The 144,179-nt window shown below is 40.3% G+C and overlaps 3 protein-coding genes across 4 annotated transcripts in view; 1 reads left to right on the forward strand and 2 right to left on the reverse strand.

Annotated features, from left to right (window-relative positions):
• The window catches only part of LOC117386889 (disintegrin and metalloproteinase domain-containing protein 12-like), a 160,547-nt gene extending 139,101 nt beyond the window's left edge, over positions 1-21,446 (forward strand). Inside the window, exons 17-23 of the mRNA XM_055229843.1 lie at positions 269-346; positions 3,772-3,880; positions 4,805-4,940; positions 7,365-7,476; positions 13,146-13,394; positions 19,826-19,980; positions 21,383-21,446. Of these exons, the coding sequence (XP_055085818.1) occupies positions 269-346; positions 3,772-3,880; positions 4,805-4,940; positions 7,365-7,476; positions 13,146-13,394; positions 19,826-19,980; positions 21,383-21,446 (903 nt within the window). The remainder of the gene's footprint in view (positions 1-268; positions 347-3,771; positions 3,881-4,804; positions 4,941-7,364; positions 7,477-13,145; positions 13,395-19,825; positions 19,981-21,382) is intronic.
• A 6,257-nt stretch (positions 21,447-27,703) lies between these two features.
• Positions 27,704-49,843, reverse strand: ldb3b (LIM domain binding 3b). 2 transcript variants are annotated; one of them, XM_033985030.2, is made up of 10 exons: positions 49,745-49,843; positions 49,300-49,618; positions 41,907-42,058; positions 40,584-40,659; positions 35,187-35,209; positions 33,518-33,715; positions 31,890-31,916; positions 30,104-30,270; positions 28,840-28,876; positions 27,704-28,329 (listed from the first exon to the last, which is right to left on the reverse strand). In XM_033985030.2, the coding sequence occupies exons 2-10, from the start codon at positions 49,396-49,398 to the stop codon at positions 28,233-28,235; spliced, it is 876 nt and encodes a 291-aa protein (XP_033840921.1). In that variant the 5' UTR covers positions 49,399-49,618; positions 49,745-49,843; the 3' UTR covers positions 27,704-28,232. The 2 variants fall into 2 exon arrangements, with proteins under 2 accessions (XP_033840921.1, XP_033840923.1); XM_033985032.2 differs by lacking the exon at positions 31,890-31,916.
• A 14,491-nt stretch (positions 49,844-64,334) lies between these two features.
• On the reverse strand, positions 64,335-117,216 carry LOC117387515 (melanopsin-A-like). Its single transcript, XM_033985029.2, has 11 exons — positions 116,997-117,216; positions 94,112-94,248; positions 92,874-93,007; positions 79,971-80,174; positions 75,955-76,126; positions 72,956-73,117; positions 70,764-70,871; positions 68,889-69,057; positions 68,599-68,775; positions 65,180-65,251; positions 64,335-64,517 (listed from the first exon to the last, which is right to left on the reverse strand). The coding sequence occupies exons 1-11, from the start codon at positions 117,111-117,113 to the stop codon at positions 64,335-64,337; spliced, it is 1,635 nt and encodes a 544-aa protein (XP_033840920.1). The 5' UTR covers positions 117,114-117,216.
• Between the last annotated feature and the right edge of the window lie 26,963 nt (positions 117,217-144,179).

Genomic DNA, 144,179 nt, shown 5'->3' on the forward strand with positions numbered 1-144,179 from the left:
ATATCAGATTGGTGCCATAGGTTGATGAATGGAAAAGAGTTCAAAAGTAGATTAATTTCAGTATTTACCTGGTTTGGACGCTTTGTTAAATATTTGAGATTTTAAACATACTTGTGCCATATAATTTATTGTAAAGAAAGTATCGTACTCAAGTAACTTCAGACCTCTGTACATGTATGTAGTCAGACTTTTTATTAATATTTGCATGTTTACTTCTATAAAACACTATTGTCATTTTATCTTTTTGTATCTACTTTTTTCCTTATAGATGTGTCTGAATCGCCAGTGCCAAAACGTGAGTGTGTTTGGCGTTCACCAGTGCGCCTCCAAGTGCAGCGGGCGAGGGGTGAGTCCTACAGATCCATTCTTTTACTTTTAAAGATGCACTACGGAACGTTTCTAGTACAGGGGCTGTTACCCGTTTGAAGGAGATGCCATTTCTTTCCCTGGAATACTGTATATCTATATTGACAAAACACAACTCCAGGTCTGTTTGTGACGAGGAAACAACATCAGAACCGAGATCAGAGAATAGTGTAATAAAAAAAACTAATATTTATGGTTGTATTTGGTCCAGCTGTTGTTGTTTACTTCCCATCAAAAGCCCTTTAACTTTCTCACCATTTACCTCATTTTGGTGCAAACACATCCACCTTCCTGTCCACCTGCTGGGACGCCATCACACTCTCCAGCTATCAATCACCCAGGCCTCCGCGTGGATCGACCAATTAGCTGTAACGCTTTCATTTAAGTCCCGCCTTAAACACCATTCATCACTGTCACTCGCGGTTGTCCTTGTCCTGAAATCCCACTTTAAATCTCCAAAGGCCACATCAGAGGCAGGTCCAGAGCCGACGCACAGAGCTCGAGCCGAAAGATTGGATTTTTCTCTCAAATGTCAAGAGTCGGCTCCATATGTGTGGTCTGTTCTGATGTGAGTTATCCATGGAACAGAGTGGCGTTCTGTGTGGCTTTGATATGATTTACAACGGATTTGAAGCTGTTTCACCAAACTAATGTCACAATCTCCTGACAAATGGGACTTAAAGACATAGTATGGAACTCTTTAACCGAAAAAATAAAAGTATATTGTCTTGTATTTTTGTTTTTATTTACTTAGGCCCTTACCATAGACATCATGGGCGATCTTCCGGCTCCATCGACTTTGGTTCCAATTCACTTTCTATTGAAAAACTGTGGCCCCTCTCTCTGTAACTGCTGCTGTCAGACTCGTCATTTTCATCTTAAAATGTTTGTATTAATCTGCTCCACGTGATCCTGGGGTTTTTATTTCACTATTGTGTCTGTAAATAAAGATATGAACACTCCCGCTAGCGTTAGCAACCAGTTTGATTGACAGCGTTGCTAAGTGCTCTTATTTGGCTTAGAGTTAAAGCCATACTTTTTTATGAAGATAAATATGCTTTATGCAATACTGTGGAACATTATAGCCCAAGGAACAACATTTCCATGGAAACAAGCAGGAGTTACAATAAGAGCCAGATTTGTGGAGATGCGAGCACAATAAGGACACACGATATTCTATATTTTTCAGGGCGATAAACAACCCCAATGAAAAGGCTTTATTTGCTTTTTTATTGTTCTAATGCCGTTATCTCCTCAAAAACATACCTTTAGTTGTGTTTTGTTTCATTCACACGTTTGAGTGACACTTTATTATTAGTCTGTCTATATCTCCAAAGCTCAAAATGCTCTGTTCCACCTTGTGATGTCATGAAGTGGTAGTTTTCAAGTTAACAGCTCCTTTTTTACCTTTAGTTCAGTAGAAATTGGGAATTCCAGGTCTGAAATCATCCAAATGATTCTAGTGAAGGTGTGTGGAGTTTAAAAACACAGTGAAGCACTTTCTGTATTACCACATGATGACATCACAAGGTGGAACAGAGTGTTTTCAGTTTGAGAGAAGAACTCGTTTGTGAAAGTCTAGAAATTGGACTCTAATAGCTTTAATCCATGTTCTAATGCTGTTTCCTCCTCAAAAACAGACCTTACTCTGTCAACATCTCCAATCACACAGTTGACACGCCATCTGAGAAAGTTCCATCCGGTCCCTTTAAATTGTAGTTTTGATTAGTTCGAGCATATGTGCAGACTAAACATATTGTCAACAGTTGCCAGTGAAACAGAACCGCTCGGCTTCATAAACTCTACATTCACGCTTCACATAACCCAGTTCCTAAAAGCATTTCTCAAACACTCCCAACAATCAGATCAAGATGTAGCATTAGCAAACCTCCCTCACCTGTTCCCTATTACACTACTGGAAACTCCACTTTTATTCTTCCTTCTCTGCAAGATATAAAAAACAAAACCCTTTAAAATGTCTCCAAGCAACAAAAGAAATAAAACTTGTGTAGTTCTTAGTAATTCAAACAAAGCCGTGTGCCCATGTGGAGCTGGTCTTGGGTGCGTGGCGTCCTGAAGTGTAGCATCTGGCAGCGGCTGGGTCTGTTGACTTAATGTGGGAGGAAATTAGCTTAGCAATTATGCGATCAGTTGTTTTTGTATGCGTTTATTAAGCTAAGTGCGTGCTCGTTCGTTAGCCTAGCTTCTACTTCTGCTGTGTTTGCCAGGCTGGAGTGATTATGAGTGGATTATGGGCTATTGGTCAAACAAGGAAAAGTATTTTGAGTGTTTCTGTTTATTTGAGCTGACGAGAGCGATTTTTAGGGGGGCTGTTTTGGCTTGAGTTCTGGTGTTTTGCTTGTAATTACATATCTAAAAGTGATCTGTGTTAATACCGATTATAGCCATGGGATTTATTTTATAAGTCAGTGTCATAACGTCTGGGGGATCAAAGATTCAAACATGGGGTAAAAGTTTGACAGAGTTGGGTCGGAGGCTGAGGTGTTCGTACCGGTTGTGGAGAGCTGGGTCGGAGGCGGAGGTGCAGGGCATTTTCAAGGAGCGGGATCTGGCGAAAAACGGGAAAAACTAGCTGAGTACTGAGAACATAGTCACAAAAACTAGACTGAGCCGAGCGAAAATGTACCACGGAGGATACACGGACGATCTGGCGGAGTTTGTAGGGTCCTCAGTCCCTTTGTGCTCCGAGGGGCAGGTGCTTGATTGTTCATGGGCTGCAGGTGTGTAGTGGGTGGTGCCAGAGCCTCCGCCCAGCTCCAGACAACGACGCAGAAGGGAGGGGGAAAGACAGCACGGAAACAAAAGGACAAACTGGGATCTTGACAAGTCAGTATCGCGCCAATAGATTCAACATGTAATAAAAACATAGAAATACTAGAACAATAAGGCTAAAGACATGGAACCACTCGCCCATTCATACCCCGGCGTACGCAGACACTGGGGGCGAGGTGGGTTAAGTGTCTTGCCCAAGGAAACAACAACAGCATTCGTGTGGGAGCTAGAATCGCACCGCCAACCTGTGTGTCATTGGATCTGATCGCTCAACCAATGATGAGCGGGATTCAAACTGATAACCTTCACATCAGTGGACAAATGCTCTACCAACTGAGCCACCGTCGCTCATAATAATTGAGTTTACATAATAATCATAAGTTCTATTGTGTTTTAGATTCATATATGTTTGTTTGTTTGTTTACTCTTATATAACCTTGCTTCATTTTGGGAATTTTAAAATGTCAAAATGGTCAAATATCAGCGAGTCCTAACAGCCTTATACATCATATCCTTATTAAATCCTTATTTACAGTGTTTAAAGTGTTAAAGTTTCCATCTGGGTTTTATTTCATTATAGTTGGAGAGATAATAATGAATGTTCTGTTTTAGGTTTGCAACAATAACAAGAACTGCCACTGTGAGGCGCACTGGGCCCCTCCCTTCTGTGATAAGACGGGGTTTGGAGGCAGTGTGGACAGTGGGCCCATCAGATTAGCAGGTAACTCAATATTTATACTACTGCTACCATTACTGCTTCTACTGTAAGCGGTATGCAGGCTGAGAAACTGTGTATTTTCAACTTTGAGCTGTGGTATTCTGCTATTTGAAGGTCCGATATTATACGAAACTGACTCTTGTAGCTTTAAGTCATGTTCTAATGCTGTTACCTCCTCAAAAACACACCTGGAGTTGTGTTTTGTTTCACTCACATGTTTAAGTAACTCTTTATTATTAGTCTGTCTACATCTCCAAAGCTCAAAATGCTCTGTTCTACCTTGTGATGTCATGAAGTGGTAGTTTTCAAGTGAACAGCTCCTTTTACCTTTAGTTCAGTAGAGATTTGCAATTCCAGGGCTGAAATCATCCAAATGATTCTAGTGAAGGTGTGTGGAGTTTAAAAACACACTGTAGTACTTCCTGTATTACCACATGATGACATCACAAGGTGGAACAGAGTGTTTTCAGTTTGAGAGAAGAACCCAGCCTGAATATGCAGGGTTTGTGTTAAACATGTGTGAATGAAACAAAACACAACTCCAGGTCTGTTTGTGATGAGGAAACAACATTAACACAGATCAGAGAATAGTGTAACATGGGCCCTTTAAGACCCTGGGGCCCGGGACAACCGACCCCTTTGTCTCCCCCTGTTGACGGCCCTGATAATATTTCAAAAAGCCAAATATATTTTACTGCCATCAAAATTGAATCATTTTCCCTTCTTGTCATCGATACTGTCTGTAGAAGATGGGACCAAGAAGAAAACAACAATGGGCAGTTTTTCAAAATGGACGTATCTGTGTTTGCTCGTGAACGCTTCCAGGATAAAAAAGTGAAGAGAGAGAAACCTGAGCCTCTCTCGTTGTGTTCTATAATATTTTTGTTCCTGATCGTGTCCCGTCTCTCTCTCTCTCGTTGTGTTCAGGACATGGCAGTCTATTGGCGGGCGTCCTGATCACCCTCCTCTCCGTCCTGGGCGCTGTTCTGGTTTTCTGCCTGAAGAGGAGGTCTCTGTTGGGGCTGATGTTCACCAAGAACAAGGGTCCTCTGGAGAAGCTCAGGTGCGTTAAAAAAAAACAAAAAAATTAAACAAAAAAAATCTACCTATAAATCTCGAAAAAATAATCAATACAGCATAACTAGTTCATTTTACTACAGATTTTTTTTTTTTATTGTTTTAATGTTTATCCTTATTGGCACATTATGTAAATATTATATTCCATGGAAATGTTATTGCTTTACCTAGAATGTTCCGCAGTATGGCATTAAAACAGTTTCTTTTGCATTTAATCGCTTATACTTTTTTATTTTATTTTTTTTGACAAACGGAAGAAACCTCTCCACAGATCTGACCTGACCACCCTTGTTGGCATCACCTGCTTGACACACGTTTAATGCCATATTGTGTAACATTCCAGGCAAATCAATCAAATACCTATGGAAACAATAGACCACCACAACCGCTAGAAAAGTTACACAATCTAACTTTAGCCAACCCAGCAGTAGTTTTAGACCTTTTGAAATAAGCGATTGGTTTGGCCTTCTGCAACTGTTGTAGTCAAGGACACAATGGCAGCATTCATCATCTGTGGGACCTGGATCTGACAAGAGCGGGATTTGAACCCCCAACCTTCAGATCAGTGGATAAACACTAAACTCTAAATCTGTTCTTCTTCTACAGGATAAAATTTGACAAAACATAAATAACTAGAATATTAATTATGAGCAAAACAATGTGACAGTTACTCTTATAGACTGTATGTATAAATGGATGTAGCTAACCTGCTAGCTGTCATGTTCCAAATAGACAGTGATCATGGTTGCACTTCCGGCTCTATCGACTCTGTCTCCAATTTACTTTCTATTGAAAAACTGTGGTCCCTCTCTCTGTAACTGCTGCTGTCAGACTCTTCATTTTGGTCTTAAAATGTTCGTATTAACCCGCTCTACATGATCCTGGGTTTTTATTTCACTACATTAATAAGAAAACTAATCAGGCACCTTCTTTCCTCGAGGTCGCTCCCACTAGCGTTAGCAACAGGTTTGGTTGACAGGGTCCACACTGCTGGTTTAGCACAAAGCGGGCATTACCTTCAACAGCCTCACTCCGGATTGGCTCTTTGGTTGCTATGATATTCGCGGTCGGAATTCCAAATATAAAACACGTCTCCAGATTGGCCCTTATAACTTCTAGCCTCGATGAGCTTCATTTGACTGGAGCCGAACGCTGTGGGTGACGACACACTCACTTTCTCCTCTTCTTTATACAGTCTATGGTTACTGTCTCTTTCGTGTCTAAATGAATCCCGGTGACAGCTGCTGAGTGGGTGCGTTTGATTCGCTCACAGGCGCAGCTCATTCTCACTGTACTCTGTGTCATTTAGCCATTAGCATATGCATTACAGGCTAAGTGCCATAATGAATGAATATAATTAGGATTTTTTTTCCCTCTAAACGCAATCAATCATGTACCTTCATTTTTAATTTTTTTTCTTAGCAGAGAAATATAAAATCTATAAATGTATTCTATAGAGGAGCCAGCAAAAACAGAAATTAAAATGTCCTCCATAGCTCATATAGAGACGGTGTTATTACTACTAATGCATGGACTTAAAGATGCACTGTGTTACATTTCTGGTGCATGGTCCACTACCTGCTTGTCTCCATGGTGATGTTCTTTCGTTGTCTAGAACTGTACAGTAATAAACTGATTTATCTTGCATTTATCCAGTTAGAGGAGTTTGTTGCAATGAATAAAATACCTTGAAAAATAACCACACTTACAGGCTCGCCTCTCCACAGATCAGACATGTAAATTGAGCTGTGGCACTAGCTGTTTGTCTCCATGACGGTTTGATAGTAATCCTGTAGAATATTACTGCCAAAGAAGTAGCATCTCCATGGAGACGAGTGACAGGACTAAACCAGGACTGAACAAGGACTAAACCAGGACAAAACCAGGACTGAACCAGGACTAAACCAGGACTGAACCAGGACTGAACCAGGACTAAACCAGGACAAAACCAGGACTAAACCAGGACTGAACCAGGACTAAACCAGGACTGAACCAGAACTGAACCAGGACTAAACCAGGACTGAACCAGGACTGAACCAGGACTAAACCAGAACAAAACCAGGACTGAACCCGGACTAAACCAGGACTGAACCAGGACTAAACCAGGTCTGAACCAGAACTGAACCAGAACTGAACCAGGTCTAAACCAGGAATAAAACCAGGACTAAACCAGGACTAAACCAGGACTAAACCAGGACTAAACCAGGGCTAAACCAGGTCTAAAGCAGGAATAAGCCAGGATTAAAACCAGGTCTGAACCAGGACTAAACAGTTGCAGAGTGGGCGTTGTTTGCAGTGTGGTGATGACAGTTGAGTGGGATTAGTTGCTCATAGTAATTGTCATAGTTTATATTGTAATAACACGTCAAAGATAAAATTGATAAATGTTTGATTTTGTTTCATTCTCCAGGTCAGTGAGCACTGGTTTGACTGGACCATCTTCAAACCCTCCTCCTCCTGTGACCACTGCGTCTCCTTCTCGACCTGCTCCTCCTCAGCCCCAAACCGCCGCCATCTTTAAGGTAAATCTGCTTCTCATCATGAAAACAAAAAAAATATAACTGTTTTACTGAAGGATGCTTAGAGACAGATCGTTGCTATTAAGTTTAATCATAATTATATCAAATACCATTGGTGAAGACGTCAAAATATTGCAGTTTTGCTAAGACTATTTGACTTATTTCATAGGTTTTTGGAGTGATTCATGTTTGAGTAATCTTTAATCTCTTATTTTCAAGACGCCATTTTGTCGATCTACCCCCGTTTTCACCTCCACCTGTACACGCCCACTGTGACTTACACACTTCCTTCTCCAGTTTTATTTTCTTAATCGGTGATACTCGTAGGATTCGGCAGCGTCGCGTAGTCATTTTGGTACAAATTGTAAAAATGTGCTGCTCGCTAGTGTGATGTACAGCTATCCATAGGGGGCGCTAACAGCATGCGGCGCTTTGTTGTGATGATGTTTACGGCGATATCAGCTCCCACTGGACACCGCAGTTTTCTAATGCAGAATTCAGTGGATTTGTTTCTTTTATTAAGTCGTTTTAGATGAATATTGTGATTTAAAATGTGTGTTCCTTCGTTTATTGCGGGGGTTACGTTTTAAAAATAACCCACAATAGGCGAAATCCGTGAAGTAGTTAGCTTTATTTTTACAATTATTATATATGTTTTGCACACTTTATACACTTTTCTCACACAGGCATTAACATTTTCTCACACTTCTCTCTTGTTTAAACTCTCTCAAAGTTCAAACCTTTCATATATTATGTCCCTCTTCCTCAATGATCGCTTTAAATTTGTCGTTCACGTATGTCTCTGCTCCAGCGGTATCCACAGAGGCGCCTCTCTGTGCAAAGAAACACTTTTAAGTCCAAAGCATTTCTGAAATTTGTCGGTGCAGAACGTTTCATCGACATTGTGGGTTTTGTCGGGGAGAAAACTTGCAAACACACAGCACTTCAGAGTCACACTGCAATCCAACGTTTATGTAAATTTGTCTGAACACATTCTGTACTGTACAGGAGACACAGCACAGAGGAGACTGATGGACAATGGTCTACAGTCCCTCAGCCAATCAGGACGCAGAACACAATGCACGCTCATACACTGTAAAATTGTAGACAAAAAAAAATCCGCAAAACACAGAGACCGCGAAAGGTGATCCACTGGTGTTACAGATTAGAACTATATAGAGACACACAAATAGTCGATTAAAGATTACTCAAACATGAATCACTCCAAATACAACTCCAGTGGCTCAATGAGAAGAAACGACTAGAACATGGTTAAAGATCTGAAAAGTCCAGTTTGCAGAATAGGTCTGATTTAAATTAATAGAAAGCTGGAATTACAACTATTCACTTGTACAGTCCAGGGCATTACATAACCTGTTCTGAAGGCATATGGGACTGGGAGTGGCTCTTGGACACACCTAAAGCCTTGTACATCAGCTCCAGTTCTCTCTGCAGAATTCAGATATTACTTTCACAAATGTCAACCCTCTCAAATCCAATTAAAACCTCCCAGTGGGTCTGATAGAGTCCGCTGTGAACAATGGGTGGTCCTCAGTCCTGTAAGCTTTTTATCATTAACGATAGAGTGTTAGAAGCAAAATGGATTTATCTAGAATATATTAAAGTTCCCATACTACACTATTCTCTGATTTCTGTTCTAATGTTGTTTCCTCATCACAAACAGACCTGGAGTTCTGTTTTGTTTCAATTGCACATGTTTAACACACAAACCCTGCACATTTAGGCTGAGTTCTTCTCTCAAACTGAAAACACTCTATTCCACCTTGTGATGTCATCATGTGGTAATACCGGAAGTGCTTCACTGTGCAAAAAATATGTAGTTTGAATTTTCCCAGGATTGTAGTATCATAGTTATAAATCCTACACAGGTCCATAAATCCATAAATCAATTTCTAAACTGTCAAATTGCATTAATTACAGCTGTGCGTGAACATTAACAATAAACATTATATCAGGGCATGTTTCTTATTAGCTCAGATTAGTGTTTTTCTCCATGGTTATTCATTCTGCTGTTAGTAGATGGAGCCCTGCACAAGATTCCAGTATCGTGATCCAAGCTGGAAAATGAGTTCTGAGTTCTTTCCTCAATCAGAAAACACTCTGTTCCACCTTGTGATGTCATCGTGTGGTAATACAGGAAGAGCTCCACTGTGTTTTTAAACTCCATTCAAAGTCACTAGAATCATTTGGATCATTTCAGCCCTTGAATTGGCAATCTCTACTGAACTAAAGGTAAAAGCAGCTGGTAACTTAAAACACTACCACGTCATGACATCACAAGGTGGAACAGAGCATTTTGAGCTTTGGAGATGTAGACAGACTAATAATAAAGTGTTACTCAAACATGTCTGAATGAAACAAAACACAACTTCAGGTATGTTTTTGAGGAAATAACAGCATTAGAATATGGCTTAAAGCTCACTGATCTCTATTCTGTGTAATATTGGACGTTTATTGGCCAATTCCTCTATAAACTGGTTCTTATCACAAGTATAAGGCTAAAATCTGTTCCTTTCCCGGCTTGACGTGCTTTGTAATGGGAGGTGACCCATGATGGATTGGTCCAATGAGAAACTGTGTCTTAGTTGACATTTTGTGCTTGCAAGGTGGCACGACGCGGATCAGGCAGGCTGGCGCAAGCTAGCAGCGCTTTCCAGTTAGCGGCATGTGTTTTGGATTTGTGAGGAGAGGAGGGTTGATGAAAGGGAAGTGCAGGTGAGGTCATTGTGCAGCCGTGGGGTGCTGTGTTGGAGTTTGAGAGAATATAAAGTTGTAATGGAGGATTGCACATCTGGCAGAGGCTGTAATGGCTAGCAGACTTTTGGCACAACATGTAGAGCTTTGACTCTTCCTGTTACATATAGGCTTTGTGTGGGTACTGTAAAAACACTAATAAAGGTGAAAAATGGAGCTGAAAGGTTAGCACTCTCATCTCACAACAAAAAACAAAAAGGTCCCAGGTGTGATTCACAGCCATGTTGAGTTTGCATGCTCTTCCTGTGTCTGAATGGGTTAAAATTAAGTCAGTGTTGTTTTTATTAAAGGCCATGTATTTAAGCTAAATGTGCCTTGCCTCAGTTCAAATATGTAGTACAAGCAGCTTTAGAGGTTAAAATAAGTCTGCTGCGTGCTGTCTGCCTCTAATTATAAGCGTTTTACTGTCTAATTATCAGGAAATGCGTGTTAGCACCCTAGTTGTTAGCTTTATTGTCACGGCAAAACTCCATTGGTCTGTTAGAGTTGTGAAAAGTGCTTATAAACTCATCGTGGTGAGTATATAGGATGTTCAGAATGCCTAAGGTAAGTGAAGAATAACTTGTAAACCACTGTAAACTTCAGATTTCAGGACATTTTGACTTGCCATCAAAGAAAATTTGTCAAAAGATCATCTCATATTCCAGATAAAATAAGAATGAAATATCTTGTTTGACTTAAATAAGATGAAATGTGAAGGTGAAAAATCCTTATTCAAGTGATTTGATTAGATTAGATTAGTTTTTCTAGTGTTCCGGGTGCTCCAATTTGTCCCATTTAAAACATGCAAATTAGGCTAATTCTCCAGCTAGACGCAGATTTTGGCCCATGTGGCTTTGAAGGATGGGTCAAATGCACACGGCACATTATTAAATCTAATGTGTATGATATGAGACTGAGTTTGAGAAGCTAAACTAGTTCATTGGTGTAACTTTTAACAATTAAACTTACTTTTCTGAACTGTAAAGTATTCAACATGAGTTTACCATAGTCTGTATAAAGAAGTGGACTAAGCAGGGCGCTAGCTAGTGGAAGAAGTTGCCTGATTTGTCTGTTATTAATGTTCATATCTTGATTTACAGACACAATAGTGAAATAAAATCCCGAGGATCATGTAGAGCGGGTTAATAAGAACATTTTAAGACTAAAATGACAAGTCTGTCAGCAGCAGTTACAGAGAGAGGGGCCACAGTTTTTCAATAGAAAGTGAATTGGAGCCAGAGTCAATTGAGACAGAAACACGCACATGCTCACTTACTATTTGGAACGTGGAGGCTAGCAGGTTAGCTATGTCCATTTATATGTACAGTCAATGGTATATGCCAACGTTGAAACTAATATTTGCTTATGTATAGGTACACAAAGCTCTACAGAAATATGCAAAACAAAGTTACACTGAAGCATAAAACTTTCATTCATAATTTAATATCCCATTTTTCTACAAAAGGATTAGGCAGTGCATTCAAATCATGCGTTCCTTAGAAAGTGTGTTACCGGGAGCAAGTCTGAGTTATTATAGCTGGAGAAGAAAGACACAGAAAACTTTCCCAAAATGAAAAGTTAAATTGGTTCATTTTGTTTCAGAAAATTGAATGAGGGGCCGACAGCATAAACAAACCCTATCTGTTTTGTTTTGTAATGAACACGTTTTGCCCTCAGACACCAGCATTTACAATACACTGTGTGGGGTCCGGGCCTGTCCAGTCTGATTGAGAGCAGACAGCAGCAGAACCTCTCTTTCATTTTAAAGGTCACCCAAAGGTGCAGGGAGTGTTTGATTTATTCACCTATGAAGCCCGCCAGAGCAGAACAGCAGAGGAGACGTGTTACTGATACACCGCAGACAGACACAGATTTGGGTCTTCATTCACGGGTTTAGTCTCCCATGTGACTGGTCCAAATATAGCTCGGTTTCAGATGACATCACAGCATCCTATAGGCCAATAATATTTAACACAGATAGGGGGCGTACCGATTGATATCACAAAAAAATGCTCATTTTTGTTATAATATAGAGAGTTAGAGAGGTCCAGGGTTTACTCACTAAAAGAATTAGATTGATTAGGTTTAACATTGGTTAAAATATTCATTATAATATTGTTCCCTTTAATAAAAAAAAAAATATATATATATATATATATATATATATATATATATATATATATATATATATATATATATATATATATATATAAAGTTGTATTAAGCTCAATTATTAAAACAACTTCAGCTCTCCAAACTGCTTCACATAAAAGTCAACAAACAAAAACTATGTTAAAGACTTTATTCATGCTGATTTGATGAATCTTGTGTAAAAAAATATGTAGTTTGAATTTTCCCAGGATTGTTGCGTCATAGTTAGAAACCCTACACAGGTTTTAAATCCATAAATCACCAGACAATTTCTAAACTGTCAAATTGCATTCATTATAACTGCGTTTGAACATTAACAATAACATTATATCGAGGCATGTTCCTTATTAGCTAAGATTAGTGTTTTCCCCCATTGTAATTCCCGCTGCTGTCGGTAGATGGAGCCCTACACCAGATTTCACTATGGGGATCCAAGCTGGAAAATGAGTTCTGAGCTCTTCTCTCAAACAGAAAACACTCTGTTCCACCTTGTGATGTCATCATGTAATACAGGAAGTGCTCCACTGTGTTTTTAAACTCCATATAACTTCACTAGAATGTTGTTTTTGAGGAGGTAACAGCTTTATAACGTGACTTAAAGCTACAAGAGTCAGTTTTGTGTAATATAGGACCTTCAAGTTAGTCTGGAGTTTAGTCTTAAAGAGGATACGACAGGTTAGACAACTTAATTCACTAAAATAATTACAAGATTTAGCTTAAAATCATTATGTCAAACTCCATATATTTTCCCTCTTCTCTTTCAGCCTGAACCCTTGGCCTCTCCTGCCTCATATCCGTCCCACAGTCTTCGGCGACTCCCCCAGTGTCCCCCGGTGCACCTGGGCCGTGCTCCTGTCCCCCTGTCACTGACCCTGTCCCTGTCTCCCGCCCCTGCCCAGCCCAGACCGCCCCTCCCCCCTCCGCACAGAGCCCCGCCCCCTCACCTCCTCGGCCCGCACAGAGGGGTGGGAGTGAGGAGTGGGCCCCGTCATGGCTCCTACAGGATGGTCATGGTGAGTGAATCTAACGCAGCCATTTTTATTTGACAGTGTAACACCTTATAATAACTTTAACTTAATTAACATGAACAGAGACTTAATTCATAACGAACATATGGTTTATTAAGAATGACTCAGGCTTAGCAACTTAATTAAGACGTTAGGCAAGTTTATTTGTACAGCACAGTTTATACTCAAAGTAATTCAATGTGTTTTACAGAATTAAGACAGAAATTACAGAAATAAAGACACTAAAAACATAATACAACAAATCAAAACATAAATAGCCATCATAAAATGAACATTACAAGAGAAAAGTGCAGAATAAAACCCTTTCAGTCACATGCACAGATAAACAGAACAGTTTGGAACCTGGATTTAAACATTGTCAAAGTAGAGGCCTGTGTCACATCTTCAGGAAGATTGTTCCAGGTTTTAGCTGCAGAAAAATGAAACACTGATTCCCCATGTTTAGTCCTGGTTTAGTCCTGGTTTAGTCCTGGTTGAGTCCTGGTTCACACTTGGTTGAGCCCATGTCTAGGCACCAGTAGGAGGCCGGGACTAAACCAGGACTAAACCAGGACTAAACCAGGACTAAACCAGGACTAAACTAGGACCACAGCACGAGGCGGGTCCCTGAAGTCCTCAGAGTGTGAGATGGTTCATGTGGCTCTAACATGTGGGAGATGTTCTTTGGTGCTGGTCCATGGAGAGACTTGTTCACACAGAGCTGCTTTAAAGTCTATTCTCTGAGCCACAGGAGCCAGAGACCTGAGCCACAGGACACATGAGTGAAGTACTTCCTGGTTCTAGTCAGGACCTGAGCAGCAGTGTTCTGGATGTTCTGCAGCTGTCAGTGAGCAGGCTGTTACAGTCGTCTAACCTACTGGAGACAAATGCATGGATAAGTCTCTCCAAGTCTGGTTTTGACAGTAAACCTTTGATTTTTGACATGTTTTTAGATGGTAAAACGCAGCAGATGTTATTGATTTGATGCGGATGTTAAAGTTCAAGTCTGAGTCCATTATTACCCCTAGATTTCTAGCCTGATTTGAAGGTTGGTTTATGTTTTATTAAGTGTATCCAACCTTATGCATGTAGAAAAAAATGTCAATAAGATATAATGTAATTCAGGAGTTTTTAACTAAAAAACAGCAGCATAAGGAAACATAAATGTCCAAGAATATAACAAGGAACACTTTAAATATTTTGTGGATTTTCATACATTTATTTTGAGCCATAAAAGTCCCTCTGACAGCTCCTAAAATAAAATGGCCGCAGTGATGTTCATGACACAAACCTGAACATAAATAATGAACGCTGAGCCACGAGAGGAGCAGAGACGAGAGACGAGAGGGAGACTTGGGAACATTATCTAGGTTACGCTATTTTTTTTAATTTGTTTTTTGTGATTTCTAGTTAAAAAAACACATTGGAAAACATGAGCAAGAAACTCCAAGTGAAGCATGAGACTTTAAGAAACGACCACATAAACAAACAAAAGACGTCATTACAAACTGGCACTGAGAAATAAACAGAAATGTTAAAGTGACTAAGTGAGTGTGACGTCACCCACAGCGTTCGCGCCAACTGAAGCTCATCGACGCTAGCGGTTATAGCGGACAATTTGGAGCCGAGTTACATATTTGGAATTACGACCACGAGTATCACAGCAACCAAAGAGCCAATCCAGAGCGAGGTTGTTGAAGGTAATGTCTCTTCCCGCCTGTATCTTTAGTTTAGCCGGGAGCGGACGCTTAGCAACACTGTCAATCAAACCTGTTGCTAACGCTAGCGGGAGTGACCTCTGGGAAAGAAGGCGCCTGATTTGTCTGTTATTAAAGTTCGTATCTTGATTTACAGACACAATAGTGAAATAAAAACCCCAGGATCATGTAGAGCGGGTTAATACGAACATTTTCAGACCAAAATGATGAGTCTGACAGCAGCAGTTTTCCAATCGAAAGTGAATTGGTGCCAGAATCGATGGAGCCTTTTTCTTCGTGGTTGTGATGTCATTGTCGTCAGAGTAGCGCAGGTGATTTAAGAAATGTCAGACATTTTAAACATGCCTGAAAAATGGATTCAAATTTTTTCGTCATTTTTTTTTTTTTAATATAGAAATGAGACATGAGTCAAAAGTGAAAAATCTCTGTCCAGTGTCCAGCTGTGGGCGGGTCAGGGTCTCGGTGGTTGAGAAACATCATCTGAAGCCATCATCACTTTGTTTATTACTTTACACAACAAGATGGATTTTCACAATAGCTGAGAGTTCACAAATTCACCTCGTCTCCTCTGGCCTCTGTGTTTCTCAAAGTCAAATCCTTTAAAGTGACTGGAGCTTTATGTAATAATATGAAATTATTTAGTTTGGCTCATTTTTGTGGCTCTTTGAAAATACCACAGTTACTCTTTAAGTTATTCGTACTTAAGTAGTACTTTTCCCAAATACTTTTGTACCCTTACTCGGTGATGGAAGTACTCAATTTTACTCAATTTTGTTACTTAGGTAAAAGTACAGACACTGGAGCAAAAAAACCCCACTTAAGTAAAGGTAAAAGTACCTGTTTAAAAATGTAGTTAAAGAGTAAAAAGTAAAAGTATTTGTCACACTATCATAAAAAAAATACTTTTACTTTTCAGACTTGTTCAAAAATTTAGTGGAGTAGAAAGTACAGATACCGCTCTCAAATGTACTGAAGTAAAAGTAAAATGTCTACATTTATATACCTAAAATGTATACTTACTAGAACAGTACTTTACTACTTGTACTTCATTACATTCCACCACTGCTCTTATTTGAGTAATTCCTTGGTCTACTAATGTGTACTTTTACTTGAGCACTGTATTTTTCAGACTATGCGTCCCTCCAGAGTCCCAAAAAATGTATAACAATGAAGAAAAAACATATATAAGTTGCACTGGACTATAAATCGCATTTTTGGGGGAAGTTAATTTTACAAAAATCCGAGACAAAGAACAGACATTTTATCTTTAAAGGCAAGTTATAAGAATAAGAATAACAGAACAACAGGCTGAACAGCAGTACAGCACATTAACATAACACAATTATATTTATTCAGCTACATGAAGCATAAACAGCAAAATGAACACGTGTCTAGTATGTTAACGTAAGATATTTAACAGTTAATCAGATAACTAAAGCGTAAAAAACAAGCAAAAACAAGTTTACTCTCGATCTCACTCCAAATCAAAGTGAAATTATATATTTAAATAATTTCACATCTAAGTCGCATCTGAGTATAAGTCGCACCCCCGGACAAACTACGAAAAAAGTGACACTTATGGTCTAAAAAATACGGTAATATTATTTTGAAGTAACGTTACTCTTACTTGAGTACAATTTTGACTGCTCTACCCACCTCTGCTCAGTTTAATATAATCTAACAAATACCTCTATGTATAAAGCAGATGAATTACTCTATATATAAACAGTAAACACTATATAAACGATAAAAACTAGCTTCACCCTCTCATCTGCTTATATTTACCATCGTGTTTGGGTCAGTGGTTTGATTCACAGCTGGTCGGTTGCTCCAGGACATTTGGACTCGCTCTTCCCCACAGCCCGAGCTCCGTTCTGGGGCACACACATGAAAGCCTTCCCCCTGATGAGCTCCAGAGTCTGGGACACTTTGGAAACTTGGGTCTGGTGTTTCTAACCGAAATGTCACAATGGTTTTAATGAGAGGAAGATGACAGCAAGATTACCACAGCAATTTGTGAACGAAGGAACGAGGTCAGACGTTAGCAAATGGGAAAATGGTGTCATAGATTTGCACAAATGTGTTTAAAGTCGTGTAATAAGATGCACCTGGATTAGTTTAATAGAGTTTTTGTGGTCAGGCAGTTTTACAGAAAAGCAGATGTGAAAATTATTAGATGCAAATGAACTTAGACATTTTGTGCATTTAAAATATCACTAGTACTACGGTATACTTTCAGTGACGTATATGAGCTATTGTGGGGTTTTGCTCAGTTCTAAACATAGACTGTATATATAAATGGACGTAGCTAACCTGCTAGCTGCCACGTTCCAAACAGGAAGTGATCTTGGGCGTGCATCCGGCTCCAGTTCACTTTATATTGAAAAACTGTGGCCCCTCTCTCTGTAACTGCTGCTGTCAGACTCATCGTCTTGGTCTTAAATGTTCGTATTAACCCGCTCTACATGATCCTTTTATTTCACTATTGTGTCTGTAAATCAAGATATGAACTTTAATAACAGACGAATCAGGCGCCTTCTTTCCCTCAGGTCTCTCCTGTTAGCGTTAGCATCATGTTTGCCTGTTGTCGTAGTGCAGGGCAGTGTCCAGACATTTTTCATTGAGGCGGTCGAAGTCTTTAAAGATATAATTATGAGAATACTTAAATTTCATATTTTTTAGAATAAATCTTTTCAAACAAAACAATTTGTAAATATGTAAATCTATTTCCTGTTATTTGAAAGGCCAAAATAGTACATTAATGGTGCCGTCCTGGAGAGTTTAGAAACAGCCCCGAGTAACAGTAGTAGTTGTGATAGTAGCTGTCTGTAGTAGTAGTTGTTGTAGTTATTGCAGTAGCAGTAGTAGTAGTGGTAATGGTAGTACTAGCAGTACTAGTACTAGTACGTAGTACTACAAGTTACTAGTACTAGTACTATGAGCTCATAGTACCAGTACTAGTACACCGGTATCTCCTAGTACTGATAGTTCCTAGTACTAGTAGCTCCTAGTACCGGTAAGTACTAGTACCGGTAAGTACTAGTACTAGTGCCGGTAAGTACTAGTACTGGTAAGTACTAATACTGGTAAGTACTAGTACTAGTACTGGTAAGTACTAGTACCAGTAAGTGTAAGTACAAGTACCGGTAAGTACTTGTACCGGTAAGTACTTGTACCAGTAAGTATTAGTACCGGTAAGTACTAGTACTAGATGTTGTTGTGTTGTAGTAGTCAGAGTCCTACATTTGTCCATATTTACATACCACGTGTGTAGTACTTCTGTCCATTATCTGCCTCTGTGTAATCGTGAATCCTTCATAGAGTGAGGACATGGAGGTGTCATTTACTTTCTCAGATGTTGAACTTTGAGGAGCAGAACATGAGACTGGACCTGGCTCATATGGAGGGGCTTTAAAGGGCGGACTCTCCATAGTGTGAGGTTTGAGGATGAGTTCATTTAAGTCAATATAAACCAGATGGAGAAAGTACGAGGCCTCGGAGGTGACCCAAGCACAGATTCAAAACATGTGAGAGGAGGTCTGTACATATGTCTGCGCCTCAGCCAGAAACCTAAACAAATGTGTCGGCCATTTTGTTTTACAACCATATCACTCATTTTCTGATTGGTTAAAACTAGTGAATGGAGTTTGACTAGTTCTGTATATGAGGTGCTAGTGTCGCCATGATACTAACATTTCAAACTTGATTTCGATACTAAGGAATAGACTTGATACCGATCCCAATACCATGATCATAATATATATGTGTGTGTGTGTGTGTGTGTGTGTGTGTGTGTGTGTGTGTGTGTGTATATATATATATATATATATATATAAATATATAAAAACTCTTTCTTTGTGTAATCCCTCAGTGTCCAGGGAGGTTCCATACTGATCCATGGGCATCGATACCTGCCAAAAATTAGTATCTAATTTGAATGCTAGTTTTAGTATCTTATTTTTGATACTTGTGATGACCTGCTTGTCTCCATAGGGATGTATTTTCTTTGCAATTTTCCACAGTATGACATTAAACCTACTTAACATGCCAAGAACAAGCCGGTGACACCAGTAGACCAAGTTACAGGTCAGGTTTGTGGAGAGGGGAACCTGCTCATAATAAGAATACATGTTTTTGTAGGCATTAGGAAAAATTCTAGCAAAGAATTAACATCTCCGTGAGTGAAGCAGGTGGCTAACTTTCCACCAGAAAAGTTACACAGTGCAGCTTTACGTTTGAAGTTAAAGTCAGTAGTTCCGATGATGTTTAATGATTGATTTTCAGTTCAGTTTTTTTTTTTTTTTTCTGATCATAAAATAGCAGATTTGAACCCAGAATTAACCAAATCTGATGAGAACTTAGGACAGAAAAGGTTGGACACAAACGCTTGAAAACACAGGTGTATACTGCCTCCTGTTGGACGTATATTGTCACCGCAGTCTCTCTGTATTTGTTCATCAGTCTTGGAGAAGCCTAGTCGCTCTCAGCTGTGTATTTACTGCAGTATTAGACAGTGGTTTGATTCACAGCTGCTCGGTTGCTCCAGGACATTTGGACTCGCTCTTCCCCACAGCCCGAGCTCCGTTCTGGGGCACACACATGAAAGCCTCCCCCTGATGAGCTCCAGAGTCTGGGACACTTTGAAAACTTGTGTCTGGTGTTTGTAACCGTAATGCCTCAATGGTTTTACTAAGCAGAATATTATGTGTTTGTTCATAGGAGTTGGAGAAGCCAAGCCCCCCTCAGAAGCCCCTCCCTGCTGACCCCAGGGGAGCTCGCCTGGGCAGGAGTCCCACGGTGAACCAGGGACCCCCAGCCTCTGTCCCAGGACACAATGCACCCAGGCCTCTACGACCCACTCCCCATTCAAACAGGCAAGTCCACTGTGCTCAAATACAGGGTCCTATGTGAGTATAAACATTTATGTATGTCATTTAATAAGATATAAAATTAAACTAACTAGTTGTGAGTCAGTGGTTACCCCAGTGAGTACCCCCTAACGTGTGTATTGGTGATTCAGTACTAGTATAAATATGCTGTCTACTGTGAGTTATTTCTATATGGCATTTATTGTTGTTAAATTATTGACACAGATATTTATTTCTTATGTTGTCTGATTTTTCCTGTTGTGTCTGATTTTTCCTGTTGTTTTGTTTTTTGTGTCTTGGCGGCACGGTGACTGAGTGGCATCACTCATGTCTCACAGCAAGAAGGTTGGTTCGATCCCCGGGTCACCAGGCCTTTCTGTGTGGAGTTTTTCATGTTTCTCCCCGTGTCTGGATGGGTTTCCTCTGGGTACTCCGGTTTCCCCCATCAACCAAAGCATGAACGCCCTTCGAGACAACTGTTGTTGTGATTTTGGGCGTTACAAAAATAAATGAATTGAATTGAATTGAAATACCATTCAAATGCATTTTGAGTCATTTTCAAAACCAACATATATTTTTCATACATTCTAATTTTGAAAGATGAGCAAAATAGAAATAGTAGTAAGACCAAGAACAAGCTCAAGTCGAAAACCAAGCTCAGGAACAAGACCAAGATCAAGATGAAGAACAAGACCCAGACCAAGCTTAAGACCAAGGACCAAGGACCAAGACCATATACAAGACCATATACAAGACCAAGGCCCAAGCTCAAGACGAAGTTCAAGACCTAGATCCTCATGATTGTCTCCGTCTAAAAACTGGCCACACTAGAACTGAAGTGGGGCAAAAAGCTTTTGGTTATTTTTCTTCCCAAAAATGGAAAACATGTGAAGGACATGCAAAACACAGAGCCACTGCAGCACTTTAATAATGTGGAGATAAACATTTATAATCACACCTGCTCTTATTTTTAATGTTTTGTATTTGTATATTTTTGTTGCTCCAATTATGAACATGTTAAAAATAAACCCTCAGCCTTTTCAGCAGGTCTCAGACAATAATAAAAAATACTTTTCCAGTGCAAAAATGTAGTGGAGTAGAAAGCACAGATACTGCTCTCAAACATAGTGAAGCAAAAGTCAAAAGTACACACTTTGAAATGTACTTAAGTGAAGTACAGATACCTCAAATTTATACTTTACTACTTTTACATGGTTTCATTCCACTCCCATCGGCCTTCTTCATATTTAAGGACAAATTGAATTTATAACAGATTTTTGAGAACGCCCATTACCAACATGATATATAAGTAATTATATAAAACAAATATGGTAATTTGTACACTTAACTGTTTTGGTGACTACTTAAATGTGGTCTTAATTAACTCTATGTTTATTTTCTCTTCCAGGTCGAGCCCGAAACATCCTCCCACGTTACCAAAGCCTTGTCTGATCAACATCAAATACAGCTGAACCCTGAGCCGAGCTGGACTAAAGGGACCTGTGGTTATGAAGCATCACTTTGCACTAAAAACTCCTGAGAAACCTTAACGCTCTGCCTCCGTCGGACTGCGGGGGGCGCTGTTCATTTTTGGTGCTCATTTTGTCTCTTAACGGTGCTACGAGTCTGAGCTCAGGTATCTTTATTTATAACGTCACTATTTATTACCAAGGAGTGCACTGTGCCAGACACTTTGATCACCGTAGCAACGATAATGATCACGATTATGTTTTAATTTGAATTATTTTTTAGATTTTTTTTTTTACTTTTTGGAGAATTTGTACAAGCAAATCTGTGAAATTGTGTTTTACATGTTTTTTTAATGAAGGGATCCCTGTAAACGTAACAAAAGATTCAATTCACTGTGCCATGTATGTCACTCGTACATTTGTATTACAACCATAGACTGTATATATAAATGGACATAGCTAACGTGCTAGCCGTCGCTTTCCAGAGAGGAAGTGGCCCCTCTCTCTGTAACTGCTGCTGTCAGACTCATCATTTTGGTCTTAAAATGTTCGTATTAACCCGCTCTAAATGATCCTGGGGTTTTTATTTCACTATTGTGTCTGTAAATCAAGATATGAACATTAATAACCGACAAATCAGGCACCTACCACTAGCGTTAGCAACAGGTTTGATTGACAGCATTGCTAAGAGACCACTCCCTCCTAAACTATCAGTGTGGGCAGGAAATGGCGTTAGCTTCAACAGCCTCGCTCTGGATTAGCTCTTTGGTTGCTATGATACTCGTGGTCGGAATTCCAAACATGGAACAGCTCCAAATTAGCCGCTATAACTGCTCTAGCCTCGACGAGCTTCATTTGACTGGAGCCGAACGCTGTGGGGACGTCACACTCACTTAGTCCACTTCTTTATACAGTCTGTGGTTACAAGAACTGGAATAAAAACTAGAATAATTCTACAAAGCAAACGGTTGAAGAGTCAGAGGTTGGTAAACATCATTATACTAAACATATTTAGGTTTGTGAAAAGTATCGAAAATCAGATCAGATCCTAATCAATACTGAAACTAGTATCAAAACTAGATACTTTTTTTCAGGTGTCGATATTAAAAAGTCCCATTGACAGAACTGACTCTTCCCTGAATATGTTTATAATGATGTTGAGCTGTATCTTTCACAAGTATAAGACACACAGACTAGTACACACACATGGACCAGTATGAACCTACTGGACACTGAGGGATTACACAGATATAAGACACATGGGAATGGAACACCAAGTACCAACATTTACTGTGGAAAATCACAGTATATTGTCTATAGAAAGAGTGGTTATATTATAATTGTGGAATCAGTATCGAGTATCGAGTCTATTCTTGAGTATCAAAATTCTCATATCGTCCTAACACTAATGTAAATCATGGTTAACAAGTTGTAGCTGTTCATTGTAACAAGGTTAAAATGAATTAAATCAAATGATGATAATTATATTTCACAGTTTAACCTTATCTACACTGATCTACGAGCGTTTATGACACTTTTGCCAGCAGAGGGCGCACGAACTGGCCCTTCTGCTGTTGCACTATGGAGAGAAGCGGTTAAAAGGAGAATATACAAATGAATGAGGCAACAAGGTATGTTTTACTTAGAAAAATGTTGCAGAAATGGTACAACGTAGACTACAATTCAAATGTGAACCACCTGTGTTTGTTTTGGTGCTTTTATGTTCAATTTTTAATATGTGAAGTTCATAAATGTCTATGCTTTTCCATCAAACCCGACAATACAGAAAATTATAAGGGACCTGTAGGATTTAAAAGTTCCATATTACAAAAAACTGACTCTTGTAGCTTTAATCCATGTTCTAATGCTGTTACCTCCTCAGAAACAGACCTGGAGTTGTGTTTTGTTTCATTCACACATGTTTGAGTAACACTTTATTATTAGTCTGTTACATCTCCAAAGCTCAAAATGCTCTGATCCACCTTGTGATGTCATGAAGTGGTAGTTTTAACAGCTCCTTTTACCTTTGGTTCAGTAGAGATGTGGCAGTTCCAGGTCTGAAATGATCCAAATGATTCTAGTGAAGGTGTGTGGATTTTAAAAACACAGTGGAGCACTTCCTGTATCACCACCTGACATCACAAGGTGGAACAAAGTGTTTTCAGCCTAAATATGCAGGGTTTGTGCGTTAAACATGTGTGAATGAAACAAAACACTACTTCAGGTCTGTTTGTGATGAGGAAACAACATTAGAACAGAGATCAGAGAATAGTGTGATATGGACCTTTAAACTGGTCGGATTCTTCAAATGTGTGTTGGTTCCACAGAGAGGAAGAAAATACCACAGAGCTAAAAGTCGTCTTGTTTGGATCCAATTGAAATGAACAAGACTTAGAGAAGTAATTCACCAATTCAGAAAGGATTGATTTGATATTTTGTCATCGCATTCGTGTTGATGAACTGGGATTTTTATCGTGTTCAACTTCACAGATGTCACATTAATTCTCGTCATTTTTTTCAGAGTTAAATGACTGGAACAATTTACAACATTTCAAGTATTGCGAGTACCTGAATGCATTTCCTTTTTTTATTATGAGATTTTCAACTTCTGTCAACTTTTCAATACGGTTTTATATTTGGACAAACCATAGACTGTATATATAAATGGACATAGCTAACCTGCTAGCAGCCACGTTCTAAACAGGAAGTGATCATGAGCGCACTTCCGGCTCCATCAACTCTGGCTTCAATTCACTTTCTATTGAAAAACTGTCTCTCTCTGTAACTGCTGCTGTCAGATTTTTCATTTTGGTCTTTAAATGTTCGTATTAACCTGCTCTACATGATCCTCGTGTTTTTATTTCACTATTTTGACTGTAAATCAAGATGTGAACATTAATAACAGACAAATCAGCTTCAGCTAGCTAGCTCCCTACTTGATTTGACTGGAGCTGAACGCTGTGGATGACGTCACACTCACTTAGTCCACTTCTTTATACAGTCTGTGGGAGAAACATACAACAGCGTATTCATTTATAGATGTGCAAAAAATACATTGAAAAACATAGGAGTGGGCTTGCCTCTCCAAAGATCTGACATGTAACTGGGCCTGGCCGCGTCCCCAGCCTGTTTCCATGCATATCATCTTCATGGAGACAAGCAGAAAAGTAAAATTATCTTTTTAAAATGGGGTAGCGGCTCAGGAGCAGGCAGTATTCACGTTCTCATTCACACATTAATCTTGTTTTTTGAATGAATTTTGCGAATGATTTTTGAAAGTTGTGTTACAGGTGAACACGTTTATGATGAATGTTTTTAAGATGACTGTGATGTTTTATGTTTTTGTTCAGTATTTCAAATGTCTGTCAGGATTTTTCAGCACTAAAGTTGCATTAGTAAAACAAATCAAACATCAAACAAGGCGGTGGGGTTTATTTTGTCATTTCTGTTGAGTCTAAAGAGATTTAGAAACTGCAAAAGTATTTTAGTGAGTTTAAAAGTACAGCTGAGGAAGAGAAGTGGGAGTGGTATTAGTAGTAGCAGTAGTAGCAGGAGTACAGTATTAGTAGTAGTAGTAGTAGTTTTTTCTTGGTTTCTGATGCATTTTAATGTGTTCCAGTTGACTAAAGTGAGTTTACATTTATCAGTTCTTTATGTCATAAAATGCAGAATTGGATAGAGTAGCCAAATGATGTACTTAAGCAAAGGTACACCTACTTCAAAATCATATCACTCAAGCTGTACAAAGTAGTGATCCAAGATAAGTTTTCAGAAAAAAACAACAACTTTCCAAACATTATTTTCAGTATATAAATGTATGGGCTCTTGGGGGCCCTCTGGTGGCCCTTAGCAGCTGCTTAGTCTGCTTATAGGATGGGCCGGCCCTGGTAGTGGCAGTAGTAGTAGTAGCAGCAGCAGTAGTAATAGTAGTAGTAATGGTAGTAGTAGTAATATTAGTAGTAGTAGCAGCATTAGAAGTAGCAGCAGCCCCAGCTAGTAGCCATCTAGCTATTCGCAGGAGTACTCTATAGTCACCGGAGTACTCTATATTCACAGGAGTACTCTATATCCACAGGAGTACTCCATATTCACAGGAGTACTCTATATTCACAGGAGTACTCTATAGTCACCAGAGTACTCTATATCCACAGGAGTACTCTATATTCGCAGGAGTACTCTATATTCGCAGGAGTACTCTATATTCGCAGGAGTACTCTATATTCGCAGGAGTACTCTATATACACATGAGTACTCTATATACACATGAGTACTCTATATTCACATGAGTTCTCTATATACACATGAGTACTCTATATTCACAGGAGTACTCTATATTCACCGGAGTACTCTATATCCACAGGAGTACTCTATATTCGCAGGAGTACTCTATATTCGCAGGAGTACTCTATATTCGCAGGAGTACTCTATATACACATGAGTACTCTATATACACATGAGTACTCTATATTCACATGAGTACTCTATATACACATGAGTACTCTATATACACATGAGTACTCTATATTCACATGAGTACTCTATATACACATGAGTACTCTATATACACATGAGTACTCTATATTCACAGGAGTACTCTATATTCACATGAGTACTCTATATTCACATGAGTACTCTATATACACATGAGTACTCTATATTCACAGGAGTACTCTATATTCACCGGAGTACTCTATATACACATGAGTACTCTATATACACATGAGTACTCTATATTCACATGAGTACTCTATATTCACATGAGTACTCTATATTCGCAGGAGTACTCTATATACACATGAGTACTCTATATACACATGAGTACTCTATATTCACATGAGTACTCTATATTCACATGAGTACTCTATATACACATGAGTACTCTGTATTAGCAGGAGCTTGTACTTAGTAGTAGTGGCAGAAGTAAAAGTAAAGTTTGAAATACCCTGAATTAAATGAATAGAAAACTGACCTAATGCTCCTCCCTCCCACACAGTGACGTATTTGATCCTTTTATCACGTGTCATGTTAATAAATCTAACATCACTCTGTGCATCAGCTGCTTGACACATCACCTCTGATCTCCTGGATAATGGAGCTGGAAACACTCAGTGAAATGTGTCCTGTGACAGAGGCTGATCTGATCCAGCAGGTGGCGGTAGCGGCTCACAGCATATAGAGCGTGTCTGCTGTGGTCAGAGGTAAACACACACCTGCTAATGCACTTGAACCCTATTTTCACCAAAATTACCGACTTTTTATTTGATTACCTCTTTGAAAATTGTGTTATAATGAAAATTGTGCGCTCTGGTGAGGTTTTAGCAACATGTGTGGTTTATGTGGTGTGGTTTTCAAGTTACATCACGTTTACTTAATACTGTGCCTAGATGCTAAGCTAGCAGTGCTAATGAAGGACGCCATTTTGTTTATCAAGTTAAAGATGCAGAGGGAAAAAGTTACTTAAGTAAAAGTTCAAATACAGGGGAAAAAAGTTACTCAAGTTAAAGTTCAGTTACTCAAGTAAAAATTCAGATACAGAGGTAAAAAGTTACTCAAGTAAAAGTTCAGTTACTCAAGTAAAAGTTCAGTTACTCAAGTAAAAGTTCAAATACAGTGGTAAAAAGTTACTCAAGTAAAAGTTCAGTTACTTAAGTAAAATTTCAGATACAGAGGTAAAAAGTTACTCAAGTAAACGTTCAGATACAGAGGTAAAAAAAAAAAAATCTGCTCAAGTAAAAGTATTTAAGTACCCATTTAAAAAAATACTTTTAATTTTTTAAGAATCCATATTTTTGTCCAACTGAACATGAATCAATTTCATTATTTTTCTTATGAATTTTGTGTATTTATTTTTGCTCAGAGCTGAAGCTTGAACTCGAAAACTTTAATCAGAATGTTACCACGAACACGATAAAAATAACCCCTCACTTGGTGATACAGGAAGTGCTCCACTGTGTTTTTAAACTCCACACACCTTCACTAGAATCATTTGGATGATTTCGAACCTGGAATGTCCAATCTCTACTGAACTAAAGGTAAAAGGAGCTTTTAACTTGAAAACTACCACTTCATGACATCACAAGGTGGAACAGAGCATTTTGAGCTTTGGAGATGTAGACAGACTAATAATAAAGTGTCACTCAAACATGTGTGAATGAAACAAAACATAACTCCAGGTGTGTTTTTGAGGAGTTTTACACAAAATGGACTAGTGTGAGGTTTGTGTTTAAGTATCTAAAGTTATTAATATTAAAATGACACACTTTGCAGTTTTTTAGTTTTTAATAATTTACATTTATTCACATTGATATTAGTACATTCTGAGTGCATTTTTACATGTTTGTCCTTTTGTGCTGTTACATCATGAGCAGTTACACAGCACTGCCACTGGGGGCATGAAAGAACCTCTTACTGTCACTTTTACTTTATTTATTTTTGTACAATTTCTCTTCACTTCGAGAAAGACGGACACAAACAAACAAACAAACAAAAAGAAATTAAAACCCAAATGCAAAATCAGATCTTAGCAGCAGACAATACAGTTAATATGGAGCTTATGAACACGTAGCATTCTCACGCTAACCGCTAAAGTCTCACATCCTCCTAAACTAGCAACTACCTCACATTCACAAGTCTTCTTCCTCCTCCGCCTTTTTCTCCATAATTTAAACATTTTTAAATAATTCCCCACTGTTTTGTCCATGGTGGCCATCTTGCCTTCTTTGTATATCTTATGTACTTATGTTGCTTGTATTGCGGTATTGTTGTCGTAGTAGTTGGTGGTTGCTGGTTTTATTCCTGGATGTTGAGGATCTGTGCTGACAGACCGTGGTGCCAGTTCTTCAGTTTGGCAAAGCGTGGCCCCTTCACCTCAGACTCGAACTTCTCCCTGAAAAAACAGGTAAAACGAATGTAAATATTGTACAACTGAACTACTACTACTACTTCTACTTCTACTTCTACTGTTAATATATCTTATAGGGGTCTTTCAGTGTGATATTTGCCGACACATAGAGAAAAAACTTGGGTGACAGCTTCTCTTCTAGCAGATGTAAAGCTGCACTGTGTAACTTTTCTGGTGGAGGTCTGTTCAAAGCTCGAGCTTGAAAACTTTAGTCAGGATTTTTCCACAAACATGATAAAAATAACCCCTCAAAATAATATGAAAACTACTTTTACTTTTCCATCCTGTTAAAAAAATGTAGTGGAGTAGAAAGTACAGATACTGCTCTCAAATGTAGTGAAGTAAAAGTAAAAAGTATCCACTGTAAAATGCACTCCTTGTACTTCGTTAGATTCCACCACTCTTGGTTAGCCGTTGTCAGTGGCAATAACACTGTGTTCTTTTTTAAATGCTACATAAATGTTGTGAGTTTGTGGGTGTAAATGGACGCCTCACCTCGACCTCTGCAGAGCCTCCTCATCTGGATCTTGCACTGAACAAATGAAAGAATAAATATAAGTCTACTATCACAGAAAAAGTAACTCAAAACTTCAATTTGTTTGTATGTGAGTTTTACATAACCATGACGAGCCTGTGGTTAAAGTGGAACTAAACACCAAATCCACTTTTTTTCACTACTAGACTATGTGCATGGTGTTTGAGTAGCATTATCTTCTGTTCCTAGTCACTTTTGGTTAATTTTAGTGCCAACTTGGTACATTTGCAGTTTTATGTGCTGCCTCCAGTGGCCTCTTTTGATGACAAACACCTGCTGCAAGGGTGGAGTTTGAAGTGTGTATACCTGTTAGACTAATCGCACTGTTCCTTATAACTCCAGACCCCGCCCCTCACTTGCCACTTTAGTCCTCCAGGCCCCGCCCAGTTTTTGCAGCTCTATTTGAAGTGTGGTTGTGGGTGGAGTTTAGGTCTTTAGTCCCACTTAAAGGCCCCATATGTGACAGTGGCTCAGTGGGGCCTAGTATGAAAGTGGTGTGTCTGCGAATGATAGGTGATGGTCGGTGAGGCCGATGTCGCAGATTGGCAGCCTCTCTTCCATCAGTCTGCCCCAGGGCAGCTGTGGCTACAGTAGTAACTTACCACCACCAAGTGTGAAAATGAATGAATAATGACTATAGTGTAGCGCTTTGAAAAAGCACATTACAAGTGTAAGCCATTATTTATTATTATTATATTACACTATTATTTTATGTCTGTTCTACTTTTTCCTCATCACAAACAGACCTGGAGTTGTGTTTTGTTTCATTCACACATGTTTAACACACAAACCCTGCAGATTTAGGCAGATTAGTTCTTCTCCCAAACTGAAAACACTCTGTTCCACCTTGTGATGTCATGTGGTAATACAGGAAGTGCTCCATTGTGTTTTTAAACTCCATACACCTTCACTAGAATCATTGAGATTATTTCAACCCTGGAATTACTAATCTCTACTGAACCAAAGGTAAAAGGAGCTGTTAACTTGAAAACTACCACTTCATGACATCACAAGGTGGAACAGAGCATTTTGAGCTTTGAGTAACTGTTTATTATTAGTCTGTCTACATCTTCAAACATGTGTGAATGAACAAAACACAACTCTAGGTACAGTTTTGATCAGGAAGCTGCATTCTAACTGGTCTGGTTTAAAGCTTACAAGAATGCATTTTGTGTCATATCGGACTTAAAATAAAAAACAAAAAAAAACACTGTTAACACGTACTGTATTCGGTGCCGGTGATGTGTGCCAGGATCCTGAAGCTCTTGCTCTGGAGGTTGGCGGCTCGGCGAGCCCATTCGCTCATGTCCTGGGGGGCTTCGGCGGGTCTGATCACGGCCTGGTACACGGGCGAGGCGCAGTCTACCACCGGGTCCTTAATGGGCAACGCACTGGGAGCATGGAGGTAAGGGACCGGGGTAAAAATGCGAACGTGAAAATGGGATTACTGATCAAAGAGCAAACATTAGACCATCTTTGTACATGGGCATAACAGGTTCTTAAGGCTAAAGTTGGGCTAACGCTAACGATAGAATTAGCTAAACAAGAGTATGTCTGAGTACTTCAACATACTTGTATCAAAGATGGACAATCATTGCTCTCTGGTCAGTTATGTGTTTTCTAAAATGTTAAGTTTTTATAAAATTTACCATAGACAGTACAACATAATAGACCATCATACACATTAAATGGGTTTGTAATATCAGTGGCATGAGGGTCTACCATGGAGATCTTATTGCTTATTAAGTCATTGGTCAGATCTATGGAGAGGAGACCACACCCACAGTAAGAGTGTGTGTCTTCCAAAGTATTTTAGAGCAATAAAACTACCTGTAATTGAATAAATGCCATACAGTAGAGCATTTCATGTAAAGCAATAATATCTCCCTTTAATCAAGCAGAAACACAAGATCAGAAAAGTTCCATAATGCACTTTAAAGTACTACATAAATGCCACCTATAGAACAATTGGAGTTGGAGAGTTTCCAAGCAATCCCAAGTTCTTGTCCTCTGGTCCATTTTTTTCTACTGTCTGTGGATTTTAAGTTTTATATCATAATATTTTTGTGTTTAATATTTTTTCAGTGAACGTTAGCAAAGTCAGTGTGTCTTTCAGTTACTTCATACATAAATCATAATTACTATAGTTACCGAGAACATTCCCATGCTTGTCTCTTTGACGTCTTACCCCAATAACACAGTACATACACACTAACATTACACACTCAAAGTACTCCAAAGTACTTTCAAAAAACGCACAGCCTTCCCGGTTACTGCGTTTGTACCATAGACTGTATATATAAATGGACATAGCCAACGTGCTAGCCCCTGCATTCTAATAGGAAGTGAGTGTCAGCGTGATTCAGCTCCATCGACTCTGGCTCTAATTCACTTTCTATTGAAAAACTGTGGCCCCTCTCTCTGTAACTGCTGCTGTCAGACTTGTCAGGTTGGTCTTAAAATGTTCGTATTAACCCTCTCCACATGATCCTGAGGTTTTTATTTTGCTGTTTTGTCTGTAAATCAAGATATCAACATTAATAACAGGCAAATCAGGTGCGCTCTTTCACTGAGGTTGCTCCTGCTAGCGTTAGCAATGCTGTCAATTAAACCTGTTGCTAAATTCCGTCTTCTTGCTAAACCAATGGTGGAAGCAGAAAGGGGCGTTACCTTCAACACCCTCGCTACTGATTGGCTCTTTAGTTGCTATGGTAACTCCAAATTGGCCTCTATAACTGCTCTAGCCTCGATGAGCTTCATTTGACTGGAGTCGAACGCAGTGGGTGACATCACACTCACTTTGTCCACTTCATTATACAGACTATGGTTTGTTCACAAATACCCCAAAAACTTAAACAATACAGACATTAGACTTTTATTTATCATTTGAAGGTTAGTACGAGATGTACGACATGTAGCAATGCACAAGCAATTAGAAAAATGAACGACAGAATGGCCCGATGGCAGAGGAGAGGCGGAGGAGAGGCGGAGGGATGGAGGTTGTACTTACGCCAGGGGAGAGCCAGCTGGTTCCTCACTGCAGTCATGCCCAGGAGGGGAGAGGTTGGGTGGGGTAGGTGGGGCGGCAGAGGTGGGGTGGAGGTTGGTTTGGTTGTGGATGAGATGAGCAAAGGGAGAGTGGGTGAATGGCACAAACAGGAGGCACAGACAAAGACGACACGGAAAAGCCCAGAGCGTCTAAAGGCCCATGAGACTCTTTAATGTGGTTTAACGCTGACGAGGGGCTGGGACTTACACGTGTGTGGGGTTTATAATGAGCAGGTCACAGTTTTTATTGGTTTAAATCTGTTCTTGATACATTTTGAGCTTTATTTAGCTTTTTATTTTATTTTTCACTACTACTAATACTACTACCACTACTACTGCTTTAATACATTTTGAGCATTAGTTTGTTACCTTTTATTTAATCTTTATTTTATTTCACTCCTACAACGATTTGTCCAGTTGACAGATTTAAACTTCGTCTTTTCCTGTATCTGTATTTAACCAAAACACAAATCATCTTAGTGACGACATCTGGAATTTGAAATAGTGATGATGGACACAAAGTCGTGGTAAAACTTACATAGTGTATCTTTAACACATTGGTTAGAAACACACTCAAACTGTTCTTTTTATTCTTTTTATTTTGTTCTGTGAATTTTGAACATCCATCTTGAATTGAACCGTATCTTAAATATTGAAAATATGACCATGCCTTGAAATATTTTTGTTTTTCAAGAATATAATAGAAGTTTATGCGAGGTTAGACTTATTGTGCACTGTATGAACATGTTTTGCTTCTCCAGGTCAATAATTCAGTCTATATTACTACTACTTATTTTTATTTTATTATTTTTATTGTTGCGTTGGAAAGAACACTGCAAGTTTTTTTTTTTTTTTGTTTTTTTTTTCTTGTCCAATTTTCTCAAACACAATCTGATTTCTGGATTTCTAAGTCGATAACAACGTTTTTTGTCGATTCTTGGTTTAGGAAACTTCAAATTTGTTCTATTTAATTAACTTTCTTATTACTGATACCTGCACAAATGAGGGTCTGGTTTAGAAATGAGTCGTACAGTTTTGCCAAATGGTAAATAGACGGCGTTTTTCCACCTTCAAGTCACTCAAAGAGCTTTACATCAAGGAACCACTCACCCATTCACTCGCACATTCATAACCCCAGTGTACACAAACACTGGTGGCGAGGTGGGTTAAGTGTCTTGCCCAAGGACACCACGACAGCATTCATCTTTAGGAGCTAGAATCGCACCTCCAACCTGTGGGTCGGTGGATCTGACTGCTCTACCAATTACGTTTATGTCGAGAGCAGGATTCAAAACTGGCAACCTTCGAATCAGTGGGCAAACGCTGCACAAACTGAGCCACTGTCGCTCCATTTACCTCCATCTGTCACCAAAGCTTCCTGTTTCCTGTTTTTTTATATCGTAGCTCACTCCTTCACCCCTACATAACTTTATCCTGTTACGTAATTTCATTTTGAGTTAATATTAAATTATTTTGAAATATTAACTTTTATACCAACTGCCTTAAATTTTCATCATTGTAAAACCCTTTGATTTGCAGCTACGAATCGACTTTTTGCCATTATAACCCACCAATCCCGTCACTACTCACTTCTCGTGACCTTTAGCCTGTGACTGTCCGGCGATGGCGTCCATGATGGCGTCTTGTGAGTACATGCTAATGGGGGTGTTGTACTGGGCGTGGACGATGGTGGCTTTACCCCCGGGGCCCCGCACCTCGATGGGTTTGTGGGTGGAGAGCGCAGAGTCTTTCAGGGCGATGGGGTTGAAGCTGGGGGTGTACTCCACACTGTGACAGGCAGGGGGCGGTGTAGGACCAGTGTGCAGGTGCAACCGGAGAGGAGTGAAGGAGGGAAAAAGGGGTTGTGAGGGTAAAAAAGTGAAAGATTAGGGAAATTACAACAGTTATTATTACTTTGTTCATGAGTTACTTTTGTATGCAACATATTGAGAATTTTTTACACATTCAGAAGATAAAATATTGTGTTTTAAATTGCTAATCTCTATGGCAACAATCCTAATTTTTCATCATTTTTGAAACCCATGGAGACAATTGATATTTAGAGGGTAAATTGACCTAAGTGGGCCACCATACTCTCTTATATCAATGGAAAAAGTTGAAACTTGATTAACAACAACAGCTGTGCCTAGATATGTCTTCTACATTGGCTGATGCATCTATATATTGTAATAAAAAATAAATATCTACAAAACGGCGGTAAATTTAACACATAAAAAGTCAAGGCAGGCCACTACAGACCAGAAAACCAAACACATGCACTGCTATGGAATAAGTCATAAAAAGAGTCACTCCAAACCACACTTACTGCAGTGGTCGTAATGTTATGGCTCATCCTGTTTAACCAAAACATCGACGTCTAAATTAAGACACACGTAAAACCCAACCATTCCCTCGTGCTTCGTTCATTCATGTTTCTGAACAGAAGCATGAATGAAAAAATAAACACAAACACACAGTTTTTTCATGTTAACGCAAACGACACGTAACTTTACAGTGAAATATAATTCTGTTGAGTTAATGGCTTTGGTACAATCTCAGTTTGAGTTTAAATTTAAGCTGTTTTTACTGTTTTTAGCTCATTATTTATGACGATGTTTCTCTAAACTGATCTGGCTCAGAATAATCTTAAAACTGAAACATCAGATTGTAAATAATAATCATTCTAACCATAATAACTGATTATTATTAAAGTATGTAACTTATTGCCAAAAAATAAATACAATATATAAGTAATATTAAAAATAAAATATAAGTAAAGTTGTTATTATTTATTTTTATTATTCTTTTTTATTATGATTTTTTTTTGGGGATTTTTATGTATTTATTTTTTATTGCACTGAAACGTACAAAACCATGCATCTTTCCTATAAAGAGCTTGCATCTTCACAAACCTGATTTGTATTTGGCCTAGAGTAGTGCCTCCTCTTGCCTTGTACCTTTTACTATAATGTTCCACAGTATAAAATGTAATCAATGTCCATGGAGAATGTTCCGCAGTACGGGATTAACATTCTATTTCCATGTAATCGTGCAGGTTATGTGGCACCTCCAGAAAGTTCCATACTATCACTTTAATGAACTCAGAAGATTTATATTGGTATTGTTCCACTGAAACAACACAACGCTCCATTCACAAACTTTAAAAATATCCCCATTGACACACGACACAGGAATAGCCCCGTGTAGCATTCACCCCAGGCTCATGCAGATCAAGCACTGATGCATTATGGGTACTGACTTTGCGGCTGTGTTTGCGATGACCTGTAACACACCAGAAGACAGACACAGGGGCTAAATATCCCTGGTATTTTGGACACAACAATGGCATAGTGTCGGTAGGAAAGTATCCAAGTCCAAAGCGGCACTAATCCGGCGCACAGGAGGGATGGCCTCAGTTTGTCATCGTCCAAGTGTTTTTTTTAAACTCTACAGTCGGGTGGAGACATTTGGGAAAGTATCGGAGTGTAACTTTTCTGACTGAAGTACTGCGACTTGTGTTTTAATATTAGGGTTCTGTTCTAGTTTCCTTTTTAAAACAAATCGAAGTCACGAGTTGAGGTAATGTAAAGGGCTGCCATGTTTGAAGTACCACAATTTCCTTCATAAACAACAAAATCTTGTGTCTTATTCTGCATAAAAACAGCTAATTCTGTAGTTTATGTATGTTCAAATATGTTCTGAAATGTCCCAGTGTCAGATGCCCTCCCCGTGTGTGTCAGATGCCCTCCCTGTATGTGTCAGATGCCCTCCCTGTGTGTGTCAGATGCCCTCCCTGTGTCTCCATGGGGTCTTATTCTGCATAAAAGCTGCTAACCCTGTAGTTTTCGATCTGTACAAAATATGTTCTGAAATGTCCAGGGAGGGCATCTGACACACAGGACATGTTGCTGCAGTCTTTGTGATGTACTAGCTGGCTCCAGTTTGCCGCTCTAGTCTTTGTACATGTATTTTTTAGCTCTGGAGTCTCATTAGTTTAGTGCAGCGTGAGTGACAGGAGCAGAGGTGATCATGTGACCTGGGACCGTTTTAGCCACGCGGATCACCTGATGCCCTCCCAGACATTTACAGAGACGCCTTTTAAAATGATGGCATGAATGTTGTACAGTAAACTGGCATCATGGGTTTAAAATGTGCGTTCTTTACATAAGATAAGGATGAATATTATTTGAGGCGCCGTTAAGACAGTGAAGGTCACTGCTGTTTAAAATACAATATAAACAGAAAAGAAAAGAGAAAAGATGTTTAATTATTGTAAAGATAAAAGTGTTAAAAGATAAAAGTACATTTGAAAAGAGGGAACAGGTCTGAATATGTGGGTCTTGAGTTTGCCAGTAAAGGCTGTAAGAATAGGACTGATATTAATAGAGTACTTACACATAAAATAAAAAATGCTATTAAAAATAATAAGTACAATGATAAAAATATAAAAAAAACTATAAATACAAATAATAAACACAAAATAAATTAATAATAAACATAATAACAAAATAAATAAAAATATATAAAAACAATAATAAAAAATAACAAAAATTTTAAAAAAAAAAAAAAAAAAAAAAAAAAAGATAAAATAATACAAAATCAGGAAATTGGAAGATATGGTAGAAGTGAAAGCCCAGCTCTATAATCATTATTCATTAAACCACAAAGAAGTTCCAGTAAAAGTTCTAAATTGTATTAATCACATACCTACACATTTATATATAAAATAAAAAATTCAAGAAATTGGGAATTGTGGTATAAATTAAAACGCTACAGTGTGGTGGCGTGGTCACAGCTGCCCTGGGGTCGACTGACAGATGTGAGCCTTCCAATCTGTGGAAACAACCCACTCTCCAACACCATTATTATTTTTATGAAGATATGATGAGACAAACATATTTGTCTCATGAGGAAATACAAAGTTTGAGAAAAACAGAAAAATTGCCTTAAATCTAACCAGTGGAACTTGAATATTAGATTTATTATTCACTGTAATCCACATTTATTAGGTTGGTGAAGTGAATAAAAAATAACAAAGGATCAAAATGACAACTTTGTTTGTAGTGAACACTCCAACCATTTTGTGCAGAAATTGAATTATATTTGCATTAAGCTGCGTGTCATTATGTCATTTCATAGTCTCCATATTGTAGTATTTATAAAGCCTCTATATTTTCACAGTTGGCACGTTTCACTCTCGTCACCTTTTACCTTTACAACTGCCAACTGTGAGCCACATGGGACGGGAAGAGACAGGAGGTCCCGGTCCGGTTTTGAGAGGGGGGAGGAGGGGAGAGAGGGGGGAGGAGGGGTGTAACCAGAGCAGGGGGCAGCAGCTGTGTCCCGAGTATGAGGTGGGCTAAGGTGAGCTGACGGGGCTGTGAAATTAATCAGTTTTGGATTGCAGTTTTTGCTTCAAACTTTCACAAAAATTAGTATTAATATCACAACTTGATGTCTATGTGGTAGTAGTTGCAGTAGTAGTAAGAGTAGAAGTAGGAGTAGTTGTACTAGTTGTAATTGTTCAGGTAGGGTCCAGAGCAAAAGGTCGCGGGCGCTTAGCAAAGCTGTCAATCAAACCTGTTGCTAACGCTAGTGGGAGTGACCTCGGGGAAAGAAGGCGCCTGATTTGTCTGTTATTAATGTTCATATCTTGATTTACAGACACAATAGTGAAATAAAAACACCAGGATCATGTAGAGCGGGTTAATACGAACATTTTAAGACCAAAATGACGAGTCTGCCAGAGTCGATGGAGCTGGAAGTGCGCCCATGATCACTTCCTGTTTGAAACGTGGCGGCTAGCAGGTTAGCTCTGTCCATTTACATATACAGTCTGTGGTTCTATGGCAGCTACCCATCTCGACTCTGGGGGTGTGGGAGGTCATTGATGGGGGTAAGGAGGGAAGAGGGGGCTGATGGAGTAGAGGAGGGTGAGGGGAGTGAGGGGGCTGGGAGGGGGGGTTGGCTGGCTCACGTTTTGGGGACACCTGACTGTACCGTGTGAGTAACTGTACGATGAAACGGAGGACGATGGCATTAGACCGACACAAGAGCCAAGCGTTCTACAAGCTTCAGATACCAGCCCCAATTAACCCCAGGAACTATTCCCGCCCCCCACATCCCACACACCCTCATGTAACACATACTGAAGGCTTACGCAGGAATACAGGACACGTTTGACCAGTCACCAGAGAGTTTGTGGTTCTGTTCTCTCGTGTGCAGAGAGATAAATGCGTCCTGTATCATTGTTTCCATATCTACAGGACACAGTGCATTCATGTGGGTAGAGATGTTTTCAGCGAGATACTAATTATGTCATATTTAAAATTATTCTTGAATAGTGAACAAGTTTGACCAGTCACCAGAGAGTTTGTGGTTCTGTTCTCACTCTTGCATTGAGATAAATATGTTCTTATGTGTTGATTTTCTTACACTATAGTGGACAGTTTTAGACTTAAATTCATCCATCATTTCTAGACCGGGACTAGACTGAGACTAGACCAGACATGGGAACTAAATAAGTTCTACTCCATAACTAAACCCGAACTAAACAAGTACTAGACCCGTACTCAGACTAAATTCGGACTAGACTTGGACTAGACCCCCGGACTAGACCCCCGGACTAGACCCCCGGACTAGACCCCCGGACTAGACCCCCGGACTAGACCCCCGGACTAGACCCGGACTAGACCCGGACTAGACCTGGACTAGACCTGGACTAGACCCGGACTAGACCTGGACTAGACCTGGACTAGACCTGGACTAGGTCAGTACTAAACAAGTACTAAACCCGGACTAGGCCAGAACTAAACCTGGACTAAACCTGGACTAGACCAGAACTAAACCCAGACTAAACGAGTACTAGACCAGAACTAAACCTGAACTAAACGAGTACTAGACCAGAACTAAACCCAGACTAAACAAGTACTAGACCAGAACTAAACCCGGACTAAACTCGGACTAAACAAGTACTAAATCCGGACTAAACGAATACTAGACCAGAACTAAACCTGGACTAAACCCGAACTAAACTCGGACTAAACTTGGACTAAACGAGTACTAGACCAGAACTAAACCTGGACTAAACATAAAAACCAGGACCGCCTCAGATGATAGACGCTACATTCAGACGTTGGTGTATTGCGTTGGCGACCTTTAGTGTCAGCCTTAAACCCAAACGTGATCTAACTCCAGTGACAGTGAGATGTGATCCGCTCGTGTTCCTGCACACATCAGCAATCGGGAGCTGTGGGTGAGGGTATGTACCCGCAAGTACCCCGACAGATACCCCCACGTGGCCCTGCACACGTCCGGGACGGCATCGGAATGTTCCACGTTTATCAGTGCGGTTAATATCAAGTGCAGGTTCAGGGGAGCGAGTGAGGCAATCCAAACTTAACTCTGTGGAGGAGCCATTTAAAGGAGAAGCAGCTTTAACCCTTTCGTTTATGGGATTTTTATCACCACTTTTTCTCTGGACTAGTGAGGAATATTTTAGTTTTATTTACTAAGATAAGATTTGGGGTGTAGAAGTTTTAATAACACCTCATTATAGATGCAAACTTACTACTGAAGCGTCTCATTTTTGTATTTCTGTATTGCTGCTTATGTCTTTATGATCTTGTACATGGCATAAATCCGTTACAGTTTAATCATATTTTTTATTTTGCCTTTATTTTCTTTACCATAACACATTTTGAACTGCTTTAGATTGAACAGTAGTTTTGGAGACTTTTATTGTAGTACCGCATTTGAGCTGTAAAGGTTTTAATAAGCAATTTGTAATGAAGATACTACAGTATTTTTTTCTTCACTTCCGCTCATAGCTTTCAGTGGTATTTTGCACATTACAAGTCGGTTTACTGGGATTAGGAAGCACTGATCTGATACTGGTTTTGGATTTTAAAGTTGCTGACAGTTTTAAAATGTTCTGGATATGAATAATTGTAATTTAAATGTGTTGAATAAGTTCCATGTTCCAACAACTTTTAGATAATTGTATTTTGTTATCAGTGAAAACAGCTATGATATAATGGAGAACATTATGGACGAGCAGGGCCGTCGACAGAAATTTCCCTAGCTTGGGTCATGAAGCCAGGCCCCCAAGACTCTGGGGCCCGGAACAACAGACCCCTTTGCCCCCATCGACTCCTCTGTGGTTAACTAGCTTTTTTCTGTGCATTCTAAAAATATAAAGGCAACTAGAACTGAAAATGTTGGATGCTGCCTATGTAGTAATCCACAAATATAATGTTAATTTTATGGATGCTATTAAAACTTTGCTTACTTCTCCTTTAAATGTTTCTATTAGCTTTAGCAGCTAATTTAAATGACATACCCCAGTGCTGCTGAAACTCCGCCCACCCTGCCCTGCATCTGCTTTATCTCTGCCAGAGTCTCTGCAGAGTACAGACCGATCGGGGAATTGTACACCCCCCGCTGGCCAGGAGATGACACTGCAGATGCTGGTTCTGATTCTCTTTTAGATGGAGAGATGTTTAAAATCCCTGTTGAACACTCCTTAAGGGGGTGAATGGCACGTTAAAGCAGATAAAAAAAGAGAAACATGTTGTGCGTGTATAGTCGTGATGGCAATTTGTTACACTAGAGGGCGCTGAAACATAAGTGAGGGTGTACACATGGTTTTTTTTACCTTCTGGTGTGGGATGACTGGCATGGGGGAGTCCATTCTGGGTGTTGCTGTGGGGACTGGTACAGGGCGTCGTGATCTGAAAACAAAAACATAAAACACTACATAAAAACACATACCATGGTGAATATAGAAATATAGAGAAAATCAATTAAAATGTAAAATGTAATGTTTATGTGGAGCCACAAGATGGAGCCAAACACTCGCTCTTGAGAATATGATATTTTCACTCTTATTCATAATTATATTGAGGAGTACTTATTGTGACTATGCAAAAATCTAACTGTACCACAACATAGACAAGTTTTGTTTTCAGAAAATTAGATGTGGGGAATGGCGTTGTTTTTTATATAAACTATGAAGACTTTATACATTTTATACATCACTATACTCACTATATCAACACATCGGTCTGTACATGAAAGCTGGAACTACATTTGAAGGTCAATATTAATCGTGTTTCTTTTACTTTGCACTCCTGGGGCATTTTTTGTTATTTTTTGGCTATATGATAAGATTTAAGTTGTAAAAGTTTGAATGAATAATTCACCTGACTCATTGCAGATGCAAACTAACGACTAAAGTGTTTCATTCTGCTGTTTGTTATTTCTTGACGCTCATGATTTTTAGCAATATTGTAGATTTATAATAGTTTTTGTGCTTTAAATCTGATCTTGGGTTTTTGTGTCAGTGGCAGAAATGAGTTTCAGCCCAAAGACATGTACGGGACAAAACATCGACTGACTAAACAAAACCAAAACAATTCTTAAAAGTCCTATATTACACAAAATGGACTCCCTTGTGATGTCATGAAGTGGTAGTTTTCAAGTGAACAGCTCCTTTTACCTTTAGTTCAGTGGAGCACTTCCTGTATTACCACATGATGACATCACAAGGTGGAGCAGAGTGTTTTTAGTTTGAGAGAACAAGGTTTGTGTGTTAAACATGTGTGAATGAAATAAAACACAACTCCAGGGAGGGTTGGGATGAGGAAACAACATTAGACCAGAGATCAGAAAATATTGTCATATGGGCCCTTTTGTTCATTATGAAGTAAGTCACTATTCATGGTTTAGTGTAGTCATCGTGATGTGTTGGCTGTAGTTTTGTTGTAATCTCTTAGTTACGCTGTCGTTTTGTTGTAGTCTCATTATAATTTTGTTGCAGTCTCATTGTAGTTTTGTTGTACTCTCATTGTAGCTTTGTTGTAGTCTCGTATTTTCTTTGTAGTCTTACAGTTTCATTGAAGTCTCATTGTAATTTTGTTATAGTTTGTTGTAGTTTTGTTATAGTTTGTTGTAGTTTCACACACACTTTCGTACTTACTTCACCATTGTGAGTGTGAGTTTATTTGTTGCAGCCTTGATCTTGTTCTGTGCTTCCAGGTGGGTCATTCCCTCAGTGCTGACTCCGTCTATGGCCGAAATGATGTCTCCCTGGGTTAGACTGCCCCCTGCTGCCTTGCTCCCGGGAGTTATCTATGGACAGGTCAGAAGCACGGGTCAGCCGCAGGTCAATGACACATATTCTGAAATGGGTAGGGTTTCAGACGACACTGGTCACTCCAAAACAACACCTCTGAGCAAAGGAAGTAGGTCAGAGCAGTCTCCAGTCTGGCCTTGCTAACATTCTGACCTCGCTAACGTCAAACCATCAGTGGTTTTCATACATTTTTACGGCAGTTTTTAAGTTCCTGTTGTTCTATTTGTTTACACATTTTGACATAGTGTTGTCCTGACCGTAGCCTGTGTAAAGAAGTGGATTACGTGAGTGTGACGTCACCCACAGTCAAATAAAGTTCATCGAGGCTAGAAGTTATAGGGGCCAAATCAGAGCAGAGTTCTATATTTGGAATTCCGACTACGAGCATCATAGCAACCAAAGAGCCAATCCGGAGCGAGCATGATGAATTTAAAGCTCCTGCACCGCTGGTTTAGCAGGGAGCGGCGAACTTGGCAACGCTGTCAATCAAACTTGTTGCTAACGGTACCGGCAGCGACCTCGGGGAAAGAAGGCGTCTGATTCTTTTGTTATTAATGTTCATATCTTGATTTACAGACATAATAATGAAATAAAAAAACCAAAAAACAAGATCATGTAAAGCAGGTTAATATGAACATTTAAGACCAAAATGACAAGTCTGACAGCAGCAGATACAGAGAGAGGAGCCACAGTTTTTCAAGAGAAAGTGAATTGGAGTCCTATTTGGAAAGTGGCGGCTAGCAGATTAGCTATGTCAATTTATATATACAGTCTATGGTCACAATGCTAAAATTTCAAACTTGATTTTGAAGACAAACACTAAGGCAATCTTTATTTTAGTGGGATGTAATTTTCAAGACACAAATACTAGCTTTTTAATATTAGCATGTGGAATTATACTAAAAATACAAAATGCTTTTATTATTCAAATATTCAGAAAAGGTACAATTTTATCCTATTAATGTAATTATCTTTCAGTACTTGCTCAAATCTAGTTTTGTTTTAATATCTCTGTCAGCTTTTTGGACAGCCCTGTTTTAGCTCTTGGATAATTTTTATATACTTTTTTTTCAGGTGCATTTGTTAAAGGAGCTAACATGCTAAATAGAAAAAGGCCAGTGAGTCTATCTTAAAGTTTTCCCCATCTTATTATTATGCCAGTATATCATTCACTTGCTCAACCAATAGGGGGCAACGTATGTTTTATTTTATGTATTTGTCTCTCATCTCTTCATGGTCAAAAAAGCTGTAATAAAATAGTTATTTACTTCAGCTGATCAATATTAAGAGAAGTGCTACCAGTCTCAGTGCCGGGCATGTGGCGTAACAGATGGCTTGGTCTCTGGCTTCAGCGATATTTTTATGAATGGAGATTGCAGAATAGCTTTGGTTGTGTTTGTGTTAGCTCAGCGTCCATATGGCAAGTTTTCATGTTTGTTGGGATATTACCTGCGCTAACTATTTATCAGAGTTTTAGATCTGTTAAGTGTCAGTTTGTGGAAATAAAACTCGTAGAAGAGTTCAAAAATACAGGAAGTAGAGCTGAGTTGTAAAAACCCTTTAATTTAACTAAATAAAGGGTTTGGGTTTTTTTTGCTTTTATTAGTCAAATCATAACTATTGTGTAATTTAGACCAGTTTTGGCCCTTGTTAATGTTATGGTTGCTAGGTAACAGTTATGGAATTACAAATGGACATAGCTAATATGCTATCCGTTACGTTCCAAACAGGAAGTGATCACGCGTGACCATCGACTCTGGCTCCAATTCACTTTCCATTGAAAAACTGTGGCCCCTCTCTCTGTAACTGCTGCTGTCAGACTCATCATTTTGGTTTTAAAATGTTTGTATTAACCCGCTCGACATGATCCTGGGGTTTTTATTTCACTCTTGTGTCTGTAAATCAAAAAATGAATATTAATAGCAAATAAATCAGGCGCCTTCTTTCCCCGAAGTTGCTCCCGCTTGCATTTGTAATAGGTTTGATTGACAGTGTTGTTCCTGCTAAACCAGCGGTGCGGGCAGAAAGTGGCGTTACCTTCAACAGCCTCGCTCCGGATTGGCTCTTTGGTTGCTATGATACTCGCGGGCAGAATTCCAAATATGGGACTGGGCTCCAAATTGGCCCCTATAACTGCTCTAGCCTCGATGAGCTTCATTTGACTGGAGCCGAACGCTGTGGGTGACGTCACACTCACTTAGTCCACTTCTTTATACAGTCTGTGGGAATTACTTCTGCGTATGTCTTATCTGCTGTCCGTGTCCAGCCAGGAAATAACTTTATAAACTTTTACCAAAATGTAAAAAAAAAAAAAAAAAAAAAGTAAAAACTAGGCAAGATGTTTTAGCAAAATCTTAGTTTTCAGGAAATTAGTTTTCTGACCCGTGATCTGCACTTAAAGGCGAGCCCTCAGAGCTGGTCTAACCTTACAGTGGACCCGTTAAGAGTGTTATAAATACACCACTCTGTTTATGCCTGGGGCTTCACTGAGAATGACCCCCGACACACACACACACATATATACACACTTGTACATGTACAGGAGGAGTACCACACCTGCTGCTGACACTCACTGATAACACTAAGACCAGGTACACAGCCAAAAGTTACATATAGATAAGTTAAAATGAGTTATTTGAGTAGATGTAAGGTTTATTTTCTTAATTCAAGCTACATATGTTTTTGTTTAGTTTAGTTTTTTTCAGAGGGAAAGAGTATTTTTTATTTAAGTGTAAAAAGATACATTTTCTTATTTTAATTACAAAAAAAGTCATGTACCATTGGGTAAAATTTACTAAAATCAACATGGCGTTTTATTAATTCAGCAAATTTCAACTTCATATTTATCTTTTTTACACCACAAGCTTAAAGGGGAAGCGTTCGATTTTTAGTGTCAAATGTAAACATGCACAGATCACCGTTTTTTCATGTTTTGTTCATTGTAAACCGAGATATTGATCCAAAGTGACTTAAAAACAGTTTCCTCTACTTTTCTCTACTTCATGTTTGAAAAATAAACTGCAGGACTGATAAGCCCCGCCTCCTCAGTGCCATTTTCGCATTTTCATGAATGTGTTTTTATTGGTGAAAATGTCTGTGGGACAGTTGTGAACCCTACATGTATGGATCCAGAGTCTGATTTTTAAAAATAATATAAATAACTAAATACAGAGGAGTGGGTGGTGATAGGGGGTAGGTGAAAATAAATTTTCTGAGCAGTCCAGGCTTGATAATACAGGATTACTCCAACATGCATGGGTCAGTTGAAGTACCAGTTTGACTGAGGTAACGACGAAGGGAAAAACATTATAACCTGATTAAAAGTCTTTATTACATATTTATTTTAATCAATTCTTTTTTAAGACCAAGGTTTAGTTTACTTTCACACCTGCAGATGGCGCTGTCATCCTGCCGTCCTTTAAATCAGCTGACCAGTCACATAACAAAAACATCATGTGACCACTCTGAGACGCTAGTGAGCAGTCGAAACTGTGTGAAAACAAACTAACAGAAAAAAAGAACAGATCCGCAACGCAATTCTTTGGAGTGCCAGTTTTTTTTTTTTTTGACAGCACCACTGACAGCTGTTTTGTCTTTGAACCACACACACAGTCGGAACTTCTTATCAGACGTGCGTGTCTCTACCAAACAGGAATGAAAACAAACTAAACCTCCGTCTGGAAAAAGAATCTGTTAAAATAAATGAGCAGAAACCAAATGAACCTCATTGGATATTCATTTTTACATAAATGAAATCTGAGTGTTTTCTATGTGGTCCCTGGTGTTTAGAGCTGGACAGGAGCATGGACTCTACAATACAGTTCTGCCAAGACTCTGGACCTGTTCCTAAACCTCATCATAACCAGAACCTGACTGTGGAATAACATATTTCCTGTTTCATTTGCTAGCGTAGCACCAAAGCAAAGTGGCTGTTGTTTACTAAAAATGTTCCAGACAATGATTTGCTAAATGTGGGAATAATTATCCACTTTAGCCCAGTGCGCTGTTTTAGCTGGACCAATTTTCTCTTCAGTTGATCCACAGACATAATCATTGCTTGCTAACACTAGCTTCTTGTCACCGGCCCCAGCGTCGGCTCGTCACAACCGGGAGCCAGAGTTTGGTTGTATTACCAAACCAACTCGGTTTGAACAGTTTTAAATGCCAACTACAGCCATGTTTTTTAAGAATGATGGAGGTTTTTGTACTTGTTTAAAAAAATTGACTACAGTGGACGAAGTTTCACAAAAGTAGTTGTATTAGCCATCAATGCAAGATGTCCGCCGTCTCCGTGGTCATAGCGGTTAAGCCATTCACATCAATATATTACGTCTTTTGAATGGGGGAAGGTGCTCTATGGGTCCTCTTAAAGTTCTTCAGATCAAGAGGGAATAAATTATCTTATGTTTGGAAGAAAAGTAATATTATTCGAGGACCCCTGCTGGCACACTGAGAAAAAAGCACTTAAAATGAGGCTAAAACAAGAGCTGCTTGGTTTGAAGTTGGCTGCACCGTTTTGAATTCAGTTAATTTGAAGCTCAGAATGTCACTTTGTACCGGACTTAAACTGGGGCTTATTAAAATACCAAGCTGTTGACAGTAATGCTATTCCCAGATGCAGTATGGAGGCTTTTTTTTCTGTAAAAAAAACATTAATTGGGATTTCTTGCCTGTCAAAGAAGCCTGATGCACTCCCCCATGTTTATAAAATGTCTCCATTACTACCTGCGCATTGCTTCTCTTTTAAGTTCTTTCGGAAACTGGTGAAAGATCTTCCTGCTTACAAAATGCTTGGAATTTCCTGCCATCATTCCTCTGTCTTTTCTTAGTTCTTGGCAAAACTAGGCTGAAATCCAAACCACGCCAGTTACGTCAAAGTGTAACTGCAACCCCACTGGTCCCGTCAAACTCTGTGTTTTATGTTGTAGAGCTGAAGAAGAAGCCTTAACCACAGACGATGATCTAACAATGTTATATCATAGAGGGATCTGGATCGGCCTTGGAATGTTAAGACAAGGCTCAAACCACAATAAAAATATATCTACAAATCAAAATGAGATATTTGAACTGTCTAATATTCAAAATTATAATTTCTGTATCATTTAGGTCTTTATTTTTTCAGTTGGATTTGCAAAATTCACCATAATCCTGAAGTTTGAATTTTGAAACCCCTATATAAAGTTTTTATTGGAGGTTTAATCATGTTTCTGCCAGCTATTGCTTTGCCTAGAATGTTCCACAGTATAACATTAAACCTGTCTGTCTCCATGTAAACAAGCACATGACGCAACAAGGCCAAGTCACAGGTCAGGTCTGCGGAAAGATGAGCCCGTAAGAATGTTTTTCCAAGGTATTTTTCACCACCTAAGGAATTTTGCTAATGAACAGATGCAAGAAAAGTTGGTTTAATGTCGTACTGTGGAACATTTCAGGCAAAGCAATAATATATCCATTCAGATGAGCAGAAAAAGTGACATAGTGCAGCTTTATTGCAGGAGGTAATACAAGATCCACCCCACACTGTGTTCCCCCATCTCCTATGAAGCTATTTAAAGGGTCTGCTGTAAATACTCTGCTCGGTCGGACCAAACCGAGACTTCACTGCAAACCTACAGAAAACGTGACGGATTTTTTTTACATTTTAAATGCGAATGGAGAAAGTCAAATGTACAGCAAACTTTGAAACCTTAGAATATCATGAAGATAATGGATTTTCGATGAGAGACGCTAAGATGAGTGAAGTTGAAAACAGCATTTGGCAAACACAAATAGTTACATTGGGGTTTAAGGACTATTTTATATTTACTTGTTTTTCTTTCTTGTTTTTACTTGTTCTGTTTATAAATTTTATCATTTGAATACACTTTATTAGTTAATTTTAGTTTAGATCTGTTTTGTGCAGCACTTTGGAAATGATCTTGTTTGTAAATGCTCTATATAAAACTGGATTGAACTGTTGAAATTGGAAATGGGAAGTAAATAAACAAATTAAAAACAAAAAAGTTTACATTACCATCATGGTGTGCTGTTAAAACCATGGAGCAAGACAAGTTTATTTGTCAATTGTAAAGTTTAAATCACCACCAGGGGTCACCATCGAGTGTTTGTGCCTGTTCCAAGTCTGGTAAAATTGCATAGCTTTTCCCACAAATAAAGCTTTACTTTGCTGTAAAAAAAAATTGAAAAAAAAAATCTGACAATGACAACAAATTAACATGAATTTTTATATAATATCATTTTTACATACAATATTATGGTACAGCTTTGGAAAAATATTTATAACTTGTAAATTTGACTACTCATTTGTTTCAGTTTGATATGATACAATTTGACAGTTAACCATTCAAAATCTATAATATTTAGCTTCGATTTAGTTTTGAATTCTTAATCGCTATAGCAACAGCACTTCACCAGTCCAGACCCTCACAAATTAACTTGCTTTTTTTGCAGTTGAACGCTTTAACTCCTCTAGACCTGTCCAAACTATGCGCGTCCAGCCGTGACAGTCTATTCTGGACTTAATGTGTGAGCCCCATGTCATCATCACTTAATATTACGTAACCTCTGCTGCCTCCTGTGAGCTTTTTAAATGGCACCTGCCTCCTCTAGTCTGTATTCACAAGCACATACTCTGGGACCGGTGTCATTTTGGACATGTATGGAGATCCTGTAGTATATATACTCGCATTACATAACTGTCAAAGATGGTGAATAGCTGAAGAAGAATCGATAACGGGTTTACGGTTGCTATAGGCGACCGAAACTCCATATTATTTTTATGCATGCCAAATTGGTAGCTAGTCTCCTAAAAGTATGTCCCGTTCACATCAGTATTATCAAAACACATTTCATTATATTCACTTAAATTGGTTAAAAAATGACATGCAAATTTATCATAATGGTGGTAGCTGGACATTGTGCTATAGCCACATTGAAATGCATTGAGAAAGGAAACTATGCTTTAGTCTGGTGTCGGGTTGGGTTTTCCCTGTATAAATGGAGAAACCTTGCTGCTTTTTATAGACTCCAACACGAATGAAGCTTGTAGTTTGCTTGTAGCTGTGTTTTAACGTCCAATTTGGTTTAAAATTTATAAAGAAAGCCTTGAAAGAATTAGCTTGATAACGTTTACTGTAAATATTTATAGCTGCAGATCAAGCTAGCATTTATTTCACATGCACTTTTTGGTAAATTTTGAGCATTTTTGCACTTCTGTATATTTTGTTCATAGTCTTACCCTGGAAATGGTCAGTGGCATGTTGAAATCCTTGCCTCCTTGTAGCCTGAAGCCCCAAGGAGCAGGGCCGTTCAGACTCACTGAATACGTTGAGCTCATTTTGGTTCAAACTACGAAGTCCACTCTTCTACCTCCGGTTTTCGGGATGGGAATACCCTGCGTGGGATGTTGGAATTTCGCCCCCTTATTTACCGCCTATCCTCCGTGGCACCCTCTCTTTGCCCGGTCTGCTCAGGTCAAACAAGCCTGGAGTGAAGGGTGGAGGTGAAGGTGCTGGTTGGGTTGCCTCAATGTGGGTGGGGTGGAACCGACGACGCCACTGGAAAAACATGCAAGATACAAGATCACAACAAACACCCAATGCTTTTAGAGTAAACTACGAAAAATCTACAGAAATATTTCAAAATTCAAATTGGATTACAAACAAAAAAATCTATATATTTACGTAATTTTGCGATTTGGCTGGAGAGAGCGTTGCTTGCAGGGTAGCCGAAGGTTAGCTGCAGACAGGGCCTAAGAATAGAAGTGGGCTCATAGACACATAGACCTTGGGCCTTATAAGGTTTGTAACTCGAAGCTTCGAAATGCTTGAGGGCCGGATTCACTTTGCCAATATAGACCCTCTGACAGCGACACATTCCCCCTCAGTCCTTCCTCTCCCTCTCTCCCTCTCTCTTTCTCTCACTTCGGCGAGCTGTTCTGTCACTTCATAATGTTATCACAGACTCCATTATGTCACCGCAGACGGGATAGGCCCGGCTTAACACCCAGAAAGGAACAGCCATTGTTTTAGATGTGGTTTAGTGCCAGATTAAAGGCGCTCTAGATAAATTCATGGTTGACGGTGTATGCTACCTGCTTCTTGTCTCCACGGAGATTGTATTACTTTGCCTGGATTGTTCCACAGTATGGCGTTAAACGTAGCTCCGTGGGGACAAGCAGGTGACGACATTGGGAGTTACAAGGTGCACGTTTAAGCCTTGTTTAGTCCTGGGGAGATTTTGGAGCTAGTTTAAAAGTTTGGATGTCTTCTTGTAGTGAAATGGGTTTTGCTTTAGTCTCAAATTCCAATTTCTCATATTTTTCAGCACGGATCACTCTATTTTATATTTTGCTGTATTAAATCCTGCAGTTCGAGCTCTCAAAACTGTTATTTGCATTTTTACCTATTTTTTGTCCAACCCGAAGTCAGTGTATTGCCCATTTTTGTATGTTTAAAAGTAACTAAAGTGAGATTATTTCTAATTTAAGAGGAATTGTGACAAAACTGAGAATAAGCCAGGCCTGAGCCAGAACTAAACCAGGTCTAGAATAGATCAAGACCAAACAAATTTCAAACTGAGCTCAAACTTAGACTAAACCAGGACTAAAAGTGTGGAAAAAAATATGTTATTTACATTTAAACTGATATTAATAACCTAAACATTGAAATCAGAGCCTGTAGTTGAGTTACTTGACCACAAAATGATCCCTCTTTTTAATGGCTCTATACTAAAACTGTTGTAGTGGTATGTAGACATCTAGACCCTTCATTATGTAACAGGCTAATAACAGACTGAGTGAAAGCTGCATGCACTACCCCTGGGACTGCACGTTTAGTCTACCGTACAATTCACCCCACCACTAGGGGTCAGTAATAACTCTGACTGGATGGAAAAAGCATTTAACCCTAAATAACTATAGTAAACAACATGTGGTGTGCCCTTATATACTCAGTAAAAAGTACTTATATGAGTTTTAAGCCATGTTACTACAGTATTCTTTCATCTTTGGCTTACTCACAGTTGTATTTTGGTTTGATTCCTGCATGTTTGAGTTATTCTGTACAGCACTGCATTTGAAGCTTAGTGCTAAGAAAATGACTGTTTTCACCTATCCCCTATCTCTGCTCACTCTTTCCTAGGATCCAGAACACATACTTATTCAAAATGTGAGTTTGGTCACCGTCACACTGTATAAAAAAAGTGGACTAAGTGAGCGTCACGTCACCCACAGCGTTCGGCTCCAGTCAAATGAAGCTCATCGAGGTTAACAGTTACAGGGGCCAATTTGGAGCCAAATTCCATATTTGGAATTCCAACCACGAGTATCATAGCAACCAAAGAGCCAATTCGGAGCAAGGCTGTTGAAGGTAACGCCCCTTCCCACTTGTAGCAGGGAGCGGGTCTTTAGCAACGCTGTCGATCAAACCGGTTGCTAACGCTAGTGGGGGTGACCTCAGGAAAAGAAGGCGCCTGATTTGTGTGTTATTAATGTTCATATCTTGATTTACAGACACAATAGTGAAATAAAAACCCCAGGATCATGTAGAGCGGGTTAATACAAACATTTTAAGCCCAGAATGACGAGTCTGACAACAGCAGTTACAGAGAGAGGGGCCACAGTTTTTCAATAGAGAGTGAACTGGAGCCAGAAGCACGCCCATGATCACTTCCTGTTTGGAACATGGCAGCTAGCAAGTTAGCTATGTCCATTTATATATACACTCTATGGTCACCGTTGAATCTTTCTGAGTTCAGATGTGCATGACTGACAGGTAGATTAACCAATCAGGGACAAGCATGGTCAGTCCGTGATGATGTCATACTCCCAGATGAGCGGCGAGGGCCAGAGTTTCCCATTGATTACATTGTGCTTTGCCATGAAATATCCAAAAGGTAAACGCACAAATGCTGAACAAGACCCAAGAACTTGCTGCGTTACGATACACATCTGCATTTCAACAATATAACTTGTATCTGCCCCCTGTCTGTGGTGAATATTATTGCCCTATAGAGGTGTGATGAGGTCATCTGAAACACAGCCATACTCAAAATCGATCAGTTCTCGAGAAGTGGTACATTTTGAGTGTACATTTATTGATCAATATTTTCATGGAACGATCATTTCTGTGTATTCAAGGGCACCCAGTGGAGCTGGGGTCAGGAGTGTTTTGGCCAGAGCCGCTGCACTTCTTATCTCCACTTGAGCGCAGCACAATTACCAGACGCTCAAGGGTCATCAACAGCTTTTACTAAATCTGCCCTCTGTCTGACACTGGACATAAATGGACAGCAAGAGGAAGTCCAGCAGTTGAAGAGGTCATAAAGGGCTTGTTTTGGCAGCACAGTGTCAAAGTCGCTGGTGGAGGTGGTTGGTTGATCTTTATCGGGTCAATGCTTGCACTTTTTAACATTATCAGCGATTAGTTAGTTAGTTACTTTATTGTCCCCGAGGGGAAATTTGTCTTCACAGTCAAAAACACACAGAGAAAAACGCCATACATACATACAATGCCACACAAACACATCACATATATTGGACAAACACAAAGGCAGGTAATTGACATTGTAAAAGTGCATAATGATAATTAGAGTTCCGTAGTCTATAAATTGTTCAAGTTAATAATGGCTGTGGGTATGAGACTATTTTTGAAGCGTGCTTTGTTACATCTGAGAGTCCTGTATCGTCGTCCTGAAGGCAGTAGAGTAAAGTACCGGTGCAGTGGGTGAGTGTGGTCCTGTGTTATTGTCTGTGCTATACGAGTGATGGCTTTAGAGTTTAACTGTGACAGACTGGGAGTAGGGAGACCAATGATTTTTGCTGCTAGGTGGGTTATTTTTGTAAATGAATTACGGTTTTTAACTGTGAGCATGGTAAGAAAACATGGTGAGCAGTACAGTAGGACAGGTTGGATGATGCTGGTGTACAGAATAAGCAGTAGATGTGGTGAAACATGGAGTCCTTTTAACTTACGGATAACAGAAAGTCTTTGATTGCATCTTTTTGAAATGTCCAGAGTGTGAAAGTAAAAAGTCAGTTTATGATCAATTGTGAGTCCAAGATATTTGAAATGTTCAACAGTGTCTATTGTGATATTGTCAATACTGGTAGGGTCAAATATTCCAGGGCCAAAGGTCATTTCTTGTGTTTTCTTGAGGTTGAGTTGAAGATGATTTTCTTTACACCATGTGGTGAAGTGTGATACAGAGTTCTGATATTGTCCAAGTGATGTGCTGTCTGAGAGAAGTCCTAATATAGCTGTATCATCTGCATATTTAATGTATACTGTTCCAGGTGATGGGCTGGTGCAGTCATTTGTATATAAAGTATATAGGAATGGACTTAGTACACAGCCCTGTGGCGCTCCGGTGTTGGTGGTAAGAGGGGCTGTGATTGCATTATTAACTCTGACAGCCTGTTGTCTGTTTGAAAGAAAGCTGTGTATTATTTGAATGAGTCGTGATGGAACCTGGAGTTGGTTCAGTTTTGATATGAGTCTATGGCGTTGAATTGTGTTGAAAGCGGAGCTGAAGTCTGCAAAGAGAATCCGTGCTGAAGTGCCAGGAGAGTCCAGATGTTCCAGAAGAAGATGCAGCAGGCAGGCCACAGCGTCTTCCGTCCCTCTCCTGGCCTTATAGGCAAATTGAAGTGGATCCAGTTGCTGTCTGACGACTGGTACAATTATTCCAAGAAGTAGGTGTTCTAGGCATTTCATGATCAAGGATGTTAGGGCTATTGGTCTGTAATCATTTAGTTCTTTGGGTCTGTTTTTTTTGGGTACTGGGATGATAGTGGCTTTTTTCCACAGTGAGGGAATCTTGCAGCTGTCATACACCTTACTGAAGAGAGAGTGAATCACTGGTGCCAGTTCAGATGCACAGGTTTTCAGCATCCTCCCAGATATGCCGTCTGGTCCTGGTGCTTTTCCGGGCTTGCACCTTTTCAACTGGCCACGAACGTCCTCGACTGTGAAAGGAGCCACATCCCCAGGATCCAGAAGAGAGAGATTGTTCAGTTCATTGACACACTCCTGTGAAAAGTCATGTGTGTTGAATCTATTGAAAAAGATGTTTAGGTCGTTACCCAACTCTATTGATGTTACCGATTGGGATTTGGGAGGACCCCCGGTGAGAGTCTTAACCATCTGGAATGCCTGTCTGGTGTTCATATTGCCAAAATTTTGCTCTATCTTTTTTTTGTATCTATGCTTAGCATTGAAAACCTCATTCTTTATTGAGCGGTTTGCTGTTCTGAGTGCACCCTCATCTTTGGACATATAGGCCTTGTGCTTGTCTTCAAGGCACTTCTTAAATTGCGAAGTTATCCATGGCCTAGAGTTAGGGTACTTTTTAATAGTTTTCACTGGAATGGTGGTACCAATACAAAAGTTAATATAGTCCGTGATTGTTATTACTTTGTCATCCAGATCCCCCTCAAATACGTCCCAGTCTGTACATGCCAGTGAACCTTGGAGTTGAGCAATACCCTCCTCCGTCCATTGTGGGGCAGTGTAAGTCTGAGGTTTGCTTCGCTTCAGTTCCTGTCTGTAGGCAGGAAGTAAACAGATCACATTATGGTCTGCAAGTCCAAGCGGAGGGTATGAGCGGGCTCGAAATGCGTTTGCTATGTTCCCATAGCATAAATCCAGTATGTTTCCCCTTCTAGTTGGTAAATCCACGTACTGCTCAAACGAAGGCAGAGCACGATCCAGTCTGCAGTTGTTGTAATCTCCCATAATAAAAACAGGAGCACCGGGATACTTGGCTAGCATAGTGTTAGCTTCTCCGGCTACAGCTTCGGCCGCTCTGTTGTAGTTTGAGTCAGGTGGGATGTACACACAACTTATAGCAGGGAATTCCCGTGGAAGGTAGAAGGGACGCAGTGATATTGTGAGCATTTCTAGATCCGGGGTGCATGAGATGTGATGTACTTTTATGTAGCTACACCACCGATCATTGATGTAAATACACACTCCCCCTCCTCTTGTTTTGCCCGACTTAGTTGTTCTGTCTGCTCTGATGAGGGTGAAATTGTCCAAACTCACCTCTTCCTCCGACACAGAGTTGTCCAGCCAAGTCTCTGTTAGGGCAATGATGCAGATATCCCTAAAGGCCCGCTCGAACCGGCATCGGGCATGCAACAGGTCCATCTTGTTGCGAAGTGATCGGACATTTGCCAGAATGATAGATGGTAGAGGTGGTTTGAAAGGGCGTCTTCTCAGTCGACTTCGGATTCCTCCACGTTTTCCCCTTTTCCTTGGTCGAAGCTCCCTTTCCAACTCTATGGCTGGTTTGACGTGACATGGTGGGGAGCTCCGAAGGGACATAAGTTCCAATCTTTTATAGGTGAGTAGCTTGTCACCAGTAGCCGTCTTTATTCCGAAGCACTCACAGTGAAGAAGTAGCGTTACAGATACGCAGATTATGATTAGGCACTTGTATTTTGTCATTTTCGCTGGTACACACATGCAAAACAGATGAGGCGTTTACGTGTAGAGACTGTGCTGTCGCAGCAGAGCGTGCGCCACCTCCCTACCTTAATGGGCCCATGTTACACTGTTCTCTGATCTATGTTCTAATGCTTCCTCATCACAAACAGACCTGGAGTTTTGTTTTGTTTCATTCACAAATCCTGCATATTTAGGCTGAGTTCTTCTCTCAAACTGAAAACACTCTGTTCCACCATGTGATGTCATCATGTGATAATACAGGAAGTGCTCTACTGTGTTTTTAAACTCCATACACCTTCACTAGAATCATTTGGATGTTTCAGGTTGGGACATACCACTTTCTACTGAACTAGAGGTTAAAGGAGCTGTTAAGAGACTACCACTTCATGACATCACAAGGTGGAACAGAGTATATTGAGCTTTGAAGATGTAGACAGGCTAATAATAAAGGGTTTCTCAAAAATGAGTGAATGAAACAAAAACATAACTCCAGGTATGATTCTGAGGAGGTAATGACATTATAAAGCTCAGAAGAGTTCATTTGGTGTAATCTAGGACCTGTAAAACTCAAGCAGTTGCCGATATTTTGTTTTGGCCGACCTTCTGCTTAAAGAATAGACATAATGCTCTTGACCGACTCAGATACAAAATGTAAAATAACAACTAAATTTTTTTATTTTGCTGTTTATTTATTGCAGATCATGATTTTTTTTAACAATATTGCAGATTTAGAATAGCTTTTGTGGGTTAAACATAGGCTATACATATAAATGGACATCGCTAACCTGCTAGCCGCTGCGTTCCAAATAGAGGCTGTATGGGCTGTGCTTCCGGCTCCATTGACTCCAATTCACTTTCTACTGAAAAACTGGGGCCCCTCTCTCTGTAACTGCTGCTGTCAGACTCGTCATTTTGGTCTTAAAATGTTTGTATTAACCCACTCTATATTTATTTATTTATTTACTTGTTTACTTACTCACTCACTCCTACTCACTCACTTTTATTCACTCACTCCTAATCACTCACTCTCTCTCCTAATTACTGACTCTCTCACTCTTATTCACTCACTCCCTCTCACTCCTGTTTACTCACTCCTATTCACTCACTCCTACTCACTCTCACTACTATTCACTCAGCCTTTCTCTCACGCTCTTACTCCTACTCCTTTCTTTGCTATTCATTCACTCCTACTGACCCACTCCTATTTACCGTACTTTCTCACTACTATTCACTCACTTTCTCTCCTATTGACTCCTACTCCTCTCTCTCCCCTATGCATTCACTCACTCATTCACTCCTACTGAATCACTCACTCCTACTGAATCACTCACTCCTATTCACTTACTCCCTCACGCACTCACTCACTCCTATTCATTCACTCACTTTCATTCACTCACTCCTATTCACTCACTCTCTCACTCATTCACTCGCTCATTCTCTCACTTTCTTTTATTCATTCACTCCTATTCATTCACTCCTATTCACTCACTCTCTCACTCATTCACTTCTATTTATTCACTCCTATTCCCTCACTCTCTCACTCATTCTCTCACTCACTCACTCCCTCACTCTCTCACTCATTCTCTCACTCACTCTCTCACTCACTCACTCCCTCACTCACTCCCACTCACTCCTATTCACTTCCTCCAAATGAGTCCTTACACTCGTGGTCAAGAGCACAGATTGTAACGATGTCAGTGTCACAGAAGGTTGTAGTTCCAGTTTGCTCCTGTAGTGGCCTCTATAAACACTCTATAATCCAGTATATGTTTATACAACCCTGTACTCCAGAACATGGCTCGGGGTTGTGTCCACATGGAGCATTGTGACAGCTGGACGTCCAAGCTGTTTGGTGCTTCTGCTCTGAGGGCCAGAACTGCCCTTTGCCATCACAGTTCACGATCAGCATTTAAACACGGATTAATGAGTTCATACGGGGTTTGTGCAGATCAAATATACATCCTCGTACTGCGGGATTATGCGTGTATGTACTTAGGGACGCTGCTGTTGTCTGATAGCATTACAGAGATTCAGTAGTCCAGACCTCATATTAGTAGGTCCATAGCAGCTGGGACGGCCTCCAGACCACAGCCCATAAAGCAGAACAAATGACTGCAGAGGCTATATTGTGTTTTCCGTGGCTTTTAAAGACATTTCAGCCATTTTTTTCCCTTGAGGTTTTGAGAAATTATTCTACATGAACAAAAACTTCTGGACCTTTCCAAATATAGGCTATAGGTTTTTTGAATATGTTGTCAATGATAAAGCACCAAAGCATTATAATAAATTCCTCTTTCCCAGTTTTGATCTGCCGTAAAGAGAAAATGGTGATTTTTTTTTGTGAAACTTTCCTGGTTAAAGGTGAACTGTGTAACTTTTTCATGAGAAATCTCTAGAAAATCTTATTGCTTTGCTTACAGTGTTACACAGTATAATGTAAACTTTGATAACTCCACCAAACCAAGTATTATTTTAGCAATAACGTACATTTGTTTCCATGGAGATTATGACATTTTTAATGTTCTAGCATGAATCTATTAAAATAACTGTGTAGGGTATTGCTGCTTAGCGCCGTCTCGAGTCTCATGTTTATGTACCAGGGCGTTCCAGGCAAAACAAAACCATCTGGAGGTTTCGGACCCCTCCACCTTCCCACATATTTCCTTTGTCTAATGGTTAAAACAGTTCTACTTCTAAACAACATAAACGGCACAACACAGGTTCCTGTTTGATGGGTCTGTTGTCTTATATTAGTTTTGTTGAGGTCTCATATTTACCATCATTTTTATATATTTCATTTTCAAACCGCTTTCTGTCTGATCCCACCATCTTCAAATCAGACAATACTTTTATCTAAACTGTTTATACTCTTAGAGCTGAACGATATGAGAAAGATTTGTCAGTGTGACTTTTCTGACCAGCTGGGATTACGTTTGCGATTTATGTTTTAATAGTAGAAATTGACATTAAAAAAAAGACTCAAATAGGCCTAAGAGACTATTACATGTAGTTCAGAACATGTTTGTACAGATATACATTACACAATTACAATAATGGATTACAAGTGTAAGCCATTATTATTATTAAACTATAGGGTTAGAAGCTTTTATGCAGAATAAGACCCCATGGAGACACAGGGAGGGCATCTGATTGCGATTAATCTAGCAGTCCTATACTTCATACAGTACAGACAGAGACGGAGAGGGCCTGGTTTAGGGGAATCTAAAAACACCTGCTCCCCAAAATAGGATGGGACAGTGGGAAAGTAGCTCTATACTGCCATCAACAGGCCAAATGTATGTACTACAGTTGTTATTAACCTACTACTATGTGTCTTGGGCAGAATTTAACTAGAAGAAAAACTAGAAATTAAGGATGTGCGATACTTTGGCTCCAGGTGTGACTCATATTGATAATGATTTTTGGTATTGATCTGATCTAAAATTCTATACATTTCTATTTGCTGCTCCAGTTTCTGTGTGTCTATTATAAGATTAGTCTTTTTCAACAGAATAGACTGAGTAAATGGAACTAGAAGTGTAATTGGGCTCAAAACATTGCTGTATTTTTACTGGACTCTGCCATGGTTTGGATCAGAAGGTTAGTGGTTTGAATCCTGCTCTGGACATGAAAAACCTCATTGGTTGAGCGGTCAGATCCAGTATGATTACAGCTCCCACAGATGAATACTGTCAGTGCGTCCTTGGGCAAGATACTTAAGGCACTGGTGTTTGAATGTGTGTGTCAATGGGTGAGTGGTTCCTTGATGTAAAGATCTTTGAGTGCCATGTTATCGACTACAGCTCCAAGTCAAATATCAAACACACTGGTATTGACTCAGAAAATCCATATCAAACTCTCCACAGAACCTATTGTCTTTACGTTGTAAAGAAATGAATGAACTTCGAGGAACATCTTTATTTATAAAAATAAATAAAACAACACAAAACATTTTTACAAACAAATGAACAGTAATCGATCACAGGAGGAAACTCACTCCAAAGAAACGCTTCAGATTTATACAGGTCTATTTTTACATATTTATACGTTTGATTTTACAGTAATGCCAAAAAGGTTGAATGATTTTTGAACAAAAGACAGAAGAAGAACCAAACCCATCCATCAGGACACATGGCAGTGTTTGACAGATACGACTACGGTGGCCCCACATAGTCAAAAACAAGCTGAGCAATAAATTGGAAGTAAAAATTATACTTTTTGCTTGTTTTATCAAAATTCTATAGACTTTAAAGGTGCTGTACCTGATTTTGACCATCCTAAAAAGGTGAAAAACAGTTTGCAGTGGTCCAAAGTTATTCCTCACTTACCTTATACGTTCTAAACACCCTAATTATTAACTGCAATGAGTTTATAAGCACTTTTCACAACTTTCAGACACCAGACACTGATAATTGGACAATAAAATTACTTCTAATTGGATGCAGACAGCTCTCAGTGGACTTATTTTGACTTATGCAATAAATCTGCACTGGGGTCAAGACACGTTTTGCTCAAATATGTTTTAAAATATCAGGTACAGGCCGTTTAATCAGAACTTTTTTGCATAGTAAAGGAAATAAGTGACATATTTACTGCAAGTATTGTACACAAAATTGAAAATTGGATCATTACGAACTTAAACGACACATTCTCGTTCGCTACACTGATTCAGCCATATTGGTCCATTCTTCTGTCCTTGTTCAGAGCTATTACACTTACATTTTGATGTGTTTGCAGAAAATAAATACAATCATAGTCAATGGTGCAGCAGTGCCAACAAAAACTCCCAAATGGAACTTTAAACATGAATCAATGACAAAATATAAACATCTTTACATCTGTACAGGTAATGTCCTCCCAAAGAGACGCCATAACATTATCCAATCTGATTATACTGAAGTAAAACTCGTTGAGACGTTTGCAGTATCGAGTGTGGATGAGAGCCCTGATTGGTTCGACCCGTTTTGTGTTTAGTGTTTGTGTAAAAAACATTTAAAAGTAACTGTCTGCTGTAGCACAAAAACACAAACATGAAAGTGATGCATTATGGGATGTTTAAATAAATACAACTCTGAACTCTTATCTTTTTCAGTGCACTATGTAACCTTTCCGGTGCCTGGAATGTCCCACAGTATGACATTAAACGTATATCTGTCTGTTGACACTGCTAGGTCAAGTTGGAGGTCAGGTCTGTGAAAAGGCGGTCCTTCTCACAGTAAGAATCCCATGTTTCTCAGCGCTTATACTTGGAAAAAAGAATGCAAGATGGCGTGTAGATGGATATGATTAATGCCATACTGTGGAACATTCCAGGCAAAGGAATGACGTCACCATGGAGCTGAGCAGTTGGCAGACCCAGGCGCTCTGAAAAGTTACATAGAGTACCTTTTAATAATTAAATAGTAACAAAAATGGTTGGCCAAAACTAGCTCACTGATAAATTAAGCCTTAATTGTAAGTTTAAAATACATGTAGTAAATAGTAATAGGCTCTGTGCACAATAGCGCCCCCTAGCCTCACTGTTAGCATCACTACTTCCTATCCAGTTTTATCTCTATGAGGTTTTTGCTGAGTCACGCTAAAATGAATAAATATTTAAAGATCAGGCAGGGGACAGAGAGCTGTGGGTGGGTCAGGGGTCAGAGGTTAAGCAGTGGACAGAGAGCTGCGGATGAGGCGGGGTCAGAGGTTAGAGGTTAGGAGGTCAGCGTCAGGCAGTGGACAGGGTACTGCAAGTCGATGTCACTGACAACATCTTAAACACTACACAAATATGCAGCACGGTGGCTGAGTGGCAACACTCATGCCTCACAGCAAGAGGGTTTGGTTTGATCCCCGGGTCGCCCAGGCCTTTCTGTGTGGAGTTTTTCATGTTTCTCCCCGTGTCTGGATGGGTTTCCTCTGGGTACTCCGGTTTCCCCCATCAACCAAAACATGAACGCCCTTCGAGACAACTGTTGTTGTGATTTTGGGCGTTAAAAAAAATAAATAAATGAATTGAATTGAATTGAAAATATAATAATTCACCAGAGAGATGTTTGGGTCTCAATGCTAACGCTAATGCTAATTTTGAGGCATGATTAAAACAACAGCACAATCTGAAGTATTCTACATATAACAACAATTAGTTAGTTTTTATTTTAATTAAGTTGAATTTTAATAGGCTGTTTATTTTTTGTTTTCTGATTTTAACAAAAGTGGCTGTTAGCTTTGAGACGCAGTGAGCTAGCTTGCGTGCTAATGTGCACAGAGCCAGTTGCAGTAGCTTATTACAAACATGCCAGTTGAAAATGGCTTCTGTCGTTTTGCAAAAATTCAGAAAAACACTAAAAACACTAAAATGTACAGAACAATCCAAGATCCTCACGGCCCGTATGAAACTCAAACACAGCTGCAGGGCACAACAGTCAGTTTGTTCTCAGTATAATGTCTTATTTTTTTCTTTTTGCTGTGGTATGTTTAAACTCATTTGTGTGAATAGAACTGAACGTAAACTGAAATAAAATATTTACATAAAATTTTCACAATTTAAGGCTACAAACGAATAGGCCTGTCACTATAACACATTTGAAGTTAAATATATATCGCTGAAGTAAATATAGACGATAAACAATATTAAAATTCATATATGCCACTGACCATAGACTGTGTAAAGAAGTGGACTGAGTGCGACATCACCCACAGTGTTCAGCTCCATTTATATTTATAGTCTACGCCACTCACAAAAACCCAAGAGCAAATTTAAATGACAAAAATTATTGTAAATCTGCAATAAATAAACCGCAGAAAGAAACACTTCAGTCATTTGTTTGAGTCTGTAATGAGTCGGACAAGTTATTAATTCAAACTTTTATGGCTTAACTCTGATCATATAGCCAAAAAAATCACCAAAAATGTCTCAGTAGTGTCAAGTAAAAGTAACACAATCTACATTGACCCCAAAAAATCTAGTTCCAGGTTTCATATCCAGAGTGACACGTGGATTTAGTGAGTATAGTGACAGGCCTACAGACAAACAGCTGGTTTTGGCTCCTGTGTCATGTTGAGGGGCCTTTCTCTTTCATTCACATACACACAAACTCATGATTTAAATGTTTTTTTGTTTTACCAAATCAAATCTCACACACTACATTCACACTCTGGAGCTCACATATGAAGCTTAACTGTGTTTTAGCTCATAATCTTGTTATAACCTTAATTTGGTACACGCATTCAAATTGTGCGTGCCCATATAGGCCACTTTTATGCAAGCTCTGAAGTTGCTATGGTAACTGTACAGTTTTATTATAAATCTTTTTAAATGTCTCACAGGATTGCGATTAGATTTGCAGTTTCTGTTTTATTAAAGGGGTTCAGTTCAAAGTTCACGAGAGCCTTCCCATTTGAGAAAAAGACTAAATATTAAGCCGTTTAACACATTTTGTGCAAGCTCTGGAGTTGCCATGGTAACTATACTTAGTAACATCATTTTTGTTCAATCAGATTTACGATTGAAATATTAACTACTTTACTGATTTTTCTGATACTTGCTCAGAGTCCATAAAAGTCTTATTTAAACTGTTAATAAAGGCTCGGAAATAGAAAAGAGCAGATTAAAGTCTGACTCATGATGCAAAATGGAAAAAATCAAAACTCTGGACACATTTCAAACCAACATGCCCCGCCCACTTAGTCCTTTCCAGTGGTGGAATGTAATGCAGTAAAAGTAGTAAAGTACTGTACTTAACCATAACTTTTAAGTATCTGTACTTAAGTACCTTTTACAGTGTGTACATTTTACATTTACTTCAGTACATTTGAGAGCAGTATCTGTACTTTCTACTCCACTACATTTTTGAACTGGACTGTAAAAAGTAAAGTAAAAAGTACTTTTCATATGATTTGAGGGGTTATCTTGACCATGTTTGTGTAAACATTCTGACTAAAGTTTTCCAGTTCAAGCTTTGGCTTTGAGCAAAACAAAAATAAAAACAAAAAATTCATAAGAAAAATTAAGAAACGGATTCATATTGTTCCTGTGACCAAAATATGTCTCATCTATATCTCTACATTTAGACTTTAACAAATGAACAACACGTTTGTGAAATGTGTGTACTTTTTACTCTTGCAGTACATTTTTAAACGAGTTTTTCATGTGATACTTTTACTTAAGTAAAAGTACAGATACAGGGGCAAAAAAGTACTCAAGTAAAAAAATGTCATTCTTCTTCCACCTCTGGTCCTGGTTCCACCATGACACAGAAACGACTGTCTGGGATTGTATCATTCAGTTGTTTCCTTGCAGTTCTCACATCTCTGCTACTCTTTGCTTGTTTATCGCTTTTGTAACTGCACCATGACAGAGAGTCAAGTGTCTGGGACAGTGTCAGGCAGTTGGTTTCCCATGATTCTTAGTGACAATGCGCCTGATTGGACAGAAAGAGTTGAACCTGTCAGTAGCTTCTGTATTGGAGCAAATGCTATGTAAAATGAATAAATTATACTTTTGTCATATATATATATATATATATAACACTTTTAGCAGCTTTTAACATCAAATGGAAGATATAAAGAGCATTTATTTCAAGAATACAGTCAAATCTGGTACAGCCCCTTTAAAGATTTTTCTAATGTTTAGTTTTGGTGTCTGTAATCGTAAATTAATTTTACAAAAATTCATAACACCAAAAAAAACCTGACCTCTTTGTAGTTGCTTTGAGCTCTATGAAATCTCTAAACTAAAGTTTCCAAAATGAGCTCCTCCAGGCTGAGTAAAGCCTCATATATGCCCCCTGATTAGTGTAATTAACCCATTCACACACACACCGCACTTCCTCCTGTGGCGTTATGGTAAAGCCGTAGCCTCCAACCGTGCGATGTCCAGAGGGTCCTTGGCGATGCCGCTGCACGTTTTGGCTATTTTGAAGTTGCCATGATAACCGGGGGGACTGTCCAAAATGGAGGGGCTGGAGATGGACGTGACGATGACAGATGTTTTATTGGCTGTTGGTCTGTGGACCGAGTCAGACTGTGAAGGAAAAATGTGTTTAACATTAAAGGTGTTATGTATTACACAAAATGGACTCTTGTAGTTTTAAGCCATGTTCTCATACTGTTACCTTCTCAAAAACAGACCTGCACTTGTTTTTTTCACTCACACATGTTTGAGTAACACTTTATTATTAGTCTGTCTACATCTCCAAAGCTCAAAATGCTCTGATCTACCTTGTGATGTCATGACTGTTAGTTTTTAAGTAAACAGCTCCTTTTACATAGCAAAAGAAAAATATACTGTCAACTGGACAAAAAGTTGGATGAGCAGCCAAACGTCTTCACTTCTACAAACCACTTTTTCAGTTTTGGTCAGATTACTGCTGGACACTGCCTTATATCTATCTAAAACCACCTATTTTTACAGTTTGTTTGTAGGCTAGGTCTGTTGTGCTACTTTAAGTGACTATGCTAAGTATGACTCAGGCACAGTGCACATTCAAGCCCCTAATGAGTGATGTCACACCTATTAGCATCCTGCTAGCCCTGTTGTTTTCTTTATTTGCTTTGGGTCTGAGGATGGAGTTCTATAACCAAACTGTCTGTGTGTGTATGTAGTATATATTATATATTGTATATACATATATAGTGTACTTCTTTCACTGCACAGTACTCTGTATGTATGCTGTGTAGTCTCACCGCTGCAGGGAGGAGACTGGTCGGCTGGAGATTCAGGTCTGAGAGAGAAATGTCTTCAGTGTCCGTCACACTCTAAACAACACAAACACAGCACACGTTTGCCCTGTCGGTGTTTTCATAAAGATCACATATGAAGTCAACCCAGAAGGAAACATGCAAAGGTTTAAGATGAAGGATCAGAAACCACTTTTTCCTCCAGGGAGACAATCTATTGATATCACACTGTAGAACATTCCATATAATGTAATATTTTTTACAATTTACGAGCTTACAAGCATGTGATGGATTCCCCTACTAAAAAAGTTACAGTGTGCCTTTAAAGGGGATATACTACACAAAATTTACCATGTTCTAATGCTGTTTCCTCCTCAAAAACGGACCTGGAGTTGTGTTTTGTTTCATTCACACATGTTTGAGTAACACTAGTCTGTCTACATCTCCAAAGCTCAATGTTCTGTTTCACTTTGTGATGTCATTAAGTGGTAGTTTTCAAGTTAACAGCTCCTTTTACCTTTAGTTCAGTAGAGATTGGCAAATCCAGGTCTGAAATTATCCAAATGATTCTAGTAAAAGTGTGTGAAGATTTAAAAACACAAAGGAGCACTTCCTGTATTACCACATGATGACATCACAAGGTGGAACAGTTTTCTGTTTAAGAGAAGAACTCAGCCTAAATATGCAGGGTCTGTGTGTTAAACATGTGTGAATGAAACAAAACAGAACTCCAGGTCTGTTTGTAATGAGGAAATAACATTAGAACATGGCTCACAAGTTCCATATGCCATTAAATTGCTATATAGTGTAATATAGCACCTTTAAGAATATACCGCAAGCATATACTGAACTCAAATCTTCAAATGTTACTTATTTTCAAAAAACATTCAAAATTTTGCTTGTTGACAATACATTTGCCCCCATCATTACCAGATCATTACATAAGTGTTCCATATATTCACTTAAAACTATGTCAGTCAATTTGCAGTATTTAAAGGGACACTTCCGTATCAGTTTAATCATCTTAAAGGGGAAAACCCCAGTCCTAACCCAGCTGCTGTAGCCCCAGTACATAGACTACATGGGTTAGCCGTTAGCATAGGGGTCAGATTGTGTGGTGACTCTATTACACAGGTCCTCTGAACCTAATCCCATAATCCCACGCTCTCAGGCCTGTAATCTGGGACTTGTGTTGGAGCAGACGGAGTTCACCATCTGCACTGAAGTCTCCAGGAGCACAACTTTCACTCCTGCAAACTTCACTCAATCAGAACTAACGTTAAGAATAACAATAGAACAATAGAAGACCCATTAAAGGCCCTGTACATGTTTTTCCCCCCTACATTTGAGCAAATAACTCTGAAAAAGGCTTACAGCACCATCATGTTTCAAAGTGAATCAAATTGTAAAAAATGTAGACGTCACCAACATTCCTTACACAGCTGGTTTGTCTGAAAAGCTTCAGAGAATTTTCAGATTGTACGTTTGAAATGGACCAGAATTTCATACTAGCAGTTTAAGACAGAAACTGGTTCACCCAAAGGACAAAACCCCGAGCCACAAACAAAGTAATGTGGTCTACTCCATCCAGTGTAGTGAAGAGTGCAGAGATTGTTATACTGGAGAAACTAAACAGCCAGTCCATAAGAGAATGTTCCAACACCGTCGAGAGAGCAGCTCAGGACACCAATCTGCTTTACTCAAAGACATGAACCACTCCTTTGAAGATAGTGAGATGCAGATTTTAGCCAGAAAAAAGAAATAATTTGAGAGAAGAGTTAAAGAAGCAATTTTTGTTAGGAAAGACAATCCTTCCTTGAACAGGAATGGGGGCCTCGGACAGCACCTGAAGGGCTAGCCAGTATGCTAATGGTTGTCAATGATTGTGCTAAATATGACAGGTCTCACTTAGTGTAGCTCAATAGATATCTCTGTGAACCCTCAGCCGTCCAGGTCTGATCCATCGCAAAAGAAAAATATATAATCTGTCAACTGGACAAATCGTTGTAGGAGTGAAGACATTTAGCTGCTCATCCAAACCGCTTCTTCAGTTCTGGTCAGATTACTGGTGGACACTGCCTTATATCTGAACCACTCTTGTGAAAATAGTGAGGTACAGATCTTAGCCAAAGAAAAGAAATGGTTTGATGGAGGAGTTAAAGAAGCAATTTTTGTTTGGAAAGACGATCCTTCCTTGAACAGGAAAGGGACCTCAGACATCATCTGTCCCCCATATATAACTCCATCATCAGACCCAAAGCAAACAAAGGAAACAAAGAGAATAAAAGGGCTCGCCAGGATGCTAATTGGTGTGAAATCACACATTAGGGGCTTGAATGACTGTGTTAAGTAGGACTCAGGCAATTGCACACTTACGGTAGCAGAATAGACCTAGCCTGCAAACAGAAACTGTAAACAAAAGGTGTTTCTTCGCTCCTACAACTTTTTGTCCAGTGACCAATTTTTTCTTTTACTCTGGATCAGACCTGGACGGCTGAGGGATTGAGACATTAATAAATAAATGGAACAATTAGACACTTTAGTAATTAGTTCTGGTATTTGTAGTATCACAGATGACAATTATTTGACCAACTACAGCTCAAATATTATCAAATAGAAAATAGTGTTGTTCTTTCCAGTTATTTATTTATTTATTTGATAGGGACAGCGCATATTATTGAACATCTGTAAACAGTGTAAATATGCCAGATTATAGCAAAAAATGCTAGTTTCCATCTGTTGTCCCTAGGCAGGTACACAGACAACAAATACAACATAGACATTACAAAAATACAATAAAAGCAGCTAAAGGTGCTCACAGACCTGGTTTTCCTTCAGCCACAGTTTAAGGTGCAGTTTGAATGTGGACAGAGATGAACATTCTCTAATTGTCAGAGGAAGACTATTCCAAATATGAGTCTCTTTAACAGAGAGCACGGTTTGTCCACATTTAGTGCGTCTGTGTGGTACATCACAATCTCCTTGAGATGTGGCCCTGGTTCCCATCCCACTCACAGTCTTTAATTTGATAAAGTCTTTCAGCGGAGGAGGAGCAAGTCCGTGTAGAACTTTAAATATAAAACAAGCATTTTTAAACTGTATAAACTTATCAAAATTCAACCAGTTATATTTTTCTAAAACAATACAATGGTAAAAGGAGCTAGGTTTTTTGTCAAAGATTTTTATGGCTTTTTTAAAGAGGGATTCGATTGGTTTTTGTGTTGTGCCGGCAGCAAGTGACCAGGTGGTTATGCAATATTCAAAATGAGAAAAAAATCATTGAATGTAAAAAAAAGTTTAGCTGAGTGCTGTGTCATAAAAGGCCTTACATGTCTAAAATTTCGCACATTAAAATTCATCATCATCATATATTGAAGTCGATATAGTGATTATTGAGACGACTACTACTAAAATGTCGTACTTACTGATATCTGTGAAAGCTGACACATACTGAGGTCAGAGTTGTCATATCCCGCTTGTTTATCTGCTCCATAAACTTTCAACTTTGACCTTTGGCTTTGACGACGCCCCTGTCTGACCTCTGCGGACCCTTGTCGACTGGCGGGTGCTGACAAGTCGTCTTCCGTGTCCGAAAACCGCCCCTAAAAAAAAAACAACAACAACCAAAAACTCAAGTTAAAACTCAAACATGTCACTTTCCTCACAGTAAGTGTTAAGACAGAGACATACCCTATTAGATATGAAGGGCACTCACTGATTCGCTCTCAGACAGGGAGGGCGGGACTTTGCTGGGATGCACGCTGTCTGATTGGCTGGCCAGAGTAGAGCGTCGTGTTGACTGGAAGCTGCTGCTGCTGAAGCGGTCTCTGGATTTTATGCACAACAGGGCACCGATGTATGGCACATAACGGCTGATGGCGGATCTGAGAGAAGAAGAAAATATGTTAAAGCTCCTGTATTATACAAAACTCACTCTTGTAGCTTTAAGTCATGTTCTAATGCTGTTTCTTCCTCAAAAACATACGTGAAGTTGTGTTTTGTGTGTTAAACATGTGTGAATGAAACAAAACACAACTCCAGGTCTGTTTGTGATGAGGAAACATTAGAACAGAGATCAGAAAATGTTGTAATACGGGTCCTTTAACTGCTAAATTAGCTCTTTTAAGACGTTAAATATTGTGTTGACTTCATATTTTTATATTTTTGAGTTCCATGTAGGGGTGCAGTTTTTTTTATCAAAACAAGATCCAAACATTTCAAGGATCAGCCAATCATCTGTCAGGAAAAGCATCTGGTTTTAGACTTTGGAAGAACATATTGGACTGTTTTTGCTGTAACTAAGTTTGAGTTGGTTAAAGTCTTATCAGATTTACTGAAATATGAATGACCTGTTAAGAACGGGAAATTACATAATTCTTTTAGTCAGGAACAGGATAGTGAGATCCCAGGTGGGTTAACAGTCTCTATTTGACCCATTCTTGCATGTTGATATAAAGCCCACCCAAACACAAGGAGGGACCATAGTCTGTATATATAAATGGACAGAGCTAACCTGCTAGCCGCCGCGTTCCAAATAGGAAGTGATCATGGGCGCACTTCCAGCTCCGTCAACTCCGGCTCCAATTCACGTTTTATTGAAAAACTGTTGCCCCTCTCTCTGTAACTGCTACTGTCAGACTCGTCATTTTGGTCTTAAAATGTTCGTATTAACCCGCTCTACATGATCCTGGGGTTTTTATTTCACTATTGTATCTGTAAATCAAGATATGAACATGAATAACAGATGAATCAGGTGCCTTCTTTCCCTGAGGTCACTCTCGCTAGCAACAGGTTTGATTAACAGCGTTGCTAAACAGCTGCTCCCTGCAAAACCAGCTGTGCAAGCAGGAAGAGACGTTACCTTCAACAGCTTTGCTCCAGATTGGTCCTTTTGATATTCTCAATATGGAATTCAGCTCCACATTGGCCCCTATAGCTGCTCTAGCCTCAATAAGCTTCATTTGACTGAAGCTGAACGCTGTTGTTGACGTCACACTCACTTAGTCCACTTCTTTATTCAGTCTATTGGAGGGACATATACATTTGTATGAAGAAAGCCAGGGGGTAATCTTGCTGTCAGGTACAAGCTCTGGACCATCTAAAGACATCCAGACTCAAGGAGACATGTAGGACAAACTAACGCACATTAGCGGGTCAATGGACAAATAAAATGTCAGCTGAGAAATATATGAAAATTGACTTAAGATGTTGGACCTGGACTGCAGTGGCCTCATTCCCATCTCCTGAGAGCCTTTTCAATACAAAATTCAATAAAAATAGATTCTTCTTAAAATCTCAGAACCTCCTGGAGGGCTGGCTAATGATTTCTTTATGGGATGGCTCAAGATTTAAAGGGCCCATATTAGGCTGTTTTCTGATCACTGTTCTAATGTTGTTTCCTGATCACAAACAGACCTGGAGTTTTGTGTTTTGTTTCATTCATGTTTAACACAAATGGTTACTCAAACATGTGAATGAAACACAACACAACTCCAGGTATGTTTTTGTGGAGGTAACAGCATTAGAACATGGATTAAAGCTCCATTCTGAGTCCATTTTGTGTAATATTCTGTAATATTTAGTCCCATACCTGTATTTGGGGTGCGTGATGGCGTATATGATGGGGTTGTGGATGGCGGAGGCTTTGGCAATCACGGCAGGTATAGAGTTCATATAAGGAGACAGCAGGTCCGCATACCTGTGGCACAAATGAGGAATGAGCAGAGGAAATGAGACGCATTCAGTGGACGAGATTATCTGCTCCCAGAATATCTGAGGAGACCAGGATCTGCAGGAACCAGGAAGAACGCAGTTTAAACCTGTCAATCAAATGTGACCCCTGCGCCGCTTATACAATATATGAAGAGAGGAATGAAAGGCACAAAGGAACAGGGCTGGAGACGGAAAGCAAAAGTGTTATTTTAGTGAGTGGTGGATGAAGCACTCGATGTTGTTAAGTAACCACCACTGATTTTAGTTTACTTTTTAAGAAATTCGTTCAAGGTTCATTATTTCGTTTAAAATATTTATGTTTTTATGATGAGATGTTTTAATCCTTCTTTCCTCCAGTGGTTCAGTCTAGAGACGGTTTTAGCGGTGGTCATCTGGATTCTGTTTTTGCGATTAAGACGTATCGGCTGTTTCACTTTGTCCAGATGACACAGATGAAACTGTCTCTTTTTTAATCATAAATAGATGTTTGCCAAAACCTGATCTAAAAATCTGAGCTGAACTGTAGTACACACTGAGTAGGGCACCAGCTTGTAGATGGACATAAAAGTACTATATTTTGTTAAATAATTTTTTAAGGTGATTTTGCTGATTATATTAAAATGTCTTTATTTCCCCCGTCTTCTCGTCTTCTCGTTTTCTCGTTGTGGCAGTTCCAGGGTCTTGGTCACAAAAGCAGCAGTCTAAACACAGAAACACTGACTTCCTCCAGATGTTTATTTGTGTGGAATCCAAAGGTGCCCTCTCTCCTCTCTCTCTCTCTTTTTTCCCTCTCGTATCTCTCTTGTCTCTCTCTTTTCTCCCATCTCTCTTCTCTCTCTCTTGTCTCTCTTCTCCTCCGTCGCTTCTCTGTTCCTCCTGTCTCGCTTCTCCTCTCTCCTCTCTTGTCTCTTTACTCTCTCTTCTCTCCCCTGCCTGTCTCATGTCTCTGTTCTCCCTTCTGTCTCGCTTCAACCCTCTTCCTCCTCTCTCTCCCCTCCCCTCTGTCTCTCTTCTTTCTTTTCTCTCTCCTCTCTTCTCTCCCCTGTCTGTCTCCTGTCTCTGTCCTCCCATCTGCCTCTCTCCTCTCTTCTGTCTCTCTTCTCCTCCCTCTCTGCTCTATCTCTTCCCTCTCGTGTCTCTCGTTTCTCTACTTTCCCTCTGTCCTCTTGTCTCTTTCGTCTCCTATCTCTCTCTTGTCTCTCTCCTCTCTCTTCTTCCTTCTGTTCAGTAGATTTCACTCCTCCACAGAACACTCCTCCAAAGCTCATTCCTCCATGGGTCACTCCTCTCCGGCTCACTTGTCCATGGCTCACTCCTCCACAGCGCTCTCTCTGTTCCTGCGACTCCATCTCAGTGCAGAATAAAAACAAGTATCGTCTCTTTCAAAGTCATTGTGAGATCTCTGTCCTTCTGTGAGCGAGACATTGTGAGGGGAGGCCTCAAAACCCTCCAGGACACATCACACCCATGTTCCCAGGATTCCTTGCTCCTGTCTGGACGTCAGCTGCTGTCTCTAGACGGCAGGTCACCTTTGTCCTGGGGGCTGTTTTCCTCCTCCTTCTACATTGACACTGCTCCATGTGTTTACATTGCCCCACAGGGGATAAACTAATATTGAAGTACTCAATTATTGGAAGGACATTAAGAATAGTTGTACATAGGTTTTATGCAGGATTCTCTGCAGTTGCATTACGTTCATTAGTGGGATACACACTGATTGTGTTGTGATAGTGCTCTGAAGGGGGGGGGGGGGGGGGGTAGCTCAGTGCAGAGAGCAAAGGGAGGGACAACTCGGAGTGTCAAAAAGTGAAACTCATAAAACATGCTAATAGGTTATTTTGGGAGAATATAACAAAACAACATAGTACAAAATAAAGGAAGCATGGTGATCTAAATATGTTACGTGTTACAATTAATAGCCCATAGAAGCAAATACCACCTCTTTAATAGCCCATAGACGTACTATTATTATTATTTTTTTTAAGTCTATTACTACATTCACCAAAGCTCGTAAACCATTTTAACCCCATCTTCATATTTTGGCTCCTCCCCTGCCGTGACATCACTCACCCAGCAAACGCCGTGAGCGCGGTGCAGGAGTACGGAGCCCAGGAGAGGACAAACAGCAGAATCACAATCAGAGCGATCTTGGCCATTTTCCACTCACTCCTCAGTTTGTGGAGCTTCTTCGCTGAGTCCCTGGTTCCTTGACAGTTTATCTTTGTTATAGCCCTGTATTAGAGACATGCAGTTCAAAGTTACTCAGCTGACAGATATAATGTAATAATTACCTCATTTACATTTATGTACAGTTGAACGTGTAATTGTTCTGTTTCCTGGTAAATTAGATTTGGTCCTGGTTGATGGATTTGTTTTGAAGTAAATATAATTAAGTTTGTAAGATTGAAGTTAAGGTACGTGCAGACATGAGTAAAACATATAGACTGTGTAAAGAAGTGGACTGAGTGAGTGTGACGTCACCCACAGCATCCGGCTCCAGTCAAATGAAGCTCATTGAGGCTAGAGCAGTTATAGGGGCCAGTTTGGACCCAGCTCCATATTTGGAATTCGGACCATGAGATTCATAGCAACCAAGAGCCAATCTGGAGAGAGGTTGTGGAAGATTTCCTTTTCCCATTGCTAACGCTAGCGAGAAAGAAGGCGCCTGATTTGTCTGTTACTAATGGTCATGTCTTGATTAACAGACAAAATGACGAAATAAAAACCCCAAGATCATGTAAAGAGGGTTAATATGAACAAAATGACGAGTCTGACAGAGAGAGGGGCCACAGTTTTTCAATAGAAAGTGAATTGCAGCCAGAGTTGATGGAGCTGGAAGCACGCCCATGATTACTTCCTGTTTGGAACGCAGCAGCTAGCAGGTTAGCTATGTCCATTTATATATATATATATAATGTTTATGACAAGAAGCTACATCCTGCATGATAATGGTGGTTAGCATGTAGCATTTATTAATCAATATATAAATTATTCTTGCCAAAAGAAAGTGTCTATGCTAACTTCAACAGTCTGCCCATTTACTGAACACAGAACATGTTTTGAACTTTGAAATCATGATACCAATTTTTTTTTAAATATTAGCTAATTAATAAGTAATATTTGAGCACCTCCGCTAGCGTAATTAAGTAAAATGGAACTTTTTTGTGCCTGAATTAGCCTAGCAAGTAGCATCAAGTTTACTGTTGTCTTATCCTTCTAAAAACAACATTACAGACTGATGTAACAATCATTGATCCATATGGCTGCCATTTTTAATATTTTCAGTTTAAACCCCGCCCCTGTGCTGTGATTGGTTGAAAACAATGAACTCACAATGTAATTTTTTTTTTTTTTTTACGTAGCCTTTCTCTGTAAGTCGCTGTACCTGATTTTTATCTTCATGGAGATGTTATTGCTTTGCCAGGAATGTTCCACAGTATGGCATTAACCTTCTCTTCCTCCATGGAGACGAACAGGCGAGCCCACTCACAGTAAATGCATGTAATTCAATTGAATGGCTCCAGTAAGGCAGATTTAAAGCCATAAAGTGTAACTCTGAACGTAAATCATTGAAATCTCTATGAAGACAAGCATTAGAGGCAGATTCCTTAGATTTTTGAATTTCATGCAATTTTGGTTTGGTTGATTTTGTTATTTACTGAATATAGTGCTATAGTTTGCCTTCGAAATAAGGAAAAAACATTCTAGACACATGAAGGTGTCTCTGTTCTGTATGTCACTCTCAGAGGAGGTTTTGGCTCCACTTTGAGCTGGACATGAGGCTAAATCACTGTAGAACCAGACCCATTCATCAAAAGGACAGTAGCCTCCTCTCCAACTCACACATCACAGACTCTGTAGTCCCACCTGTGCTGCCCCGCGCCTCCTTCTATCTTTTAGAGCAAATAAACACAAGGGATGGGGCAGCAAACAGTAACATCGTTTATCATGATATGAAGGGATGATAATAAACGTTTGTGGGATGTTTTATTTAATTGTGAGAATCGTCAGCAAAGATAATCGCATTTAAACAGGTGTCCATAAAGTCTGTTAAAGATTTAAAACATTATCACAAAGGCAGTTGATCAGATTTATTAATAAGACTGTTCTGTTGTATCAGTGGTTTAACACACCTCTATATGGGCTTCATTAGTCTCATGAAGCACATCAAGATGAGACTGGATTTCTTGCCATGTTCACTGTATCAGAGCCTCATCAATGGTTCAATCTCATCTGTATCTTTTGTTTTAGTTCAGTAATGTCCCGTGTCTTTGTTCCATACGCGACATCTTTAACACAGACCCATAGAAAGAAATCCAGAGGTGTGAAATCTGCTCCAACCCTTCAATCCAACGGTCTGGAAATGTTTGAGGAACTCACAAACATGCAGACCCCAGTGTGATTAAAAAATTGTATAACCATTTATTACAATTGAACAAATCAAATTAATATATCTTATCTTTAGCATTGTAATTCAATTTTAAAATAGTGTAGGAACAGAACAGGGCTTCAATAACTACCACTGTTTGTCCCATATATGTTTATCATATATGAGGGGGGGGGCCCAGAATTGTCATCACTATCATGATGTATTCGTTAATTGCTATGATTTTGGCCTTGATCATCGTGACACCAAATTTCTATATCGTCCCAAGCCTAAAATACATTTAGACAGAAACAAAAACTTGTTGTTTTTTACAAGCTCGCCTCTTTGGAGATCTGTTCTGCAACTCAACCTGCTTGTCTCAATATCGAAGTTTAATGCTATAAATAATTGGCTGCTATAACTGTTCGAGCCTCGATGAGCTTCATTTGACTGGAGCTGAACACTGTGGGTGACATCACATTCGCTTAGTCCATGTCTTTATGTCGATGACAGCAGTTTTTCTTACAAGTTTTTTTGAAATAATAACAGTTTTGATCAAAGTATTTCTTCATTTTAAAGGGACAGTATGTAGCCTGCATGCTAACTGAACCTGGTTTGCTAGTTCCTTTACGGGTATATAGGGGACACATACAATTTTTTGGATTTCAGCTTTGAAACATCATTTTTGTTCCCCATGACTGACCTGGTAGTGTGTCGTATGGCTCTGAAGATGCAGAAGTAGCAGAAGATGATGATCCCCAGAGGAATGAAAAAGACGAAAGTGAAGAGGAGCATGGTGTACGAGCGGACCAGAGGTGTGAAGGTCATGTAGTCCCACGAGCAGGAGGTCATCAGACCCTCGGGAACATAAGCACCTGTGGAGACAAGCCTGTGAGATATGCAGACAATTTATTCAGACAGCTTATTTCTGTTTTGCTCAAAGCCGAAGCTTGAACTCGAAAGTCAGGATGTTACAACGAATATGGTAAAAAAAAAAAAAAAACTCAAATCATATGAAAAGTACTTTTTTCTTTTCAGTCCTGTTCACAAATGTAGTGGAGTAGAAAGTACAGATACTGCTCTCAAATGTAGTGAAGTAAAAGTAAAAAGTATCTGTAAAATGTCCTCAAGTAGAATCTTTAGGTACCTGTACTTTACTTCTTGTACTTCGTTACCTTGCACCTCTGTGTGTCCCCGGCGTGTTTGAATGGCTAAGTGTATGTTTAAACTGTCACAAGGTTTTTGCACAAATTGACTGAAATTGCCCTATATTTATTAACTCTGCTTCACAAAAGAAAGAGATGACACTGGGGCTAAAAGGCAGCAGCTGTGTCTGATCTGTCCTGGTCTTATAATAACGTGTGAGAAATTGGACACAGCGGATGTCATTTCTTCCGCCATGTTGATCCTGTGGCTGTGTCATTCATGTGAGCTCCTTCCTCATTATAGAAACTTTGATTGGCTGTATTGTTCTAGACAAACACAAAAGTTTCATATTTTTCCATTTTCAGCATGGTGTCGCTGGCTACAATTCATTTTAGATCGAAAAACTGTGGCCCCTCTCTCTGTAACTGCTGCTGTCAGACTCGTAATTTTGGTTTTATAATGTTCGTATTAATAATATCATAGTAATAATACATTTTATTTATAATGCACTCTTTATTCATCACAATCCCAGAGTACTACAACAAAAAAGAACATAAGCTAAAAACATCAACAATAAGCTTTTCTATGTAAAAAAGTCTTTAGATTAGTTTAAAAAAAGTCCAGGCTCTGTGTGGCTCTCAGCTGGACATGGAGGCAGGTCCAGAGCCGTGGTGCAGCTGAAAAGAAGGCTCGGTCCCCCATTGTACGGAGCCTAGTGGGGGGGACCTGAAGGAGCATGCTGCCTGAAGATCTGAGGGTGCAGTTTGAAGATTGCAAAGTGATCAGGTCTTGCAAATACAGTGGTGCCTGACCTAACCCGCTCTATATGATCCTGGGGTTTTTATTTCACTATTTTCTGCAAGATATGAACATTAATAACAAACCAATGAGGCGCCTTCTTTCCCGTTAGCAACAGGTTGGATTGAACTAAACCAGCAGTGCGGATGGAAAGGGGTGTTAAGGTGCAACGTCGCCCCCTGTGTGTCAGACCTGTCAGTCTGAAGCATGTTAGTAGGACCAGTTTTCTTTAGGGTAATTGTGGGACACTTGCATTGCATTATTAATTTGTTTGTTTAAAGCTGCGGAGACAGTGGCTCAGTTACACCGTCCATACTGTTGTTATGCTCTTAAGCAAGACACTTCGCCCATCTATCCTGTGTATAAAAGATAGCTGCTGCTCGGATTTGAACCAACAACTAAAGGCTTAAGAAGTGAATGTTCAGCTACTTGCCAAATACTACAATCAAACACTGCTGGATAGTGTAAAAACGATCTTGTATTTATTTGTTCTGAGATTGTAAAGGTAAAACTATACCAACACATTTCTAAATCTATGTGCGTAAATGTTTTCTTCTTCTTTGTGAAAAACTCCAGTGATATGATGGCAGTGGCAGCTTTACTTTTGTGTTGGGAGTATTTCTAAACTTGTGAGTGAAACGCTCGGTCCACATTGACAGCGGCATTGATTCAGATAAGAGAGCTTACCGCTGCTCACACCCTGATGCCGCCATTTGCAAAAACAAACATAATAATAAATATAAGATCTTAAACTTCGTAAACACGGCGCTCAGCAAACTTTTCTGAAGAAGCATCTCTCCTCCTCTTCAGAGTGGAGCAGAGGAAGCTATAAGTCAGTTTGAGCTCGGGCTGCGGTAAAGTTGTTGTGATCGTAAAATCCCAGATGCTCAATGAAACAATCAGCTACCAATCACTTCTTCAAATGCAAAATCCAGAGTCTAGTTTCACAGGGGGGAAAACTATGATCTGAACGTGGTTTATTTTATATATCCAAGTATTTACAAGTATTTACATTACTTTTAATTAATTTCTAGTCCTAACCTTAACCATAGTTACGACTTTAACTTGCATTTACTTGAGTTTTATGATCTTAAAAACGTGAAAAATAGAACTAGTTCATTTTAAACAGTTTGCAGTGGTCCAAAGTTACTCCTCACTGACCTTATACATTCAGACCATTCACATTATTCACCATGATGAGTTTATAAGCACTTTTCCCAACTTTCCGATACCAGAGCGGAGTTTTTCTTTCACAAAGCTAACAATAACTAGCATGCTAAAGTGCACTTCCTGATTATCGGGCAATAAACTGTGCACATCTGACACATTTTGACCCCAAGAGCTGCTTATACAATACTTTATATCAAACACATGGGGAAAAAAATCAAAGATGGGCCCTTTTAACCTAAACCCTTTGTAATAAACCTGATTATCTTAAAGTTCACTATGTAACTTTTCTAGTGAATGGTCCGTTGCTTCCCTGTCCCCATGGAGATGTTATTGTTTTGCTTTGATTGTTGCACAGTGTGGCATTAACAAGGTGACAGCACATGGGCAAGTATGTATATTCTTATCAATAAAAACTCAATAACTGCATAGATGTAAGTTTAATGCCGTACTATGGGACATTCCAGGTTCATGGCGCACACGTGTCCTACCTTTTTTGCTAATTTGATTCAGTTTTAGTCCTGATGTAGATCTGGTTTCGCCGTGTTCTAGTCCTGGTTTGGTTCTCAGTGCTGTCATGATACTAAAATTTCAAACTTGATTTCGATGCTAAGGAATAGACTCGATACTCGATACCGATTCCGATTCCACAATGATAATAAAAATACTCTTTTTTTAGACAATATACTGTGACTTTGCGCTTTAAATGTTCATGTGGTGCAGGTAGGTTCCATAACGGCCCATTGGTGTACACTAGTCTATGGGAGGAGAGAAGGTTAAAGGAATGGAGAGAGGGAGAGCGAGGAGGAAAGACAGGAGGAAAGAGGAGATGAGAGAGAAGAGTGATGGAGGAGGAGAAAGGGGAGGCATAATGAGTGAGGAGGGGGGTAAAACAATGGGGAGCAAGAGGAGGAATAGAGAAGATGAGGAGAGGGGGAGGAAAGAAATGGTGTGAAGGAATGTAGGGAGAGAAAAGAGGGAGAGGAGGGGGATGAGAGGAAAGAGATAGAGAAAAGTGCTCAGTGGTCCAGTAGGTTCCGGAGTGATCCATATGTGTATACAAGTCTGTGTCTTATATAAGTTTTTGGAAGAAGAGGAGGAGGATGGAGGAGAGAGAGGAAGGAGGAGAGAGGGTAAGAGAATGGAGAGAGGGATGGGGGAAGAAAGATGAGAGGAAAGAGGAGAAATAGAAGATGAGAGGCATAGTGGAAGATGAAGGAGGTAAAACAATGGGGAGAAAGAGAGGGGAGAGGAAAGAGGAACAGAGGGAAGATGAGGAGAGGGGAAGGAAAGAAAGAGTGTGAAGGAATGTAGAGAGAGAGGAGGGGAAGAGAGGAAAGAGAAAGGACAGGGAACAGTGCTCAGTGGTGCAGGGAGGTTCCATCGTGGTCCATGAGCTTCATTTCTCTCCTTTTAATGGGACTTTTTTAGTATCAATACCTGAAAAATGAGTATCTAGTTTCGATACTAGTTTCAGTATCGATTATTATTCAACCCTACTCTCATTTTACTACCAGTTCTGACGTGTGTCCAGCTATAAGTGAAAGCCGTTTGTGCGTCTACATCAGTAATAATACTTTTTGTTTGTTTTCAGGTGTCAGTACTCACTCCATCCAAAGAAGGGGGGCAGGCTCCACCCCATAGAGTAGACCCAGGCCACAGTGCAGATGAGCAGGGCTTTCTTTCTGGACATGACCCCCAGAGAGGCCAGGGGGCGGGTGATGACCACGTACCGGTCCACTGCAATCACCATCAGTGTAATCATACCGCAGATCCCGAAGAGAGCGCCACAGAACGCGTACAACTCACACACTGCGAAGAGAAGAAGGGAAATCGTGAATGAAGGTACAGTTTACTCTAATTAAACTGGTAAACAAAAGAATGTGACTTGCTACTACCCACGTCGGAATATTATAGTGTTCTGGTGTAAGGAAACGCGACAAATCTCTTCTATTTTCTGAACACAAGGGGGCGACTGTACGCTGTAACCATAGACTGTATATATAAATGGACATCGCTAACCTGCTAGCTGCCGCGTTTCAAACAGGAAGTGATCATGTGCGCGCTTCCGGCTCCATCGACTCTGGCTCCAGTTCACTTTCTATTGAAAAACTGTGGCCCCTCTCTCTGTGCTGCTGCTGTCACACTCGTCATTTTGGTCTTAAAATGTTCGTATTAACCGGCGCTACATGGCCTGGGGTTTTTATTTCACTCTTTTGTCCGTAACTCAAGATATGAACATTAATAACAGACAAAAGAGCTGCCTTCTTTCCAGACGTCGCTCCCGTTAGCGTTAGCAACAGGTTTGACTGACAGCATTTCCAAACCAGCGGTGCGGGCAGGAAGGAGGGTTACCTTCAGTAGCTTCGCTCGGGCTCCTTGGTTGCTATGATACTCGTGATCGGAATTCCAAATACGGAACTCCAAATTAGCCACAATAACCGCTAGTGTCGATGAGCTTCATTTGACTGGAGCTGAACGCTGTGGGTGACGTCACAGTCACTTAATCCATTTCTTTATACAGTCTATGCTGGGAATACATGAAATGAGGTACGACCAAGGACATGTTACTTTTTGTAATTGTTGAAACGTATCTGTCTCCATGGAAACAAGCCGTGACAAGGCCAAGTTACGGGTCAGATCTGAGCAGGAATGACTCAAATCTATAAGCGCTTGTGAACAGATTGGTATTATCATCGAACAAGACCTCATCTGTCTATTGAAATCCCACGCACAAACGATGGCGTATGGAGCAGATGTGGGTTTACCGAGCCATCTGACACTCGATAATCTAAAACAAAAAGCACCGTATGACAGTGACGGAAGTAACAAAACAAAAAAACTGAAAAGTAACTGCATTTTGAGTAACTGTGTTCAAACAAGCATGCCAAGTGGTGCCGTTTAGACCGAGTTATAGATCAGATCTGTGTAGAAGAAGAATCGAGTGAATGTTCAATAAATGTTTTTAATGATATTTTCTTAATTAAATCACTTGAATACCTGCAATATTCAAGTTCCTATGTATCGTGTTGTATATTGTATAGCTGTATATTTGATTTGTGTTGAGTTTTGTGTGAAGCACTTTAGACAGCCCAAGTTGTATTTTAAATGTGCCGTAGAAATAAAATTGAATTGTAATTAAATTAATCACACTATAATATAATGCAACCGTGTGTAAGTATTCAGAGCACAGTACTCTGAATAGGTTGGGAGGGCAAAAAAATGTTAAAATGCAATAAAAATTATGAATAATAAAAAAAAACCCACAATGTCGATAAAACATTCTGCACTGACAAAGGCACCAATGACGTTTGAACTTTGAGAGAGTTTAAACAAAAGAGAAATGTGAGAAAATGTTAATGTCTGTGTGGGAAAAGTGTATAAAGTGTGTGGTGAGGGATTTTACAGCTGCAAAACATATAGAATAATTGCAAAAAATAAAGCTGACTACTTCGTGGAAAAAAGTATTTTTCCATCACTGACCATGGACCAACACCCGCTTATGTAAGATGGCCGTGTTTTGTTTGTTCTGTTGCGTGTTTTTACTGCTGTAGTGGTTCTGTCAGTCACCCAATCCAAGGTTAGTGTTTTAAGAGCATACAGAGCTGGAGACGGGGGAAGGAAGTCGTAACTCTCTTTTAGCTCATGTTGTCTTAAGTTTGTTGCTGTTTTGATGAACTCTGCACCCAAGAGAAATCTAAAATGTGACCCTCTTAGGTGTAAAAAAAACATGAAACTAAGTGCTGAAAATGCCAAAATAACTTATTTTTTTAAAGGTTTTATATTACGCAAAATTGACTCTTGTTAGCGAGGTTCACGAGGTTCTTAAAATCATAAAATCAAACTTTAGAGCCACTTAAGATCTGCTTAAGACATGGTTCAAATGTCAAGGGAATTGTCAAGTTCATATGGAAGATTTTAATGGTCCTAAATGATAATATATTTACATTTAAAGGTCCTATATTACATAAAAACTGACTCTTGCAGGTTTAAGTTGTGTTCTAATGCTGTTACCTCCTCAAAAACAGACCTGGAGTTGTGTTTTGTTTCATTCACAAGTGTTTGAGTAACACTTTATGATCAGTCTGTCTACATCTCCAAAGCTCAAAATGCTCTGTTCCACCTTGTGATGTCATGAAGTGGTAGTTTTCAAGTTAACAGCTCCTTTCACCTTTAGTTCATTAGAAATGAGCAATACCAGGGCTGAAATGATCCAAATGATTCTAGTGAAGGTGTATGGAGTTTAAAAACACAGTGGAGCACTTCCTGTATTACCACATGATGACATCACAAGGTGGAACAGAGTGTTTTCGGTTTGAGAGGAAAAACTCGTGTGAATGTAACAAAACACAACTCCAGGTCTGTTTGTGATCAGAAAACATTAGAACAGATCAGAAAATGTTGTAATATGGACCTTTAATTAAACCACTACTGAAGTGAAAGATGAACGCCCAAATGAACAGTAAACATGTTAAATTCTACATTCTACAAAAGTAAATACAGCATTGTGAGTAAAGCACTTCACTTTATAACACATTAGCATTAGTATTAGCATATTTATAGGATGGAAATAGCATAGTAATTATGTAAATGAGGTAATTACATGGTAACAAGTCCTGGAAATTGGACTCATCTGTTATAATTTGTTTCCTGGTAAAAGCCATAACCTTATAACCCAGTGTGAGTGTGACTGTAAATGTAATGCTCTGTCTGAACCTCTAGGGTTTAAATACAGGAACCAAACAGTGATAGTAACAGAGTCTATATTAGATAAAGTTTGATAATGTTGCTATACAAAAATATCACAATATTAATTTCAATAAAGGGTACTGTTTACCCATTGCCCAGTGCAGGGAGGGGCCCTTTACAAAGTCTGTAATGGGCATTTTTCATTAGACAGTACGTAGTGCAGGCCAGCCAAGGTAATTTCTACCCAGGGCCCAGAATTTGATGCTAAATCCCTGTGTAAAAGTTGGCAAAAAAACAACAACTATACACATAATGCATAGAAAAAGAACAATAAAACACCTGTATATCCTGTGTAGTGTTAAATACCAGGGAGAAGAGGTGGGTTTCCGTCTCATCTTAAACTGTGTTAAAGACTGAGCGGATCTGACAGGCAGAGGGCGCTGTTTCATAGACTGGGAGTTGCCACAGAAAAGGCTCCCACAGATGAATGTGATCAGTGTCCTTGGGCAACACACTTAACCCACCTCGCCCCCAGTGTCTGTGTACACTGGTGTATGAATGTGTGTGTGAATGGGTGAGTGGTTCCTTGATGTAAAGCGCTTTGAGTGACTTGAAGGTGGAAAAGCAATATATAAAATTGTGACCTTTGACCCGTGTAGTCGTTTTCATGCACGTTCATGATTATGACTATTACCAGGAAAAACACAATGGCAGATGAAGTCAGTTTCCAGGAGTTGTTGCCATTTAATCCCCATAATTACACTTAAATTATCATGCTATCTTCACGCTACCGCTGTGTGTGCTGTTCGGTAATGTGTCTTTTTTTCCTTAGTCAACAAAACTGCTTAAGGTTAAATTCTGCAAAAATAAATTAGAGCATTTTAAGTGTCCATCAGCCCCAAAATAAATATTCAAGTGGTTCTCCAAACTCGAGCTTTAAAGGGCCCATACGACTCTATTCTCTGATCTGTTCTAATGTGGTTCTCTCATCACAAACAGACCTGGAGTTGTGTTTTCTTTCATTCACACATGTTTAACACACACACATGAGCAAAGAGACACCCATGTAAAAGTATCACATGAAAAAAATCTATTTAAGTAAAAGTACCTGTTTTAAAATGTACTTAAAGAGTAAAAAGTAAAAGTATTTCACACATATTTTGAGTCTAATAAAATTTTTAATGTAGTGATTTTGATAAAGATTTGAGCTGAGTTTTGTTCAACAGAAAGTATTGAATCTATATTTTTGTTTTTTCAAATTATGAACGTGTTAAAAATAAACCCTCTGCCTTAAAATACTTCTACTTTTCAGTTCTGGTCAAAAGAAAGTAGAGATACTGCTCTCAAATGTTGTGAAGTAATAGTAAAACATATCTACTTTAAAATGTACTCAAGTAAAGTTCAGATACCTAAAATTTTTACTTAACTACGGTACTTTCTTGCTTTCACTCTGTTACGTTCCAGCACTGTGGACTCTCATATGCTACAGAAAGTTCCATAGTTCACCTTTAAATGTAGCATTAGCCCTTAGCGTTAGCAGTTTCATAGTTATTTTGAGGCCAGTGTAACTTCTGTTTGAAGCCAGAATCTCAAGTTGACTTTGGTGAAACTGATTTGTGCAATAAATCCCAGAGATAAAATCAGAAGAAAGAAATTGGTCTCCATCACAATCAGGCCTGTTTGAATGTAGAGCGCCTGACTCCAGTGATGTGGCTCGTAAACAGCCAGGACACAGCAGCTGATTTCATTAGATATGCTACGCTAACACAAAGCTATCTTTAACAAACACATACTAAAGGTGCAGACTGACTGCTGGCTGGATGTAATCTCACTGCAGGGGTTCAAGAACGTTTTGTCGTAATCTTGAAGCCCGTCTCAGCTCTTTAGATTCTGTTATTAATGGAGGCTACGTATGTACACACAGAAAACCAGATATGAATCCATTCTAAAACTTGTATCAAACCAGGTACTCATTTGAGCAGGTATCGATACTAAAAAACTCCCATTGACAGGACAAAAATGAACCTTTCCTAAATAGATCTTAGCAGGAACAATCTTGGCGAAAGAAGGCGCCTGATTTGTCTGTTATTAATGTTCATATCTTGATTTACAGACACAATAGTGAAATAAAAACCCCAGGATCATGTAGAGCGGGTTGATACGAACATTTTAAGACCAGAATGATGAGTCTGACAGCAGCAGTTACAGAGAGAGGGACCACAGTTTTTCAATAGAAAGTGAATTGGAGCCAGAGTCGATGGAGCCGGAAGTGCGCCCATGATCACTTCCCTTTTGGAATGCAGCGGATAGCAGGTTAGCGATGTTTATATATACAGTCTATGGTTACAGTGTACATAAATTGTTGATAAACGGAGTCGTAATTCCTTGATTGTTACAAATTTGCCAAAAGTCATTGTTGAGTGTGTAAATTCATTGCCATTTTGTTTGCAGTTCTGGTTTAGACCAGATTTAGACCAGGTTTAGTCCAGGTTTAGTCCAGGTTTAGTCCAGGTTTAGACCAGGTGTAGACCAGGTTTAGACCAGGTTTAGACCAGGTTTAGACCGGATTGAGACCAGGTTTAGACCAGGTTTACACCAGGTTTAATCCAGGTTTAATCCAGGTTTAGACCGGGTTTAATCCAGGTTTAGACCAGGTTTAATCCAGGTTTAATCCAGGTTTAGACCGGGTTTAGACCGGGTTGAGACCAGGTTGAGGCCAGGTTTAGACCAGGTTTAATCCAGGTTTAATCCAGGTTTAGATCAGGTTTAATCCAGGTTTAATCCAGGTTTAATCCAGGTTTAGACCAGGTTTAATCCAGGTTTAGACCAGGTTTAGACCAGGTTTAGACCAGGTTTAGACCAGGTTTCTTTTGAGAGATGACCAGAGTTCTCCTGGCAAACCTGATTCTTTCACTTTTTTAAAACATATTTGTGCTTGAACCTTTAACAATAAACCTGAATTTCAAGTGGAGACACACACTTCTATCATATCTGTTACTATCTGTGCTGCAGCTGAACCAACACAACCTCACCAAAGATTTCACCTTTCAAGTTTTCTCTTACAAACAACACAAAAATCTCTTCTTTTTCATTTCGTGCCATTTTTATTCATGAAGAGTTTGAATAAACATTGATATTTTTGGAGGTCACTTGTAAATTCAAAATGAAAGCGCAGGTTCTGATATTGAAACCATTTCCAGTGTTCTTCTCTCAAGGTGATCTGTGTTTTAGTTCCATGATTTATTTTCTCTGATCATTTCACATTTTTTAAATGTATTAAGATCATTATCATTTTAGACTCAATATATTTGAGTAAGTGCAGAGAATTAGCACTAAAACGGTAATCACTCAGTATTACAGTTACTACCACTGCTACCACTCTGCTACTGCTGCTGCTACTGCTGCTACAACTACTGCTACTGTTACTGCTACTGCTACTACTACTACTACTACTCCTGCTACAACTGCTACTGCTACTACTGCTACTACTGCTACTGCTACTGCTACTACTCCTGCTACAACTGCTACTCCTGCTGCAACTGCTGCTACTGCTACTACTACTACTCCTGCTACAACTGCTGCTACTGCTACAACTGCTACTACTGCTACTGCTACTACTGCTACTGCTACTGCTACTGCTACTACTCCTGCTACAACTGCTGCTACTGCTGCTACTGCTGCTACTACTGCTGCTACTACTGCTACTGCTACTGCTACTACTGCTACTACTACTACTACTACTACTACTGCTGCTACAACTGCTACTGCTGCTGCTACTACTGCTACTAATGCTACTACTCCTGCTGCTACTGCTATTACTACTACTACTGCTACTCCTACTACTGTTACTACTACTACTACCATTACTGCTACTACTACTGCTACTAATACTACTGCTGCTACTGCTTTTACTGCTACTTCTACTTTTACTGCTACTACTGCTTCTACTGCTACTGATACTGCTACTACTACTACCACTACCACTACTTATACCAGTGTACTTCCCTGATTACATAAACTACCATAATACTACTACTGTTACTAGAACAGAAAAGCAGGTACTGTACACGGTCCTTATGGTCTCTGTTTATAATGACCAAGAAACTCAATCTCCCATCATGCATCATTTATCCTCCTGTACGATTATGTCATAGATGCATAATGTATGAGATATGTGATAGGCACTTCCAGTCATTATGCATTGGAAAACACACTGGATTAATTGTGGACTTTTCCCTTTAGGCTCTGAGTGCACGCTAACTGCTAACCTGCTAACCCGCTAACCCGCCGCCTAATCACACAGCTGTCAGCGCCTTCGTTCACAATATGGATACACGTTCGGAGTTTATTTGAACAAGATCAAAACAAATCGTTATATATTTATGTTCGCGTCCGTCGATATGGTTGTGTTTGTAAGATGGCTAATGTCTAGGTCAAGAAGTTTAACCAAGTCCAGACCCAAGCAGAGGAGGACACGCGTGTTTATGAACAGAAGTATGTAAATGTCTCCGGGCAGATTTCAAATGTATATAACGTAATGGGATCAAATCTTTTAGCGATCACGCTCCGCCCATTTTGAGTCTTTCAGTCAATCTGCTCATATGAAAATAGGTTAAAAGCATCAAGAGTAATGTAATAAGGATTATGTTAATATAAAATGGAGTTTCTAGTCCGCACTTATACTTGTCCTGGTTTGATCCTGGTTTAGTCGACGTTTAGTTCTGATTTAGTCCTAATTTAATCCAGGTTTAGTCCTAGTTTAGTTCTGATTTAGTCCAGGTTTAGTTCTGGTTTAGTTCTGGTGTAGTCCTGGTTTAGCCCAGGTTTAGTCCTAATTTAGTTCTGGCTTAGTCCAGGTTTAGTCCAGGTTTAGTTCTGGTGTAGTCCTTGTTTAGTCCTTGTTTAGTCCTTGTTTAGTCCTGATTTAGTTCAGGTTTAGTTGAGGTTCAGTCCTGATTTAGTCCTGGTTTAGTCCTGGTTTATTCCTGGTTTGGTTCTGGTTTAGTCCAGGTTTAGTTCATGTTTAGTCCTGGTCTAGATAGTTGTTGTTAAAGGGTTCTTCGGTTTTCTGTTGGTCTTCAAAACTTGTCCATAGATTTACAGAAAACACTTTATGAATGTAAACAATAAAAAAAAGTTTTTAAAAAAATGAGCACGGTTATTCTAACTGTTGTTAGCTTTACCGTGACAGCAAAACTCTGCTCTGGTTTTTGAGAGTTTCGCTTATAAACTCATCATGGTGAATCATTAGGGCGTTCATAAGGTATGTGTGGAGTAACTTTGGACCACTGCAAACTGTTTAAAATTAACTAGTTTGGCTTTTCACATTTTTAAGACCAAAAAAATCAGGCAACGAGACTTTTTATAAATTAGTTTTAGACTTCAAACAATGCTAACAGAACTGTGCAGCTCTGATACATTTGGCGCTTGGTTTGTGTGATTGTTAAACTGAAAACGCCTGAGGTTATATAAACAATTATGTAAATGTATTTGGATTTGCATTAGTCTAATTTGGTTTTATAGATCAAGGCTGTTCTTATGAATGCTGAATATTTAGTTCTAACAACCAATTAGTGACATTTCCAGGGCAGTGCGTTCCACTTCTAAACAATATTAAAATACTGTATGTGCTAAAACGTCACGTTTTAGCACCAACGTCTATGTGTTCTACCCACTGACTGTGTAAAGAAGTGGACCAAGTGAGTGTGACGTCACCCACAGCGTTCAGCTCCCGTCAAATGAAGCTCATCGAGGCTAAAGCAGTTATAGGGTTGAATTTGGAGCTGAGTTTGGACCGCAAGTATCATAGCAACCAAAGATCCAATCCAGACCGAGGCTGTTGAAGGTGACATCGCTTCCCGTCCACACCGCTGGTTTAGCAGGGAACGGAGCCATAGCAACGCTGTCAGTCAAACCTGTTGCTAACGCTAGCTGGAGCAAACTCGGGGGAAAGAAGGCACCTGATTTGTCTGTTATTAACGTTCATATCTTCATTTACAGACAACATGGTGAAATAAAAACCCCAGGATCATGTAGAGCAGGCTAATACGAACATTTTAAGACCAAAATGAAGAGTCTGACAGCAGCAGTTACAGAGAGAGGGGCCACAGTTCTTCAATAGAAAGTGAATTGGAGCCAGAGTTGTTGAAGGTGGAAGTGCGCTCATGATCACTTCCTGTTTGCAATGCGGCAGGAAGGTTAACTCTGTCCATTTATATATACAGTTAATGGTTATACCGGATCAATATTTTCAAATTTAATCATTACAGGAGTTGGGAGTAGCTAAAAATTGTACTTAAGTAAGGGTAATGTTACTTCAAAATAATATTGATAAGTACAAAGTAGTGGTCCAAGAAATTACTCAAGTAAGAGCAGGTGCATTGACAGAAATTTGGGGGCTCAGGGCAACAAGGCTTTTATGGCCCCCCTCTCTAATATAAATTATGCCCTTGAGTAAGTCTAGGTGTGATACCTCTTTTCTTTTTTTCTTTTTTACTAAGTAACTTAAATAAGGGACAAAGATCTGATTTATAATTTGAAGTAAATGTGAAGGACAAACTGGTATTTTCAAAGAGATACAAACATTTGCTAAATCATATCTGAAGGAGCCAGAAACACAAATGTTCAAATCATTTCATATTGTCAACATAAAGCTCCAGTCACTTTAGACTCACTGACAGTGGGAAGAGGAACCACAACTTTTACTTGAGTAAGAGTACTGTTACTTCAAAAAAAACAGCAAATGTAATTGAGTACTGCCACCTCTGTTCGTCACACAACTGTTTGAAAATTCTTTGGATGTAACGTGTTTGACTTAAAACTTCACAGATGACGACCTTTGACCCCTCACTATAAAACTCTGATCTCAAACATTCTCTCCATGCCTGTGCTCTATCCACTGGAGAATACTGTCAAGATAATAAATCTGTCAGCTGTTCACTTAATCAAGTTTGAAGAGAGGCTAAAATTGCTAGCAAAACATTGTAGATGAGATAAGCTAAACCAAGCCTGATAAAGTCAGACTGTCAAGTTTGTTCCATAAAATCCATAGACTGTATATATAAACAGACATAGCTAACATGCTAGCCACTGTGTTCCAAATATGAAGTGATCATGGGCGTGCTTCCTGCTTCCTGCTTCATTGACTCTGGATCTAATTCACTTTCTATTATCTCTCTGTAACTGCTGCTGTCAGACTTATCATTTTGACCTTAAAATGTTCGTAATAAAAATCCCAGGATCATCTCTACATGATCCTGGGTTTTTATTTCACTTGTGTCTGTAAATCAAGATATGAACATTAATAATAAAATAGGCTAAGCGCCTGCTTCCTGCTAAATCAGCAGTGCAGGCAGGAAGGGGCGTTGCCTTCACCAGTCTCGCTCCGGATTGGCTCTTTGGTTGCTATGATACTCACAGTCAGAATTCCAAATATGGAACTCTGCTCTGAATCCGCCCCTATAACTGCTCTAACCTCGATGAGCTTCGTTTGGAGCCGAACGCTGTGGGTGACATCACACTTGATGAAACACTCTGTGAGTGGATGATGGACCCAGTAATCAAAGTGCAGAGGATAGTTCACATCTTGTCAGTAGTTTTGTCACATTTAAGAATTTATACGTTTGGGATGGACCTCTCTAGAGTGCCCCCTACGTCCTGTCCTGTACTACATCTGTACCATCTGACCTAAGCAGAGCCATAGCAAATATTCACTAGGGCCATGTTTTTCATGCGATACTTTTACTTGAGTAGTGTTTTGCTCCTGTATCTTTACGTAAAAAAAACAACTGAGTACTTCTTCCACCACTGAGAACATCATAAAATACATCTCCAATTGTTTTGTTTTTTTATATAGTCTCAATTGAAATATTAAAAACCTCTCTCATATCCCACCAACGATGACATATTCACCGTCTACACACAATACACAAACCATCTCCATGTCGACCCTGCCCCCCTCCCTCCTCTCTGACGCTGGCCCTCAGCCTCTAACACACTGGGCTCTGTGGACTCATAGTGTGAGCATAAATTGAATAAAAGCCATACCACTGAACCTGTGGCGCTACACACATCTAACAAAAGCCTTTAGCTGTCTGCTGCAAGGTCAAAACGCATCTGCTAGCATGCTACTATCTGTGTTCGATCAACCGAGTGAGGCATCTTCTTTACAAGACCTCACGCTATCTTTGTTCCCCCCGGGGCAATGTTTGATACGTATCGGCGCACACCTAGTTTCATGTATGGTTGTTTCCTCCCTTACTTTAGATCAATAGAAGTCATATAGAGCGCTGTGTAAGCTAGTTTTAGATTGTGAAGATGCACGCTTGGGTCGGTGTGTTTCTGGAATAATAATTTGTAGCCACAGAGCGTGGAGTGTAGCAATAGGCTAATAATGCAGAGATTGTGGGAGTGGAGAGGGAGCTCATGGAGAGTTAAACCGACCTCAGGGACAAAGCTTGTGAGGTGTCTGGATTTTCTTGTTGTAAGATAGAATTTTAAAGAAGCCCTGCCCATGTAACTGTAGAGATAAGGATGTGGTCGTACTTAACCGTGCATAACCGAGCTTGTTAGATATGGAAAACGAAACGAGGCAGGTCTGGTTAGAACAGGGGTGTCCAAACTTTTTTCACAGAAGGCCGCGTACTGACACATATTTGAAGGAGAGGGCCACAGACCAGTGTCGATACAGGAAGTCAAATGGTGGATTTAACACAGGTTTGACGGAGACATTGTACCTTTAATAAGATTTGGAAGATTAGTTTTAGGTCTGTGTCACAATGCAATGCGATGTTATTCAGGTTATAGACGTAGAATCTCTTCAATTTGTAGTAAAAAATGCTTCTTGATCAATTGGGCCAGTTTAGGAGGAGGCAGGAGGGCCAACAAAAATTGGTTTAAGGGCCGCATTTAGCCCCTGGGCCGTAGTTTGGACAGCCCTGGGTTAGAACTTGGATGGGAGACCGCTGGAGATACCACAGTGGGACAACAGTGGCTATAGTGGATACTGTTGTTGTGTCCTTAGGCAAGACACTTCACATTGTCTTGTATAAAAGTGCTGTGTGAGTATTGGTAGTGGTCAGAGCGGCTAGTGGCACAGAATCGCAGCCTCACGTCCGTCAGTCTGCCCCAGAGGAATGAATAATAAACTGTAAACCACTTTGCAAAGGTGCTATGTAAATCCAATGCATTATTTTAGCGAAACAAACTTTGCATTTTGGTAGATGTGCGAAATGTTAATTAAATGAGCAAAAAGTAATTTAAAAAAGTAAACAAAGAGCTGTGGAGCAACTTGATAAACTGCTGAGTGCTACCGCTAAAATATTATCACTGTATATGTGTCAGAATACAAACAGAGTGGTGTTATTTAAGGTCTTTAACTCACTTTTGGTCTAACTTTAGGCTAACTGAAAATCCTCTGCCATCTGAAAACACAATCCTGAGCTCTGTAAAGGCTCGTCTCCATGGAGATGTCATTGCTTTGCCTGGAATATTCCACAGTGTGGCATTAAACTTGTATATCACCCTGGAGATAAGCAGGTGACACATCCAGTGACCAATCCCTTTGTCACTAAAACAATCACATTTCAAACCATAGCAAGAGCAGCAACAGAACCAACAACCACCTCAACCTCTCCACTCCCTCCTCTTCTCCATAGAGATTTACATGTCAGATCTATGCACTTTCCTACCATTGCATCACTGATATCTCCAGGCTCCAGTGTGAATTGCCAAAGTTTATAACAGATATACAGGTTTCTTACAGAAGAGGGATCGTTGTGTCTACAGAGAGCAGAAGGTTCACTGCTGTAATCCCGGTTTTACCTTTCCTTCCAAAGATCCAGCGCTTGTGCATGCTGTTCACGAAGAACGTGGGCGTCTGAGTGAGACACATGAGGAAGTCTGCAACTGCGAGGTTTATGATGAAGATATTTGAGGGAGTGCGCAAACTTCGACTCCTGAAAAGAAACAAGAGTAAATATACAAGACGGGAGTGATCAAATTCAAAATCATGTTTGGATCCCTGTAGTGATGTGGTACTGAAGTGAAATAGTACTGGAGTGATGTGGTGCTGGAGTGATGTGGCGCTGGAGTGATGTGGCGCTGGAGTGATGTGGTACTGGAGTGGTGTGGGAGTGATGTGGTACTGGATCGATGTGGTACTGGAGTGATGTGACGCTGGATTGATGTGGCGCTGGAGTGATGTGGTGCTGGAGTGAAGTGGTACTGGATTGATGTGGTACTGGAGTGAAATAGTACTGGAGTGATGTGGCACTGTAGTGATGAGGGAGTGATGTGGTACTGGAGTGATGTGGTACTGGAGTGAAGTGGTACTGGATTGATGTGCTACTGGAGTGAAATGGTACTGGAGTGAAATAGTACTGGAGTGATGTGGCACTGGAGTGATGAGGGAGTGATGTGGTACTGGAGTGATGTGGTACTGGAGTGAAGTGGTACTGGAGTGAAATAGTACTGGAGTGAAGTGGTACTGGATTGATGTAGTACTGGAGTGATGTGGCACTGGAGTGATGTGGCACTGGAGTGATGAGGGAGTGATGTGGTACTGGAGTGAAGTGGTACTGGATTGATGTGGTACTGGAGTGAAATAGTACTGAGTGATGTGGTACTGGATTGATGTGGTACTGGAATGAAGTTGTGCTGGAGTGATGTGGTACTGGATTGAAGCGGTCCTGGAGTGATGTGCTCCTGGAGTGATGTGCTCCTGGAGTGATGTGGTACTGGAGTGATGTGGTACTGGAGTGATGTGGTACTGGAGTGATGTGGTATTGGAGTGATGTGGGAGTGGATGACTTTAGCTGGAGAGTTTGACCTACTGTGCAATGTGAATATATGATACAGAGGAGGTAGAGTGAATATATGTTGCAGGGAAGGGAGAGTAAGTATATGGTACAGAGGATGTATATGAGTCAGAGGATGCTGGGGTTGGAGGTATCAGGAAACAAACATACACCTGCAAGAAAGAAGAGGTGTATGCATGCAGAGGGTTGAGCTGGTTTGGTGCAGCAGAGAGGTAAAAATAAACAGATGAATTAAGCCCTTACCTGCAGAATGCGTATATAACCAGGAAATTTCCCAGCATGCCCGTGATGCCCACAAACAATATAACCACCCCGATGATGTAATGGGCGTGGTCTGGGACGTCTGCGGTGGGGAAAGGGTAAGCGGGCACAGGCGCCACCTGCGAAACAGAGTCAAGTCAGTTTTTCACTAAAGCCAAAACTGAGATGGGAGCTGATGTCGCCATAAACGTCATCAGAACAAAGCGCCACATGCTGTCGCCGTACTTTTTATGTTAAAGGCACACTGTGTAACTTTTCAGGTAGAGAATCTGTGTTAAATACTCTTATCTCCATGGAAACAGGTAAGTGACAGCAACAGTCCAAGTTGCAAATCAGATCTGTTGAGAAATTACCTTGCTCAGAGTAAAAATATTTTCAAGAGATTTTATTTACATAACAAATTGAATAAATGCTAAATAGATACGTTTAATGCCTTACTATGGAATAATCCAGGCCTCTCCACAGATCTGACCTCTTCCTTGGCATCATGGAGATGAATAAGTTTAATACCATACTGTGCAACTTTCATAAAGCAGTGACATCTCCATGGAGATAAGTAAAAGTTCCATAGTGCAGCTTTAAACATTTCTTTAGCTCTATGGTGGAATTTGTCCTATAAAAGGTTATTTCTAAATTAAGTAATATTTCAAATCTTCTGGTGATGGATTTTGTCACCAGTTTTTATCTCTGTGACTTAAAATGGAAAAGATCAAAGTGATAAACGTCCAAAGCAAACTGACTTTTGAAGTGCTGCATTTGTGCAAACCTCTCTGATGTGATTTAAAGGTGCGGTACACAAAACTGACTCTTTTGAGCTGTAATTCATGTTTTAATGCTGTTACCTCCTCAAAAACAGACCTGGAGTTGTTTTGTTTCATTCACACATGTTTGAGTGACACTTTATTATCAGTCTGTCTATATCTCCATAGCTCAAAATGCTCTGTTCCACCTTGTGATGTCATGAAGTAGTAGTTTTCAAGTTAACAGCTCCTTTTACCTTACCTAAATATCTATATCTATGTGAGAGACAGAGAGAAAGAGGGACAGAGACAGAGAGAGAGTCGGAGAGAGACAAAAAATATAATTCATATGGTATTTATGAACCTGTGCAAAAATATCCTTTTATTATGGTGTATGCACAGATCTAATCCACAAACGCACACACACACAAGCATGCGCACACGCACACACACACACACACACACACACACACACACAAACAGACTCTTTACGGCTGATAAATGAAGACTACTGACCAAATGGGGACTCAGGTCTAGGCTTAAAACCTGCAAGAAACACCCGCACACCTGCAAGAAACACCCACACACCTGCAAGAAACACCCGCACACCTGCAAGAAACACCCGCACACCTGCAAGAAACACCCACACACCTGCAAGAAACACCCGCACACCTGCAAGAAACATCCGCACACCTGCAAGAAACACCCGCACACCTGCAAGAAACACCCGCACACCTGCAAGAAACACCCGCACACCTGCAAGAAACATCCGCACACCTGCAAGAAACACCCGCACACCTGCAAGAAACACCCGCACACCTGCAAGAAACACCCGCACACCTGCAAGAAACATCCGCACACCTGCAAGAAACACCCGCACACCTGCAAGAAACACCCGCACACCTGCAAGAAACACCCGCACACCTGCAAGAAACACCCGCACACCTGCAAGAAACATCCGCACACCTGCAAGAAACACCCGCACACCTGCAAGAAACACCCGCACACCTGCAAGAAACATCCGCACACCTGCAAGAAACACCCGCACACCTGCAAGAAACACCCGCACACCTGCAAGAAACACCCGCACACCTGCAAGAAACACCCGCACACCTGCAAGAAACACCCGCACACCTGCAAGAAACATCCGCACACCTGCAAGAAACACCCGCACACCTGCAAGAAACACCCGCACACCTGCAAGAAACATCCGCACACCTGCAAGAAACACCCGCACACCTGCAAGAAACGTCCGCACACCTGCAAGAAACGTCCGCACACCTGCAAGAAACGTCCGCACACCTGCAAGAAACGTCCGCACACCTGCAAGAAACGTCCGCACACCTGCAAGAAACACCCGCACACCTGCAAGAAACACCCGCACACCTGCAAGAAACACCCGCACACCTGCAAGAAACACCCGCACACCTGCAAGAAACATCCACACAAACCCAGTATAAAAAACAAACTCTTTTTTACAGCGATAAAGACTTACAATCCAGCCTTCATCCCTACAGCGTCTACACTTCCTCTTAAAGTCAGTGTAAAGACAGTGTACCACCAATGGGGCCTGCACCACATATTGAGAACCGTGTTATTTCCGCACATCATTTTAACCAAAGTGCCAGTGTTCCAAATGACACGCATTTGCGCCTGTACTTTCCGTCAGTATTCACTTATATGGAGCTCACTTTACACAGCTCCAGCCTCGCTTTGACGCTATATCTTAATAGACATGTATTGGGAATATTTGGGTTTTGTGGTTTTGCAGAAATGTACCAGAGCGTTGGGCTGCGTTGGCGTTTTTCAATCTCCAGAACCCATTTCCACTGCAGACCTATTTAAACGAATGAAACGATTTGTGGACGTTTTTACTCTGCACCTTAAAGGACCTGTACCCCATATTTTCCATTTATCTGAGCAAAATGCGTCTCACCCACAGACTGTATTATATATAAATGGATGTAGCTAACCTGTTAGCCCCCGTATATATACCCTAGAACAAGTCGATTTTGGACGGCTGCATATTTTGATTCAAAATGGCCGCCTTTCTGTCTCTGAAACTTTATAAACTGCAAAGTTATTGAAACATTTTGCAGAATCTTACATGTTAAACAGCCTTTCTAGACTTAAAAAAAAAAAAAAAAAAGCACGTAAACTCCTCCTCTGAACTCTTAATATGTGAATTTTTCCAAAAGTCTATGGGAAAAATGAATGGAAAATGTACTTCCAGAACCGGAGCTGTCACTGTGGAGCTCCATAGTGGTCACCTCTTGTCAATTAGCTCAGTGACGTGTGTTTGGTTTGAAGTGGCAGCGGAGCTAACAGAACCCAGGCACACTTCAGGCACAGACCAATTATGTTTTAATGACTTATGTAATGTGTGGTAATGGGGCCTGTATATACACTGTGATACGAGGGGTTGGTTTAAGCCGCTGTCGTCATTTGGGCTGTGAGATGAATCGACATCAGATCAAAGTGACAATTTCAAGGTTAAGTCAATTTTATGAAATACCAGAAAATGGCAAGATACTGGGCCCTTAAGACCATAGACTGTATATATAAATGGATGTAGCTGACCAGTCTGAACCTAACCAGTCTAACCATAACCAGCCTGACCATAACCAGCCTGACCATAAACAGCCTGACCATAACCAGCCTGACCATAACCAGCGGCCCACTCTGCTCTCCTGTAATCGTACTGTTGGCTGCGCCTCACTGCTCCCTGCTTCACTTGAAAGGTTATTTTTTTTAAAAACACTATTTCCTTGCACTTTGCTTTTTGGCACATGGACTAACAAGCTAAAGTTGTTTACCGGTTCAGTATTTCTTTTTATTTCCTGCGTCGCTAAGATGTATTAATGTTTTTGCTAATTCATGACGTTTGACAGAATGGGGCAAAATCGTGCTAAGTAGAATCGCATTATGCAAAAGTGACTTTGTTGAGCTTTTTAAAATGCTCTAAAGTTTCCTCATCAGAAACAAACATGGAGATGTGTTGTGTTCATTTGTTTCATAAATCCTTTTCACAAGGTTTTGCTCTAAGTCTCAAAAGTTACTTGTTTCAATTTCCCCGGTTTGTTACATCACAGGTAAAGGTCTACTGCACTGTTCACATAACTCATCATCACATTAGTTCAGATAAGTTCTGTATCAAATCATGTTAGTTAAAACTGCGTTGGCATGCCGACCAGGTTGCTTGAAATAGCTGTTTTTTCCCATGGTTCACCCCCCCCTGCTAACATTCGATGACGTGCACCAAATCCAAGCTCTACTGTGGAACATTCCAGGCAAAACAAAAACAGCTCCATCTACAGGAGAGTTGCATCTTGCATCATAAAAAACATTTATAGGTGTAACTTTTCCGGTGGCGGGTCCAGCAACTGGTTTAAGACGCTATTGTTTTGTCTGCAATGTTCCACTGTATGGCATTAAACTCTATGGAGACAAGCGTTAAAGATGGACCGATATGGGTTTTTTTCATGGCTGATGCTGATATCGATTGATTAGAATCCAGAGCAACCGATGGCTGTTAAGATCTGCCGATATTTTTGGCTAAATTCTGAATTATTTTCAGATAAACTTAGCTGTTTTTACTACTATGGAGCTGTGTAACGCCATCATCACACCAACGTATTCAAATATGGCTTTATTGTGGGCCCAAACCAAATATTATCCCAGGCAGGAGAGTTAAGGCCGATACTCCAAAAAGTGAGTATATCATAATAATGTGTGCTTTTCAATGTATTTTAGGAACGCATGTAATTGAATGAATATAAGTATAGTTTAAAAGCATAATACAGAACATTCCAGGCAAAGCATTAACATTTTCATTGAGGCAGAAGGTAGCAGACGCCCCCATCAGAAAAGTTACATAGTCCCTCTTTAAAACTCTTTCATACTGTACATCTACATTCATATTATATACGTCTACATGTTTTCTGCCCGTTGCCAGATGGACTCGCCTCCCTCCATCAAACCCACACTCTGATAATCCCTCTGTTGAGTGCTGCTTTTACAGATTACAGATTCACATTTTGCTTGGACCTACTTTCCCGACGGTCACAGGCTCATTCCAGCAGAAGCAGGACACTGGCCCACAATGATAAGACAGGCTCAAGTCTTATGTAATGCACAGTAAGGTCAGGAGGGAGACTACTACAGCCTGTGGGGCTTTCACTGGAATGTAAACCAGGGTTAATGAGCATAAAGAGGCTAACGCTAGCAAAGTTAGCTTCAGGGAATAGATGCTAGAAAAGATTAGGTTTGTGCTCTTTGGGGTATGGTCCCTATGGTTTGGTTATAATTTGAATGTCTTAAGGGCTAACGTTCCAAATGTTGTGGTCCTTTTGTTGTTTGGTTGATAAGTCAGTGATCATTCATACACCAGTGTCCGGTCAAGTGTCTTGCCCAAGGACACAATAACAGCATTCATCTGTGAGAGCTGGAATCACACCGCCAACTTGTGCGTCAATAGATCTGTCCGCTCTACCAATGATGTTTTTTTTTTCGATGTCGAGAGCGGGATTCGAACCGCCAACCTTCGGACAGTAGCTCGACCAACCAAATCCCACCTCTTCTCCCTGGTATTTAACAATACACGGGATATACAGGAGTTGTGTATCGTGTTATCTGACGTTTGTTGTGAGGTTTTATAAATAAACTTGAATTGAATTGAAAATGCATAGGGAACTACACTGACCATGACCCTTTGTGACATTTCAGTGTTGCCAATATAAAGAAATGCCATCAATAAACACTTAATAAATCTTAGCTCTTTGGAACAAATCTTGACTCTTTTCTTACACTCCTCCGTGTAATATTTCTCTAAAGATTGCACCAAGAGATGAGTAACACGGGCCTAATATTGTACCATGAAATTTGCATTGTAGCTCTGATGATTCTCACTAATAAACATTATTAATCAGTTTGGACAAGGGGCGCACTGGGACATTTACGTGGTTTATTGTCCTTCCTGAAGTGTCCTCTGAGACGGATCTGTTTACTCCGAAGGGCTGGGATGGGAATACTTAACAAGGAACAGAGGAATAGTTTTCCTCATTTCAGGAATTTGATTTTATCCGTTTATTTCATGTCCATAATTTTGTTGTTTTTGTGTTGTTGTTATGGTGTCCAATTTTTAGTTCACAGTAATGAGCTGAGGTTGTTTTCATACGTTGGTACGCTCTGTGCTAGGGCCTGTACCATCTCCAGAAAGTCACACAGTGTTGCTTTAAAGCTGCCATCTGTAATTAGACTGGCCCGCCCGTGTTGTAATCTCACATATCACCACTAGATGCTGTCTACGTTGCTACAGTCTGATAGTGTGACAGCTTTGGGCTCACAGAAGAAGAGCAGAGAGCATAGGTGAGTCGGGGGAGGGGCCAGGTGAGGGGAGGGGCCAGGTGAGAGGAGGGGCCAGGTGAGAGGAGGGGCCAGGTGAGAGGAGGGGCCAGGTGAGGGGAAGGGGGACAGGTTTCACATCTGACATCTACTGGTGAAAAAGTAGATCGTAAACTTGCATATGGTAGAATAAAATTAGACCTATTCTGTTCTTTTCAGATCTTTCAACCATGTTCTAGTCGTTTCTTCTCGTTGAGCCTCTGAAGTTGTGTTTGGAGTGATTCATGTTTGCATAATCTTTAATCGACTATTTTCAAAACGCCATTTTGTCGATCTACCCCCATTTTCACCTCCACTGATGCACGCCCACTGTGACGTACACACTTCCTTCTCCAGTTTTATTTTCTTTTCTTTCTGATACTCGTAGGATTCGGCAGTGTCGCGTCGTCATTTTGGTACAGATATAACAAAAATGTGCTGCTCGCTCGTGTGATGTGCAGCTGTCCATAGGGGGCGCTGACAGCACACGGCGCTTTGTTGCTAAGACCTTTACGCCGACGTCAGCTCCAAGTCTTAATTTAGCCTTAGGAATGTTGTGTGTGTGTGTGTTTTTTTTAAAAAAATCTTTCTTTCTACTGCTCGTCTATTGTTAACGTCCCATGAGATTCCCACATGTCGTCAGCCATCTTGAATCATGCGTGAGGTCCCTGTCGTTTTCCTGTCGGCTGCACCTGTCTATTAGCCCCTGTCAACCCCGTCCAATCTGCTTTATGAGATATGTGTGCTGAAGATCACATGGAGCAGAAAGAGGAGAGGAGAGGGGGATAGAGAGGAGAGGGGGATAGAGAGAGAGGAGAGGGGGATAGAGAGAGGAGAGGGGGATAGAGAGATAGGAGAGGGGGATAGAGAGAGAGGAGAGGGGGATGCAGAGACAGGAGAGGGGGATACAGAGAGAGGAGGGGGATGCAGAGAGGAGGGAGGGATACAGAGAGAAGAGGAGAGGGGGAATACAGAGAGAGAGGAGAGATGGATACAGAGAGAGGAGAGGGGGATAGAGAGAGAGGAGAGGGGGATAGAGAGAGAGGAGAGGGGGATAGAGAGAGAGGAGAGGGGGATGCAGAGAGGAGAGGAGAGGGGGGATACAGAGAGGAGAGGAGAGGGGGGATACAGAGAGAGGAGAGGAGGATACAGAGAGGAGAGGAGAGGGGGGATACAGAGAGAGGAGAGGGGGATACAGAGAGAGGAGAGGGGGATACAGAGAGAGGAGAGGGGGATGCAGAGAGAGGAGAGGGGGATGCAGAGAGAGGAGAGGGGGATACAGAGAGGAGAGGAGAGAGGGATACAGAGAGAGGAGAGGGGGATAGAGAGAGAGAGGAGAGGGGGATGCAGAGAGGAGAGGAGAGAGGGAGACAGAGAGAAGAGAGGAGAGGGGGGATATGGAGAGAGGAGAGGGGGGATAGAGAGAGAGGAGAGGGGGATGCAGAGAGGAGAGGAGAGGGGGGATACAGAGAGGAGAGGAGAGGGAGGATACAGAGAGGAGAGGAGAGGGGGGATACAGAGAGGAGAGGGGGATGCAGAGAGAGGAGAGGAGAGAGGGATACAGAGAGAGAGCAGGGGGGGATACAGAGAGGAGAGGGGGATTCAGAGAGAGGAGAGGGGGATGCAGAGAGGAGAGGAGAGAGGGATACAGAGAGAGGAGAGGGGGATAGAGAGAGAGAGGAGAGGGGGATGCAGAGAGGAGAGGAGAGAGGGAGACAGAGAGAAGAGAGGAGAGGGGGGATATGGAGAGAGGAGAGGGGGATAGAGAGAGAGGAGAGGGGGATACAGAGAGGAGAGGGGGATACAGAGAGGAGAGGGGGATACAGAGAGGAGAGGGGGATGCAGAGAGGAGAGGAGAGAGGGATACAGAGAGAGGAGAGGGGGATAGAGAGAGAGGAGAGGGGGATGCAGAGAGGAGAGGAGAGAGGGAGACAGAGAAGAGAGGAGAGGGATACAGAGTAGAAAGGAGAGGGGGATAGAGAGAGGAGAGGGGGATGCAGAGAGGAGGGAGGGATACAGAGAGAAGAGGAGAGGGGGAATACAGAGAGAGGAGAGGAGAGAGGGATACAGAGAGACAGGAGAGAGGGATACAGAGAGTGAGGAGAGGGATACAGAGAGAAGAGGGGGATGCAGAGAGGAGAGTAGGGAGGGATACAGAGAGAAGAGGAGAGGGGGAATACAGAGAGAGGAGAGGAGAGAGGGATACAGAGAGAGGAGAGGGGATAGAGAGAGGAGAGGGGGATGCAGAGAGGAGAGGAGGGAGGGATACAGAGAGAAGAGAGGGGGAATACAGAGAGGAGAGGAGAGAGGAATACAGAGAGAGAGGAGGGGGGGATACAGAGAGGAGAGGGGGATTCAGAGAGGAGAGGAGAGGGGGATTCGGAGAGAGGGATACAGAGAGAGGAAAGGAGAGGGGGATTCAGAGAGGAGAGAGGGATACAGAGAGAGGAGAGGGGGATACAGGGAGAGGAGAGGGGGATTCAGAGAGAGGTGAGGACAGAGGGATACAGAGAGAAAGAAGAGAGGGATACAAAAAGAGGAGAGGGGGATACAGGGAGAGGAGAGAGGACGGAGATGTAGAGAAAGGAGAGGGGGATACAGAGAGAGGAGAGGGGGATACAGAGAGGAGAGGGGGAAGATGGCCAAAGATGTCACTTCATGACAGGAGGCATTATGGGTCATATTGAATGACCTGTTTATAATCTAATCTCATTATGCCACATGCTGAGGACCGTTCAAAGGTATATTATTTACTTTCATGTTAATCGCTATGGCAACACTCTTAATTTCCTCCATTAGTGCGATTGAGAGATTATGTCCATTTATGATTTCTGCATTTGGATTTGGTGCTTCCCAACACATCTGACTCTGATGTTTGGTCTTTTTAGTATTCTGTTGAGTATTTTTTTATTTTTTCCCAGAAATAATTATAATCAGTAAGTAAAGGCCTATAACTCAAAATTTTAAATTGCACTCTGTAACTTTTATGGTGGAGGCTCTGCTGTCTGCTTGTCTCAGTGGAGCTGTTATAACTTTGTCTGGAATGTTCCACAGTATTATTCTTACTTTTTTATTGCATGTGTTTTATTGCTAAAAAAAAAAGAAAGAAAGAAAAAAGCTTGTATTGTAAGATATTGCCTTTACACAGATCTGACCTGTAACTCGAAATGCTGGAGTCACCTGCCAGTTTAATGCCATACTGTGGAACATTCCAGGCAAAGCTATAAAATGTATGGAGAAAAAAAATATGTCCAATATAACAGCTTTAGCACAGATCAAGCATTTACCCCTTAAATAAAGACTGTTGCTTTAAATCTTTCCATAGCACACACACCTTTGACTTAAAGGTGAGAATAAAACAACAATAAATATTACTGGCCGATGACTGGACTCTAGATGCCCCTCCTCTGCCCTGACCCGGTTCTGTGGACCCAGAACCCCCTCCCCTCACCTGGCTGGATGACCCCTCCCCTGTGCAGGATGACCCCATCTCTGTCCACTCCAGTGGGTTTAGGTCCTGCAGACTTGAACTTGGTGTAGTCCTAATCTTGGTTCAGTCCCGGTGTAGTCGCAGTTCAGTCCTGGTTTAGTCCTGGTTTAGTCCTGGTTTAGTCCTGGTTCAGTCCTGGTTCAGTCCTGGTTCAGTCCTGGTTCAGTCCTGGTTCAGTCCCGGTTCAGTCCCGGTTTAGTCCCGGTTTAGTCCCGGTTTAGTCCCGGTTTAGTCCCGGTTTAGTCCTTTCTGTTGGTTAAATCCATGATCTTGTTCAGAGGCGACTGCTGCTGTGACTTTGGTCTTTACAAAGAAAAATTGAATGAAATTTTATTCAGATGAGTTTTGTTGTCATTTTTATTTGATTTATTTTTAATTTTTTCATTATGGCCCTTTATTTTTTTTTATTAATTAATTTTTAGATGTTTTTAAAGTAACAATCCACATGTCGATGAGCTGATGTGACGGTGACTCCGTGAAAGTGAACGCAGTGGCTGTTGGCGTCTTGTTTTGTAAATAGACGCCTTTATCTGTGGCTGTGGTCAGAACACTGTCCAGAAACACTGTGGACCAGGGACTTTGGGCCACAGCTAAAAACAAAACTCTCCAGTGACACGATTTACCATAACATCAAATTAAGTGAGATACAGAGTTAAAGCCGCACTTTGGAACAGTCCCCATGGAGATAGATAAGAGTCGGGTTTGTGGAGATACAAGCCCACTCAGAGTAAAGACGCATGTTTTTGAGTGCAATAAACAGACAAAATAAAATGAAAAAATGTGGCTTGGCACCGCAGTTTTTTAACGTGGATTTGTTTCTTTTATTAAGTCGTTTTAGATGAATATTGTGATTTAAAATGTGTAAATTTTAACATAATGATCCACAACTGTGTCAGAGATGAGAACTATATAGAGACACAAGCACAGTAGGTTTTCTTTAATGCAACGGCAGGAGAAAAGTTGCACAGTGCCCCTTTTAAAGATGGCATTTAGATCTCATTATTGCCCGGGAAATTGAATTAGCTGTGTATCTATGGAGACCGTTTTTATCTGCTAATATGGATCCATTTGGAGTGTGATTTGGGGGCTGTGTTGTTGTGTTCTTGGCTATACTTCAGTGCTCTTTCAGTAAAAGTCATAGCTCAGATAACAGCTCTGCAATCAGCATCAGGCTCGGTCCATTTACAGAGGAAACCCCGACTGAACGAGACACAGCCTGTTACCTTCTGGACACCATGGCAACGAATTAGGATAAGTTTATTAGAATTTTGAAAGACACGAGGAACACACAGCTTGGATAAAGATAGTTGAGGATTATGGAAGATTTTGAGGTAATATGTCCAAAGGTAACGCAATTTCAAAGCTACAGTGTGTGATTTTCAAGCCGAGAAAGGAAGAAGTGGGTAGTTAAATGTGCCGCCAATAGACAGTGTGTATATAAATGGACGTAGCTAACCCGCTAGCTCAAATAGGAAGTGATCATGTGCGCGCTTCTGGCTCCTTCGACTCTGGCTCCAATTCACTTTCTATTGAAAAAAACGGTCTCTGTAACTGCTGCTGTCAGACTCGTCATTTTGGTCTTAAAATGTTCGTATTAACCCGCTCTACATGATCCTGGGGTTTTTATTTCACTATTGTGTCTGTAAATCAAGATATGGACATTAAAAACAGACAAATCAGGAGACCTAGGTCGCTCCAGTTAGCATTAGCAGCAGGTTTGTTTAACAGCATTGCTATCTTTACACAGTCTGTGGATTAATAAGACTAATAATAATAAGAAGAAAAAACATCTTTATTTTATTAAATGAAGGTTTAAAGTGTCGGACAAATGTAAGTCTCTGTATTTTGGAGTTTCCGTGTTGATGACATAACTAGACGGATTCTATTTTACAACTCAGAGCTACTTCCTGTATTTTTGGACTTTTATTCTCAACCTTTTTTTTCTCACAAACTGCCACTGAACCGATGTAAAACTATGATAAATCAGGGACCACCTTACCCAGAAGTCACTCCCGCTAACATTAGTAACAGGTTTGATTGACAGCATTGCTAAGCGCCTGCTCCCTGCTAACTCAGCGGTGTGAGCGGGAAGGGGCGTTACCTTCCATAGCCTCACTCCGGATTGAGTCTTTGGTTGCTACGATACTCGTGATCAGAAGTTCAAATATGGCTCTCTTCTCCAAATTGTCCGCTATAACTGCTCTGGCCTCACTGTGGGTGACGTCACACTCACTTAGTCACTTCTTTACACAGGCTGTGGGCAAGACACTTTTACAGTTTGCCTAGTATTAACATGATATATGAGTGAGTGATTGGAGGTGGTCAGAGTGGCTGATGGTGCAGATTGGCAGCCTCTCTTCTTTCAGTCTGCCCCAGGGCGGCTGTGTGGACTGTATAATACATTGTAAAAGGCTTTGAGTGTCTTCAAAGTTTTAATTATCATCGTATGTGCCAGGCCTAAACGAGTTGGAGCTGGACACTCACTCTCATTTTCTTTCACCACAGGAGCCAACTTCATTTCACCAACACATTACCGGGTTCATGTGTTTAACTGGTGAGAAGCTGCCATGGTGAAGCTACAGTAACGCAGGAAGAACAGGCAAGAGTGTTTGCTCATTGATCTGAAGGTCATTGTGTACTTGAGCAAGACACTTAACCCACCTCGCCCCCAGTGTCTGTGTATGAATGTGTGTGAATAGGTGAGCAGTTCCTTGATGTAAAACGCTTTGAGTCTTGAAGGTGGAAGAGGTCCACTGCATCAACGTTTTTGTTTTTTAACAGTACACTATATCTGGAGGTGGGTCCGCCATCTGCTTTGCCTGGAATGTCCCACAGTATGGCATTAAACTGGTGTGTTTGTTGCGAAAGAATCATTGGAAAACCTGCATTCTTACTGTAAACGGGCTCGCCTCTCACGTTTAATGTCATACTGTGTGATATTCCAGGGCATCTTACAAATTATATTCAGTTATAAGACTATGACATTTTAAAGTGGCAGTATATCAATCAACAAACACAAAAATATCTAATGCAAGTGTAGTGAATCCTTTTGAATGAGTTTATTTTTGCACAAATCGGCACTTTTGGAGTTTTTTTTGCGGAGGGTTGTCAGGTTGTTATGCTGAGTGTTGCCAGGTTGTTATAAAAATGTCCATCTTTCCTTTAGTACTTCATCCCGTACATGTGTTTTATTAGCCCAGATCCACAGCCAGCCCACAGTGAGCCAAATGGTATTGTATTTTTACTTGAAATTCCCATTAAACTCGTTGATTGACAGCCGAAACGCAGCCAAGTCTGTCCAATGAAACGCTATAGGATCCATATCTGAGACTGTTTGTGTAGAGTTGGCCAATGTTTTGCTCCTAGTTTGTTCAAGATTTAGCATTTGGGTCATTTTGAGGCTTAAGCAATCATTTTAGCTGCGTTGTATTAAAATAAATATCTGTTTTGGACAAAGAGTTTTGGATTTATGCTTCCCAAGTTACTTTCACAAATGTCACACAATTTATTTTTTTTTATTTTAACAGGGAGGAAGTTGAGTTTAAATCAGACCTATTCTTCAAACTGTTCTTTTCAGATCTTTAACCATGTTCTAGTCGTTTCTTTTCATTGAGCCTCTAAAGTTGTATTTGGAGTGATTCATGTTTGAGTAATCTTTAAGCTCTTATTTTCAAGACACCATTTTGTCGATCTACCCTTTTTCACCTCCACCTGGACACGCCCACTGTGACACACACTTCCTTCTCCAGTTTTATTTTCTTAATCCATGATACTCATAGGATTCGGCAGCGTCACATATTCATTTTGGTACAAATAAAAAAATAAATATGCTGCTCGCTCGTGTGATGTGCAGCTATCCATAGGGGGCGCTAACAGCATGCGGCGCTTTGTTGTGATGACGTTTACGGCGACGTCAGCTCCCATTGGTCACCAGAGTTTTCAAACGCTTAAGTCAGTGGATTTATTTCTTTTATTAAGTCGTTTTAGATGAATATTGTGATTTAAAATGTGTAAATTATAACAATGATCCACAGGTGTCAGACATGAGAACTATAGAGACACAGAAGAAGAACACATACACATTATCATCAAATTAACCTTTTTCTTGTATGCAATCAGCTGTTAAGTGTGCGTGAACTAAAATGTTAACAATCCAAGTAGATAAACATGACTCTTGTCTGATGTCTCTGCCTAAAGTCTGTGTTTCGATGTGTTTGGATCTGTGAAAATAAAATTACTACACATTTCCACACTTCATGATCTGAGGCTGAACCCTAAAGTCGAGCTTGATTCAAACGTGTGGACGTATAAATTGCTGCTTTCACCGTTCTGCTGCCTCAGAGTTTAAATACAACAACTTTAAATATAAAGAGCCCGACACAAGAACTGGAAAATGCACAGACCACAGAAGAAAAAGAACTGTTACTACTACACTTACTACTACTGCAACTGCTACTGCTACTGCAACTGCTACTGGTACTACTACTACTTCTACTGCTTCTTCTATTACTACTACACCTCCTGCACTTGGAGCCCACTGTCCTGTAGCTGCTGTTTCTTTCTCATTGAGTTCAGTTTGTCCAATAATAAAACATTGCATTTTTGAGGTTTTCATGTTTTTTTTTTTTTTATTCTGACTTGGTTTTTAGTTAAATATTTATCATAGTTTTACATCAGTTCAGTGTCAGTTTGTGGGGAAAAATGTTGAGAATATAAGTCCAAAAATACAGGAAGTAGCACGGAGTTGTAAAACAGAATCCCTCTAGTTATGTCATCAACACGGAAACTCCAAAATACAGAGACTTACATTTGTCTGACAGTTTACACCTTCATTTAATAAAATAAAGATGTTTTTTATTATTATTATTATTATTAGTCTAATCCACAGACTGTGTAAAGATAGCAACGCTGTCAATCAAACCTGTTGCTAACGCTAACTGGAGCGACCTCGGGGAAAGAAGTCGCCTGATTTGTCTGTTATTAATGCTCATATCTTGATTTTAGATACAAAAGTGAAATAAAAAACGCAGGATCAAGTAGAGCGGGTTAATACGAACATTTTAAGACCAAAATGACGAGTCTGACAGCAGCAGTTACAGAGAGAGGGAGCGCGGTTTTTCAATAGAAAGTGAATTGGAGCCCGAGTCGATGCAGTCGGAAGCGCGCACACGACCGCTTCCTGTTTGTAACTCGGCGGCTAGCGGGTTAGCTCTGGTCTAATCATGGCTATTGTGCGGTTTAGACAAGTTTAACATTATGGTTGCTATGGTAACAGACCTACGCGCTTTAAGAGGACGTAGCTACGCAAGATTAAACCTATATTTTGGTGAATCTGTTTGAATCCAGCTGTCACTCACACTGACTGGCTGATTGTGGCTGAATGGTCCGTGCAGCGTGAGCAAAATTATAGCAATTTCAGAGTAGAGTTGAATATAAATGTTTAGCCGCTATCGTAACTTGTTTTATCTAAAAAAGAAATCCCTCTGCAAATCCTCCTCACATGGATTCATCAGACGTCTTTCTTTTCCTTTTTGGTATATCGTTCATATATTTTCTTAGTTCCTAGTCCCTTCTTTCCTCCAGAAACCCTAAAAGTCAAAACTACAATTTCTCTTTTACTTTCTCGTCTCCTCCTTTCTTCCCTTTTCTATCCTTTTTATTATTTTTTCATTTCTTCCTCCCATTTACCTCCTAATTCCTTCCTTCTATGCTTCCTAACCACTTTTTCCTAAGTCCTTGCTGTTGATTCTTGTGTCCTTATCTCCTCCCTCCTCAACAATATCCCCAATCTCTTTCTTTTTTTCCTTCCTCCCTTCTATCATTTCTTTTTCTATCATTTCTTCTATATTGTTCATTTACTTCCTAGTTCCTTCCTTCTATCTTTTCCTCAGAGTTCATTCACTTTCCTAAGCCCCCTACAGCCTCTTCACTTCTTCTTGCACAGTACAATTTCTCCTTTTTTTTAAAACATCCTCGTCTCCTCTTTTCTTCCTGAACAGTTTGGGAAAAACATCACATTTTTCTGACAAGTTTAGTGATTGTGATTAGGTTTGTTGTTCAGGTTCTAATAAAAGGATTCTGCTCAAAGTTCACGTTTTTAAACACGTCCGGAACAAAAAGATGGAAATTTGAAGTGACAAACACACACATGTTTGTACAGATCTAAAGTACAGGGTTAGAGGTTTTTATGCAGAATAAGGGACAGGGCACGGGGAGGGCATCTGACACACGGGGAGGGCATCTGACACACGGGGAGGGCATCTGACACACGGGGAGGGCATCTGACACACGGGGAGGGCATCTGACACACGGGGAGGGCATCTGACACACGGGGAGGGCATCTGACACACGGGGAGGGCATCTGACACACGGGGAGGGCATCTGACTGGGCTGTGAATAATCTTGCAGCTTTACTACCAACTTTATATTTTATCAAAAGAAAAAAACAACAGAATGATGCAAAAACAAACAGACTACAAAGTGAACAGCAGAGCGCCAGTATAACTCTGTATAATGTTCTCTCTCTCTCTTTCTCTCCATCTTTCTCTCTCTCTGTCTCTCCCGGTCACTGTCTTTCTCTTTCTCTCAAACAGAATGATAAACTCGCTCAAACAAAAGTACTTAAACTGATTTTAGTCCACTCTGATTTAAACACATGTCCGATGTAGTGGCCTGTTTACACCACAGGGGGCAGTATTTACAGGGCTCTGTGTTCATCCTTTAACCTGAACGACACTGTAATGTGGACGTCATTCACTCTCTGACTCCATTTCTCTCTCCCTCCCTCGCTCCCTCCTCTCTTTCCCCCTCTCCCCCCTCCTCTCCTCTCTTGATGTAAAAGTCTCACACGTGGGTCTGTGGCATTTCCTGCAGCGATCAGAGCGAGAAAGAGAAAGATTTACCTCACGGACTATTTAATTTTTATCTCCTCCATCCTCCTCTCCTCCTACATCCTCCTCTCCTCTCTCTTCCTCTCCTCTCCTCCTCCACTCTCCTCTCCACCATTCTCGTCCATGCTCCTTCCTCTTTCCTCCTCTCCTTGTCTCTCTTCATCTCCACCTCTGCTCCTCCATCCTCCTCTCCTCCTCTCCTCCATCCTCCTTTCCCCTTTCCCTTCTCTCCTCTATCCTCCTCTCCATCCTCCTCTCCTCTATTGTCTTCTTCCCCCCTCTTTCACCCCTCTCCTCTTCTTCTCTATCCTCCTCTCCTCATCCTCCTCTATCCTCCCCCATCCTCTTCTTCATCCTCTTCTCCTCTATCCTCCTCTCCTCTATCCTCCCCTTTCTCTCCTCCTCTCTCCTCCTTTCCTCTATCCTGCTCTCCTCTTTCCTCCTCTCCTCTTTCCCCCTCTTTCTCTCCTCTCCTTTATCCTCCTGTCCTCTTTCTACCTCTCCTCTAACCTCCTCCTCTTCCCATCCTCTCCTCCATCCTCCATCCACTCCTCCTCTATCCTCCTCTCCTCCATCCTCTCCTCCTCTCCTTCATCCTCCTCACCTCTATGCTCCTCTCCTCTATCCTTCTCTCTATCCTCCTCTCCTTTGTCCTCTTCTCCTCTATCCTACTCTCCTCTATCCTCCTCTTCTTCATCCTCCTCTCCTCTATGCTCCTCTCCTCTATCCTTCTCTATCCTCCTCTCCTCCTCCCTCTTCTCCTCTATCCTACTCTCCTCCACCCTCCTCTCCTTCGTCCTCCTCCCCTCTATGCTCCTCTCCTCCATTCTTCTCTCTATCCTCCTCTCCTCTATGCTCCTCTCCTCCATTCTTCTCTCTATCCTCCTCTCCTCTATCCTCTTCTTCCATCCACCCTTCATTCGCTCCCTAACTCCTAACAAGTCTCCTTGGTTCCTTCACTCTCGCATCCTCTTCCTCTCCCTGTTCTTTGCTAATAACCTGCACTTCTCTTGTCTCCTTCTTTCTTTTCTTTGTGCATCTTTCTCTCCTTTATCTCCTTTCTTCCGTGCTCCTCTCCTCGCCCTGTAACCACTGGTTGTTCAGTTCTGTTTGTGTGTGAGCTTGTAGAGCTGTTTGATTATGTGGAAAAATGTTTTGAAATATTATTGTGTTTGTCTAAATTCTTGTTTTGAATAAATGCCAGAAATTTGACAAAATTCATAACCTTATTTTGAAAAACTTAAAAATAATGTTATTTTAATAAATCTTACTTAAAAAAATCACAGATTCGTCAAAAATATTCCCCCAAAAAAAGACATCAACACTCGACTGGTTTAAATCTGAAAATAACAAAGAGTAGACTAGAGTAAACCTGTGTGCGCCCCCTAGTGGACAGAGCTGGTATCTGCAGGAAACACAACAGCTTATTCTCGCTCTTCTTCTCTCTCTGTCTCTCTCTCAATCCTTCCCTCTCTTCTTCTCTCTCATCTTCTCTTTCTCCTTCTCTCACTCCTTCCCACTCCTTCTCTCACCTTCTCTTTCTCCTCTCTGTCTCTCCCTCTCCTCTCTCTCTCTGTCTGTCTCTTTCACCTCTCTCTCCTTCTCTTTCTGTCTCTCCTCTCTCACTCTCTTTTTGTCTCCTCTCCTCTCTCTCCCTTTCTCTCTCTTTCTCTCTGTCTCTTTCTCCTCTCCTCTTTCTCCCCTCTCTCTCACTCTCTCTCCACTCTTTTGTCCCCTTCTCTCTCTGTCTCTCTCTCTCCCCTCTCTCCTTTCTCTCGCTCTCTTCTCTCCTTCTCTCTCCCCTCTCTCTCTGTCTCTCTCTACGTCGCTCCTCCTCTCTCTCCTCTCTTTCTCTCTCTGTCTCTCTGTCCATCTCTCCTCTCTCTTCAGCACATGCTCCTTCGCTTATTTATCACATTTTCTCTCTCTCCATCCTAGCGCTCCATTGGTCCCTTCATCCAGTCATCCTTATGTCCTACCTCCTCACTACCTTTTCTAATCTCCTTTCCTTACTCTACTTCCCTCCTCCGCCTCCTGCCCACTTTTTCCTCCATGCTCGTGCACTCGTTCTTCCTTATCTCCTCCCTCCACTGCACTTACCTGCTCTCTCTTTCTTTCTTTTCCTTTTTGTTATATCGTTCATTTATTTTTCTTAGTTCCTAGGCCCTTCTTTCGATCTTTCCTCCAGAAACTCTAAAATTCCAAACTACAATTTCTCTACTTTCCTTCCTTTCTTCCCTTTTGTATCTTTTTTTATAATTTTTTCAATTCTTCCTCCCATTTACTTCCTAGTTCCTTTCTTCTATGCTTCCTAACCCCTCTTTCCTCAGTCCCTGTTGGTTCTTGCATCCTTATCTCCTCCCCTCCACCTTTTCAATTCTTGCACACTATCATTTCTGCTTTTTACTTCCTTGTCTCCTAGTTCCTTCCCTTTTCTGTTCTTTTTATTATTAATTTACTTCTCCCGTGTAGTTCCTAGTTCCTCGCTCCTTCCTTCCTTCGTTTCTGCATCTGAACAGATTAGATTTGTGATTTGTGTTTTGATAAAAAGATTCTGTTCAAAGTTTGAATTTTACAACTCAACAGGGAGGGCATCTGACACACGCAGGGAGGGCATCTGACACACGCAGGGAGGGCATTTGACACACGCAGGGAGGGCATCTGACACACACAGGGAGGGCATCTGACACACACAGGGAGGGCATCTGACACACACAGGGAGGGCATCTGACACACGCAGGGAGGGCATCTGACACACACACACAGGGAGGGCATCTGACACACACAGAGAGGGCATCTGACCAATTTCCTTACTTCCTAACAACTTTCCTTGCCTCCTAACCACTTTCTTTACCTCTTTATTTACTTTTCTTACCTCCTAACCACTTTACTTACCTCCTAACCACTTTACTTACCTCCTAACCACTTTCCTTACCTCTTAACCACTTTATTTACCTCTTTATTTACTTTCCTTGCCTCCTAACCACTTTCCTTACCTCCTTACTAACTTTCCTTACTTCCTAACCACTTTCCTCATCATTCACTACACAATTTATGGTTTTAAGTTCCTTGCTTCCTTCTTTTGCATCCTTCTCTCGTTTCCTTCCTTGTCTTATGGATCATACTCAGGTCACAGTTAAGTCATCCTTCCTATATTTCCTTGCTTCTTTCTTGCCTTCTCATAATTATGTCCTTTGTGGCTCAGCGGGTCGAGCATTTGCCCACAGGCGAGAGGTTTGCAAGTTCATTCTGAGCTCTAAACATAAACGTACTGTAGCTGTACCCTTGAGCAAGACACGTCACCCGCTGTGCCCGTATATGGAAGCTGCTCTTGCTATGATGTTAAACTTCTCTATCTCCATGGAGATGAGCAGGTTACAGGTCACATCTGTGGAGAGGCGATACCGCTCACAGTAGGAACGCATGTGTATCATTTTGCACAATAGAAACGCCTGTAATTAGATAAATACAAGATGGATAAGTTTAATGCCATAGTGAGGAATATTACAGGCGTAGCAATGGCATCTCCATGGAGACGAGCAGGTGTCAGAAGTTCAGCTTTAAATGTGCCGTATTCCTCTATTCTCTGATTTCTTTTCTAATGTTGTTTCCTCATCACAAACAGACCTGGAGTTGTGTTTTGTTTGATTCACACATGTTTAACACAAACTCTGCATATTTTAGTCTGAGTTCTTCTCTCAAACTGAAAACGCTCTGTTCCACCTTGTGATGTCATCATGTGGTGATACAGGAAGTGCTCCACTGTGTTTTTAAACTCCACACACCTTCACTAGAATCATTTGGATCATTTTCAGCTCTAGACTTGCCAATCTCTACTGAACTAAAGGTAAAATGAGCTGTTAACATGAAAACTATCACTTCATGACATCACAAGGTGGAACAGAGCATTTTGAGCTTTGGAGATGTAGACAGACTAATAATAAAGAGCTACTCAAACATGTGTGAATGAAACAAAACACAAGGTCCAGGTATGATTTTACGAGGTAATAGAACATGGATTAAAGGTCATCAGAGTTAGTTTTTGTGATACAGAACCTTTAAATAAAATGTAAATGATTGAATTGGTTGTAATTGTTGGGGCCTTGGCACAAATTGGCAGCCACACTTTTGCTACTCGTCCCACGGCAGCTGTAGATACAGGGAAACTTGTAAAGTGACTTTGGAAGTGAAAGTTCTGTACGAGTCTAATGAGCTCTTTTATCGTCATTATCTCCTTATTACGTTTATTTAAATATTTCACTCTGACTCTGTCCTTCTCTTTCCTACATTCACTTGTTTCCTTGCACACTTCCTCACTTGCTTCCTTTCTTTCCTTTCTGCACCTTGTTTCCTACCTCCCTTCTCTTACCTCAAAATGTTTTCACAGCACTCATTACACCTCTTTTCTTCCTCTACTCTCTGTTTCTCTCTCACTCTTTCTCTATTATCTCTTTCTCTCTCTCTTTCTCTTTCCCTTTTTCTGTCTCACTCTTTATCTCTTTCCCTTTTTCTGTCTCACTCTTTATCTCTTTCCCTTTCTCTATCTCTTTCACTTTCTCTCTTTTTCTCTCTCTCTAACTCTTTCTATCTCTCTCTCTTCCCCTTTCTCTCCCTCTCTCTTCCCCTCTCTCTGTTTCTCTCTTTCTGTCTCTCACACTCTGTTTCTCTCTTTCTGTCTCTCACTCTCTCCTCTTTTTCTCCCTGTCTCACTCTCTCTCTCCTCTCTCTCCCTGTCTCACTCTCTCTCTCTTCTCTCTCTCCCTGTCTCTCTCTCTCTTCTCTCTCTCCCTGTCTCACTCTCTCTCTCCTCTCTTTCTCCCTGTCTCATTCTCTCTCTCTTCTCTCTCTCCCTGTCTCACTCTCTCTCCTCTCTTTCTCCCTGTCTCACTCTCTCTCCTCTCTTTCTCCCTGTCTCACTCTCTTTCCCTCTCTCTCTCTGTCTCATCCTTCGTTCTGTTCAGTGCCTTCATCTTATTTTGCATAAATATAAAAATAATATATAAACACATAAACATATATATATATGTTAAAGCTTTGTCTCTCGTCTGTTTTATCGCTCTGCTCGTTCTTCACTTGTTTTACACTCGTCTCTTATCAAATCAAACAATTTCATTTGGGAATCACTTTTTCCAACACTGAACAATTTCCTAAGACTGTGCTCTGCCGTATCCACACCACATGAACACCAAGACTGGACCAGGACTAAACCAGGACTAAACCAGGACTAAACCAGGACTAAACCAGGACTAAACCAGGACTAAACCAGAACTAAACCAGGACTAAACCAGGACTAAACCAGGACTAAACCAGAACTAAACCAGGACTAAACCAGGACTAAACCAGGACTAAACCAGGACTGGACTAGGACTGGATCGGAACTGGACCCAGACTTAACCAGGACTGAAGCTGGACTGAAGCTGGACTGAAGCTGGACTGGACCAAGACTGAACCAGGATTGGACCAGGACTGGACCAGGACTGGACCAGGACTGGACCAGGATTGGACCAGGACTGGACCAGGATTGGACCAGGACTGGACCAGGACTGGATCAGGACTGAACAAGGATTGGACCAGGATTGGACCAGGACTGGACCAGGAATGGATCAGGACTGAATAAGGATTGGACCAGGACTGAAGCTGGACTTGACCAGGACTTGACCAAGACTGGACCAAGACTAGACCAATACTAGACCAATACTAAACCAGACCAGGACCAAACCAAGACCAAACCAGCACCAAACCAGGACCATATTAGGACTATACAAGCACGAGGACCAAACCAGACCAGGATCAGACCAGGGCTAAACCAGGACTAAACCAGGACTAAACCAGTTAGCCTTATTATATTTTCTTATGAATTAATTAGAAACAAAATGGCCATATGTGAGTACAGGTAAAACCATCATGACTCTGAAGACTCAGGAGACCCAGGAGACTCCTGAGTCAGACCACAACCTCCACTGAGCAGAACCTCCACACAAACACACAACTATGACACTTCAATCAAATGTCAACGGGTTTGACAAAAACACAAGCCACGAGATGCATACAAAGTTCAAATTTTATAAAGCATTTCATTTTAACTCACTAAATTAACACGAAACAGAAAAATAACAACGATTTTTGTACAGCCAAATTAAAAATCACCATATGGACTAAAACATGAATGAACCTAACCTCAGGTCTATAGAAATGAATGGGGAAAAGACACATTTTTGCACATCTATAAATTTAAAAACAATGCACAAATCTACACCGTGATTATTTTAAATCTAAATATCTCCGTCACTTTATGTAGAATTATTTCCTCATTAAACACACGGTCAGGTCTTGTGCATGAAGGACGATATCGAAAAGTTCCTTACAGTTGTAGAAATGGGGGCTAAATCCTGGAGGCGGTGGGGGTCGTAGTGGCTGATGTTGACCCAGGGGGGGGTCTTAGTGGTGGGTATCCCCGGTCCCACGAGCAGCCTGGAGTCCATGGTTCTCCCTCCTCCTTCTCTCTCTCTCCTCTTCTCTCCCTCTTTTAATGTCAGTGTAACCAAACGCCAAGCACTAAAGCAGGACCAGCCCAGGCGTTTGGTCCTTGGTGTTCATGTTCACTGATTCTGTATGTGGAGCGCTGCAAGGGAACGCACTCGCTTTCCACCTTCCCTCCTCCTTCCTTCTCTCTCTCTTTCTCTCTCTCCCTCCTCCTTTCAATCCTGCACAAGCCCCGCCCACTCCCACCTCTGGACCAGTCACTGACGGGGGAATGCTTCAGTAGTAGTCAATGGAACACACTCTTTTTCTCTCTCGTTCTCTCTTTCTCTCGAGGTTTGAGGACAGAAATATGTGAATGTTTGACTATTTCTTCGATGTAATGACGAGATGACATCACCACACAGTTCTTTGTAATGTTTATTTGAAATTAAATTAAATAAAAGCATAAAAATTGCATGAAGATTAGGCTTGATGGGATAAGGAGAGAGGGGATTAATTCCGTGCATTCTCTGGTGGTGTGGCTGGATTTGAAGTAAAAGTACAGACACTGGAGCAAAAATACTCAAGTAAAAGTATCACAAAAGGCAAGAAATTACAACAATACATGCCATGATATTGAAATTGGTATTGAACATCCCTAAACCAAACCAAACCAGGACAAGTGTCAACACAACCCCAACATCATCCCTCCTTTTCTTCATAGTTTTATGAGTGTTGGCGCTGATTAGACCGTAGCTCACCCCATCCATTTTGTCACCCCCCGACCTCTACGTGACCCGTGTGCGACCCCTGCATGACCCCGTGTGTTTTATATCTTTGAAGTGTCTCGTCCCGCTGAGTCTTTGTACAATCCCTGTGTGTGATGGACTGTTTTATTCTCCTATTTTACTGTTTTAGTAGGATTTTAGCTTGTTTTTTTTTTATTTGATTTTACAGGAAAGCACTTTGGTCACCTTGAGTGTTGTAAAGCGCTCTGTAAATAAACATTGATTGATTATTGATTGTTGGCGTCGTACATAACTTCTGCGGTGGTGTAGATTGCATCACAGCGGCTGGTGGTGAGAGGATGGGAGGGCATCTGGCATAAAAACACATCAAAACACAGTGACTATTTTTGTAAGACTTTTTATTTCCCATATTTTCCGGGCTAAAAGTGTCACTTTTTTCATAATTTGTCCGTTGGTGCGAGAGGAAGCGGCGCGTCATTATCTTCCGGAGCAGTACTTCATTTACTTTTGGAGTTGGCGGAGTTTTTCAGAAGTGACTCAGAGGATGAAGAATACAATGGATTTAGTGATTTGGAGTGAGATCGAGAGTAAACTTGTTAGCTTGTGTTTTTTAGTTATCTGAGTAACTGTTAATATCTTACATTAACAAACAAGACACGTGTTCAGTTCGTTGTCTGTGCTTCATGTAGCTGAGTAAATATAAATGTGTTACGTTACCGTGCTGTACTAATATTCAGCCTGTTGTTCTTTATTTTATTTTTATTATTATAACTAAGCAAAATACATTTCCCCTCAAAATACGACTTATACTCCAGTGCAAAATATAGTCCAGAAAATACAATAGTCTAGTTTAATCTATATATTGACAACAAAGCTAAACTTTTAAAAAAAAAATTTGTATATGAGTTATAAATAATTAAGGCTCGCATGGGCAGGGATAAGGGGTAGGTGCAAACTGCATTTTCTAAACACTCCAGCCTCAAATGCAGGACGATATTACTCAAACATTTTAGGGAGTTACTTAAACATTTGTTCATAAATATACAGTTTCTTCTTAACTATGATAAAATGATCCAAAACCTGCAATGCCTTTAATTTTATATTCATCTTAGTAATGTACACGAAATGTTTAAGTTGGTAGAGCGTGTGTCCACTGATCTGAAGGTTGGCGGTGCGATTCCAGCTCCCACAGATGAACGCGGTCGTTGTGTCCTTGGGCAAGACACTTAACCCACCCTCACCCCCAGTGTCTGTGTGCACTGGTGAATGAATGTGTGTGTGAATGGGTGAGTGGTTCCTTGATGTAAAGCACTTTGAGCCTTGAAGGTGGAAAACACTATATAAATATGTGAACATTTCCCATTTAAAATTTCCATCTCTATATTTAAGCGTCTCTCACTTTCACCTGCAGTGTCTCTTAATTAATTTATTGTGAGTCATGAGTCTGTTCCACAGGTGGAGTTGAAGGTCGGTGAGTCAGTTGTCTGTTGGTGGTAAAATTCTGCTTATATTTGTTCTGTTTGTCATTTCAGAGTGAATGTTGTCCACTATCATTACCCATTTGAACAGTGATTGTAACTGTGTGTGCGTGCGCTGACACAAGGAAACGATCTATTCAATCTGATCTTAAAGGGACAGTATGTAACCTTCTGCGGATGTCACCCATAGTCTGTGTAAAGAAGTGGACTATGTGAGTGTGACGTCACCCACAGTGTTCAGCTTCAGCCAAATGAAGCTCATCGAGGCTAGAGCAGTTATAGGGGACAATTTGGAGCATATTTGTAATTCTGACCACAAACATTTCTTTCTCTCTTTTTTTTTTGTTAAAACATACTTTGGCTTTAACTTTTAAGCTGCTCTATGTAACTTTTCTGGTGGAGGGTCTGTCTCCATGGCAATGTTATTGTCTCCCCTTCCATGGATCCTTCCCCACCCTCTGGCCCTACACACTTGAACTTAATCTTATCTTGTTTAGTCTTGGTTTAGTCCTGGTTTAGTCTTAGTTCAGTCCTGGTTTAGTCCTGGTTCAGTCCTGGTTCAGTCCTGGTTCAGTCTTAGTTTAGTCCTGTCTTAGTCCCCTCTTAATCCTGGTTCAGTCCTGGTTCAGTCCTGGTTCAGTCCTGGTTTAGTCCTGGTTTAGTCCTGGTTCAGTCCTAGTTTAGTCCTGTCTTAGTCCTGTCTTAGTCCCGTCTTAGTCCTGGTTCAGTCTTGGTTTAGTCCTGGTTTAGTCCTGGTCTGTCTCTGGTTCAGTCCTGGTTCAGTCCTAGTTTAGTCCTGTCTTAGTCCTGTCTTAGTCCCGTCTTAGTCCTGGTTGAGTCTTGGTTTAGTCCTGGTTTAGTCCTGGTCTGTTTCTGGTTCAGTCTTGGTTTAGTCCCGGTTTAGTCCTGGTCTGTTTCTGGTTCAGTCTTGGTTTAGTCCTGGTTTAGTCCTGGTCTGTTTCTGGTTCAGTCCTGGTTTAGTCCTGGTCTGTTTCTGATTCAGTCTTGGTTTAGTCCTGGTTTAGTCCTGGTCTGTTTCTGGTTCAGTCTTGGTTTAGTCCTGGTTTAGTCCTGGTCTGTTTCTGGTTCAGTCCTGGTTTAGTCCTGGTCTGTTTCTGGTTCAGTCTTGGTTTAGTCCTGGTTTAGTCCTGGTCTGTTTCTGGTTCAGTCCTGGTTTAGTCCTGGTCTGTTTCTGGTTCAGTCCTGGTTTAGTCCTGGTTTAGTCCTGGTCTGTTTCTGGTTCAGTCCTGGTTTAGTCCTGGTCTGTTTCTGGTTCAGTCCTGGTTTAGTCCTGGTCTGTTTCTGGTTCAGTCCTGGTTTAGTCCTGGTTTAGTCCTGGTCTGTTTCTGGTTCAGTCCTGGTTTAGTCCTGGTCTGTTTCTGTCTCTCCATGGTCTTGTTCAGTCGTTTGCTGCTGTGACTTTGAGCTTCACTAAACCACATTGAAATAACAGAATAAATTTGTCTGAAATCTGTCAGACACACTCAGTTTAATGCCAAACAATGAAGCATTAAGAGCAAAGCAGCAACATCTCTATGGAGACGAGCAGGACACGATTTACACAAGAAACACATTTTTTTCTCTTTAAACATCATAAAGGTGTTTCCTTCTATTTTCTCCTTTATTTTATTTCTTTGTCGTGTTTTGTCCCATATGTTCACTTCAGTTGTGCCTCTGAAAACAGCAGTGACATGTCCAAGGTCAGGTTCAACACGGAAAAAATGGATCAAAATTTTTATTTACTCAGTGGAATCAGGTATAGATGAATGGAGAGGTGAGAGAGACGGAGGGGAGATCAGGGAGAAAAAAAGAGAGAGAGATAAGAGCGGAGAGTTAGGGATGTCAGAGAGAGACATAAGAGCAAAGAGTTAGGGGAGGTTTGCGAGAGAGAGAAGAGAGTGGAGAGTTAGGGAGGTCAGAGAGAGAGACGAGAGTGGAGAGTTAGGGAAGGTCAGAGAGAGAGAGATGAAAGTAGAAAGTTAGGGAGGCCAGAGAGAGAGAGAGAGAAAAGATAGGGAGGGCGGAGAAAGGTAGGATAGGTCAGAGAGAGAGAGAGGGAGGGAGGCGAGAAAGACAGAAAGGTCAGAGAGAAATAGAGATATGAGAGGAGGAGAGACATGAGGCATGAGCTGAGAGTTGGTCCAGTCAGACTGTATGACATTAAAAGTTTACATGTTCTCTCTGTGCCTGCCTCTAAAAACATAAATAGGTTCCTTTCAGCGGGACTGTCTTGGTTACATAAAGGTCAGTGCATAAATATGACATCACCAGTCACAGGTCAGATCTGTGGAGCCCACGGCCTGTGTGAAGAAGTGGACTAAGTGAATGTGACGTCACCCTCAGCGTTCGGCTCCAGTTAAATGAAGCTCGTCGAGGCCAGAGCAGTTATAGCGGCTAATTTGGAGCAGAATTCCTTATTTGGAATCCAGATCACGAGTATCATAGCAACCAAAGAGCCAATATGGAAGCTGTGAAAGGTAACGCCCCTTCCCGCTCGGTGATTTGGCAGGGGGTGGGTGCTTAGCAACGCTGTCAATCAAACCTGTTGCTAACACTAACAGGCGCGAACTCAGGTAAAGAAGGCGCCTGATTTGTCTGTTATTAATGTTCATATCTTGGTTTACAGACACAACAGTGAAATAAAAACCCCAGGATCATGTAGAGCGGGTTAATACGAACATTTTATCAAATTGAGTTTTCTAATGTAAAGTGATTTTGATGGAGGTGGAGGTGTGCCCAAGATCACTTCATATGTGTAATGTGGCGGCCAGCAGGATAGCTATGTCCATTTATATATACAGTCTATGTTGGAGACACAGTTGGAGACAGCAAGTTATATACGTTATCTTGATGTCATAGTGTGAGCAATAACATCGCCACGGAGATGCCCTCATCAGAAAAGCTGCATAGTGCGCCGTCAACTTCAAACAGAAATGTGCTTAGTTATTCATATGGTAAATACACTCATTTTTAAAACAAAATCATTATACATTTTCAGTATAAACTCTAGAAATGATATATTTAATAAACACAATAATATTGGAATGTCCGCTAAGAGTGGTGTGGGCAGGAACAGCCTCGCTCCTGATTGGCTCTTTGGTTGCTATGATACTCCTAGTTCGAATTCCAAACATGGGACTATTCTCCAAATTGTCCGCTATAACTGCTCTAGCCTCGATGAGCTTCATGTGACTGGAGCCGGGCGCTGTGGGTGACGTCACACTCACTTAGACTGTATAAAGAAGTGGACTATCATCTAAACCAGGTCTATTATCCCAGTTTTAACATCTAAGGGGCTAAATGAGGACTTTGAGATGAAAGAATGGACCATTTTTTGTTGAATGGGTCTGACATGTCTGCTCTGCTGGTCTTATGATGCTGCTTCCCCTCTGCTCCAGGGCTGTCTCATTCTGATACACCAATAATAATAAAAACTGTGTGAATTCATGAGTTTGTTCACAAAAATATCATCAGTCGTTCTGAATGACGCAAATAGTCTCCGGTTTTAGCAGGTCGTAAATAAATGACTGAGCATTTTCCCACAATTCAACAGTGCTTTGTCTGAGAAGGTTCGAATCTTGTATAGATATTTTAATCCTCATCAAAGACAGACCTAAACTAAAGTTGTGTTTTTGTTCGTTCTTGCATTTTCAGAAGCTCAAAACACATGGTTGATGTAATTATGGCGTAATCCCAAAACTGCTCCTCTGTGTTTTTAAAGCGACAGGTTAGAATGCTCATTTCTCTCAAACATTATTAACTCCATTAGATTTAAAATTGTACTGAAGTTTTGTAGTTTATTTCCTGGTGAAGGTTATAATTGTGTCTGTTATTAATGGTCGTATGTTGATTTACAAACAAAATAGTGAAATTAAAACCCCAGGATCATGTAGAGCGGGTTAATATGAACATTTTAAGACCAAAATGACGAGTCTGACAGCAGCAGTTACAGAGAGAGGGGACACAGTTTTTCAATAGAAAGTGAATTGTAGCCAGAGTCAATGTAGCCGGAGGTGCGTTTATGCTCACTTTTTATTTGGAACACGGTGGCTAGCAGGTTAGCCATGTCCATTTATAAATACAGTCTATAAAATTAGCTGGAAGGCAGTGAAATTAGGAGCAGTAAATGAGTCTTGTAGCAGTTTTCCCACACACTTCAACACAATAATTTAAATAAGACAGAACACATGATACTGTGAAAGTCGGGCAGTTTGGTTCAGGAAATGACTGGACATGTTAACTCCCACTTTTAGCAGCTTTTGTCTTCTCATCTCTTATAACTCCCAAAAATGCATTTTGTTCAACTCTTTCAATGCATGTGTTAGCACTGGTTATTTGAACTGGTATGTGATTTTTATGATATCCAAATAACATTCAGTGCTGTATTTTGACCATTTTTTTAACTTTTTGATTTGAACATATATCAGTATCATCAGCAAAAGGAAACATTTCATTAGCTAAGCTATTTTACATATTCATGAATGTACATTATGAATAATGCAGGCCCCAATATGGAGCCTTGAGGTACCCCACATGTCATTTCCCTAAACCCTGATTTATGTTTCTCAATCTGCACAATTTGTCGCCATCCTAATTCATCCGATATTTTTCAATGCGATATCAAATTTCCTTTAATTGAACCAATTAAAGCGAGTGAAGTGGATCTATTTTATCTAAATCTGCATTGACTACCTGAAAACAACAGCCACGAGGTCTTGTGCCAAATAATTCCTCTAGTATTTTCAGAAAACTGGCAGTTTATCTCCTGATTTGAATAATATTTTTGGCTGTCTTGGTTGGACTGCAGATGGCGCTGTCATCCTGCCTCCATCGGTAGGAAGACAGCGCCAAAACCTGCTGCCCGGACACGTCACAGCAACATCACGTGACCACTCTGGACTTCTCAGTAGCTCTTTCTCAAACTGTCAGGGATGAAAACAAACTAAACCTTGACATGGAAAAAGAAACTATTAAAATAAATGAACGGAATACGAGATGAACCACATTGAACTCTCTTTGTTAGTTAGTTGTTTGTTTGTTTTTTTAGCTTGTGGTGTGCGGTCTCTTCGCTTCAATCTTTACGTTCAGATATTTTAAATCTCATCCGATTTAGTCCTGTAGTCTGTGGGGAGCTTAACACACACACGCGCACACACACACTCACACACACATTCAGACTTAAGCCTTTCAAATAGTCCGTGCAGTTTTGAACTCACATTATTACATCATAAAGCATGTCTATACTGTACATAAATTACAAATGACACAAAGATTGTTTTCACAGTTAGATTAACGACTTCCACTTGTACCTAGAGCCTCTGAATACTTGTACTAAAGTGCAGTTATCCATCACCTGCCTCGTGCTGCCCCCTCTGCCCGCTCAGGGTCACTCCTCCTGGGGATAAGACTACTCCACGTGCCCCTCTGCTCTGGAGCTCTCACTGTCTAAACATGTAAACTCACTTTGTTTTGAATTGGTCACGCATCATATCCAAATACAACCAGAACATTTACAGAACAGTTCCCTCTGGGTAGACCTGAACCTGTCACGAAAACAAACTTTGAAATATTTGATAAATGGTAATATTTAAAGTACTTTATACCACTGACACAAAGCAGAGTGAGCCCAATAAACCCATTTTTAAAGATACAGGACCATTAAAAACATGAGCTGCTCAAATAAATATCAGAAGGAACCAAAAATAAGCCAGAGAAGTGATTTATTCAACCATCTACTGCTAAAATGTTCCATTGTTACCATAGTCTGTATAAAGTAGTGGATTAAGTGAATGTGCTTAGCAACGCTGTCAATCAAACCTGTTGCTGACACTAACAAGAGCAGCAACCTTGGGGAAAAAAGGCATCTGATTTGTCATATTTGGTTTATTAATGTTCATATCTTGCTTTAGGGACACAATAGCAAAAGTAAAAACCCCAGGATCATGTAGAGCGGGTTAATACGAACATTTAAGACCAAAATGACGAGTCTGACAGTAGCAGAGAGGGCACAGTTTTTCAATAGAAAGTGAATTGTTGGAGCCGGAAGTGTGTCCATGATCACTTCCTATTTGGAACGCGGCGGCTAGCAGGTTAGCTTTGTCCATTTACATGTACAGTCTATATTTGTTACATAAAAATGGCAAAAAAAATCTTCCCACTATTGCAAAGAAATTAGACACACGATAAATATTGAGTTTCAAAATATATTTTTCCAGCTTTTATAAATTTAGTTGAAGTTGATATTGTGAATTTGCGATCAATAACAACACATTTTGAAGTGCAGTATTCTACTCAGGAAAATATAAACGATAATCAACCACGATTCCCCCTAAAAATGTTTCTCTATGTATAGTAGTGTCACTCTCATCACTATATCCACTAGTCGTTCTTATGTGTACATTTTCTTAGTGGTGAGATTTTTTGTTCTAATATGATAAGATTTGAGCTGCAAAGGGTAGAATACAAAACTTCTGTTGTTAATAATTAGCTCATTCTGCTGTTTTTGTAGGAGCTTATGTCTTTTAATGAGTGTTTAAAAAGGTTTCACTGGAATAGTCCTGTTTTGTTATCGTCACAGAGAAAGAAAGTAGCTTCAATATTATCATTTATCATGCTGGGCTACAAGATATGCTAGACGTAAACTTATTCATTGTATAATTATTCATCGATTTTATTTTGCTCCATCAACGGTATACAAAATGGGCTTATTACAGAACAATAACTGCTGGAAATGTAAAACTGATAGTGGTACAGACACTGCCTGGCCAAAAAAAAAAAACGTCACACTAATATTTCGTTGTTCTGCCTTTAGCTTTGATTACGGCACATATTCGCTGTGGCATTGTTTCGATTTCGCTTCTGCAATGTCACAAGATTTATTTCCATCCAGTGTTGCATTAATTCTTCACCAAGATGTCGCACTGATGATGGTCGAGTCTGACGCTGCACAAAGCTTCTCCAGCACATCCCAAAGATTCTCAATGGGGTTAAGGTCTGGACTCTGGTGGACGATCCATGTGTGAAAATGACGTCTCATGCTCCTGAACCACTCTGTCACAATTTGAGCCCGATGAATCCTGGCATTGTCATCTTGGAATATGTCCATGTCATCAGGGAAGAAAAAATCCATTGATGGAATAACCTGGTCATTCAGTATATTCAGGTGTCAGCTGACCTCATTCTTTGAGCACAGACTGTTGCTGATCCTAGACCGGACCGACTGCAGGAGGCTCGTACCTATTTGCTTAGTTAAATCCGGGTGGCGACTTTTTTTTTTGGCCAGGCAGTGTACTTCATGCTTCTGGTAATGTCCCATGGTGTCTTCATTTTGGATTGAATAGTGGATTGTCCTTCCTATCCCAGCACATCCCCCCTGGATTCACAATGGACACGTACGGCTGGCGGTAGTTGATTTTATTGAGGCTGCCAGACTTATTATTCCCACAGGCCACAGGTTGAGGACTGGTTTAGACTGATGACAGACTGAGCTCTACAGCGCACAACACCCAGGACAAAACAAACAGGATATGGACTCACATTTTGTCATTTGTGGGGAGTAATAATTCTACTAAATTGGCTGTAATGGCTGTGATATCGCAAATACTGCTTTATTAATGTAATAAAGCAGTATTTTTGTAGCAGAATATTGTGCTTCAGAGTTTATGACAGGTCGATTTATATGTAGAGTATTGTTAACAAACATAAGATGAGGCGGAGGCGTATAAGGTTCAACTCTTTAAAATCTGATCATAGTATAAAAAATAAAAAATGGTAAATGTTGTTATTTTTATATAGTGCTTTTCCGCCTTCAGGTTTTCACAAAGCATTTTACATCAAGGAGCCACTCACCCATTCACACACACATTCATACACCAGTGTACATGGACACTGGGGGGTTAAGTGTCTTGCCCAAGGACACAAAAACAGCATTCATGCATTGAGCTGTGGGTCATTGGATCTTCTGACTGACAGTGGATCCTCTTACGTCGAGAGTGGGATTCGAACCGCCAACTTTCAGATCAGAGGACAAACACTTACTACAACTTTACTTCAATTTTTGCCTTGCCTTAAAATTTATCAAAGTTATAGTAATGTAAAGACGACTCAATTGGATTTATATGTAGATTATTTCAGTTTGTGGTTTTATTTTAATATTTTTCAAACTTAGCATTAGCGTTAGCACTGAGACACAAACACCACACGGGATACAACCCACCAATCTTCAGATCAGTGGACAGACACTCTACCAACTGAGCCACTGTCTAGAAAAGCTAGTCTAACAAAGAAAAAGTCCACACAGGAAATATTGACCCCAAAAATACTTGTTCCATCTTTCCGTGTTGAATGAGTCGATAAAGTGATTATTGTGACCGGGGCCTCCCTCTGGGGCCATGACTCTTCTGTAAATGAAGATCCGAATCTCTTAAATGTAGTGTTGTTCTTTTTTTTATTTATCCGATACTGATACTTGGCCTTGGTGTACTCGCTGATACAGTTTCCAGACCGATACCACATAGAGTGAAGAAGCAGACTAAGGCGACACCATTTTGTTACAGCACAAGAGCCAAAAATAACTGTAGTAAAAGTCTCTCTGTAAAGAACATCCACAAGAATAAATGAGACTTTAAGACTAACACATCTGATTTAGACTCAGGTGCATAATGGTCCTGATGATGAGTTGTGCTGATTTAAGCTATTTTACCTTCACTTTCACTTTGCACCACAGAGCTGGATAAAAACAGCAGAGACGCCTGGAAAAAGACCTCAACCTCAGAGCACATAGATCATTATGTAGAGGAAACAGAGTTCGTGTTAGCGCTGTTGTCGTGTTAGCGTTGCTGCCGTGTTCGTGCTGTTGTCGTGTTCGTGCTATTGCCGTCTCAGCGTTGTTGTCGGGCTGCATTCTTTGTAGTTATTTTACTAAGTACAGCGTCCACTCTGAAGGCTAAATTAAGAGGTAACACACATATTTTCTGTCATTATCCGTGTGTTTTAAGCTGAATAACACGACTAAATATGTTTCAACAAAGCAAAGAGTGGCCACTTTGAGAATGTGAATATAAAATCTATATTTAGTTGATCTATTTACCTTTTTTTTTCTTTGCTACATAATTCCATATATGTTTCTTCATATATTTGATGTTTCTATCTATATAATTTGTAGAAAGTAGTAAAAAACAAAACAAAACACATGCACATCCTTACTTTAGATTTTATACAAGTTCAACAGTTTACTCCATTGGATATAAAAAGACTCCTGGGCCGACAGATTCTCCTCTCCCTGGGCCTTTTTAAGTTGATGTTTGTGTCTATTCTGATCATATTCGATGCTCCTCTCCAGTCTGAAGTTCTCTCTGGTTCCTGGTTCTCATTGGTCACACCTTAAGCAGATGACTGAAGAGCTGAGAACCCTTCACTGTTTGCAGGTTTGACCCCAGGCTGCAAAGATCTCTGACCCCCGCGACCTCCTCAGACTGGAATAATCAACTAAAGATGCAGGAGCTGGCTAGCATCACATATATAACATGACACAGCTATTTGTTATATAAACACTGCTACCAGGAAGCGAACCAGTCTACATTTATCCAGTATGTACTCTTGAAAAGTGGGGAGTAACTTGGTGAACGACAATGTGACAAAATAGGTTTGGGTGCTAAAATATAATTTATATATTACACAAAATTGAAAGACGTGTTGTTACCTCCTCAAAAACCTGGAGCTGTGTTTTGTTTCAGTCTCACATGTTTGAGTAACACTTTATTATTAGTCTGTCTACCAACTACTACTGCCAACAGCTTATTAACTTTCTCCAAATGAACCACTCTTTGATGTTTTCCAGTCAGGTTTTAGACCCCACCACAGCACTGAGACTGCTCTTATCAAGGTGACAAATGGCATCTGCCTGAACCTCATCTCTGGCACGGTACTAAATTGGTTCAAGTCCTACCTAGAAAAAAGGGAGTACTTTGTTGAAATTGGAAGTGGTGTCTCAGATAAAATGTCCCTGACCTGTGGGGTGCCCCAGGGGTCAATCCTGGGACCCCTGTTGTTCAGTCTCTACATGTTGAAATTAGTCAAGTTAATACGCAGCAATAATGTGTCTTAAAAACAACTCTGCAGATGACACTCAGCTCTCTGTCTCACTGGCAGCAAATGAATATGGACCATTGGATTCACTCTGCCACTACATCCAACAGATCAGTGTGTGGATGTGAAACAACTTTCTCCAGCTAAACTCAGACAAGACTGGAGTGATAATTTTGGCTCATAGAAACAGAGATAAAGTGTCAGCAGTCACCTCCAGTCTCACCTCTCTAAAACCTTCAAATCAGGCTAGAAATCTAGGGGTAGTTCTGGTCTTGACTAGAAGCAGGAAGTACTTCACTCATGTGTCCTGTGGCTCAGGTCTCTGGCTCCTGTGGCTCAGAGAATAGACTTTAAAGCAGCTCTGTGTGAACAAGTCTCTCCATGGACCAGCACCAAAGAACATCTCCCACATGTTAGAGCCACATGGACCATCTCACACTCTGAGGACTTCAGGTCAGAAAGCCAATTTTAGAGTGCGAAAGTCAGGAAACCCACTGGAGGAGAGGGTTAGGGTTAAGGTTGTAATTCCCTTGTAATACGGAAAGTTTATTTTAAAATTTTCAATCAAATTATTATAGAATTAATGAATTATTGTCCAACTGGTCAGAGATGCCAAAACCTGCACCACCAGGTCTAGTTACAGGTCAGAACTGTGCAGACACAATCTCGCTCAGTGTTTGTGTTTCTCAAGCTAAACCACCTGCATGTCAATAAATAAAATGTAGATAAAATAAATGCCATATCGGGACACATTCCTGACAAGGCGATATCATCTCCATGGACTCCCACTTGAAAATACTGCACCTTTTAAATGCTAAATGTATAATGTATGTATTGTTGTGTAGTGGGAGAAATGAGATGCAAGTTCATAACATTAAAAAATAAAATAAAAATAATAATAAATAAATAAAATAAATTAGCTCCCAGTCTTTTTACACCATATTAAGGTGGATTTAGTGACGCAAAGACACTAGAACTAACAAAATACATATTATACAACTTTATGTCAAGATGGATCCCACGTAAATGGACTAGATTTTTAAATTTTTGTCTAAAATTATCACTCTTAACAGCTAAAGTGGCTAATGCTAGCAGCTTTACACAGCAACAGGTTATTTAAAAGTTTTATTCATAATCAGGATCAACCGTGTGATAAACCAGCGCTTCTATCATCTTCATTCAGTTGTGTTTTGTCCTGTTAAAAACCTGTTTCCACGACGTTGTTTTTATGACTCTCGCAATGCATCATGGTCTATATTGATCGCTCTAGTGACCACCGGTGCCCACTACTTTTCAAGGTGCATTGTGGGAAATTTTGACTGCACTACTTTCTCACCAACTGGTCATTCAGAAAGCGCTAAAAATGGCGTGAGCCCTGAGTAGCGCCCCCTGTAGTAGGAGTGTAGACAATCGGACAGAGCCTTGACACAGTTTTGCGTATTTACACACTACTCCTCTCTTCTTCTGTTTTCAACTCTCCTACAAACAAATGACCCCTTCCTCTGTTTTTTTTTTTTCTTTTTGCACACGGCCCCGTCCCATGATCATCAATAAGAGGATCACAATCTTACACAACAAACTAGTCCAGAGACATTGGAAAAACAACATTAACTAATCCTAAAGTCTCAAACAATAGGCCACTGTGTGTTTCCTTCCTGAGCCCTCTTCCCCTGCATGTTTGGGTTACACAAGGCAGTATTTCCTCTGGCCACGCAGCTGAGCGTAAAAGATCATTAAAAGTGTCTTAAAACTCATATGACCCATTTTTTAGGCAGAACCTGAACACTACATGACTGTTGGTTTAATAAGCAGGAAGTAACACAAGGATACGCGTATTCAAGTTATGCAAGACTCTTTTGGTAGCTGTGAAATTGTGCGAGCCATAAACAATAGACTATTTATTAAAGTAATTCTATCCCGGTTTATGAAGGTATGAAAATGAATTTAACAACATTTTTTTAAGGTCCTATATTGCACAAAACTGACTCTTGTAGCTTTAATCCATGTTATAATGTTGTTACCGCCTCAAAAACAGATCTGGAGTTGTGTTTTGTTTCATCCGCACATCTCCAAAGTGCAAAATTCTCCACCTTGTGATGTCATGAAGTGGTAGTTTTCAAGTTAACAGCTACCCTTTACGTTTAGTTTAGAGGCAATTGTTAATTCCAGAGCTGAAATGATCCAAATGATTGTAGGGAAGGTGTATAGAGTTTAAAAACACAGCGGAGCACCCTTTAAATACAGACTAAAGCAAAGTAAACACAGAATTTTTTGTGCCCAGCCTCACATGGACCGCCTCTAATATAAATGAATAGGAAGAGGGTCCTGGTCTGGGCCCTTAAGACCATGGGGCCTGGGACAACAGACTTCCCTGCATGCACCACCCTCCTCTTGAGTTTTAGATGGGGGGGAAAAAAACAACAACAATGCAACATAGTCAAAAGTGAAAAAAAAAAACCCAATCTTATGAAATACTTGGACCTAATAAGATGCTTTATGCCCCGTCTGTTAGCCTGTGGTTAGCCTGTGGTCAGCTTATCGTCTGAGGACCCTGTCTTTCTCTCCTCTAATGACGGATAATGACATTAGATCAGTTGTTTGTACTTGTTCTCTGTGTTTCTTTACCCCCTGGACTCCTCTGGTCCGTAGATCAGGTGCAGCGCTACGAGCCAACAGCTGATGTCCGCTGTCCAGACAAGGTCCAGTCCTCAGTGACAAGACTCAAAATAAACTCCACAGATGAATATAGATTACATCATGGGTCTCTGCTGGCACAGATCAAATCATTCACTCTTAGCGTCTAATAAAGGCAGAAGGCACAGGTCCAGTGGAGATGTGGGTCTCCGCGAAGAAGCAGGAGTCTGTTTTTTACCAACACTGCAGCGTCTGGAACAGTTCACGTGTAATGAGACGTTCTTCAGTTATGACATGAAACACGGCTCCTGTTCTCCGATACCGCAGATAGACAGAACACTGTATTTGGTGTAACGGGCAGTGAGAGTAAACGAGGTGTAAAGTGCCCACCGTGTTGATCTGACCACTGCCTTTGTTTTGTCTTAAAGTGGAGCTATGTTTGCGTTCATGTTTATTCTTATAATATGGGACGGTGCACATTAATCATCATGTGTTGTACAGATATATAACGTGGCTCTCTTATCAAAAACATGCGTGAAGTGGTTTTAGATATATTATCCATGCAGGTTTGAGTAATCTAGTGATCTCTCCCAAGCCCGATTCAAACTTTTCTTATGATTAGCAGTACAATCCCAGCGCACAAACCTATGTAACCCATGCTCCCTTATGACAATTCTCTGACCCACTGAACCACATTTCACTAATAATTATAACACCGCTTTGACTTGTATCTACAGTAGAAGTGCAATGTTCTGATCTTTGGAACACGTTAGCATCTCAGAGCGAGTCGTTTTACTGTAGACAGGAAACAGCTGATGCGCTCATGACTTTTAGCTCGTGGTGTGCGCTCCCTTCGCTGCAGTCTTGGGAGGTTGTAAGAGTTAAAGTCTCATCCGTTTTTCCTCGTGTCTGTCGTCTGCGCTTTTTATCACACCATCACATTGTTTATGATGTGTGTGGCGGGCTTTACGCACACAGGCACACACACACACACACTTTGTCAGTCATTTATTAGAATGAATTGTTATGTCGCAAGCTAGATAAATAAAATAGAAACAGCATTTTCATTTAGCAGCGCTGTCAATCAAACCTATTGCTAATGCTAGCAGGAGCAACTTCAGGGAAAGAACGTGCCTGATTGGCCTGTTAATAATGTTCATATCGTCAACATTTTAAGACCACAATGACAAGCCTGAAAGACGCAGGTACAGAGAGAGACGTGGCAGTTTTCCAATAGAAAGTGATTCAGAGCCAGAGTCAAAGGAGCTGAATAATGCCCATGCTAACTCCCTGTTTGGGCTGCGGCGGCCAGGAGGTTAGCGATGTCTATTTATATACAGTGGGTACAGAAAGTATTTAGACCCCCTTAAATTTTTCTCTCTTTGTTAGTTTGCAGCCATTTGCTAAAATCAATTCATTTTTTCCTCATTAATGTACACACAGCACCCCATATTGACAGAGAAACACAAAATTGTTGAAATTTTTTGCAGAATTATTAAAGAAAAACTGAAATATCATACAGCCATAAGTATTCAGACCCTTTGCTCAGTATAAGTAGAAGCACCCTTTTGAGCTAATACAGCCATGAGTCTTTTTGGGAATGATGCAACAAGTTTTTCACACCTGGATTTGGGGATCCTCTGCCATTCCTCCTTGCAAATCCTCTCCAGTTCTGTCAGGTTGGAAGGTGAACATTGGTGGACAGCCGTTTTCAGGTCTCTCCAGAGATGCTCTTGGGATTAAGTCAGGGCTCTGGCTGGGCCATTTAAGAACAGTCACGGAGTTGTCCTGAAGCCACTCCTTCATGATTTTAGCTGTGTGCTTAGGGTCATTGTTGGAAGATGAACCTTCGGCCCAGTCTGAGGTCCTGAGCGGGGTTTTCCAATGAAGGTGTAGAATCATCTGAAGGATGATCAGAAGAAATGGACAGCAACCAACTTAAATATGAGGGTCACAGCAAAGGGTCTGAATACTTATGGCCATGTGATATTTCAGTGTTTGTTTTTGAATAAATCTGCAAAAATGTCAACACTTCTGTGTTTGTCTGTCAATATGGGGTGCTGTGTGTACATTAATGAGGAAAAAAAAATAACTTAAATGATTTTAGCAAATGGCTACAAAGTATTCAGACCCTTTAAGGGCTTCTGAATACTTTCTGTACCCACTGTATAGTCTATGAGCCGAACATGCTAGAGTCAGTGGAGAGTCCTTGTACAAATAGATTTTAGATTTGATTTTTACCACACAGAAAACACAAGACTCATTACTGCTCCTTATTTGTTCTGATATGGTCTCCTCCCCAGAGGGAGTTTGTAGTTTAGCAGTACCACTTTCTATATAACATATGGGCACTGGTTTATTTGCTTATTACTATATCCAGAGCAGAAACATCAATACAGCGTTTTCCATCATTTTTTCAATGAAAAACATGGAAAAACAGAAGTAGTTCATTTTAAACAGTTTGCAGTTGTCCAAAGTTACTCCTCACTGACCTTATGCATTCAGATGATCCTAATTATTCACCATGATGAATTTATAAGCACGTCTCACAACTCTGAGACCAGTACGCAGTTTTTCTTTCACAAAGCTAACAATAACTAACATGCTAACGCGCACGTCCTGATTGTCGGGCAATAAACAGTGCACATCTGACACATTTTGGTCTCAAAAGCTGCTTAAACAATTTATCAAACACATGGGAAAAGGTAAAGACCCTTTAACCTAAACCCTTTGTAATAAACCCCATTATCTTAACAACAACTAGCATGCTAACGTGCACTTCCTGATTATTGGAAGCTAAAAGGGTTTATGAGAGGCACACTGCACACAGAGGACTTATTTTGACCTGAAGAGCTGCTTGTATAGTTGATCTGAACTGAGGCGAGACACGTTTTGCTCAAATACATGGAAATAAAAGCAGCACCTTTAATGGGCACAGCTTCAGTCCTTCACAGTTCAGAGAAGAACCTGAAACTCATCACATTCACATTTTACAAGTATTATATTACTTTTTTTTTCCGCTCGCTGTCACCTCGAGAAGTCGTTTATTATGTGTGATATCTGGGTACTTGACATGATGCCCATTTTCGGCATTATCACTTTAAATGACTTTTAAAATCATGTTTTTCTTCCTCCAAAATTAAACTGAACGGTGCATAAATATGTATTCTGTAAAATATTCATAGTTTTAGAATGAAGTCGCGTTTCATTTTTTGGTATTTTAAACAGCCCATATGACACTATTCTCTGATCTCTGTTCTAATGTTGTTTCCTCATCACAAACAGACCTGGAGTTGTGTTTTGTTTTTGCTGAGTTCTTCTCTCAAACTGAAAACACTCTGTTCCATCTGGTGATGTCATCGTGTTGTAATACAGGAAGTGCTCCACTGTGTTTTTAAACTCCACACACCTTCACTAGAATCATTTGAATGATTTCAGCCCTGGAATTTCCAATCTCTACTGAACTAAAGATAACAAAGGAGCTGTTAACTTGAAAACTACCACTTCATGACATCACAAGGTGGAACAGAGCATTTTGAGCTTGAAATGTAGACAGACTAATTATAAAGTGTTACTCAAACATGTATGAATTAAACAAAACACAACCCCAGGTATGATTTTGAGGAGGAAACAGCATTAGAACATGACTTACAGCTAAAATTAAGCAAATGGCAAAATGCAAATAGTAAAAGATTTATCTAATTTCTAACTTGAGGCACTTCACCATTGGTCCAATACTTTGCTAAGTCTTGGTTTAGTCCAAGTTTAGCCTCGGGTTTCATCTCAATTCTGATGATTAAAACAGTATCCTCTCTCGCTGTGCTAACATACTAACGGCTAACAGCTGGATAATCCCACTGTAATGAGTGTCCGGGTCCCACTGGGTGAGTGCGCTGCTGTCGATGGCTCTCACTGCAGATTGGCTCATATGGATCCTCTGCTGCACTGATGAGGGAAACTTATACACCTGATATTGATCCAACAGCTTCAGTCGCTGCAGTGAAAAGGCAGCGTTTTGTTTGATGATGTCATTATTTCACATGGAGGGCGGGGCCTTTATAAATCTATATCTCCAAATTTAAGACCCACAAATATTTAATCTTATTGTTATTTGTTAAAGATTGGCTTCACAAACTTGTCATAGTAATCTTATGGTTTAAATCAGTCCTATCATGCTGTTAGCGCCCCCTATGGGTAGCTGTTTGTGTACACTGGTGTATGAATGTGTGTGTAAATAGGTGTGTGTTTCCTTAAAGCGCTTTGATCCTTGAAGCAGTTGGAAAAGTGCTGTATAAAAACATAACTATTTACCGTTTAATTTGCACTGATAATATTTTTCTTTACCTCAACCTTGAACTAATACATATAGAGGAACTGTCTGGGGAGGGTGAAGTCTGTTTTTTTTCTCCAAACATAATCTGTAAGAAAAAGAAATTGCGGTTATTAAAAGAATATTTTCTTAACAAATTCTCACATTTTGAAACTAGAAAGTGGAATTTAAATCATGTGGAAAACTTTCACCTGAAGCAGTTGAACAAAACTTTGTAATTTTGTGAAAAGATGATGCCGTGTCATTACAACTTCAAGAATAAAAAACATTTAAAGCCACACTATGTAATATTTCAGCTAAAACAGGGGTGTCAAAATTTCACTGAGGGCCACATCAGCAAAATGGGCCAGATGTAACTGTAAAAACGTATTAATAATGTAACTGAATGTAATGTAAAATAAATGTAACAGCTTTTTGAACGTATTACTTGACTACAAACATTGCATATGCATTTAGATGTAAAAAAAAATATGACTTTAACTGCGTACCTCCTGATAAACTGAGATTTTATGACAGTCATACGTTTTAATTTACCTTATCGCGGGCCACATAAAATGACATGGCGGGTCGCATTTGGCCCCCGGGCCTTGAGTTTGACACGTGAGCTAAAACATAGGTTGTAGGTTAGTTAGGTTAGTTTTTCATGTTAGTTTACTTTACTTTTGAGTCTTGTTCACACTGAGCGTCATTCACAAACACCATGAGCCACGTGAGAGGCCATCAGCTCATCACAAAACTTATCTCCACAAAGACGATCCGCTGATATTAAGTTGATCCAAACTGACTCGTCGGATGAACGTGTCAAACAGCAACTCTGCAGCGTCCGTTCATACAAATATATGTGATCTGAGTGCTTTTGTTACCCAATTCCAAGCACTTTTACTGTCACAGCGGATTATGAAAGTCGGGCTGAGGTCGGCACAAGGTCGGCCACGTTCACACGAGTGGAGCTGCTCTGAGACCTCCTGTTTGAAGCTCTCGGAACAGTTGTTTACTGCGGTCCGAACTGAGCCTGTCGTGTTCACATCGGCCCAAACTCTGCTCTGGAGACAATGATCTTTTACGTCGATCTGACCAGGAGCAGTGTCAAAACGACCTTAGACTAAAATGCAAGCATGATTTGCCTTTTGGTTGTTTTTGCCGTGACATTACTGTGAGTAGGCTTGCATTTCCACAAACCTGCCTCTTATGTGGACTCCTCGTTTCCATGGAAATGTCGTTCCTTTGGCTATAATATTCCACAGGATGACATAAAACTTACGTATGCACATTTAAATCATTCCAAAGTGTTGTTTTAACTTTCTGTCAAGTTATTTTTAGTTATTTTTGTATAGTTTTTTTTTTCTGTTTTCTCAGACTCTCTTTTTGAGGAACACCTGCTTTCCTCATTCTTTTTACAAACTGAATAAACAATATATTTATCTTATGACATAACAAACCTTGGATAAATACCACATTGTTTTGTTACTAAAATCCATTGTCTATTGATACGCTGTGGGTCTAAAATAAACCTGCAGAACTGGACCCTTGGCATGAAGCAGCTCCTCCCCTTTCCTTCCCTCTTCGTCTACTCTTTCTAAACAAAACCAACAATCACAGGTCAATCCATCAAAATGATCGCCACGGTTACACAAGAGGCAGGAGAAGTAGGTCTGTTATGTGAGAGTATTGATACTATTATGTCATGTAAGGTATTGGGTCCTGGCTAAGGTCATTTCTATGCTGGGCCATGAGTCTCACCCCCTGCAGGACGCTCTGTCTGCCCTGGAGAGCAGCTTCAGTGACTGATTCACCCTCACTGTGTGAAGGAGGTTTCAGGTCTTTCCTTCCTGTTGCTGTCAGACTGTACAATGAACACTGTTATCACTGAACATGTGTCATTCATCCACACCCATGTGCAATACTCAAGTCACTTTACGAAGATGTTATATTAGAGTCTATTTTTAGTTTATTTTTAAGTCTTTTTTTTATTATTTTAAGCTATTTATCTATTATCTTGTTTTATTGCATGTACCATTTTCCTTCTGTTCTTTAACTGTGCGGTGCAATACTGGAATTTCCCCACTGTGGGACTAATAAAGGGACTAATAAATATTATCTTTTCGATAATAGTCTGCAGTTTGCTTTGGAACGCATCTTTAAAGGAGGATTACGTAACTTATGTGGGAGTTTCCATGGAGAATCGATTGCGCTGATGTGAACTGCACAGTTAAGTCATTCATTAAATAAGTGATGATGTTTCAGCTGATTACACAATGTGAAAAAAGGTAAACATGTCAATAAATCAAGTCTTTGAAAGTACAGTGTGCAGCTTTCACCTCCATGTTTCCATAGAAATAAACTTAAAACTAGAACTTTCTCAGCGGAGGTAGATGTGTTTTATGTCATACTGTGGAACATTATAGCCAAAGGAACATCTCCGGGGAAACAAGCAACAAAGGGCCCTCCTCCAGGCCACATAAGAGTCAGGTTTGTGGAGTTGCAAGCCCATTTACTATAAGGACACATGTTTTTATACATGTTTCAGTGCAATGAACACATCCATAATGAAAAAAAAACATGCTTTTATTTTTTTTATTTTTTTTTTGGAGAGAGGCAAAAAAATTACATACTGTGGCTTTTAATATTTCAACTTGTCAAAACATATTTAAAAGTAAACTGTAATTTTGAACTTTATGCTTTAACGTAATCCAGTATAATCCTGTGTAAAGTCCCAGATCATTCTTCTCTTTTAGTTTGTTGTAAAAACATGCTTCAGAATCCTCCATTAAACTTTGATAAAGGTCCTGTGTGATGAAAACTCACAGGGTTGCACTCTGGGTAATCTTGATGCTGTTTTCTGTGTTTTCTTGCCAAACACAGACATGTTCTCTGCACATGTCTGAAGATGGATGGAACATGTGTCGTATATATCGTCTGAAACCTGCTGTTTTGCTTCTGATTCCAGTGTTTTTACTTTGTGCCCAGATCTGGAGCAGAGTCAATATTATGTCAATGGCCAATGCATCAAATGTGTCAAATTATGGACTCCAATCTCCAAAGAAAACACGAGTCTGACACCGCCTCCATCTGAAGAAAAACAACAGGAAGTGGAAAAGAAGCTATTTCGACAGCAGGAGAGCGCTCAAATAAGAGTATCCACAAACAGACCACGGCAACAACGTCCGATCAGAGACATGACCAAAGACTAAGTGAAGAAGTGGACTGAGTGTGACGTTACCCACAGTCAAATGAAGCTCATCGATACTAGCAGTTATAGGGGCCAATTTGGAGTCTGACCGTGAGTATCATAGCAACCAAAGAGCCAATCCAGAGCGAGGATGTTGAAAGTAACGCCCCTTCCTGCCTGCACTGCTGGTTTAGCAGAGAACGGGCGCTTAGCAACACTGTCAATCAATCCTGTTGCTAACACTTCCCCGGGGAAAGAAGCCTGATTTGTCTGTTATTAATGTTCATATCTTGATTTACAGACACAATAGTGAAATAAAAACCCCAGGATCATGTAGAGCGGGTTAATACGAACATTTTAAGACCAAAATGATGAGACCAGTGATGGAAGTAAAAGTAGTAAAGTACTGTACTTAAGCAGAATTTTAAGTATCTGTACTAAGTGGATTTTAAAGTGTATAATTTTTACTTTCACTTCACTACATTTGAGAGCAGTATCTGTACTTTCTACTCTGTACTGTGCTTTTTGGATAGTACTAAAAAGTAAAAGGTTTTTTGTTTCTTTTATGATTGTCTGAGACCTGCAGAAAAGACTGAGTGTTTATTTTCACGTTCAGAATTTGAGCAAAACAAAAATATATAAATAAAAACAGGCAGAACGATCGATTCAGTCATTTCTGTTGAACAAACTTCAGCAAATCTTTCTCCAAATCACCACATTTGAAGCTTTTAAGACTCAAAATCTGTGTGAAATACTTTGACTTTTTACTCCTCCTACTTGAATATTACTTTTACTTGAGTATTTTTTGATTAAGTAACAACTTCTTCCACCATTAACCAGGACTGAGCCTAAACCTGGACTGGTCCTGGACTGAACCTGGACTAGATCAGGACCAGAACTCTGTAGAAAGTCTCCAGCGGCGTTTGCGGCGTCAGAGTCGCTCCTGTCACAGTCAAAACACGATAACAGTTATTTACCTGTCACTGGACGTAATTATGTTTTTCCAATAGAACCTTTCTATCACCGTGCAAACACTATTGGTAACGCTAACATAGAGCGCCCCCTGCAGCCCCTGTGACGCCTCACACTGGAGACAGGACAGTTTAATACCACACTGTGAAATATTCCAGGCAATAGTTCTCCTTTCAATGAATAAGTACACAAAAGGAGGGAAGGGTGAACATGATACTATTTCAAACTATTTCGGTGCTAAGGAATAGACTCGATGCCGATTCAACGATGATAAAGAAATGGAGAGAGAGAAGGACAGATGAGAGGAAAGAGGAGATGAGAGAGAGAGTGACAGAGGAGGTGAGAAGAGAGAAAAAAGGGAGGTATAGTGGGAGAGGAAGGAGGTAAAACAATGGGGAGGAAGATAGAGGAGGGAGGAAGAAGAGAGGAAAGAGGAGGAATAGAGGGAAGATGAGGAGGGGGGGAAAGAACATGTGAAGGAAAGTAGGGAGAGAAAAGAGAGAGAGAGAGAGGAAAGAGAAAGGAGAGAGAACAGAGCTCAGTGGTGCAGTAGGTTCCATAGTGGTCAATGGGTGTATACTATGTATGTGTCTTATACTTGTTCTCAGAAGAAGAGGAGGAGGAGGATGGAGAAGAGAGGGATAGAGGAGGAAAGAGGAGAAATACAGGAAAGATGAGAGGGATAGTGGGAGAGGAAGGAGGTAAAACAGTGGGGAGAAAGAGAGAGGGAGGGAGAGGAGAGAGGAGGAATAGAGGGAAGATGAGGAGGGGGGAGGAAAGAAAGAGTGTGAAGGAATGTAGGGAGAGAAAAGAGAGAGAGAGAGGAGGAGAAGAGAGGTTCCACAGTGGTCCATGTGTGTACTAGTCTATGTGTCTTATACGTGTGAAAGATACAGCTCAAAATCATTATAAACATATTCAGGAAAGAGTCAATTCTGTCATTTCTGAGACTTTTTTAGTATCAATACCTGCCAAAAATGAGTATCTAGTTTTCGATACTAGTTCCAAATAAGAAGTGATCATGAGCGCGCTTCCGGCTCCATCGACTCATCGACATTTTGGTCTTAAAATGTTCATATTAACCCGCTTTACATGATCCTGGGGTTTTTATTTCACTGTTGTCTGTAAATCAAGATATGAACATTAATAACAGACAAATCAGGCGCCTTCTTTACCCGAGATCGCTCCTGTTAGCGTTAGCAACAGGTTTGATTGACAGGACGTTACCTTCAACAGCCTCGCTCCGGACTGGCTCTTTAGTTGTGCTGTGGGTGACGTCACACTCACTTAGTCCGCTTCTTTACACAGTCTATGGTGGAGACGCGGTCGAGGGAGTGGAAAACCAACTATATCTCATAACCTTGACTTAGAGGGATGTTTTTCTCCGTCCGATCAGTGTCTCTTTCAGCCCACTCAGTGTCGTCTGAACTCACCAGAGAATAAGACCGAGGCATGTGGGCGAACATCAAACGCCGTTATTCCAATAAAAATCCAGCGTATCTAGAGATTACACCTGAAACTTTCAGCTGACACGTTATTAAGGCTGTGTTCCCAATAGGTTTACTCGGTCAAGGTTAGATTTAGTCTTGACTTTGAGACTAGGTCCTGTTCTAGTCCTCGTTTAGTTCTGGGTTTTGTCTGTGCATTTTAATCCTAATTTTGATGTTCTGAGTTTTGCCCCAGTGCACATATTATAAAATTTACTTTGAAAACATGTTCAAAAGGCTCGATAAAGCTCTGCCAATCAAACTGAAAAAGTCTCTGTACCTGATTTTTTTTTAAACGTGAAAAACGCAAGTTCATTTTAAACAGTTTGCAGTCGTCCAAAGTTATTCCTCACTTACTTTATGCGTTCAGACCAATCCTAACTCCTCACCATGATGAGTTTATAAGCGCTTTTCACAACTCTCAAGAAACCAGAGCAGAGTTTTGGTTTCACGGTAATGCAATGTAACAACAACTAGCATGCTAACACAGTATTTTCACATTCTCGAACAATAAAACACTTAATATTAACGGCAGTACGCAGCAGACTTATGTTGTCCTCAAGAGATGCATTTACAATATGTCTTTTCTGGCCGATTTAGACGCATTTAAGACACATTTAGCTCAAAGAAATGGGGAAAACAGGTACAGGCTTAGTCTCAAACCATCAAATTAAAAGTGAAATTTGGTGACACGACCAGTCAGAAGTTTGGACACGCCCTCTCATTCAAATTTTTTTTTATTTTTACTACTTTCTACCTGTTTTATACACATAGAAGACATCAAATATATGAAGTAAGATGAATGGAATTGTGTAGTAAGTATGTAGTAAGTGTAAATGTAGTAGGAGTGTTTGCCCACTGATCTGAAGGTTGCCAGTTCGAATCCCGCTCTCGACATAAACATAAACATCACCGGTTAAGTGGTCAGATCCACCGACTCACAGTAAAACGCTGTATAAAAATGTGACCATGACCATTTGGGTTTTTTTTAAGTTTCCACCCTTTGCTTTAGTATTTAGTTACTCTATGTTTTTTCATTATTACATAGTTACGTACATTTTACTTCATATATTTGTTGTCTTCTGTGTGTTTATAACATGTAGAAAGTAATAAAAATAAAGAAAAAAATCCCAAGCTTTCGACTGGTAGTGTATAAAATTGCTCTTTTGGCTAAAACGCTTGAATAAATCATATTTGTAGTAGTCTATTTCGCCCCAAATCGCCTGAATCCAAATCCAAAACAGCAGAAGGAAGCCGTGGCCATCTTGCCATCCCAACTGCTCCTTTAAAGCACATTTGATCTGTTTAACACTGGGATAATCCAACAGCACACAGCCCATCCAGGCCTCTCCTTAGGGCAAAGGCTGGGATGGCGAAATATTAGCGAAATGACACAATCCCATCGTGTGCTCAGGGATTTGAACCAGATTAGTCCCATATCTCCACCATTTTGTGTAATCGTGGCTTGCTTTGTCTTCTGGTGATCAGCGTGTCCTATATAAAACCTCTGCAATCTTCGCCAAAGCTTCAGCTAAAGAAAGGGAGGAGTGAAAGTGGGGCTATAGAAACAGGAGAAAATGTGAGAAAATTTACAAAATGGCTGGACTTTTCAGATCTTTAACCATGTTCTAGTCGTTTCTTCTCATTGAGCCTCTGAAGTTGTATTTGGAGTGATTCATGTTTGAGTAATCTTTAAATGCTTATTTTCAAGACGCCATTTTGTCGATCTACCCCCGTTTTCACCTCCACCTGGACACGCCCACTGTGACGTACGCACTTCCTTCTCCAGTTTTATTGTCTTAATCAGTGATACTTGTAGGATTTGGCAGTGTCACGTAGTCATTTTGGTACAAATGTTTTAAAAAATGGGCTGTTCGCTAGTGTGATGTGCAGTTATCCATAGGGGGCGCCAACAGCATGCGGCGCTTTGTTGTGATGACATTTACGGTGATGTCAGCTCCCATTGGACACCACAGTTTTCTAACGCAGAAGTCAGTGGATTTGTTTCGTTTTACATGAATATTGTGAAGTACTTTTTCTGAAGCGCGTTAGTGAGCCGAAGCCATGTGATCTAAAAATACTTAATTGAATTATCCAATAGAACATGTGATCCCTTCTCCGTATGTCCGTGTTTATGTGTGAGCTCTTCTGTGTGAGCTTCTGTCAGAACGGTGATTCTTG

This window comes from Periophthalmus magnuspinnatus, chromosome 19 (genome assembly GCF_009829125.3).
Source record: "Periophthalmus magnuspinnatus isolate fPerMag1 chromosome 19, fPerMag1.2.pri, whole genome shotgun sequence".
Lineage (NCBI taxonomy): Eukaryota > Metazoa > Chordata > Actinopteri > Gobiiformes > Gobiidae > Periophthalmus > Periophthalmus magnuspinnatus.

Excerpts from the sequence above, each read along its gene's own strand:
- ldb3b (XM_033985030.2), bottom strand. The coding sequence starts at position 49,398 with ATGAGCTCAACGTATTCAGTGAGTCTGAACGGCCCTGCTCCTTGGGGC. Across the intron at positions 35,210-40,583 it reads CAGTCATCCCACACCAGAAG|GTCATCGCAAACACAGCCGC; the intron begins GTAAAAAAAACC and ends GGTGTGTTACAG. Across the intron at positions 33,716-35,186 it reads ATCGCAAACACAGCCGCAAA|TGTGGAGTACACCCCCAGCT; the intron begins GTCAGTACCCAT and ends TGCCTGTCACAG.
- LOC117387515 (XM_033985029.2), bottom strand. The coding sequence starts at position 117,113 with ATGGACTCCAGGCTGCTCGTGGGACCGGGGATACCCACCACTAAGACC. Across the intron at positions 68,776-68,888 it reads CCCTGTCTGAGAGCGAATCA|GGGCGGTTTTCGGACACGGA; the intron begins GTGAGTGCCCTT and ends TTTTTTTTTTAG. Across the intron at positions 65,252-68,598 it reads GTCAGCTTTCACAGATATCA|AGTGTGACGGACACTGAAGA; the intron begins GTAAGTACGACA and ends TGTGTTGTTTAG.